The 144,179-nt window shown below is 40.4% G+C and overlaps 1 pseudogene; it reads right to left on the reverse strand.

Annotated features, from left to right (window-relative positions):
* Positions 1-51,814: 51,814 nt before the first annotated feature.
* Positions 51,815-83,712, reverse strand: LOC122126976 (annotated as a pseudogene).
* Positions 83,713-144,179: the final 60,467 nt, after the last annotated feature.

Raw genomic sequence — 144,179 nt, forward strand, 5'->3', positions numbered from 1 at the left:
GATCATTCACCAGGACCTTAGGGGGATCTAAGAAAAAGAGGATAATTTTGGTCCACTCGGTGGCTGAATAGTTACACAAATTGCTTTCTTGGTTTGGATATAGGGTTCTAGTTAACAGAGGCAATTGATTAACCATCAATTGGAGCTGCTGCTGAACTTTGCTGTTCAGCCAAGGAAAGGAGGATAAGAGGAAAACAGAAAAGGAATGAAAATACAGCAGAGCCTTTCTAATTAAAAGCAACTTGAGCAGCTTAAGTGGGAATCACACACTATTCAAACCAACGCTAATGTCTTATCTCTTCTTCTGCCTCTTTTTTATTATTATTTTCAGTCATGGGACTTGAACTCTGGGTCTGGGCACTGTCCTTGACCTCTTCAGATCAAGTCAAGCACCCTACCACTTGAGCCACAGCCCCACTTCTAGTATTCTGGTGGTTAATTGGAGGCAAGAATTTCACAGACATTCCTGCCCAGGCTGGATTTGAACTGCGACCCTCAGCTCTCAACCTCCTGAGTATCTAGAATCACAGGCATGAACCCAGGTTCCCATTCTGCCTCTTTTAAAGCACAGTTAGATCTTCATTTCTCTTGAATGGTGCACAATCATTTGTTTTTCCTGGGTCTACATTTGCTGCTATGTTTTATCTATTATTTAACTTGGAAAAACTGTTGTGTTACAACTTACACATTACTTAGCAAGTGTAATCATTTGTAATGGTACATTTTGCTGGAAGTAAAGCCTGACCCTCCAAAATATGAATATTTTTGCAAAGAGAACAAGTTTTATCATAGCTATTTCTCAAGGTACTTGAATTATACTAAAGGAATTCAACTAGAGCAAAACAAATATTCAAGGACAGTAGTCAATGTAAAACAGAGTCATTACTTAATAGTCTTTAACAGTCTAAACCCAAAAGATTGAAGTTGGCTGGGATAAATTTCAGAAATATTTTCTTTTCTGGAAAAGTACATTCTTACAATCCTCAATAAGAAAAGTGCTAAGGTTACATTATCACTATACTTAATGCCCATGTACATAGAGACCCTCAGTAGTGTCATTAAGCTGAAAATAAGTAATTTTCTCATCTGTTCCCTCCCTTCCCTTTCTTTTTTCCTGCTCTATTTTTTCATTGTATTTGCAATAAGCTCCAAAGCAGCAAGTTTTATTTACCAGTTTCCAAAACTGGTTGGCAGAGAGTCAAAACTGTTGTGTTCCTTTGAAGAATTTCAAGAATCTCAAACAAAATCTTGACAGATAATATAGAAAAATCCAATATACAGTGACCTGCCCTTCCTTCTTATGCCTGTTGAGTTTACTCCGGCTAACACAACATTTTCCTGCTTTGTCCCCAGACTCTCAACTCTTACTTGAAGCCTGTAGACACCAAGGTTTTCAGCAAAAATTCTACTCACTTGAAACCTTTAAGAGAGGAAAAGAGCATTCAGCTTTCCACATCATACTTCTACTGGTATCATGACTCTCACCTATGTGTAAATTTGAAATTGCAACTTTGTTACAAATGTAAGTATCTGATAACAATGCCAGGGTCTAGACAAAACTTAGAACAGCTACCATAAGAGGATGAGAATCATGCTGTAAGCAAGTTTAGGCACTGCAAATGTTAGACTGATAGGTTCTGAATGTTAACTTCTATTTACTTAAGTTACTTTTAAAATAGAGTGAAATGTCCTTAGTGACTTGCATATTAGTAAAGACTCTATTACACATATAAAGAAGATATGACTTGTTTTTCATGGGTGTAAAACTTTGAGAACTGTTTGCAGGGTTAACCTGATCACTCACGTTTCACCAATCCTTCATCACATGAATATGAGTAAGACACTGAATGAGGCTGTGTAGACATGAAAACAATGATGAGAATATGTTTTGGGTTTCTACTGGGCCCAACATATTTAGTACAAAGTGATGAGCACAGTGGGGATGAAATGGAAGAAATGACAGCCTGCCAGGAAACCACTGGCCTCTTCCTGACCTTGAACCACAGTCTGGGAAACAACCTGACTCAGTGTAGGGCACAAAAAAATGAACAAATTCAGTATAGAACCTCATGCCACTTTAGGGCAATTCTAGCCTAGCACTGTGTTCTTTACTTGGGTACATTTGGCACTGCAAAACTGGAACTGCATACTTTACTTTATGATGAAACTTCTTGCCTATCTGTAGTCTTAATCCCCCAAGCAAGTATTTGCTACTCTGCTTTTCAGCTTACTTAGAGTGATTTTTGAAAAATATACAAAAACCACAACTAAGTTATATGATAGGAGGAAAATTCTCAACATGAAAACCATATTTATCACTTAAGTCATATCAATCTGAAGTCACTTTAGAGTGCCATACACAAAATTTACATACATTTAGATAACATTGCTTGTAGAATATGTTTCCTCCAATATAATTATATTAACTTACGTATCTAATAAAGGTTCAATAATGATTGGATATTTTACTAAAAGCACTGGCAACTAGAGAAACAGACATCCTGTCAAACACATAAATATACAAAACCTCATATAGATATAAACTTAAAATTAAGCCAGGAACCCTACTCTATGTATAATGTGCTACATTATTTACATTAGCCAAGCTATATCCAGATATTATAGAGAATGTTCAGGACTTTTTTTGAGGAAAATCAATTTATACCACCACACTCACAACCATTATTCACACCTTCAAGCTGGAATGAGGGTGGCTTTGCACACTAGGCATGAACATTATTCCATCTTTGATGGTTAAACAGTAAGACAGCTCATAGTACTTACCATTTTGCATTTCTCCACCTATAATGAAAAATAAGGAGTTAGAATAAAGAAATTGGGTAGAAACAGTAGCCAACTCAGCAGAAAATAGGAAATAAGAAAGCAGTACTCCTGCCAAAAGCTTTTGAAGGCAGATACATGTATCAAGGCTATCTGATGTCAATTTCAAAAATATTTTCTAAGGAGGAAAAATTAGATGAGGAAAAAGATTCCTACCTTATCATTTGTAATGGTACAGAAAGATTTTTAAAATGTTTTGAATCAGGTCACAATAGGGAACATACTCTATATGAAATTACAATACTCAACTGATGTATTACATTGATCATATTCAGGTTCATATTTACATATTTTATTTAATTTCAACAGTCAGGTATCAAGATAATAGCAGCTATGTCTCAGAAATCATGAGCTTACCTGGTTACTCACTGCATATTCCTCATCAAGCAATGCCAGCAAACCTGCAAAGGGAACTATAAGCACACACAGTGATGGTGAACACAGTTTATGTGTTAATGCATTAACAATAGAGTCAGATGGAAAGGCAAAGGGGAGGAGCAGGATAGAGTTGATAATGAACAATTGCTTTCCCACTTAAATTCAACATAACTGCGTGAAATGTTCAATCTGAAAAGGGACAAACATTCCAACACAAGCTGTTTCAATAAAGGAGTGTCATGCTTCCTTCTGCCTATTCACATGCCAAGTTAAACTGTCATCATCTCCTTCGTGTCTTCATTAAAGTTTATGTCTTCTTCCAGAATCCAATGGATGCTATTATACATATTATGTCTTCTAGGGAAGTTAGTACTTAAAAGAAATAGCAACTTTTCTTGGGAGATTGCATTCAGTTCCAGGAAAAATGGACTCTTACAATTATCTGCTTAACATTTAAAAATTATGAATATTTGAAAAAACTAAAATCTTACCATTTAAAAATAACCAGAAATAATCATGTGATAGTTTTCCCTCCTGATTTCATTTTATAAGCAATATAAGCATACTTGCACAATTATGGCTCCCTGTCCTCACACAGCCACGTACACAGTGCAACAACTCATTCAGGAGCTCAGGTGACTAAAGATAGAAATCTCCATTCTGTTGTACTGTAGATTCACAATAAAGGTGGTGTGCACAATGCCAACAACCAGATGTATTCTGAGATGTTACAGATTAGAGTCCTTCAGAATATATATATATATATATATATATATATGTATATGTATGTATGTATGTATGTATGTATATGTATATGTTGGAATTCCTGTCATGGTAAGCAGTTGTCTCATAGCTGTGTTATAAACACAACTTTGTTGTCAATATCAGGCCCCAAGTCTTCATTGCTGTTTCCTGTACCAGTCCATATCAGGTTCCTTTATCATCACTCATCATTGACTACCTCAGTTAAGGAGTAGTGAGATGAAATTAAATTTCAGATTGGGATGAAGACTCAAATATTAATGTGAATAAAGAGAGCATTATTTTGGATAAAAATATACATGAACTGGGCTATTTATGTCAAAGGATGATTTTAGAAAAATACACCACAAACACCCCTCCCCACTACACATTCAAATTCAGTACATATGGACTAACACACTTCTATCTCTGAATCTCAGAATCACAAATCCAAATGACTGAAATGACATCACAGTTTTCTGAGGTTGTAGTACTGGTCTTAATTTTCATTTCATTATTAGTCTTTCATTACAACTTTGGTGCTCTTACCTATTAGGATTTAGAATCAGGCTGCCTTTCTGGAAAATTAGAAAGCAAGAAAATCCAACCATTCTCAAATCTTAGATTGTTCCTCAGCAAGTAGTGAGTTGAGCATACATACCGTTTTCATTTTCCTCTTTATCCATCTGCAAATAGAGAAAAGTTGTATACTATGAGGGTCAAATCATGACTTTTCTACATGTATTTTGTTCACTATAGTGATATTAAAACCTAGGTGGCACACAGTGTTCTAGAGAATGACTGCAAAATTCAGCATTGTAGAAGAGTTAAGAGCTGTGCCTGGAAGTTTTCCTAAGTCCATGGTGTTTGGTACATACAAACAGGATGAAATGCTCATTACCATACTTCTGTATCCTGTATTCTGTATCCTGTATCTGATCCTGTCCTACTATCGTCCAATTGTTCTCATTTAAAATTTTTATCAGCATTAATGGGATAAAATAAAACCTTTCATTGTTTTACTCCCATATATGCATATAGTATAATGGGATCATCTTGACCCAGTAGGTATTTTAATTAATTGAAGAAACTAGTGAATGTTGTATGTTTCATATAATTTGATCACAATCACTCCCTCTTTTAGTATTTCTTTCTATGAAGACCTTTCACAATCAAGTTTCAATTGATAACAGATTTGCCCTTGACCTTCCTTATAAAGAAGTATGTAATCCTGTATAATGTATATGTTTCACCTTTCATATTTGAACTTCATTGAAAAGAGGGATAAACCAAGAAAACCCATTTCCACCTCAGATGATAAAGCGGACCTTACCTCATCAACAAGTTTGGCCATGTCCTCTGACTTGATTGCTGGCAGATCCACTACCAGACACTCATGTGTGCCTAGGAGAACATAGTATAGCTTTCAGTAAGTACATTTGTGTGGCTGCACATTTACTCATGGTGCTTTCTTCCGTTGAAAATGGTACTAGAGTGGACATATGACCATATAAGATGATGCTGAGATAAATAAACTCGAAGATATAGAAAAAAAAGAGGTTTTGCTTAGTTGTTGTTTTTAAGGTACTGTGTGAAGTTATTTCTTTTTTCTTTCTATTTCCTTTTTTCTTTCTTTTCTACTTTAGTTTATCCCCTGTTGTGACTGTTTTCAATTTGGTACCCAGTGACTTGTATATAGTTTTATCTGAATTGGGGAAAGGAAAGGGTAGAACAAAATGGTGAGAAAAAGAACAAAGGACGAACCAATGCAGCAGTGATACACACAAGATAATATGTTGGAAATGAATTTTACAACTTTGGGGTGGGCAATTGTGGGGGTGGAAATGTAAGAGAAAACAAGGGGGGGAGTAACAATGTTCAACAAGAAATGTATTCATTACCTTGCATATGTAAGTGTCACACTTCTGTACATCACTTTCACAAAAAAGTTAAATTTTAAAAATAAAATAAAAAAGGAAAAATGGTGCTTGAGTGAATAGGGGAATTTGATTCACAAACATAGACTGAGGTTGCTGAAACATGGTCACTAGTGGATGAAAGCAAGCAAGCAAAGGAACAAGAAAAGAATGAAAGCAGAAACTCAGCTTTCTAAAGGTATTTAAGTAAAAGGGAAATTTTGCAACTAAAAATGGTTTCCTAATGCTCTCTCTACAACCTAGTGATCGTGTCTCACTTCTATTTTTGCATCTTTTTCAATACCAGCTGCTTCCAAGTATTCTTCTTCCATAATGCATAATCACTTCAATGGTTGTAAAGTATATATTCAAGGCCAAAGTCTGCTGATATCTCTTCTATTTGATTATGAAATACAGTTGTGCTCAGATATACATATTAGTAATTGTTTCAATAATTTGGAATATTCATTTGGTGGCATTTATATCTGAATCTCCACATAATCAGCACCTGACAAAAGTACTTCACGTTTTAAATGGGCACACTGGTGGCTCATGCCTGTAAGCCTAGCTACTCAAGAGGCTGAAATCTGAGATTGCAGTTCAAAGCTAGCCTTGGCAGGAACATCTGTGAGACTCTTAATTAACCACCCGAAAACTGGAAATGGCTCTGTGGAGCCTTGAGCTGAAGAGCTCAGGGACAGTATTTAGGCCCAGAGTCCAAGCCCCATGATTGGAAAAAAAAATTAAACAACAATTTATTGAATGCCTAAAGATAATGGAAATGTTACATGAAAAAACAGCTATGTTTCCTTAAGGGTTAGGAGATAGGAAATTAGAACTTCTTTATGAAACCTGTTTTGGTGTGAACAAAATAATTCAAATTCACTCATTTACATAACATTGACAAAACTGCTGTGAGTGTTAGCTCATGCCTGCTATACTAGCTTTGATGGGAAAGGTAAAAGAGAAGGATCACTTTCAAAAAGCAAGTCTCTATCTGAAAAGCATCCAGAGAAAAAAGGGTAGAAGGTAATATCAAGTGGAATAGTAACTGTATACTAAGCATGAGGCCTTGGCTTGAAAGCCCAAAATAAACATAATAAAAATATATTGGTGAAGGAAATGACACTAAATGAGATGCATTGTACTCACAAACTGACATGTTGAATTGAAACCCCACTGTGCAATTTAAAGACAATAAAATGTTTTAAGAGAGAAGAAACATATTTTTCATTTTAAAATGAGACATTGAATCACAATGAATGGAATCAAAACTAGAGGAAGCAGTCAAAGCAGATTAAAATTGTACCAAATAAATAAGCAATATAAGTATACAGATATTGTGTTAAATATGCTGATAATAACTTAAAATGTGATAATGACTGCAGAATGTCTCAAATGACGAACCTCGCAAGCCACCACTGGCACTCAGGTGCCACCATTACACCTGTTTTGTTCTTTGCAATAGACACTCCCTAACTTCTTTGACCGAACTCGTCTGCAACTAAGAATTTCCTGTCACTATATACCTATCTTAAATTCTCTTTGGAAGAGCTGATAACACTATTCAGAAAGAGACTGACACAGCTAATGGTCAGCAATTGGCTAACTGCCTAAATATTAGTTTGTGATATTTTCTACATTTAAAAGTGAATCAAGTGTTTAAGTTAAATGAATCTTTCCATCTAACATGCAGCACTACCTACTAATATAGATTTTCTGACATACAAAATTAATATATCGGAGTGCTCCCTCCCATAGTTCCCTTAACTATAGAAGTCTGGGCAAACTACTACCATTATTCCTGAAAAAGTAATGATGGTTTTTCCACAGTAACTTTATTTGCCTCATCTGCAGGGTGGGCAGTCTTGTCTGAACAGATGTGGAGTTCAGCGAAGCTCTTTCTGTGGCCAGTAATAGATCATCTTGACCTCTGAGGATCTCTTTATACATTGGTATTGCAAGAATCTAGAAAAGACATTACAGCAGAGAGAACATTTTACATCTTGCTGGCAGAAGACCATGTGACAATTAGTAATAGATTCTTACAAATCAAACTTTTTATTGGATTAAAAATTATGTTGCACTTATCTGAAGTACAATGTGATGTTCCATGTTTTCATGGTGAAGTGATTGCATATCCAACACTCAGAACACATGTATGTTTTCATGCTGAGAAAAGGCTGTCATTTGCAATCTCATGTTGGGACATGGAAGATATTATACTCAAGCACAGAAAGATACTGAGCTATCTCACACAAAAATGAAAGGTAAGAAAAATAGAATGATCTTCTCCCAAAAGTTCAGAGCAGAATATTCTTACCAGAGAGAAGGAGAGACAAATTGTGCTTTTGAAGATTTTGCAGTGTGCTTAAACATCACAGAGTCACTATGTGGGCAAATGCCTTCTGTGAGAGAAGATCAGATAGAAAGACAATCAGAGAGAATAGTGACAGAAATAACAGGGTTGCAGACTCATGTCTGGATTCAAATTGAATGTGGATTCTATTCAGTATATAGATTATTCTGTGATGAAGTTCCATGTTTTGAGATGAGGAAATGTTACCTCTGCCTATGTAATTACAATTGACTATGAATAGGTAAATACAGCTTAACTTTAACTTTGCTTCATTTATGTGTTGAATGGATAATATCTGGTGTGTCTTGTGATCTCAACCTGGCCCTGAGGGAAGGGCAGAGCAAGAATTAAAATTTAGAGATTTTTAAACATTTTCTCAGATTCCCAACACTATTGAGTGATGGTGATAAGAATCTAATTGAGTTCTGGGGATACAGTTCCCTCAACTCTTCTTCTTATTGGTATTATAGAGTTGGTATACATAGAGGTTACAGTAACATAACCAGGTAATGAGAATAATTTTTTGAACCATGTTTCCCCTTCCCTCACTCCCTCTGAAGTTTTCCCTTCTGTCTCAATCCACAAGATATACAATCTATTTCCTTGATACTGTCGATTGAGTACCACTATTGTATTTATTCCTCCTTTGTTCCTTCTTTGTGGCCCCATTACCCTCCTAAATATAAACAAATTTAAAAAACAAGACAAAAGGAAAGGAAAACAAAAACAGCAACAAGTTAAATAAAGTATTTCTTATTTCTTTTTTTTGGTACTTCTTTTTATAATCTCCTCCATATTTGGAAGGACAAATTAAAATACAAACTTAAAAAACAAGACTAAAGGAAAGGAAAACAAAACAGCAACAAGTTAAATAAAATATTTCTTATTTCCTTTTATGTTATTTCTTTTTATAATCTCCTCCATATTTGGGAGGACAAATTAAAACATTCCCTCAACTCTTGACCTTTTTGTATGATGTCATGGGATCCTGAGGCAAAAGCAAGGCTCAATCCATTTCCATTTCTTAATTCCTTCAGCAATGAATTGATCCTGGGAAGATTGATGCTCTCGGAGATAGCTGGAACCAGGGAAAGGTTCAAAGCATAAACCTGTGCCTACTGCTTCTACATGCCCATTTCTGACCCAAAATAGAACAGCTTCTTCTAAATAAAGTTCCTCTGAAGAACATCAGGAAATCATACTTTTGACCATCCTTTCCCATCATCTTTTCACCATGAAAAGCCTCTAGGGAATCTTCCTGGTCAGTAGTGACCCCACCTGTGACCGTTCTGTTTGATTACCAAGTTGGCTCAGAGCTCAGAAGGTTCTGAACTAACTGCATTCTGATGTCTGGGCCAAGTTAAGTTTTCTTCAACTGATCACCCTGATGAGTATTTAAAGCTAACTAATGGAGGCCCTATATTCTACAGGACTGATACTTGGTTAATTGGAGGTAACAGTCTCATGGACTTTACTTGCCTGGGCATGTTTTGAAATGTGATTCTCAGATCTCAGCCTCCTGAGTAACTAAGATTACAGGGGTAATCACCATCACCCTGCTGCTACTATACTTTTCGATGTCCTTTGTCTAACACTATTTGTCTTAGTAATTAGTATGGAATCTATAAACAATATAAAAGTTGGAATAAAACATTTACCAATAATACGAAAAAAATAGTTTTCTTTCAGCATACATTTAAAGTATTTTTTCTGTATGCATGAGGAATTAGATTAAATTAAGTCCTTTCATTCCTGATGAATATGCATAACACCACTGGTCATGACAGGCATGGAATACACAGAATAGACATTGACACAGGAAGCAACAGAATTGATCTAAGCACTGCCCATAACATGAGCCACCATAAATTTTAAAACTATCTCACACTTTTTTTTAAAGCCATTTTATAGTACACACACACACACAACACACACACATATATGAATAGATGCTTTCTTCTGAATTCTTTAGAAATAATAACTCAAAGTAATTAAATACTACTGCTTTAAATTTATAATCCTATATTGGAACATTTATAGAAGGTAAATACTAAACTATAAAATTATTTACAAGTGGCACTGTGGCTCAAGTGATAGAGCACTAGCCTTGAGCTGAAGAGCTGAGGGACAGTGCCAAGGCCCAGTGTTCAATCCCTTGACTGACAAAAAATAAAATGAAGAATTTTTGGTCTGGGAAGGTGGCTCAGTGGTAGAGTGCTTGTCTTGCATGCATGAGGCCCTGAGTTCAATTCCTCAGCACCACATAAGCAGAAAAAGCCCAAAGTGGTGCTGTGGCTCAAGTGGTAGAGTGCTCGCCTTGGCTGAAGAGCTGAGGGACAGCACCCAGGCCCAGAGTTCAAACCCTACGACTGACCAAAAAAAAAAACAAAATTACATACAGAGTGATCATGCTTGGAGCTTCAGGTTTAAATTTTTAAAAATTAAACCAGGAAACTTTTCTATATAGAGATATTTCATGGTGATTTATTCAGGCATCAAAACTGTGATTTAAGAAATAGGCATTTCCAATTGAATGTATTGTTAATCAACAACTTATGCAAGAATGTCAAGCAAAACCAAACCCTGAAGAAACTCAGAGGAAATTCCAAAATGATAAAAATTCTCCTTGTACTTGGTGCCGGAGGCTCATACCTGTAATACTAGCTACTGAGGAGGCTGAGATCTGAGGATCACAGTTCAGAGCCAGCCTGGGCAGAAAAGTCTGTGAGACTCTTATCTCCAATTAACCATTAGGAAACTGGAAGTGGTGCTGTGACTCAAGTGGTAGAGTGCTCGCCTTAAGCTGAAGAGCACAGGGATAGCGCCCAAGCCCAGAGTTCAAGCCCCAGGACCAAAAAAAAAAGTCTCCCTGAGATTTTATGAATTCCTATACATGGATTTAAACAGAAAATGTTCATATATTTCCATAAAGCTGGGAAGTTATACTTTAAATGACAAAATTTTCCTTCCTGCTCTTTTTTCCCACGTGATAACTGTTATAACTAGATTGTTTTGTTCTATTTCCCAGCAAAGTAATTATGACTAGCATGCTTAAGCATTGGTATTATTCTCTTCTTTGTATGTGAATCAAAATCCAAAAATATGATAAAAGAAAAACAAAGGCTGGGAAGATGGCTCAGTGGTAGAGCACTTGCCTTACAAGCATGAGGCCTTGGGCAGAGGGACAGCGCCCAGGCCCAGAGTTCAGGCCTCACGATCAAACCAAAAATAAATAAATAAATAAATAAAATGTGATTTAAGACAGGAGCTGGTGGCTCATGCTTGTAATCCTAGCTACTCAGGAGGCTGAGTTCTGAGGATTGTGGTTCAAAGCCAGCCTGGGCAAGAAAGTCTGTGACACTCTTTTCTCCAATAAACTACAGAATATTGGAAGTGGTGCTGTGGCTCAAGTGGTGGAGCACTTGCCATAAGCTGAAGAGCTGAAAGGCACCACCCAGGGTCAGAGTTCAAGCCCCACAACTGACAGAAAAAAAACAACCAGTGTGATTTAGTGCTACTGAAAATACACAAGTTTGATAAAATTACAACTCTCTTAATTCATTCGTCTATTCAACTATAATAGAGGGGGGCTAATAGTGTCTCAATCCTGTAATTACAGCTGCTCAGGAGACTGTGATCTGAGAATTACAGTTGGAAGCTAGAGCTGACAGAGAATTCTGTGAGACTCTTCACCAAAAAGCTAAATTTGGAGCTATGGATTAATTTGTACAGTGCCTGCTTTCAGAAAATAATTGAGGAAAGCAGCTATACCCCAGGTTCAAACCCTAGAGCTAGCCAAAATTAATTAATTAAATTTATAGAGAAATAAAATATTATGAACTGTCATCTAAATAACACTGTATATATAAGTATATAAATATGACATTTCTATAAACATATTTATTATTAATTTATCCATTTGATTGATAATCATTTATTTTCATTATAGATTACATTAGGTTATATTATATTTATATTTTATTATAATATGTATTTATATATTATATAGTATAATATAAATTTATATTATAAATACATTACATATTACATAACTAATCATATGATATACACAAGTATATAATAAGTAATGTTATACCAAATATATAATTAAATATATTTGAAATACATGGTAAAACAATATATATATATATATATATGTATATTAGAAATTGTCATCTAAATACAAGCAAATGTTCATTCCTGCCCTCTAAAGCAGATTCGTGTATCATATTGAACCAATGATTTATATACTGACATATATAAAAATGTAAGCCATCAGGCCAAGGAGTGAATAAAGGTACTTTTTGTTACAGAATAGATTGCATGCACAATATTAGGGAAATGATAACAAGTTGCTGCCATTTACCTAATATCAGTAAGATAACAAGTTATTATACTGACCGGAATAACATAAAACACAGAGAATCTCCCTGGTGAGGCTGACACTTGTGTATAGTCCTAGATATTCTGAATGTGGATATCTGAGAATTGATGTGTGAAGCAAGGCTGGACAGAAAGTTCCTAAGAAGCTCATCTCCAATTAACCAGCAATAATCCAGAAACAGAACTGTGGCTCAAAGTAGTAGAATGCCAGCTTTGAGTGAAAAATGTCAAAGGAGAGTGCAAGTCGCTTAATGCAAATGCCAGAAATGGCATAAAGAATAAAAATCAAAAGCAAAACATAAAACACATGGAAACACAAAAAGACAAAAGTTATGCAAATTTAAATGCTACACTGAGAGATGGATCACACCAAATACAAGAAATGACATTTAGACATTTTCACTCAATTTAAAAATAAACCAGGATAAGGTGGTATATATATATATATATATATATATATATATATATATATATATATATATATATATATATATATATATACACAATGGAATTTTATTCATCCATTAGAAAGGATGATACTGCATCCTTTTAAGGAAATGGTAGGACCTGGTGAAAACTAGATTAAGTTAAACCAAGAGAAACTAAGAATGTGTGTTTTCTCTCACCTGAGGAAGACAGAATGAATCTATAAATATAAAATAGACAATTGAGTATACTTGGTGTACATAATTGTAAGGACTGAAATATGATAGATTCATATTAGAAATTAAATGATATAATTTATTAGAAAAACTAACTTATAGTCCAATAAAATAAATACCAGGAATGGAATAATCATAGGTGGAAGTGAGATCAAGAGCAGAAAGGCAAACTAATGAAGACATAAAAGGTGAAGAAATAGGGGCTGGGAAGGTGACTCAGTGATAGAGTGTTTGCCTTGCACGAGGCCCTGGGTTGGATTCCTCAGCACCACATAAGAAGAAAAAAGAGAAAGTAGCGCTGAGTCTCAAGTGGTAGAGCACATGCCTTGAGCTAAAGAGCTGAGGGACAGCACTTAGGCCCAGAGTTCAGGCCCACAACTGACAAAAAAAATGTGGAGAATTAGCTATAAAAATCAAATTTGTAATTAAAATTAATGATTTTAAATATTCATTTAATTTTACATGTATTTATTGTTCATAACTCTAGTCTTTTTGTACCTCTTGCCTTTTGTGCTTTTAGGTTGTCTTTCAATCTCTTTATTGTGTGGACAATGCATGGACCATATTACTCCCACCTATGCCTCTTCTGTTGCCGAGATTAACGGCATGAGTCACCATGCTTCATTTATTTGTGCAGACTGGGACTTGTAAAGTTTTCTCCAGATTATTTTCAAAGTGTGATATTCTTGATCTCTGATTTCTGACAGTGATCACAGATGTGAGCTGGCACATAAGGCCATTCAAAGTCCTTTATTCCACTTGGAACACATGAAGTTTAATTTCCCAAATGACATACAAGATGACAAACAGAAAAATAATCCCTTAATTCTAGTAAAGATGAGTTTCTAATATGAAACAAAATTACTTTCTAAAATATCTGGCTAGTGTAATTATATTTTCAATCTTACCCTATATTTTAACATAAAAACCTATTTTAATATTTATGTCAGTGTTTAAACTCAAATTGCAGGCATGCAACTGTGGTTTACACCTGTAATCCTAGTTACTTGGGGGGCAGAGACCCCAGGATCATGGTTCGAAGCCAGCCTGGACAGGAAAGTCTGTGTGACTCTTATCTCCAAAATTAATCACAGAAAAAACCTGAAGTATCACTGTGGATCAAGTGTCAAGCCAAAGCAGCCTAGGGACACTGACTAGAACCAGAGTTCAAGACCCAAGACTGGCAAAAAGAGACTATTATTGCCTTTAATCATTCACTTGGATCACCCATACTGAGGGCAGGTTATTGAAGTTCACATCATTAACTGAAGAGGTAGAATTTGAGAGGATCATAGTTCAGAATCAGTCTGGGAAGGGAGGTAATAAGATTTCCATATCTCCCTAAAGCCAGACGTGTTGGAATGCATTTCTGATCCCAGCTACTTGGCAGACGGAGGTAAGAATGAGCTTACCCTAGTCTTTGTTTGGCCATCAACAAAACTGATAACGTATGGGCAAAGTCAGTAAATAAAAAAGATTCTTGATGTGTCCTTATTTGTAGACTACCTATTAAGCAAAATATCTAAATTAAGATTAAATTTAAATTAAAAGAGGAAGGAACAAAGGAAGAAAGAAGGAAAGAAAGAAAGAAAGAAGGAAAGAAAGGAAGGAAGGAAGGAAGGAAGGAAGGAAAGAAGGAAGGAAGGAAGGAAGGGAAAGAAAGGAAGAAAGAAAGAGAAAGAAAGAAAGAAAGAAAGAAAGAAAGAAAGAAAGAAAGAACGAAAGAAAGAAAGAAAGGGAAAGAAGGAGAGAAAGAAAGAAAGAAAGAAAGAAAGAAAGGGAAAGAAGGAAAGAAAGAAAGAAAGAAAGAAAGGGAAAGAAGGAAAGGAGAAGGAAGAAGGGAGGGAGGGAGGAAAGGAATAAAGGAAAGAAGGACAGAAGGAAGGAGGGAAGAAGGGAGAAAGAGAGAGTGGTAAAAAGAAATATAAAAAACATATTCAGCATGTGTTAGATGTTAATAGTGACACTATACCATGTTAGATATAGTTGTCATTAATTTCTAGGGGCAGCCTAGATAAAAACAAGAGCAGATTTCAGCCAAAGATACATACAAGTGTTCACCACCCATGAACTGTTACTGCTGCCTCCTCCTGGACCAGAAGACATCTAAATAAACAAAAATAAAATCTAAAAAAAACAGTAGCATACATATACAGAGTTTGGTAAAACACAGGTCTGGCTTACAGTGTTGGAATAACAGGATTGCATATCTAGTGTTATTACAGGTATGGTAAAGTGTGTTGGAGTCTATAATCCTGATGATCTTGCAATGATGAAATTGCCTAACCACACAGTTCCCTAGGCATATCACTGCTGAAACAAATATTCAGTCAGAGGTTAACAAAAGTAATATTTACAATGAAACAGACATTTTGACCAAAGATATTTTTACCTAATTCATTGTATTTCTTACAGTTTCATTATATATCACACATACAAAGTTCCTGATTACCTTCTGCTTCATTATTGTCTTTCCTTGTTTTTGTTTTGTTTTCAGAAATACACAGGGCACTTCTTACATTTTTGTCTTCTAGCCTTCAGAAAGTCCGCAGTTAAATATTCTTAAGTTCCTTTTGTTAGAAAGTGAAAAGCACATTGGGTGGGATCTTCACCTGTTATAATTATATAACTATGTAATTATATAATTATACTTTTTATTTCTAATATTTTACCTGTGTAATCTCAATTCATTTTTTTCCAAAGGGCACCTTAGTGGAAGGAGGAAACTGAAAGTTCATTCTGGTACTTAGAGAACTTCTGTTATTAAAAATCTACTACATAGTATGGAAAGGAATTCTGAAATTATTCATTAGATGAGTTAAAAGTCATACTTTTGCACACTAATACTCTTTCCTAAACCAAAATAACTAATATTCTTAAAGTTAATGGTCACAAATGTGCATAAATTTTCTAGAAATAAAATGATCACTGATGAAACATTACTGATACTTGCAAAGAATGCTTTACAATATAAGATAACACCTTCACACAATATATATCTGTCTGGTACCATAACCCCAAACTAGACTAAGGCATCTAATAGCTATCACACTTGGATATTTCCCTTTTGTAAAACTGTTTTATCGTGTTGAGTAGTATGAATTGTAAATTCATTCAATTTTAAATCACATTTGGAATAAAATAGTTACTAGGTAAGACCTTCGTGGAGGTTTGGTGTGGGGTTTCCAGTGAACCCCTCTCGAGTTTGCATTGCTACAGCCTCTGTGGTGAAGCAGAGGAGGGCTTTGAGAGTGGAGGCCAGTCTGGGTAGGGCTTTGAGACATTTGGGAGGGGGTAGGAAGTACTGGATTTGCCAGGGGCGGGGGATTCAGTGGAGCAGGACAGGGCTTTAGGAAGGATGCTGACAGGTAGCCCCGGGTTCAGTGGAAAATGGGAGGGTTACAGGGGAGGATGTTATTTGCAGGCCTGGCTAAGAGAAGAATGGGGCTGCAAGCAAGGATGTATAATGACCTGTGAGCGAGAAAATCCACATAAGCACAGGTGTGTGCATGTGTGTGAAGTGGCCCACTTACCTTGAACTAGGCCCAACCCCGGGAGGGCATCACACACATGCAGCAGTCACACACCCACACGGACTATGAGGATGGAGATGCATGCAGTCAGGGTGAAGACACCCTAGGTTTCCCATCACAGCAACAGGTGCAGCACCAGTTCGGGGAGGAGAGCAACGAACACGGCCTGGCTCCTCAGACTGCCGGTGGATGCATTGGATTCAAGCAGCCTCGGGCTGGACCTGGGAGACAATGCAGGGCAGATTCCCGAATTCCCACTTCTTTATTGTGTGGCCACTGTGTTCATACCCATGCAGGCTCATCCAGGTGGGCGTGCATGTGTGCGCATCTGTGCATGCATGTCCCTCACCAGCGTGCATGATTATGCTCATTGCATGTGCATTCACTTACCCTGTGCACACGTGCACACGCCCTTTCCTCACACTTCCAGGCTGGGCTTCTAAATCTCCTGAGAAGCTGGAAGATTAACAAAAGGGATGCAAATGTCACTTAGTGGTACAGTGCTTGTCTAACATATGCATGAAACCCTGGGTTCCCTTCCTCAGTACCAGATAAACAGCAAAAAGCTGGAAGTGGCTCAAGTGGTAGAGCACTGGCCTTGAGCACAGCAAGGCTCAATGACACTACCCAGGCCCTGAATTCAACCCCAGGAATGGCAATAAAAAGAACAAAGCTCACTAGAAAACGGAGTACAAAAGTGCTCCAACACAGCAGGGTGCCATACTACATCCTCCACTGGATGCTTTCCAGTAGAAACTGTGAAAGTCTCACCTCAGGACTGGATTCCAGCGGTTGTGGGTCCTCCAGCCTCTCAGGAGATTAAGCAGCCCAGCCTGGAATTGTGAAGGAGGGGTGTGCACACATGGTGAGAGTATGCACATGCGATGCGAATGAACACGCATGCTGGTGTGGGACACTCATGCACGCACGCACATGCATGCAGACCTGGATGAGCGTGGACGTGCACGACCACAGAGCCCAACCAAGAAGAAAGCGGGAAGCTCAGAGTCTGCCCTGCATCCTCTCCCGGCTCCATCTGAGGTTCCTTGGTTCCACTGCCTCCACCGACAGTCTCAGGACCCAGGCTGTTTTTGCTGCCATCCTCGCCCAACTGGTGCTGAACCTGCCGCTGCTCCAGGAAACCCAGGGATCTCTTTGCTTGGGCCGCATGGATCTGCTTCTTCATAGTCCGTGTGGATGTGTGGCCGTGCATGCCTTTGATGTTCTCCTGAACTAGAGCTGGTTCAAGGTAAGTGGGCCACTTCACCACACCCCAACCCCACCGCGGTGGAACTGACCACCCTGGGGCCATACCAGGGACGGCAGGCAGCCAGGCCTTTGAGACCCTCATCTTCCTTATCTGTGGGTGTCTAGGCCACCATGCATCCAGGTCTAGAAGTGCGCATGCGTGACCCCTCACCCAGCTTCTGGTCATTTCTGGCGTGCTTCCTGTCAGCGGCTGGGTGGGGGATGGTGGGTTGGGTGGGGTGGGGGTGAAGTGGCCCACTTACCTCGAACCATCCTGAGCCAGGGAGGGCATCACACCATGTGCGGTCATATGTCCACACGGACCATGGGGACGGAGATCGGCACAGCCAGGCCGGAGACACCCATGGGTTTCTATCCCAGAGGCAGGTGCAGCGCCAGTTGGGGGAGGATGGCAGCGAACGCGGCCTGGGGCCTGAGACTGTCGAGGGAAGCATTGGAACCAAGCAGCCTCAGCAGGAGCTGAGAGAAGATGCAGGGCAGACTCCAAGCATCCTGCTTCCTTCTTGGGTGGCCTTGTGGTCGCGGGAGTCCAGGCTCATCCGGGTCTGCGTGAGTTTATGTGCACGCGCACCTGCATGCGTGCACCTCATCAGCGTGTATGTGCATGTGCATCGCACATGCCTACCTCTCACCTTTATGTGCATGCAGCACTCGCCTCCCTCACACTTCTGGGCTGGGCTTCTTAATCTCCTGAGAGGCTGGAGGTTAAGTAAAAGGCTGCAAATGTGGGTTAGTGGTACGGTGCTTGCCTAACACATGCATGAAAACCTGGGTTCAATCCTCAGTGCCACATAAACAGCAAAAAGCTGGAAGTGGCACTATGGCTCAGGTGGTAGAGTGCTGACTCTGAGCACAGAGAGGCTCAGGGACAGTGCCCAGTCCATGGGTTCAAGCTCCAGGACTGGCAAAAAAGAGAATAAAGCTCACTGGAAAATGGGGTATAAAACTATTTTATAGTCTCCAACCCAGCAGGGTGCCATGCCAGACCCTCCATTGGATGCTTTCCAGTAGAAACTGTAAAGTCTCACCTCAGGTCTGGGTTCCAGTGATCGTGGGTCCTCCAGCATCTCCAGAGATTGAGATTAAGAAGCCCAGCTGGGCAGTGTGAAGGAGGGGTGTGCCTCACACACTCACAGAGAGTAGGCACCTGCAATGTGCATAAGCACACACACTGCGTACGCACAAGCACGCAGACCTGGATGAGCCTGGATGTGCACGACCACAGTGGCCACCCAAGAAGGAAGCAGGAGGCTCCGAGTCTGCCTGGCATCCTGTCCTGGCTCCTGCCTGAGGCTACTTGGTTCCACTGCCTCCACCGAGAGTCTCAGGACCCAGGCCGTGTTCACTGCCATCCTCCTCCAACTGGTGCTGCACCTGCCACTGCTACAAGAAACCTAGGAATCTCTTTGCCTTGGATGTGTGGATCTCCATCCTCATAATCCATGTGGGCATGTGACTGTTCATGCGTGTGATACACTCTTGGGCTGCAGCTGCTTCCAGGTCAGTGGGCAGTGTGAACCCTGCTAGCAGAGCCATCTCTCTGGATGACCCCTATCCATGGTAAGTGAGACACCCATACTCATACTCCCCTTCTTTTCTCTCTCCATCTTATTCTCTGTCTCTCTGCAGGAGCCACCTCTGTCCCATGGCCATAGCATTCCCTGTGCCCCTCCCCATGTGTTGGTTTAAGGATGTGTGGACCCACCTGTGGGAGTCAACTCTAGATTACCAGGTTCCAAGATAAGTGGGCCACACTTCCCATACCCCTTCCCAGCCTGACCCTCAACCTCAACCTGACCCCACCCATTCTATTGTGGGAAGATATATGGGTGAGGGGATATATGTGTGTGCAGGGGGACATATTAGTTGTAGCGGTTAGCAGAGAAGGAAGGTAAGGGCTCATGGTCCACCCGCCTCCCTCCTGGCTATGGTCTCTGTGATCCGAGGTTCTCCATTTCCCTTATCCACTGGTGGAGCTATGTATATAGCCGCCTCCCCCAACAGCTGCAGCCCATGTTGCATGGTGTTGGTTCCTGAGGGCCTCTTCAGCTTCACCACAGGCAGGTATCATTTGTGGGTCCAGCTGCAGTAGCCATCCTTGGACAACCCAGATTCAATATAAGGGAGGACTCTTCCTTACCTCCCTTCATTTCCCTTTTCTCCATTCTCTCCTCTGCCACTGTGTGGGAGCCATCTCTAGACAATCCTCTTTCAAGTTCAGTGGGCCCAACCTTATTTTATGGCCCCCTAACCCCAACACACTAGGCCCCACAGCAACCCCACTAGCCCCTACCTCAGCCCCCTCCCCCAACTACCACCCTGCCCATCCCTACCCTACCCTGCAGTTTCCCCACCCCACCCCATGCTGTCCCACCCTCACCCTGTCTTCCCATCCCCCATTCTGTGCTCCCCCTCCCCTCCCCCTCCTCATGTTTCCCCACTCCAGTGATTCCCCCACCTCAACCACATGCCTCCCCTGCTACCTACACTGACCCTGTCCCCCCACCTCAGGCCATCCCAGCATGTATTGGTGAGGGGAGTTGCATGGGCATGAACCCACATTTCTGATGAAATAGGCCTGGATCCATGGATCACAGTCACTGGAGCTGGGGGTCCCTTGGTTTCCCAGTTATCTTCTGGTGGTTGTAGGATTAGAGCTGTGGGCTTTGCCTCCTCATTTGGTGTTGTATGTGCCAAAGCTACATGGAGCCCAAGGGATCTTCTGGTTCATCATGTAGTCCTTCACCTTCCTGCTCAGTGTGGGCCCAGATGTGGAATCTAAACCGAGATAACACCAATTTGAGGTAAGTGAGTCCCATACTTTCATTTCTGTCTTTTCCATTTTCTCCACTGACTCCCATGACAGCCATCACAGATCAGCCCTGTTTTGAGTTACGTGGGCCTAGCCCCTCTGTCCGGGCCCCCACATCCTCTGCCAGGCCCCACAACCCATCCCACTGCGCAGATGTGCTATAGTTGACACAAGAGAAGGAAGGCCAAGGATGGAGTCTGCCCCACCTTTTCTCTGGGCTATGACCTGTGGAGCTTAGGGTTTGGGGGCTGGCAGTTTAGATGCAGCCACCTTCCCCAACCAACTGAAATAAGGAGAACTTGTCTGAGGGCCTCGTCATCTTCGGCTGGTAGAATTCCATCTTCTTGGTCCACATCTTCTCAGGTGTCAGTGCCATCCCAGATGCCCTTGTTTTGAGATAATGGGCCATGTTACCCCTCCTTAGAAATGGATGATGGGCAAGGAGTTGTGTGAATTTGTGTTTACACGTTCACGCGAATGCACATACATGATGCCATATTGGGCTGGAGGTGCACTATAGAAGAGCTAAGAGAAGGCGGGCCTGTTCTTGGAGTCTGCCTCCTCTCCCTGCTCATCTTTTCTCCCAGCTATAACCTATGGAGCTTGGGGTTATGGGCCTGGAACTGGGGATGCTTCTGCCCTCCCCCAACCAATGCTTCTTCTGTTAGAGAGAGGTGCCTGGTGGCCTATTCTTCACCTTGTGAATTACCTTTGTTTGGTCTCTCCATGTAGGGCCAGGGTGACACTGCCATCCCAAATGCCCAAGATTTCAGGTAAATGGGCCTTTTTAACCATTCATGGGAATCAATTACAGATGTGGCATTGTGTGTGTGCAAATACAAGGTTGAGGAAGGCACCTATGTATGGCTGAATTTGCCTCTTCTTGTGCTATTGAGGGCCCAAGGGAATGAAGCCTCAGGATGGAGTCATTCATGCCTCCCAAGGTATGGTCTGTGTAGCCTGGGATTGTGGGCTTGCTGAGGATGCTGCTGCCATTCACATCTAGTGTTTCACCTGCTAGAGGGAGGTCCTGCATGGTGGCCTGTATTTCCTCACCTCACAGTCATCCATCTTCCTGGTCTGGGTGGGCCCAACTGTGGGTACCATGCACAGATGCCCTCATTTTGAGGTAAGTGGGTGTCCTTCTGCCTTAACCCTGAGGAAACCAAATCATTGGTGAGTGGTTGTATGCATGCATATGTACAGGTTATCACAGAATGCACATAAGTGGTAGCTGATTAGCCTGGCTATGTGCTATATTGGACCCACTAGAAGGAAGGCCAGTGCTTCGAGACTGTCCCAGCTATGGCCTATGTAGTTCGGGGTTGTGGGCTTGGAGTGCTGCTGCCTTCCCCAACCAGTGCCTCTCCTGCTAAATGGGTGGTCATGCCAGGTGTCCAGTTCTTCACCTTGCAGACTATTGTTTTGCTGGTTCCATCCTATAGACACAGGTTCTAGTACATCCCAGATGCCCAAGTATCAAGTGACCTGTTCCTCACATTGTGGGGACTGATTGCAGTGCGGTTGTATGTAACATTAGTGTGCGGTATACATTGCGTGTGGTCAGGTTTGCCTCTTCATGTGCTTTTGTGAGCAAAGAAGGAAGGCTAGGGATGGCTTTTCATGCTTCCCAGGCTATGACTTGTGTAGCCTGGGGTTATGGGCCTGGACTTCAGATGCTGCCACTCTCCTCAACCAGTGTTTCATCTCTTAACAAGGCAATAATAACGAAGGGCTGCTTCAACTTCAGCTCTATAACCTCTTCGTGGTGTTGTGGGTCCAGTGGCAGGTGCCATCCCAGATATCTGTAATTTGAGGTAAGTTGACTCCCACCCATCCCCTTTGAAAAAAGAATCGTGTGAGAGGTTTTGCAGACACTCAAAGTAATGTACACACATGGTGCCTCAGTCAGCCCACATATCTGCCCAGCTAATGCCTGTGTATCCCGGGATTATTGGTTTGGAGCAAGAGATGCTGCCACCACCTTCCCTAACTAGTGCTTCACCTGCTATAGGGAGTTCATGCCTGAAGGCTTCTTGCTAATCTTAAGGAACTCTGAATTCCTGGTCTGTGTCAGGCCACAGCAGGTGCCATCCCACATGCCACCCCCTCCCCGCCATTTCATGATAAGTTAGACCTCTTCTGCCACTCTGTGGAAACCGAATCACTGGTGAAGGGTTGTGTATGTGTGTACATTCATTCACAGTATGTACATGGTGTCAGATTGGACTGGTTTTGTATAATATTTTAGGACCCAATAGAAGGAAGGCTTGCGGCTTCCTTGACACAGGGGCTGCCTTGTGTCAATATTTAGCTGTGCCCTGTATAGCCCAGGGTGTGGGATTGGAAGTGGGGATTCTGCCACCCTCCCAACCAGTACTCCTCCTGCTATAGGGAGAATATGCCCTGTGCCTTCTTCTTTGCCTCATGAACTAACCTGTAGGTCCAGGTGACAATGCTATTCCAGATGCCCTAGTTTCCGGGCAAGTAGAACCACTCCTCCTTTGTGGTGACTGTATGTGTGTCCACAACTTTGAGGAACACATGAACCTGTGGCCAGATTTTCCAACACAAGTGCTGATGCCGGCCCAAGAGAAGGAAGGCTTAGGGAGTAGGTCTTTCATGTCTCCCTTGCAGCATATGGCCTGTGTTGCTTGGGGTTAAGGGGCTGGAGCTCAGCACGTGGCTGCGGTCTCTAACCAGTGCTTAACCTGTTGCAGAGAGGTCACACAAGGTAGCCTGCTTTTCTTCACTTTGCGACCTCTTGCTTCCTGGTCCAAGTTAGCCCAGGTGCAGGTACATCTGCCTATGTCCTTGTTTCTTAGTAAGTGGCTCCACTCCCTGTTGGAACTGTGGGAACCCAGTTGTGAGATGATTTGTGCATGTGTGTCCACACACTCACAGGAGGGTACAAATATGGTGTCAGAGTGGTCTGGTCATGTACTATATTGAACCCAGAAGAAGGGAGGCCACAGCTTAGCTAGCTAATACCAGTATAGCCCTGGGAAGCTTCCACTTCAAGATAAGTGGTTCCCCTCCCTCCATTGCCCTGTGGAAACTGAATTGTGGGTCAGGGATTGTGCATGTGTATACACATGTTCCCATGAAAACACTTATGTGCTTCTAAATTAGATTGATCATGTGTTTTATTGGACCCAAGAGAAGAAAGGCTAGGGTTGGAGACTGTAAAACATACCTTCACAGCCCTGTGGAGCCCAGGTTATAGGCCTGGAAATTGGGATGTTGCTGCCCTTTCTAAATAGTGGTGCTTCTGCTAAAGGGAGGTCATACCAGGTGACCTGTTCTTCACCTTGTGGACTACTGTCTTTCTGGTAGGCCCATGTGCCAGTACACACTTTCACAGGAGGTCCCATATATGATGCTGGATAGGCCTGATTGTGGGCATATTGGGCCAGGACAAGGAATACCAGGGCATGGAGACTGCCTTGTGTCTATACCTCTCTAATGCCTGTGAACCTGGGGTTATGTGCCTAGGAGCTGGGCATGTTGCCACTTTCTGAACTTGTCCTTCACCTGGTACAATTACTTCATGTCCAGGACATGTTCTTCTTCTCTTAAAGGAACTCTTCATTCATGACTTGTGTCATCCCAGGGGCTGGTGTCATCTGAGATACACCCATTTTCAGGTAAAGATTGCCCCCCCTTCAGCCATCCTGTGGGAACTCATTCATGGGTGTGGTGTTGCTGGCATGTGTATACATGATTGCACCTATGTGGTACCAGTTGGACTAGAGGTAGGCTTTAGAGGGCGCAAGAGATGGCATGTTGGAGCTTGGAGTATATTCACCGCCTTTCCCAACTATGGCCTGTATACTGGGATTATGGGCCCTGAGCTGAGGATAGTATTGCCTGCCCCATGCAGTGCTTCACCTTCCACAGGGAGGTCATGCCTGGTATCCTGTTTTTCTTCATCTTGCAAAACTTCCACCTTTGTGATCTGTGATGGTCTGGTGCAGGTACCATTCACAGATGCCACCAACTCAAGGGAAGCTGTTCCCCTCCTGCCTGACCTGAAGGAACTGACTTGCAAGGCAAGAGTTGTACATACACAAATTCCCATGAAAGCACGTGTGTGGTTCCAAATAGCCTGGCTGTGCCTGTGTGTGCACATGTTCATAGGAAGGTTAAGTTTGTGGTGCCAGATAGGCCTGGTTATAGGTTATATTGGAACAGGAGAAGGAAGGTCAGGGCTTGGAGACTACCCCACATCCATACTTGGGTAATGCCTGTGTAGGACAGGATTATTGGCCTGGAGCTGGGTATGCTACACTCTCCCTAACGAGTCCTTTACCTGCTACAGTAAGCTCATGCCTGAGGGCCTCCTTCATTCACCTCCAGGAACTCTGTCTTTCTGGTCTCTGGGCCCAGAGGCTGGTGTCATTCAAGATACCACTATTTCAAAGTAATATTTGCCCTTCCTACCACTCCAAGGGAACCAAATTTTGGGTGAACTGATGTGGGCATGTATACACAGAAGTGCATGGATAAGGTGCCACATTAGACTAAAGGAGGGCTTTGGAGGTCACAAGATATGGCACGATGAAGATTGTAGTGTGTCTACCACCATTTTCAACTGTGGCATGTATACTGGAATTATGAACCCAGAGTTGAGGATGCTGCAACTCTCCCCATCCAGTTCTTCACCTTTCACAGGGAGATCATGCTCAGTGGCCTGTTCTTCACCCCATGGTCTATCATCTTGCTATTCTGGGCCTTTAGTAGACCCATGTGCCAATGCCATCCAAGAGGACCAAGTTCAAGGTAAGTGCATCCTCTTGCCCCTTCGTGGGAACCGATTGCTGGATGGGTTGTGTGGGTATGTGGTTTTGCTTGTGTGTGCACAAGTTTGAGGGACTGAGAATAAGATAATACCTAAACTTTCTATTTCTGCACCACACTGTATTATAGTGCAATAAGGCAGGGGAAATGAATTAAATGTATAAGGTTTGGAAAAGAAAACCCAAATTGTAACTATAGATCAAAAATTGTTGTCTGTACAGAAAATTCTATCAAGAATGACAATAGAGTTTAGTAATGTGACTCTATGTGAGATTAATATATCTACCTTCGTATATATCAGTTACTTGGTTGATTTTACTCTGTGGGGGTACCTGAAGGAACAAAACTATGCAAGCTATGGTATAAAGAAAATTGTGAATTAGCTACTTTTTAGAACAAGTGGACATTATTGCCTTGTGATTATCTCTTTCACATTATTAGGCAATTCTTTAGTGGAAAATTCTATGCTCAAATTCCTATCTATTAGTGGAGCCCAAAGTTTTGTCTTCCACCTCCAAAACTAATATTGGTATTTGCCTGTAGTCCTATTTAGGGTGCTAAGTTTGATTTCTACACACTAGTTTATAGGTATTGTTACTTATATTTTTGTATTTGAATAATTTACTTGTAAATACATTATTGTTACCACAGGAAATGTCTTATGAAATCTAGACATCTTCTAAAGCAGGCCATTCTGAACATCTAGTTCAGTCTGCTTTACAAAAACTGTAACATTTTTTTAAAATTTCTGAAAGTAAAATCCAAAACATGTTAATGGTTTTCTTATAATAACTAATAGGTAATTTCTTTTCTCATATATATATATATATATATGTATATATATATATATATATATATATATATTCCATGTCTTATATTCTTGATCTCATTTCACATTATAAAGAAGAAACAATATGCTGTATTTCTAACGAAAGTTATATGCAGAGCAGGTTTTTAGAAAGTGAAAAATATTTTTAAATATTTAAATCTTGACAAAATCACAAAAGAATATCAAGCATACAACTATTTTTCAAATACTATCTTAATTCAATTTCCTAAAAATCCTATCATTTAAATATCATTATCTCTGTTTTTGCAGAAGAAAAGACTAAGGCTCAGAAAGGTTAAGTAATTAGCTCAAGTGACAGAGCTGGGATTTGAGTCAGAATACTGTTCCAAGACCAGTGCTTTTTCCATTGAACCATGCTGTGTCCCACCAGAGAGCATTTTCACTTACCACCTGCCAGTTCTAATTAAGAGAAAGTAATTAAAGAGTTCTCCACTACTGACAACAATATTAAAACTTCTAGCAATTTAAAGAAATGTTCATATAAACAGCTCTTTATCTCCTGGAAGATACAATATGTAAACATAAACTACAAACTGTTCTAGAAAAAAAGATACCAATACAACAGGTACTTTTTCAAACCATAGTTAATTGTATTATATTTAACAAGGCATCAAGCATTAAAATGTTGTTTAATGACCAATATACTTCTATGAATATTCAACTTCCCTTTGTACAACCACTTAATAACTTTTTTAAAAAAGAATGTTTATTTCAACTAGACTAATAACAATACAAACTCAAGTAACAAAGGTATGTAAAATAAATTGGCAAAAAAATTAAAATAACAGGTTAAGTAAAAATGCAATTTTATACACCCCTTTAAGGAGATAATATAATTGATTAGAAGCTTATTGTAAACAATTAAGATATAAATTTTAAACTGTTTGGGTCTTTTAATCTAATAATTCTTCATCAAAGAGTTGATCATGACAAACTAATCATAGCTGTACAAAGTTCTACTATAGAAGTGTGCATCTTAAGCTAAGAGCAAATAAGGGAAGAAATCTGAAATTGATCTATATCTATGATATAAATTTGAGTCATAAATTAATGTATATTTTAGAGGTTTTCAGATTCTGAGGGGACGGGAAAAATGTTGTGTTTAGCCAGTAGAAATAAATTGTGGTAATTGTACTGTATATTTCTAAAGTGCTAAAAGATTATATATAGATATTGTTGCCACAAAGCAATGGTAAGTACATGAGGTGATAGAGATATCAGTTAGCCTGACTTAATATTTCCACATATATACATATATCAAAATATTATGCTGTACCCCATAAATGTATAGAACTTTTATCAATTAAAAGAAAAAGGGAGAATATTATGTACATTAAAAAACTTAATTATACATTTTAAAGATAACATTAATTCACATAGAAATAAATTCTTGGTATTCTAAATTAACAAAATATATAACAATATCATTATGTTTTCATTAATATATATTGGGTTATATTCCAGCTTGGGAGGTGAAATTTGATCATTAATTTTTTTATTCATGCACATTATTTGTAGAAAAGAAGTCTCACTGTGGTATTTCACAAATGTATATATTGCACATTGATCAGATTCATTTCCTCTTTTGCTTTCTCTCTGAAAATACAAAATCTAGAATAATATACATCATTTTAACAGTATACATATCTGGTAATATGAGATTATTTTATTTTTTATTTTTCCAAACTGAATATTTATATATATATTTATAAAAATTAAAGAAAAAGAAAGATAAACATAAACTCCTATAGGTTGGTAAACATAAATATTCATAATCTACTATTTTGGGGGGTGTCTGGTCATGGGGCCTGAACTCTGGGCCTGGGTTCTGTCCCTCAGCTCTTCAGCTCAAGACTAGCACTCTACCACTTGGGCCATAGTGCCACTTCCCACTTTTTTTCTTTTTTGCTTATGTGATGCTGAGGAATCGAAACCAGGGCCTCATGCATGCAAGGCAAGTGCTCTACCACTGAGATACCTTCCAAGTCCCTTCATAATCTACTATTATGTGATATAAAAAAGTTAGAAAACTATGTGTTTTGTAAGAAAATTACATATATTAGGTTAAAATTTAAAACTACTGGCATAAATCACTTTCACTTAAAAGCAGCTATTTCAAATAATTTAATTGCATGCATACATGTTTACATTTTTACTGTAAATGTTAATAGTATTCTGTGAACATTATGGGCCAGGAGACCCTAAGCAAGCTGAGCAAATTCTCTTAATTTTCTCAAAAACCATGGAGGCCAGGCACTGGTAGCTCTTGCCTGTAATCCCAGCTATTCAGAAGGCTGAGATCTTAGGTTTGCAGTTCAAAGCAAGCCCAGGCAGGAAAGTCTTTGGGACTCTTATCTACAATTAACTACCCAAAAAGCTGAAAGTAAAGCTGTGGCTCAGGCCAACAGTTCAAGCCCAAGACCAACACACACACACACACACACACACACACACACACACACACACACACACTGGAAATAATAACAATACTGACACTACCTACCATGCAGGACAATTTAAGAATGGAATAAGATAATGCACACAGAGAAAGGGGGAAGTGGCTTGCACATGACTCATGTCAGTTTATGTAATGTGATGGTAGGAAGGTAGATAGGAAATCCAACCTCCTAGATCTATCATTTATGGCTGTGCAAGTTATGTAACTTCTCCACACCTCACTTTTTTCATCTAAAATGTGATTAAAAACTCTACAGGCTTATGGAGATTATGGGATAATTGTTTATGAGATATTTAGCATAATGTGGCAAACAGTAGGTTCTCAATAAATTTTTGCTACTTTATTATTAGCATTATTAGTATTGAGACGCTAGAGTAAATATACAATAATTGCCTTAACATTATATACCAACAATGGGTTAGTTATATTAAATGAGGCTGCATTATAGAGGCTGTATTATACTTCTTTTATTTTCTTGGATTTAGTTCAATTCCAGTGCATATAACCTCACTAGTTAAAAATCCTTAAGCATTAAAATCAAAAATAAGAATTCTATGCTTTATACCAATATTTTCAAAACAGTACTATAGCCATAATTATATTCATGAACTTCTCTAAACAATAAGTATGCTCTTTTCCCTTCTAAATACCATGATAAATACATGGAAAAGAGAACAATTCTTCCTAACCAAGCCTCCCTCATCTTAAAGCATGCACTTATATGAGAACTGGAAAAACCTAGATTCAAACCCTCCCATAATCCAAAAGATATGTGGTTTCCAAAATCCAAAGAGCAAAAAATAAAACTTGGAAAATAACTAGATTGGAAGAAAGGATTATGTTTTTAAGTAAGTTATTACTGGAAAATTTCTTTGTTTCTAACCAACATACAAAGCCCACTTTTACATTTTTTAATACATGTAGTGTACACTTGTAATAGAGGATAAAGTCTTGTTCCATCCTCAGAAACTCTTATAGAATAAAAATTTTCACCTTGGGATCTGTTCTCTATTCAAGAGATATGCATTAATTCCCATAAGACTCACAAAAAGGAAGGAAATAAGCATTATGTAAGGAATGTTCTCCTACATTAACAGCTTCTCCAAGAGATTGGTTTTTGTCAGCTTCCTCACTGGAGTGCAACTCAAGTCTATAATTCAACTCCTGTAGTTGCTGTGCCTGTTCATTCAACAGCACTTGTGCCTGCTGTTCCCGAAGCAATGCATTATTGAGTTCTTCACATGCACTTTCAAACTTCTCATGGGTGATCAATTTCTTGAAGAGAAAGGAAAAAAATCAATTGTAAGCTAACTGCATTGTTACATCATTTAATCTTCAGAACTAAAATTGCTAAAGAACATAACATTTCTAAGACAAAATATATAAACAGGTATAATATATATATACATATATATATATATATATATATATATATATATAGGTGTGTGTACGTGTGTGTAATGAAAGTGATCAGAAGACATACTACAAGCTGTGTCCCTTCCCAACATTTGTTAGATCTTATATAGTCATCATTTTACTCCCTCTTACTACCTGCTTTACCTCATACTCTCCTATTAAAACTAGACTCTATTTTCAAATCATTAACTCTATAAGCCTCCTCTCAGCACTCAAACTCTACTCTACTTCATAACATTCCTCTATTTCTAGGGTCTTGTAAACAGATATATTTGTATCTTTTATTCCATTTTTTCCCCAAATACCTAGGTTTGAACTGGGGTCTCCCACTTGCTCAGCTTAGAAGTAGAGCTCAAGTGGTATAGCCATAGCAGTACTAACCCATTTTCAAACAGAATATGTAAATAATGTGCATTTTATTGTGCTTCAAACATTTACATGTTTTGGTCATTAAGGTTAGACAAATTGAACATATCTTTGGAAAAGAAACTTGATTTCATACTAAATAATGTATTGCTCAAATTTTCAATATAGGGAAAGCAAAAAAGCAATACCTCTACCTAACCATCTGGCTCCTCAATTGAAAACATTTCAGAAGAGAAATTTGGAGTGGGGGTGGGGATTGGGAAGGAAGGAGTCCGTCCTATGTGAAGAACTTTGAATTATTTTTAAAATCAAATAATAAATTAAAAAACAGATATCACCACGGCCATAGGTTTCTAAGTTTAAATATTTACAGAGTGCTTGAATTCATTTAATTGCATTTGGAGATCCTGAGCTTTGTCAAGCTCCTTTTTCATTTCATTGACATTTTATTTGAATTCTGTAGCCTCTAATTGCAGTGAGCGGCGCTCCACTTCTGCTGCATGCAGTCTTTGTGTAAATCCAAATATTGGCTTTTGTAATGATGCTGTGCTTTTCTGTTGTTAAACAAGAGCAATTTTCAAGCAGTAACTGCAGATTTACTAAAAAATCAATAGCAACGATCATTTAACTAAATTAAATGTAACTTAAGATTGCACAAAAAAGAGTTATTACTAAAACATATGGACAAAAGCTTTTTTATGTGACCAATATATGAAATATGAAATTAACACCTAAAAGATATCATCTAGATAGATGATATCTAGAAAACAGTACTGACAATTTTAGGTCTTGTATAATTCTGCCACTGTGCACTTATAGGAAACAGTAGAGCAAAATAAAGAAATTGTGCTTCCCCCAAACCACATGTCCACTGATGGCCAAACTGGCAGCAATAGCAGTATTCTGATGGCATTCTGTCCCAAAACACCACACAAATATCACTATCATAACTAGCAACCCAGAAGGAGCAGCTTTTTTAACCAAACAAGTAAATCTGAGATGCAATTACCTATGTAGACTACTTGAAAGCAGATGTGAGACAACAGTGTTATGAGAGGTAAACTTTACTAAAAGACAAAATGACACTCTAAGCTGGGTGCTGGTGGCTCATGCTTGTTTGTAATCATAGCTACTCAGGAGGCTGAGATCTGAGGTTCGTGGTTCAAAACTAGCCCAGGCAGGAAAGTCCTTAAGACTCTAATCACTTAACGCCAGAAAACCAGAAATGGCACTGTGGCTCAAGTGGTAAACCACCCAGGCCCAGAGTTCAAACCCCACGGTCAGCAAAAAAAAAAAAAAAAGAAGAAGGAGGAGGAAGAAGAGGAGGAGGAGGAGCACGAAGAGGAGGAGCAGGAAGAGGAGAAATTTTTTGAAAAGTGACATTCTAGTTGAAGCTAAATGAAGTAAAAAGAAAAGCAGTTAAAAAAGAGCTAAACACGAAAATATCTTCTATAAAAGTACAAGTAATTCAGAATGCCTGAAGTAAAAAAGGAATGATAGAAATTTATGGTGGGAATGTGGCCTAGTGGTAGAGTGCTTGCCTAGCATGCATGAAGCCCTGGGTTCAATTCCTCAGTACCACATAAGCAGAAAAAGCTGGAAGTGGCACTGTGGCTGAAGTGGTAGAGTGCTAACCATGAGCACAGAGAGGCTCAAAGTCAGTACCCAGGCCCTGAGTTCAAGCTCCAGGATTTAATAAGTGCATAGGCAACAGATGATTTAAAATTTTATGTGCTAAGCCAGGCATCCATGGCTCATGCCTGTAATGCTAGCTACTCAGAAGACTGAGCTCTGAGGATTGCAGTTCAAAGCCAGCCCAGGCAGGAAAGTCTGTGAGACTCTTACCTCCAGTAAACCAATAGAAAACCGAAAGTGGCACTGTGGCTCAAGTAGCAGAGCGCTTGCCTTGAGCTGAAGAGCACAGGGACAGCACCCAAGCCCAGAGTTCAAGCCCCAACACCAACCAAAAGCAAAAATTATGTGCTAAATAAACTAAGGAAGGTTATAAGAAGGCATTATTATAAAGGAACATTATTATACTTAGTAAGTGGCTATGAGAATCACAAACTTCAATTAAGATTAGCATAGCATAGCATTACAGGGACTGTGGGTAGAACACCAGGAGCAAGTAGAAATTTCAAAGGCTAATTCCATACTCTCTCCAAAATCAATCTCAACTATTCAATTAAAGGAAAAAGGAAAATTCAGAAAACCTCTCAAAAGACAGACTAGCCACTCGTGGTGCCCTGAGTCTTGAGTAGATTCTTATGTGTCTCAATTATTCAACAAAAATAACTCTTTATGAGGAAAAACCTCAGGTTTTATATATTGTTCAATAATAGTTTAAATATATCAAAATAATATTCAAAACTACTAGTTCCAAATCAAATAGATTGTTGAAGAAGACCTACAAGGCCCACAATGGAAAAGGTTCAGTTCATTTTAACACATAAGAAATGGTAAACTCCTACACAATATAAAATTGATACACTTCCAACTAGACTGAGAAGCTGATTCAATTTTATAGATAATGAAATTGAGCTTTAAAAGACTAATCTGCCCAAGGTTCTTCAGCTGGGTTTACCTACTCCTATTATAATCTTGTTGTCTTTGCTGAATCAAGATTTTTTTCTGCAAGTCACAACATCCCACATGTTTTCCCCTTCTCTCACTATCCTCAGTGATACAGGGAAATGAAATATTTGTCTATTCATTCATGTATCATCCAGACATTAATCTTACTATGTCTTTTCACATTTTAACATGTTCTTTATCTAGTGTCCCTAGGTCTTGCCCTTCCATCTCTCCTCACATAATTTGAATTGGAATGATTTTCAGAGCCCATTTCAGCTGTCTATTCTATGAAACATGTTTACTATCATTCTCATTCACACTAATCTTAACTTGCTCTGAACATAAAAACACTCAGGCATTTAATTTCTACACTTTTTACTTATGGAGATCATGCGTATGTAGATACTCTTTCTCTGAAATAAAATACACTACTAGTTCCTTTAGCAATGGAAAAATTATTTATTGTAGAATGTATCACAACTCTACACACCAAAGGTATTTAACAAATAGTGAATAAATAACCTTTTTAAATGTCCCTAGTGCTTTAGCATAGTGTTTTAGTCATTACAAGCACTGAATTAATACCTAATACAACAAAAATACTTTATAAGTTAAAAAAGAAAATACAATATAATAAAAGAGGGAGAGAACTTCCACATATATTTTAGAACCTAATAAGATGTCAAAATTCTGTTTTAAATTAATTCTGACTTTCTAGAGGGACTTTCAGATGTATGCATTATTTACTGTGAATTATTTTTGAAGAACAAAGCTGGTTTGATGATGGGGCTAGAATAATTTATAGAGTAAATTTGCCTTTAAAAAAAATCCAGAGTTATCCACCGAAACAAACATAAAGGAGCATCATTTTTGCAAAAGCATCCTTAGTACTAAAATAATCTGCTCCTTACGATGCTTAATCTCAGCAAATAACATCTTCAACTTGGTGCCAGTGACTTGTGGCTGCAATACTATACTCAGGATGCTGAAATATAAGGATCTCTGTTCCAGGAGAACCCAGGCAGGAAAGTCTATGAGACTCATATCCAATTAGCCATGTTGACAAAAGTGAAGCTGACGTAGAGTGCTACCCTTAAGAAAAAAAAAATCACAAGGACAAGCTCCAGAATCAGGGCGCGTGAATGTGTGTACACACACACACACACACACACACACACACACACACACACACACACACACACACACACCAAATCCTCAAACTCCCACCTAAAATTTGTATTCTACCCTGAAATTTTCTTTAAAAACAGAAATGGGATCTATGGGATTCTGTCTTTCATATAGATTCCTTATATAACAAAAATAATATGTAATTTCAGTAATTTTCCATTCTCTGCTGATAATTTCAAATTTCATCCAAAATGAAGAGAAAGGACAATTACTTCCCTTATGGAAACATGTACTTCCCAAAATACAAGACCTTGGAGATGCTTTATTTTTTCAGAACTCCATGAACTTTGAGACTTTAAGCAAGAAATTAGACAATTGCCTAGGAAGTGAATTTTTTTTTTGTCATCACTCATGGGCCTAAAACTCAAGGCTTGGACGCTGTCCCTGAGCTCTTTTGCTCAAGGCTAGCACTCTACCACTTTGGGCCACAGTCCCACTTCCAGGTTTTTAGTGGTTAATTGGAGATAAGAATCACTAGGACTGGGAAGGTGGCACAGTGGTAGAGCACTTGCCTTGCATGCATGAGGCCCTGGGTTCAATTTTTCAGCACCACATAAGCAAAAAGAAAAAAGCCGGAAGTGGCATTGTGGCTCAAGTGGTAGAGTGCTAGGTTTGAGCTGAAGAGCTGAGGGACAGCACCCAGGCCCAGAGTTCAGGCCCCACGATCAGACACCCTCAAAAAAAAATCTCTAGAGACTTTTCTGCCTAGGCTGGCTTTGAACAGCAATCCACAGATCTCAGCCTCCTAAGTAGCTAGGATTAGAGGCATGAGCCACAGGCACCTGGAGGAAATGAAATTATTAATCACTTATTTTTGTTCTTGTAGGCACAAATTACAAATGACATACAATGACACTTTAACATTTAAAAGGTCTTATACAACTTCATTTAAAAGATCTTCTTTTTTTATTTTTTATTTAATTTAATTTTTTTATTGTGAGAATACGTACAGAGGAGTTACAATTACATGAGCAGGATAACAAGTACATTTCTTATCAAGCATTGTTGCCTCCTTGTTTCCCCTTCCCATCCCTTCCCATACTCTTCCCACGTCCCTCCACCCAATCCTTCACTCACCCCGCCACCAAAGTTGTTAAGTTTGATTTTCGACATACGATTTGTATATCTTATTGTTGCAATTGGTCCACCTGTATCCCCAGTTAAACGATTTGCTTTTTTCCCTTCCCTCCGCAAATTATACCAACATCAAATACAGTTTAAGTATGGGTTATACAGTGAGGGAGGAACATACAAGGCAACATAGAAATCATTTTTTTTTGGTCCGGTCATGGGGCCTGAACTCTGGGCCTGGGTGCTCTCCCTCAGCTCTTCAGCTCAAGGCTAGCGCTCTACCACTTGAGCCACAGTGCCACTTTCGGCTTTTTTCTTTTTGCTTATGTGGTGCTGAGGAATCGAACCCAGGGCCTCAGGCATGCAAGGCAAGTGCTCTACCACTGAGCCACCTTCCCAGCCCCAACATAGAAATAATCTTATAAATATGATAGAAACAACTGCATGAAAGGAAAAAAAAACAAAAAAAAAGATACTTATCTTGGGGTTCATTCCCCTAACATCAACTTATCTTACCTTTTCTGCTTGATTCAGACATATACTAGTTATTGCAAATAAGGGAAACCATGGGACCTCTGTTTCTTTGGTCCTGGCTTACTTCACTTAATATAATTTGTTCCAAGTCTTTCCATTTCCTAACAAATGGGGCAATGCATTCTTTCTGATGGAGGCATAGAATTCCATTGTGTATATATACCACGTTTTCTTGATCCATTCATCTACTGAGGGGCATCTAGGTTGGTTCCATATCTTAGCTAAGGTCAATAATGCTGCAATAAACATAGTTGTGCTGATAGCTTTAGTGTGGTCTTGTTGGTAATGAAAAATGTAACAAACAGAAATTACCAGTCTCTCCTATAATGCACATATTTCTCTGCTTAAAATTAAGGGACATTTGGTGCAGAAACTGTGGATTATTCATTGCTAATGAATATGTAAACTGATCCAGGTACATTTCTAGAATAGCTTTATAGTGCCTCAAATTTAAACATATAATTACCATTTGATCTTAGCTATTTTCTCTGGTGGGTATATATATATACATATATAGATATATATATTTATATATGTATATATGTATCTATATACATATTATACCTATATGTGTGTGTGTATATATACACTGTATATATATGACATATATGCCATATATACACACTCAATCCCCATAAAAACAGCATTATTAACAACCAAATTTAATTATAAAGTAATTATGTGGAAAACAAAAACACTTTTCCAAAGTTTCATTAGAAGTACCCTCTCACAACTGAGTCCATTAAAACTTGGTGTACAAACAAATTAAACAAAAAAAGTAATCACACCTTACTTATGTAACTGTAGCCCATCTACATCACCTTGACAATAAGATTGTTTTAATTTAAAAAAAAGCTGTGTACGAAGCCAGGTTCTGATGGCTCAAGCCTATAATCCTAAATACTCAGGAAGCTGAGATCTGAGGATCATGGTTCAAAGCCAACTAGGGCAGGAAACTCCATGAGACTTTTATCTTCAATTAGTCACTGAAAAAGCTGGAAGTAGAGTTATGATTCAAAGTAGTAGAGCACTAGCCTTGAGCAAAAGGAGCTCAGGAGCAATGCTCAAGCCCAGAATTCATAGCCCATGACCAGAAAAAAAGAAAAAAAACTTTAAATATTAACAAGTATATCAAACTCTGAATCATTTCATGACAGCATGTATATCTTAAAGAACTCTATCCTCCAACAGTATCAAAAAGCTCTACTTTATCTGTAAATGCATTTTGGAATTTCACTTATAAAGAAAAAAATGTTCAATATCTAATAATGTTTTTATGACTAACCCAAAATTTTTAACCAAATGTAGTCTTAAAACCATAACAGAAAAATAAAATTCAATATTTTATAATTAGCCTCAATCTCTTTCAGTTTTATCTCCACTCTAAACTCATAAGCTAAGGTATTCATAATAAATATTACAAAAAATGCTACCCCTATTTAACAAGTGGTGAAAAACCTTTATTTCTAAAAACAACATTCACTAATTCAATCTTTTTCAGTAGAAACAAGTACATAAGTATGAAAATAACAAAAGCAGAGTTTAAAAATGGAATATATAAAAATAAATGAAAATGGAATATAATGTAGTACTTCAGGAAATGAACACATGACATACAATTACAACACATCTCCAATTATTTAATATCAAGAATTACTCTATCACATGGCCACTTTACTACAACTAAAGCTAAAATATGCTATAATACCAAAATCAAACTATCAGCTCAGTAAGTTTTATATTTTTAATAGCATTTAAGCTATTTTTAAAACCTGTATATACAGGTATGATTCAACTGGTAGAGCACTTGCCTAGCAAGCATGAGGCCCTGAGTTTTAAGTCCAGTATCACACACATACATACATAATACATGATACATACATATACACATATAAATTCAAAGGTTTTATAAATAACTCTATTTTCAGATAAAAGCAATTCAAAAGCCAGACTTCAGTGGCTCATGCTATTATTCCTAGCTATTCAGAAGGCTGACATCTTAGGATCATGGTTCAAAAAGCCAGCCCAGGAAATTCCAAGACTCTATCTCCAATTAGCCAATAAAAAGCCAGAAATGGATCTGTAGCTCAATTTGCAGAGTGCTAGCCTAGAAACAAAAGTGAGGAAGGAGGAAGAGGAAGAAAGAAGGAGGAAGGAAGGAAAGAGAAAAAGAAAGGAAAGAAAGAAAAAGAGTGAGAAAGAAAGAGGAAAGAAAGAAAAAGGAAGAAGCAAAGAGAAAGAGAAAAAGAAAGGAAGGAAGAAAGAAAGAAAGAAAGAAAGAAAGAAAGAAAGAAAGAAAGAAAGAAAGAAAGAAAGAAAGAAAGAAAGAAAGAAAGAAAGAAAGAGAAAGAAAGAGAAAAGGAAGGAAGGAAGATAAAAAGAGAAATAGGGAAATGGAGAGAGAAAAAGAGAGAGAGGAAAGAAAGAGAAAGACAGAAAGAGAGAGAGGGAAAGGGAGAGAAAGAGGAAGGAAGGAAGGAAGGAAGGAAAGGAGAGAGAGGAGCGAGAGAGAGAAAGCAAGCAAGCAAGCAAGCAAGCACGAAAGAAAGAAAGAAAGAAAGAAAGAAAGAAAGAAAGAAAGAAAGAAAGAAAGAAAGAAAGAAAGAAAGAAAGAAAGAAAGAAAGAAAGAAAGAAAGAAAGGGGCTGGGAAGGTGGCTCAGTGGAGGTGGCTCAGTGGTAGTGCGCTTGCCTTGCATGCATGAGGCCCTGGGTTCGATTCCTCAGCACCACATAAGCAAAAAGAAAAAAGCCAGAAGTGGCGCTGTGGCTCAAGTGGTAGAGAGTTAGCCTTGAGCTGAAGAGCTGAGGGACAGTGCCCAGGCCCAGAGTTCAGACCCCATGACCAGACCCAAAAAACAAAAAAGAAGGGAAGAAGGGAAGAAAGAATGAAAGAAAGAAAGAAAGAAAGGGGAAGAGAAAGAAAGGGGAAGAGAAAGAAAGGAAGGGAAAGAGAGAGAGAGAAAGGAAAGAAGAAAGAACGAAAGAAAGAAAGAAAGAAAGGGAAAGAGAGAAAGGAAGGAAGGAAGGGAGGGAGAGACAGAAAGAAAGAGAGACAGAGAGAAACAGAGAGAGACAGAGAGACAGAGAGAATAAAAGGGAGAGAGAAAGGAAGGAAGAGAGGAAGAGAAGGGAGGAAGAGAGGAAGGAAAGAAGGGAGGGAGGGAGGAAGAGAGGAAGGAAAGAAGGGAGAAAGGAAGGAAGGAAGGAAGGGAGGGAGGGAAGGAGAGAGGGAGGGAAATGGAGGTAGAAGAGAGGAGAGGAAAGAAGAGGAGAGGAAGAGAGAGAGAGAGAGAGAGAGAGAGAGAGAGAGAGAATCCACAGGCCCTGAGTTTAAGCCCCAGAACCCGCAAAGAATAAAAATGCATTTCAAATGCCAAAATTGTTCTTACTAGTTGAGCTCCCTTTACTAACAATTAATTTATTAACAGATGGCCTCTACTAAAGGTTCTGCCCATATGACACCAAATATCCTCCACAATCCTATGTAATAACTTTATATCTTCCATTCTTATCATGACAATTTTTGAAAATCTATTAAGAAATGTGAAGTGAAAATATTTGTATTTTCATTGCAGCCTTTAGGGAAGGCAAATGTGTAGAATTAATGATAACAAAATTTTCTAAAATAAAATTTGTCCTATAATACATATTATAAAATAAGTAACAAAATATAGACCCAAATGAGTCATTGCTGTGAATTAAATTATATTTGATGAAAAATCAAAGTATGCACATTGTATATAGACTATATGCCAATATATAATATTAATATACTTTTAGGAATAATTAAAAATGGTACTTTCAATTTGCAAAAACATGGATGAAAATTTTGGTTGTGGATAGATTATTTTCAGGAAAATCTTCAGTGAGAATTCCTTCTAAAACTTTAGAATTTGTGATGGTTGGCTCTCTTCAAAAATTGATTTGCTATGCCCTCTTGTACATTTATAGTAAAATGGATTCAAACATATAGAAAAATGAAAAATTTGGATGATTCATATTATCTAATTTAAAGACTTAAAAAGCTACAGTAATTAAGTCAGTGGAGTACTGAAAAAAACAGATACATTCAGAAACAGACACATATATACAAACACTGTGAATTGATTTTGTACAAAAGTACAAAGAAAATTCAATATAGAAAGGACATGTCTTTTCAACCAATAAAAGTAGAATAATTAATATCTATATGCAAAAAGACCTCAATGCATAGTTCACATCTTTACAAAAATTAACCCAAAATTGATCATGGATCTATATATAAAACCTACAAAATGACTAAAAGAAAAAAATAACTAAAATTAAATCTTAATGATCACATATTTAGGCAGAGAATTCTCACGTACTACACCAAAAAGAAAAAAAGAAATCAATATTAAACATTGAAAATTTGAGGTTTATCAAGACAAAAATGTTATATTGCTCTTGATAGATAGGGAAAATAGTTAACAATATAAATAATGATGACAATAATTTGTATGAGAAAAATATAGTTATGTTAACCACCCAATCAAATCTAACATAGAAGATATAATGAATTTCATAATTAGTGTGTAATAGAACTGTCCTATAATGTCAGAAGGTATGTTCATTACTTTGGACATCATACTGATAAAATACCTGAGAAAACATCTTAAAGGAAGAAGGACTGACTTTGGTTTTGTTTCAAAGCATTTATTCCACGGTTCCTTAGTCCCATCATTCTTGGCCTGAGGGAAGTAGGACATGTAGAGCAAAACAGCTCATGGTAGGCAGGAAACAGGTAAAGAGAAGATAGTCAAGATATAAAAATCTCTCTCTCTAAGGCCTACCTCCGGTGACCTATTCCTCCAAATAAGTCCCACTTTTTCTTACCCATGTTCCAATAATACTGTCATGATTCCATCAAGAGTTTAACCCAATCACTAGGTCAGCAAAGCACACAGAATTCCAATCACTTCCCCGAAGCCATGAGTTGGCAACCACATACAAATATCCAATACTTGAGATTCTGGAGGAAATTTCATATTCAAAATATAGGTATAACAAATTTTAATGCCAAATGTTAGATGAGAACCTCCATAAATTAACTCCATAAGTGGAGTTAATACTTAGACTAACACTGAAAATATTTTACCAGACCACTTAACTTTTTGTTTGTTTGTTTTCAATATAAATAAAAATACACAATTTTAGCATTTAATTGACCACTCTACCTCAGGCTGTTTTAACCAGAATTCATCTTCCAAACTTCAGTGGAAGAAAAATCCTTAACACACACACACACACACACACACACACACACACACACAACACACACAGATGTTTGCATAATTTGTGCATATGTGTTATCAACAAGTTTTATGATGGTCTCAAAAAGTGTTAAACTGATCTGAAATTAAAATAAAAAGAAACCTTCTGATATGAGTTAGGCTGAGGAACCCATTTTTTTAAAGCTCTTTATAGAGTAGCATACCTGTGCCCTCTGCAGTTCCAGATCCTCCTTTTGTTTATGCCAGCAGCTCTCCTGGGCTTTGATCTGTTCTGTCGTTTGTTAAAGGTATCTTCCTGAGTTTGTTGAAGCTCTCTTCATTGTGTCAGACTTGTTTTTTTTTTTCAGACTTGTTTTTGCAGATATATTCTAGATGGTTTATCTATAAGGAGAAATGAAATGAAGAATAAGATGCTTCTAATAAATCAGTTGTTTGCATCACCTCCTTTCAAAAAACAACCAAAATTCCCTACTATATGTTATTCCTTTAAATCATATAAAATTTAAAATTAAAATGTGAATAAATTAGGAAGCAGGAATTAGTAAGGTATATTATCATATTTTAGCAAAAAGTTCCATTTATATATTTAAACAATAAATTTGATGGTTTCTTTCTAACAAAATTGTTCATTCTATAATCAATTTTACCAAGGTAATTAAGAAAGAGATTCTTAACTTCTGGAAACAAAGCCCAAGCTATTCAGATACCTTAATGGAAAAGGATATATTTAAATGAGATTTACAAATGTACAAATACTTAACATATTTATATATGCTTTTTTAGGCAGAATATTCCCTCCATTGTTTTTATTTAACAATGAAAAGAAAATACTTAACCTCCAAAATGTGTGACATTATAAAACTATGAGAAACTATTTAAAACATATCATCATTCTAGAAGGTTAAAACATACTCATTTTAACTATCAGTAATTTTAGAGCCATTATGCACACTTTGACCATTACAAACAACATCTGTGCTTCTCACAATTTATTCCTTCATTTCTCAGCCCTACTCCTCAGTGCCTATGGTTGGGTTTGTCAACAGGACCAATGAAAAATGCTCAGCAACATAAAATCTTACCCTCAAATTAGGTTGTTTTATTAGTAAAGCATTTTTAATAGTATATTGACTGTGCAAAGGTGTTTCATTGACATTTCCATATAGGCACCTAATGTCTCCTTATCAATTTCATTCTCTCCTACTTGTCCCTTGCTTCTTAAAATAATTTCATTGTTTTACTTTTATACATATATATAAATTACTTCAACCATATTCACCCTTTTCATTTACTTAGCCTCCAACAGAAACTGTTATGTATATTTTAAAGAACTTACCATATAATTTTTTTCTTCTTATCCCTTAAGTGCTGAGGTCATTGTAACTAAGATCTGGAAACTAGACCACACAAACATAATTCTGACCAGATCAACAGATCAAGACAAGAAACAATATCTTTAATAGTGACCTATGCTGACTTGCTAATCATTTTTGTTTTCTGTATCTAAATTTTTTTTTAGAAAAGACTGAATTGCTAGGCTTGTAAATGGTAAATTAACCATAAAAACTGATACTTTGTTCTACAAAATGCATACCTCATATTCTTTTTCATGAATTAGCTTCATTTTCTCATATACAGTTTTTGCATTTGGGGAAAAAACAGGTTCAAAACATAATTTAAATTTTTCTAAGTAATTTTTAAAGTATCACTTCTTGTTTCCTAAGCAAACTTTTTTTAATATAATGTTTTTGAATAACTGTATCTTGTTTCTATTTTATACTAACATAAAGAGTTGGTTTATTAGTGTAAATGACTAAGTTCTTTGAATTGCTTCATCAATAAGATTAATTTATTTTCTTTTAATTAGGTCCCTGTGGCTAATACTGACTAGTAGTATTAGCATGTCCTGCACAGAAAGTAGAGCTCAGAGACTTCATACAGATTTCAGTCACATTTACATGCCAACAGCAATGGCATCAAACTGAGTTGGAGACAAGCTATAATTAATGGTACTAAATTATTAACACCCAAATACTTTTTGAAATAAGATGAATGTCAGCCCCTCTTAATGATACTGTGATGTGGACAAATGTCACTGAATTTAATAGAGGTATCTGGTGCCTGAGGACAGTTACCTTCTCATTAGCCCTGTTGAGGTCTGCAATGAGAGCATCAACATTCTCCTGCAAGACTGCACAAAGCTCAGACCAAGAGAATTTATCGAGTATGCCTTCTGGTTGTTTTATGAGCACACAGCCTGCTACCAAGTGTGAATATAAGGTATGAAGGAAGGTTAGCTTCTCCTACAAGAAAAAAAAAAAAAGATAAATTAAACGCTTTGTTTTGAAATACAAAACATATTGCAAAGAATTTATTATTAAAACCAAACAGAAATAAAAATAATCAATTTTCAGGTATTGACATTCAGATGATCTTCTTCTCGAATGCTCAAAAGCAATCATTAAAAATAATCCTGGGAATTGTCTGTACTTAGTATTCAAAACCAAATCCTGATTAGAAGCCAGAAAACCAGGACTCTGACATAGTACTGCTGCTGCTGAGGATGTGATCTGAGCAAGCTCCTGCTTGGGTCTTCGCTTCCCTAGCTCTAAACACAAGGTATATAGACTACAAGTTTCTAAGACCTTTGAACTGGAAGTGAATATGGTAATTCTATAATGTTATATTTACTTTTTATTAAATGGATTAACATATATTTTGGTTGGTCATGGAGCTTGAACTCGTGGCCTGGACACTGTCCCTCAGCTCTTCAGCTCAAGGCCACAGTGTCACTTTCAGTTTTCTAGTGGTTTATTGGAGATTAGAGTCTCATGGAGTTTCCTGCCCAGACTGGCTTTGAAGTGCAATCCTCAGATCTCAGCCACCTGAGAAGCTAGGATTACAGGTGTGAGCCACTGGTGCCCAGCTTCATAAAATATATTTTTAAAGAGTGTTATTTAACACTTATGAAAAACAAGTTATATCAACATCTGTACTTTATATGTTCAGAACTACTTAGCTTTCTCTCTACTTTAGAGATTTCTACAAGAAAGCTATCCCAAGTCCCTTAGGCAAAGCAGACAGTGGCATGAAAGATAGGAAAGAAAAGCTCATTTGTTTTCCCCACTAACAAGTTTACATAGTATTTGGCAAACTAAGCAACTGAAACTGTTTAAATACTACAAAGCACCTGGTTTTAAACAAAACTGAATAGCTACTCAAGACATATTTTCAAAAACATGCAATTGAAAATGTTTTTAAATATCTTTAGAACTATATTGTTGAATGGCCTAAAAAGATCTCCTATTCCCTAGAAGTTATTATAAAGCTATCTTATCTTGAACTCATAAGACTACTAATATAATATCAAATTACTTCCTTTATAAGGTATTTCACTTACAGTCCCAAAGCACAGAACTCAAGGACAAAGCAATTGTGAAGTTGCCAAAATGAATATTTTATGTGGATAAAACAAACTCTTTCAAGATAGCTTAACATATCAGGAGTAAAAACTTTTCAAAGAACCAAAATGAGGAAGAAAAAAAGAAATTCTTCTACATTAAAAAAAATTTAGCATAGGCAAAAGTTGGTAATTAGAAATTATAAGGATAATTTTCCTGTTTATATATATATATATATATATATATATATAATGTACATAATTCACCTTATATACTACTTCACTTTTTTCCAAAAACAAAAATTTAATCACACACACACACACACACACACACACACACACACACATTTTTGGCAGTATTGTGGTTTGAACTCAGGACCTCATACTTGCTAGACTGGCATACTACTTAGCCACACCTCCAGTCCTTTACCATTTGTCACTGGTTATCTTTTTAGGAGAGTTTCATTTCCTGAACAGGCATGTGCCTGATCTGCCTACTTTTAGGCCTCCTATACTCACTGGGATCACAAGCCCATGCCAATGCATCCAGTTTGTCTCCATGTAAACAGAATGTCTAGATCTTTTTTTCCTGGGCTAGTTTCAATTCACAATCCTCCCATTCTCAACCTCAAAAATAGATAAGGATTAAAGGCATGGGACATCAGTGCTGAGATACAAAACTCACAACTTTTAAATGGAGCCGTAATTTCAAGTTTTAGTTGAGAAATATGTACAGTGCAGGTAAATATTGTTTTGCACTTTTAACTGGGTTCAGACATACAAAAAACTTATTAAATATAACTACTAAAATACAATATTCAGGCATTAGAATCTTGCTCCTCCATGTGATCATGTGATCATTTTTTCCATGTGATCATGTTCATCATCAAGGAAGTTTATCCTCAAGGATAATTAATTGTGTTGCTATTTTGTCCTTTCTGAGTGGGCTGTGAAAACTCAAGCATGATAATGATCCATTTGGCATAAAAGAGGCATCACAAGTCCAAAATCAATTCACACATGTTGAACCCAACCACAATGCTGTAGACATGCTGACTTTACAGTGCAGTCAGGCTTCTCGTTTCCTTTACTTTAATCATTATCTGATGTATAGAAAAATTCCAACCCTTTCATATGCACACAATTTAAAACCCAGACTGTAAGAAGAGTGGAAAGAATGCTTCCTTTTTACTCTCTTGGCATTCATGTTCATATTTGTTACAGTAATGAGTTCAATATGCAGGACAAAGATTTTTGGTTGGATATGGGTCTATCCTTGGTGAGGTACTTTAAACTTTTATGCCAAAGAATTTTTACCATTAAATACACTCCTTATGTAGAGTTGAAATTATTTATTAATGATTTTTATTATGATGCAAAAACATAGACTATAAGATTAATTGATTTAACCATTTTAAGTCTACAATTCAGTAGTATTAAGTGTATTCACATTATTGTGACCTATATCTCCATAACTCTTTCATCTTGTATATATGAAATTCTATACTAATGCAATGACTTTGAACTACCATACTCAGATCCCAGCCTCCTGAGTAGCTAGAGTTACAGGCATGAGCTACTGGTGACTGGCGACTGACATATATATATATATATATATATATATATATAATATATATATATGATTGTAAACTGTACTTGTGCAATGAAATAAGCAAGTTATAAACATAATGTATGACCATGTGGTCAAGAGGAAAAGGACTAAATAGATATAAGAATTTCTCCTGTAAAATATATGTATATATATATATATATATATATATCCAAATAATCTTTAATTTTGTTTTAGTCTTTATTGAATATTAAGATGTCTTGATAATAGTTAACAGCTGGTTGTGATATCATACCTATAATCCTAGCACTGAGAAGTACAAGGCAGGAGTATCATAAATTCAAGATCAACATGGGATACATAGTAAGATCATGTCTAAAAAAAATTTTTAATGACAATGTAACTCAGTTTTTAAGTTATAAGAAATGCAAAGGGAAGCATGACTCAGTTAAAAGAAAAATGAACATCAACAAATGGATAGAGGGCTATCCACTGATGCTCTTTGAAAAGAGGTTTTATGTCTTCAATTGAATAAGGAATAGATACTTCATGTTAATCAGAAACATAATTTTCCTATTATTTATTTGGAAATGAAATGGTTTTAAAAGGTATAGATGAAAAATTGATAAAGAGACTGCAATGGTGATACTACACAAATTTTGCTAAACTAGAATGTTTCACAGTATATACTCTTCTAATATGTTCCAAGTCACAGCTGGCCAAAATAAAAATTAGAATAAAAATAAAAAAAGAAACAAAATATCCAGGCACCGGTGGCTCATGCCTGTAATCCTAGCTATTCAGGAGGCTGAGATCTGAGGATCATGGTTCAAAACCAGCCCAGGCAGGAAAGTCTGTGAAACTCTTATCTCCAATAAACCACTAGAAAACCAAAGGGCCTTGTAGCTCAAGCGGTAGAGCATTCGCCTTGAGCTGAAGAGCTGAGGGATAGTGCCCAAGCCCAGAGTTCAAGCCCCACGACCAAAAAAAAAAAAAAAAGAAACAAGAAAACAACTATAATTTTCTAAAAATTATGATTATAGGAAATGGAAGATAAATATAGACGTTCTGATAGATTCTAGCTAATATATTCACTATATCCATAGTTCAGGCCAGTTCCATCTGTCTTAATTATTTCCACTCTTCATCCAGTTTTCCTTCCAATTACTTCATTCATGAAGAGTGGCCACAAGTCTAGTGTTGAAGGCCAAGAAGGAAGTCTTTCATAGATTCTTTAGCAACTCTCTTTCACAGCAGGAATAGACTACTAACTTTGCTTTAAATCTAACTTACCCACCCATGCCATGGTTAATCATATTTCTCTAAACCTCCAACTTTCTTCTCTAGATCTTACTTCCTTAGCTCCTTTCACAATTGCAATACAAAAAATTTCTTAACTATTATTATTAATTTAATTCTCATCTCTTTTAAAGAAAAACTTGAGATTTTTTTTTTCTTAGTGAAAGACTTTTGTTCTTTTAGGTAACATTTTTTATGGAGTTTTTTCTTTGTTTTTTGGCTGTCCTGGGGTTTGAACTCAGGGCCTGGGTGTCATCCCTGAGCCTCTTTGTGCTCAAGCTAGTGTTTTACCATTTGAGCCACAGCACTACTTCCAGCTTTTTCTGAGTGGTTTATTAGATATAAAGAGCCTTAGGTACTTTTCTGCCCAGGCTTGCTTCAAACCACATCCTAGGATCTCAGCTTTGTGAGTAGCTAGGATTATAGGTATAAGTCATTGGTGCCCAGCTAACATTGTGTTTTTCCTTTACACTTATAATAATTTTTTACTCTTTTCCTTTACATAACTGTATTCTCCTTCTATATTCTGCCATTCAAATCACAAATCTGATTTCAGTGTCCTTGCCATATATAGTCTCTCACAAATTTTAAGCCTATTATCCTATATTCAGTTTACTTGTAATCTTTCTTAGCTTATTTTTTTATGAGTTTAACCCCCTATTAGTAAAATGTGTATTTTCTTTTTTTGTTATTATCTTTAAGTGGTTGTACAAAGGAGTTGTCATTTAACAAAGCAATTATGAATGTAATGTTTCTTGATCAATGTCTTGATCAATGTCTTGTGCAATCCCTTTCAACATTCACACTTACCCCTTCCAACCATCGCTTTCCTTACTTTTCTTAATTTTGTAGGAAATACAAAATAGGCTGTATTATCCCTCCCCTTCTCCTCTTCATTTGTCTATAGCTTTCCCCTTGGCCCCATCCCACCACTGCAATATAATTCCTGGCTAGATCCAAAAGATCACAAACCAGAATACAGGAAAGCCCCCAGCACAAACATGTTCATTACAGCATTATTCATCATAGTCAAGGTATGAAATCAGCTCAACTGCCCTTCAATGAACAAATGGATTGAGAAAATGTGGTATTATATACACAGTGGACTTTTACTCATCCATTAAAAACAATGATATTATAACATTGTAAAGAAATGGAAAGACTTGGAAAAATTATGTAAGTAAGTCAGGCCTAGAGAGAGAAAAGTTGCATGTTTTCCCACATATGTGAAAGTTAAAGTTAATCTATAAACCTATAGGTAAACAATGTTGGGTTGTATGCAAGTATCTACAAATTTATTAACTGAAATATGATAGATTCAAGGGAGAACTCAAACTCAAATAGTATAATTCCTTAGAAAGGCATAGTCAAAGCCCTACAAAAGCTGTATTTTTTTTGCCAGTCACAGGGCTTGAACTCTGGGCCAGAGCCCTGTTACTGAGCTATTCAGCTCAAGGCACTACTACTTGAGCCACAGTGCCACTTCTGGTTTACTAGTGGTTAATTGGAAATAAGAGTTTCACAGACTTTCCTGCCCTGGCTGGCTTTGAACCCCGATCCTCAGATCTCAGCCTCCTTAATAGCTAGGATGAAACTAAGTCCCAAGGATGTATGTAATTCAGTAGGAAAATAGATGGGACACTCAAAACTATTCATTGGGCCAGGCGCCAGTGGCTCATGCCTATAATCCTAGCTACTCAGGAGGCTGAGATCTTAGGATCACGGTTCAAAGTCAGCCCAGGCAGAAAAGTCCGTGACACTCTTATCTTCAATAAAAACCACCAGAAAAATCAGAAGTGGCACTGTGGTCCAAGTGGTAGAGCGCTAGCCTTGAGCTGAAGGGCTGAGGGACAGCACCCAAGCCCAGAGTTCAAGTCCTACAACCGACAAAAAAAAATTCATTGAAAGAGAATTTAATGAAAAGACTAAGACAGAAATGTGGACATGCTAATAGAACCAATTAATATATTATGAGGGACCAATGAAAAACAAGAGTAGAAAAAACAATGTATATGTAAGCCTGAGAGCCACAGGAAGGGTATACTGTCACCATAGTCTAACAAGAGTCACATTGATAAAATAGGGGGTTTTTTGATAAGAGCAATAGCTACTGAAAAAAAAAAAAAAAGAATTCCTTCCAGAATGCACTGAAGCAGAGGTGCTAGGACAGACAGACAAATATCCTGATTATTTATTCTCCCACACTCTAAATCTCCTGATGGTGCTGCTATTGTCCTAATTCAACCAGAAGCTAGAGGGCAAAGGGGCCCAGGTGCAGAGAAGTAAGCAGAGAAGTAAGTTTTGAAAGGAACAAAGAAAATCAGGCATAAGACAATGAATCCATGAGGATAAATGAATGAACAGCAGGTACAATATATTGGAAACAAAGAGACCTCTACAACAATCCTCAAAATCATTAACCCTGTAAACCAGTCCTTAGTAAACTGAGAAGTTGAAAGGCATGGTTACTACAAGATAAAAACTTAAGTAAAACACAATTCCTTTTCTATAGGTTTTCTAATAATTTATGTAGCTATCAACAATCTCATTTCAAAATTCCGGGAGACATGACCTCTTTAGTGTTATCTTTATATTCAATTCTAAAAAAATATTCAGCATAACAGTGAAGTACAAGATTTGCTATAGTAACATTTAAACTTTATAAAGATTCTAAACCCTATTAGACACTGATGCATTTCAATTTTTTTTAAAAAAAGAATATCATTGCAAAAGATTAAAAAAAAAACACTAGTTTTTAACTTTTATTTGCTTGCACTTGGGACTAAAATTAGAGCTTCATGAAAGCTGGGAAAGTGCTCTATCTCTTGAGCCATTCCTCCAGCCCTTTTAGTGTGTGTTTGTTTTGTTTAATATTTTGTTTAATAGAGTCTCCATAACTTTTCCTGAACTAGCCTCAAAGTCACTGTCCTCTTGCCTTGGCTTCTTCGGTAGATGTAATTATAAGCATGCACCACAATATCTGGTTACCTCCAAAGCCTTACCAAATATAATTGAAAACTGGATACTTTGTTTTTAATGTTAATTTGATATACTTTGATTTTCCCACCATAACAAACCATGAAATGCTGATGCTTTGGGAAAATGTTAAAATAAAAACGAAGAAAAATACTCATTAATTTACGAAAATTACTGCTGAAAACACTTGAAGAATAAAGTGCAAACTCAAAAAATAGCAAATTAAATTAGATTTCCAACTGTTCACCAACAGAAATTTATAGATGTAAAAGGTAAAATATAAGACTTGATCAGATCCTTTCTAAAACCTCATGTGCCAAATTACTGTTTGGCTCAATTTTAAAATGTAAGCAATCTCACTGTATACGTCTTTTGAATAAAAAATTGGATCTTAAAACAGCTAATTAATTTAAGGGTAACAGTACAGCAAGAAAACTGAAGGCAAAAAAGTACAAATATTAAGTCAAAGCTAGTATAGCATACATATTGGCATAATCACACAAAATTAAAGTAGAACAGAATTCATTTGGCAACTAATGCTTTTGCTAGTTCCCAAAATATTTCTACCTAATAGAAGACTGTTACAGTTCTTGATTATACTATGTAGACTAAAACTCAAACCAAAATATTTTGTCTAAGCACGAGTTTATATGTGTGTATAAGTATGTATATATATATAGTTATAGTTATATAATCATATATATGACAGTAGAAAATGAATCCAAGATTCAGTTTAAAAAGCAATATTAGAGGATATGCAGTTACAATCTATGTCCTACATAACCTGTTGAATGTATAACCTTTAAGTTGCTGAAGGTTGGCTCAGAATTTGACTCAGTTTGATGGAAACATCTGTTCCCCTTGCAGGTGTACTGTAAGGACTTCTTTCTCAGTTGGATTCAGAACACAGCAAGTGAGCCCTTATCTGTCCAATCATATAGACCCCCAACATTTGTAAATCAAGTTCTGGGAGGACTAGAGCAGGTCCACACTCCGTCACTCTTTCCCAGCCAGCTAGGCCAAATTACTTCTGTGAGAACTGCTCTTGTCATGTCATCAAATCAAAACATGTTGAGATGAGGGACTATAAGAAACATCTGCAGAATTCCCAAAATGTAGTGACTTTGGAACATTGACAGATGCATCTGTCATTTTATACCTTCAATTAACCTGATGTCCACTGGGCCAACACAGTAAAACTGTCCAAGATCGATTCCAATTCTTTCACATTATTTTCACATGTCTCTACTAGGAAGGCTTGGTGCTTCTTAGCCTTTTAATTAAGAAAAATCACATATAGTATGATCACATACTGAAAGTGCCATATCTCAGTGTGAACATATATAATACAAATAAGTATCAGTAAGATATTACTCCATTCAAATCTAATAAAATTTTGTCTTAATCATACCTTATTTGGCTTAATGTACAACTGATGTTTCATTAATAATTTACTGAGAATTTAGCACTTCACATTATTCTATACACAGCAAATCTTATCTTCACAGTAAGAAATTTTACAGATAAAAAATTGGACAGATGAATTAAAGGAATACTTTAAAAATTCATGCTTACACCCATATGGCAAACTGCCAGATGGTAGCTGAAAATGAATGCAGTTAGGACCAATTAGAAGCTACTTCACAAGTCAAGTGATGGTAGTTTGGTCTATGATACTAGGAGTAATGGGAATTCTAGGTGTGCTGGGAAGATACTTAGAAAAGATAATGGCCAGCCCTTAGTGACACTTCATTTAGACTATATTAATTGGATTCCAGTGGATTGGATAATGATAGCTCAAGTGCTGAGCTAAAAGAAGAGAAAAGGCCAGACACCCTCTGTGGCTCCCACCTGTAACCCTAGCTACTCAGGAGGAGGCTGAGATCTGAGGATCAAGTTTCAAAGCCAGCCTAGGGAAAGTCTCTGAGACTCTTATCTCTGATTAACCACCAGAAAATGGAAGTGGCGCTGTGGCTCAAGTGGTAGAGCACTTATCTTGAGCTGAGGAGTGCACAGACAGCACCCAAGCTCAGAGTTCAAGCCCCATGATGGACAAAGAGAAAGAGAGAGAGAGAGAGAGAGAAATCAAGATTAATCCAGGGTTTACAAACTAAAAGGACTAGATGGATGTCAGCAGTTGAACAAAAATAAGAGATACAGAAAAGGTCTTAGGTGGTATGTTTGCTTATTTTCATAAGCAAGGGATATGAATTATGAATTCTGTTTTGGTCAGATACATAAGACACTTCTAGTTCCAGTACAATTCCTATAAATATCAGGTCTTAAATGAGTGAACAAAGAACAAAGTAGAAAAATAGCAAAAGTAGCTAAACATACCAATGCAAAGCCCAGAGGGAGGCCTGATATAAATTTGGGAATCATCTACAAATATTGTCTGAAACTTGCCTTTAGAGTATTTGAAGGAAAGTAAAAGAGGCTAGTACAAATTCTGAAGAATTCCAGCATTTCACAGCAAACTATGAAGATCAAAAGAGGAAAAGGAAAACAGAAAGGTATGATGTCATTTCAAGGAAAGAGTTGTCAGCTATGTCCAATGCCCCAGAAAGGTCAGGCAAAATGATGTTTACTGGGCATGAAGTCATTAGTAACTCTGATAAAATTTCACAGTAATACAGTCAACAAAGAATGGAATAAGTAGGAAGAAAGGGTAAGACTCTTGTTTAATAATATGTTAACCTTTAAGTAGGTGTACAAAAGAGTTTCAAATGAACATGTCTCATTTTTTTCTAACCAAGTGAAAGTTGAGTAAGTGGAAATAAAACTTCAGACACCCTTTCTTGGTAAATGAAAACAGAAAAGTGTTTTGTTGTTTTAATGAGAAAAACATATACTTGTTTAAAAGCTAACTAGTAGGGAGGGAAGGGATGGTAGGGGGAAAACAATGGAAGGGGTAACAATGTTCAATAGGAAGTATACTCATTACCTCACTCATGTAACTGTAACACTCTGTATAGTATCTTTACAATAAAAAAAAGAAAAAAAAGAAAAGTTAACTAGGCCAGATGCCTGTGGCTCACACTTGTAATCCTAGCTACTCAGGAGGCTGAGATCTGAGCATTGAGATTCAAATCCAGCCCAGGCAGGAAAGTCTGTGGGACTCTTTTTTCTAATTAGCCACCAGAAAATGGAAGTGGTGCTGTGGCTCAAGTGGTAGAGCACTCACCTTGAGCTGAAGAGCTCAAGGTCAGCACCAAAGCCCAGAGTTCAACCCCATGACCAACAAAAATAAAATGTAAAAATAAATAAATAATATGAAAATGCTTATTAGACAGACATACTCATGAAATAATGTTTATAAGTAGAGAAGAAATGGAAGAATAGATATTGCAGAACAAAATTACATTATAAAGTACAGCAATCTTGCCAGGCATTGGTGGCTCATGCCTATAACCCTAGCTACTCAGGAGGCTAGGATATGAGGATCTCCTGGACAGGAAAGTCCATTTGACTCTTATCTCCAATTAATCATAGAAAAAACCGGAAGTGGTGCTATGGCTCAAAGTGGTAGAGCATTAGCCTTGAGCAAAAAGAGTCCAGGGACAGGGTCCAGGTCCACAATTCAAGCCCTAGGACTGGCAAAATAAATACAGTAATCCCCATATATACTTGAAATGTTCCCAAGACACTCCCCAAATGGAGACCTAAAAGCATAGATAGTACTGAACCCAATTATACACACAAACACACACACAAACACATATAGTATGTGTGTACAACACACATACACTTTGAACAAAGTCTGACACATAAGACACAGCAAAAGATTAACAACAAAAACATAAATAAAAAACTATAACAATATTCTGTAAATATATATACATACAATGGGACATGATAAATTATATAGATCTCTAGATATTCACACACTGAAGCCAAAGAAGGATATGCATAGAAGCAGATCACAAAGGCTCAATAGCTTTGTGTGATCATATAAAATAATAACATTTTATGAAATGAACTCCAAGAAAAGTAAGTGAGATATTTTTTAGTTGCTGTTGTTGCTGTTTTTCTTTTCCTTTATCTTGTTTGTTAGTTTGCTTGTATTTGGGAGGGTAGAGGAGCCACAGAAAAGGAAGAACAAAGGGTAAATAAATACAACAGTGGTACTCCTAGACATTACATGGAAAATGAACTATGTACACCTTGTGGGTGGGGATGGGAAGGAAAACTGGGTGAGAGTAGAAGGGGAGACATGATTCAAAAAATGTTGTACTCATTACCTGACTCATGTAACTGTAACCCCTCTGTTTATCAGCTCTACCTAACAATAAAATATTTTTTAAATTCTATAACAAAAATTATGTCAATGTGGTCCTCTCTATCTCCAAATATGCCTTACTATACTACTGTTTTTGCTTTTAAAATGCACTTTAAGGCTTCTCTTCAATGTCAGAATATCTAGAATCACTATTTTTGTTCTGTGGAAAAAGAATAACATTGTGTCATTTTCAAGGAAATGGATGGATCTAACACAGATCATGTTAAGTGAGGTAAACCAAGGTCAGAGAGACAAATAGCACATTTTCTTCTCATATGTGAAAGCAAGATCTAAAATATAACTCTGGCTTATTATTAGTATAATAATGTCTAGCAAGCAAATGGACAAAATCTAGTACTCATCTACACAACCATAACATACTTTTCTCTACCAGTAATCCATCTTCTTGAATAAGAAGTAAGACATAGAGCATGTCAGCACCAGTGGTTCATGCCTTTAATCTTGACTACTAAAGGAGCTCAAATCTGGCTCAAATGGTAAAGTATTAGCAGAGCAAACAAGCCAAACAAAGCAATCAAAAAGACATAAGATCAAACTTCAGTGCCATTAAAAAAAAAAAAAAAGGAAGGGGCTGGGAAAGTGGCTCAGTGGTAGAGAGTTTGCCTCGCAAGCATAAGGTCCAGTGTTCAATTCCTCAGCACCACATAAACAAAAAAAGCCGAAAGTGGCACTGTGGCTCAAGTGGTAGAGCATTAGCCTTGAGCTTAAGAGCTGAGGGACAGTGCCTAGGCCCAGAGTTCAAGCCCCACAACCCACAAAAAAAAAAGACAGGATAAAGCTATGTGCTAAGGATGCAGAAAGTCCTAGATTTAATCTCTACTGGTTACTAAAAAAAAAAATACAGTAGAACAGTCCATTAAATTTAAGGTAAAATATAATGAATACACACTAAAACATACTATACAGAGACTCTTACATACTATACAGAAACTCCATAATCAAATTATTCAAACTACAACTGATTCACAGAGCAAAGAATACTATCAAACACATTGAATCACTTACAAAATAACTTGATATGAATAGAGACTACATACAATTTTAGACCATTTGAAAATGCTGAAGACTTTTAATTTAACCCCTCAATACCTTTCTATCTAGGCAGCAATGGTTTGGCCATTAATTCTTAGAGTCCAGAGTCTCTACATTTTTGAGAAGGCAAAGTAATAATCATTTTCCTCAATAACTGAAATCACTAAGATTTATTGGGCATAAATAAAAGGGAAATGGCCAACTATCTGAAGACTATAGACAGAAATAAAACAAGAAGCATGCACTCTCTGTTAGGATTCCTGCAAACTGCAGAGTAGTGTGTTCTGAATCAACCAAATACTTGCTGAGTTAGGAACAAAATCTGCAAATATAAAATGAATTATAACGACACCATTAAAAACTTTTAAATGGGCCAGGCACCGGTGGCTCACACCTGTAATCCTAGCTACTCAGGAGGCTTAGATCTGAGGGTCATGATTCAAAGCCAGTATGAGCAGGAAAGGCCAGGAAACTCTTATCCCCAATTAACCATCAGAGAACCAGAAGGAGTGCTGTGGCTCAAGTGGTAGAGCGCTTGCCTTAAGCTGACAGAGCTGAGGGACAGCACCCAGGTCCAGGGTTCAAGCCCCATGACCAACAAAAAAAAAAAAAAACTTTTAAAAGGGACCTATGCTTCTTTGTGCCTGGCTTTCTTCACTTAGTATAATTTTTTCAAAGTCTTTCCATTTTCAAACAAATGGGGCGGTGTCATTCTTTCTGATGGAGGCATAGAATTTCATTGTATATATATATATATATATATACCACATTTTCTTGATCCATTCATCTACTGAGGGGCATCTGAGTTGGTTCCATATCTTAGCTATGAAAACTTCAGGAAGTGGGATAGGTTGGGGCGGTGGGGAGAGAAGGGATGATAGGGGAAAAACAAAGGAAGGGGTAACAATGCTCAAGAGGAAATGTACTCATTACCTTATTCATGTAACTGTAACCCCTCTGCACAGTATCTTTATAAAAAAAATTTAAAGAAAAAACTTATAAATAGGAAAGAAAGGAGAAAGATTGGTTAATAAAGAACAATAGAAAGTAAATTTGATCAGAGTACTATAGGATGGATGGATAGACAGATAGATAGACAGACAGACAGACAGACAGACAGACAGACAGAATACAATGAAATACCTTTGTACAATTCATTTATGTTAATAAGAAACCAGAAAATAAAATAAATTAAGTTAATCTTAGTGCATTCATAATCTCTTGGAAGAGATTATATACATCTGATTTTGGTATTTTGATAAAAATGTTTAGTTGAATATAAAGAAACACAGCAGGAGAAGGATATTATAACATTAAGTAGACTAATTGAGTAAGGAAAGTGGAACTTTGGAAAGCTTTACAGATTGCAAAATCTCAGAGCTGGACATTATAGGATGTATAGAAGTTTCTTAATAGAAAACAAAAAAGGAACATTTAAGTAAACATAAGTTAAATTTTCATAGGCCAAACATATGTAAGATTTAAAAATATGTGTTTTAAAAGCCCAGAGTAATCTGATATGACTCAGTTGAGACAACTAAAAGTAAAAAGTAAAAGAAGCATTTAACATGCAAAAGGAAAGGGGAAAGGAGCTTAGATGTTATGATAGGAAGCTAGACTTCATTCTGAAAATACAGGTGACATTGATATTTTTTGAATAAAGAGCAGTTGACAAGAACAGATCAATATTTTATAAATTAAAATATGATCATGTGAAAGCTAGATTATTAGAGAATTGAGACAGAATGATCAGATACAAAATAGCTAAAAAAGGAAACTTCCAAAATTATCAGATCTATAGATTATAAACCCTGATTCCCTTCCACTTAGGTAATATTATTTTATGTACTTTAAAAAAGAAAAGAGTATGTATTTTAAATACTCTATAAGGGAGGACATGTACTAATTAATTCATTTCCCTACTTACTCCAAATCAGTGAAGTTTTACTATGTACATCTTTGACTTAATCTGCATTTCCAGTCTTGAAATTTTGTACCAATGTCACTAAAATTACTTCCACACTGTTATCTCAGGATACGTTGCAAGGGGGGAAAATAAACTTGCTACACATTAAATATGACCCAATAAAGTAACTGCCATAGGGTTTTCATTTTTATTCTTATCATTACAAGTTCTTCCTGTAATTCGCTGCAACTTTTTTCATTATACTGGAGTATCTTTGAAAGGTCTATAATTACTTTCTTCTGTTCCTCAATCTCTTCATTTAGTTTCTTGTTTTGGGAGAAATACTCTCTAATCTGAAAAGTTAAAGTGTCATATCATATTTTTCAACTATTACTATATACCTTTAAAACAAGTGGCTGATGTATATCATGATTGCATGCCAAAATTTATTTTAAATCCCCCTTTTCCTTTTTTTAATTAAAAGAATTATACTTTCTTAAATGGCAGACGTAAAGAAGTAATACTTCCCCTTGGATAGCAGGTATGTACTATGTCCAATGTTACAGGCAAAACAGATTTGGGTACTGTTGGTATTATTTTTGACAAACAAAACCCATTCACCACAGATTAGTTCAGAAACTCCCTCTGGGCTAAGAAAATCCTAAGAAAATGATTAAGATTAAGAAATCATTTTAAAATTAATCTACAACAATATCAATGGAACAAATATTTTATTCCTGAAAGTCTACTCAAGCATTAGGTAAAATATCCAAAAGGAAGAATAATCAAAACATATTAGTGTTAACTTTAAAGACAAATGAACTTCTTTTTTATAAGTTTTTATTGTGAAAAATACTATACAGAGGGGTTACAGTTACATGAGCAAGTTAATGAGTACATTTCTTATCAAGCATTGTTGCCTCCTCCTTTGTTTTTACAAATGAATTTCTTTTCAAAATAATCGCCTTCCTATTTCAATGTTGCTCAGACTGGTATTAAACTGTGTTTAGATTCTTGTGTAGACATATGATGAAAGGCAACCTATCAATATCATAGCTTAAAATTTACTGAGATAATGCACCAAATGTATAACTTAACTCAAATAATGTTGCCACTATTTTAACTTGCAGTCTTCCTACTAACTGTGGTAGACTAATTCTCTTTTATTTTTAGCCTGTAATATAGAACAGAAGATGATTTGGTATAACCAAATCCACAGTCCAGCTATAATCAATTCTTTTTTTTTTTTTTTTTTGGTCGGTCGTGGAGCTTGAACTCTGGGCTTGGGCACTTGTCCCTCAGCTCTTCAGCTCAAGGTGAGCGCTTGAGACAGCACCACTTCCAGTCCAGCTATAATCAAATAAGGACCTAATTTTTTCAAGATCACCTGACTTCAGTTGAACAGTCACCATTTCTTTCTCCGTGGGGGGGCAATACAAACAATTCTAGGGCTGACTTTAAGACCAGCATATTTACAAGGAATAGATGTTAAAAGGATATTACACTTAATATAACTGCCAGAAAGTAAAACAAAATAGTAAAAATTAATCAAAGTAAAAGTAATAAAATCAGTCCAAGAGTCCTAATATACAAAATAATGGAAGTTTCCAAAGGAAACATTTCAAAAAAATCAACAAAGTAACAACATAAAGAAATTTCCTGCTGGGGCTGGTGGCCCATTCACACCTGTAATTCTAGCTATTCAGAAGGCTGAGATCTGAGGATCATGGTTCAAAGCCAGCTTGGGCAGGAAAGTCCGATAAGACTCTTATCTCCAATAAACCACTAGAAAACCGGAAGTGATGTTGTGGCTCACGTGGTACAGAGCTCACCTTGAGCTGAAGAGCTGAAGGACAGCACCCAAGCCCAGAGTTCAAGCCCCACAACCGACCAAAAAGAAAGAAAGAAAGAAATTTCCCTGAAATGAAATAACTGAATCTCTTAAATTGAAAGAAGATAATAAACAATTCATGCTGGACACATTACCATGAAATTTCATATACTGAGAACAAAGAATATATTTATAGTGTCCTTAAAAGTACAAAAATACATAAATACTATTATTTCATCATATATTATAAGGTACGATTAGGAAAATATTTGCTTATGATTTCAGACTTGATGGATACTGTTAAACTTCCAGAGGATATTAGGAATCACATGCCACTGACCACCTTCTTGCTGTTAGCAGCTACCCTAAGACCCTGTGGTCTCTCTCACAGTCACTTTTCACAACAGTAAGGCTACCACCTTTAAGTTACAAAGCCAGATTCACAAGGCTGAATCAACTTTGCCTATAGAAGTATAAGCTTCTGACACTCCACTTTCCTGCTTGGATAGCTCTCCTACTCATTTCCCACTAAAGGATAAGCTTATTTCCCAAATCAACAAAAAGGAACAGCTTTAACTACTAGCAAAGTTCTGGCAGCATTTACTTTATAAGCTCATTATTACCAATTGCTTTCTCAGGTCTTCATAATAAATAAAGCAATATTCTACCTTAACATTTCATAATCCCAAAATTATACATTAAAGGTATGATTTACCTTAAAGATCTAAAATCTGATCAAATGTCTTTTTGGAAAACATTAACCAAAACTTAGAGTTTCTTTGAAAAATTTATCTTTGAGAGTTTGTGAGTTTAGAAATCATTTAAAATATTTTAAGTAAGATTCTGAAAAGCAGGAGTACAGGTAGAAAATGAAATAACATCCCTCAAGCCATAGCATTCCTTCTAAAACTACACATAATAGAAATGTAAGTCATTTTCATTTTATATACAAAGAAAGAAATTATGAAATGAGATGACATAGGATGGGAGAAAACAAATGTCTAGGCAACTATTAAATGACTTAAAGTCTTTCATTATTACTTAATTTTTGTTTATTATTATTTCACTTAAAGCATAATCACACAGAAATTAAAAAAAAATAGATAAGGGCTCAAGTGGTAGACCACCTGCCTACCTGCCTCACAAATTCAAGAACCTGAGTTCAAACCCCAATACTACAAAAAAGAAAAAGAGTGATGAGGTCAGAGCCCTCATGATCCAATCATATTACCGTAATATCACCAGCCAGTGACCAAACTTCCAAAACACGAACCTTTTGAGGGACACTTCATATCTAATCCATAACAAAGACATGTTAAGGCATTAAAGATTAGAACTGCTTGGGCTGGGAATGTGGCTTAGTGGTAGAGTACTTGTCTAGCATGAATGAAGCCCTGGGTTTGATTTCTCAGTGCCATATACACAGAAAATGCCAGGAGTGGCACTGTGGCTCAAGTGATAAGAAGGCTAGCCTTGAGCAAAAGAAGGCCTTGAGTTCAAGCCTCAGGACTGGCCAAAAAAAAAAAGAGACAGAGAGACTGGTACTGCTTGTTGGAATAAGTAATTAGTACTTAAAATTATCTCGTGATGCTTATTATAATATAAAATTTGAGTGAAATACAATGTGTCAAAATATTAATAACAAAAAACTAAACTTAAGGAAAAACTTTGCTTTGGAGGGCTAATTAGAATAGTATATGTGTGAAATTCTTAGAAAAGGCATCTTAAAATTCCTCTAACCTTTGCATCAGTCTCTTTTTCAACATTATGACAGAGAATTATCTACCTTCTTTGATTTTTCCTATGGTAAGGAATTTATTTGTTCTCCATAGGTGACTATTATTTCATTGTTAGAAAGACTGTAGTTATTAGGAGCTTAATCAGACTTCTTGGTTTCATTCCTAATCATTATGTCAAGCAAAAAAGAAAAGAAAAGAAACCTGCACTATAGTTTCTATAAAAGACCTTCAAGTATATTTATAATGCAAAATAACATTTGAACACATTGAAATTTAGCAAATGTGTATATTCAAGCAGTAGTTCAAGAAGACTAAGTTTTTAGAATAACATACACAGAATATCATACTAGAAAAAGCGAGAAAATGTAATTTAAAACTGCAGCTTAAGATATAGACATTTCTAGGAGCCAGTGGCTCATGCCTGTAATCTTAGCTACTCAGGAGTCTGAGATTTGAAGATCACAGTTTGAAGCCAGCCTGGCAAGGAAAAAATCTGTGAGACTATATTCCAATTATTATGCAAAGGCCAGTGGAGCCATGCCTCAAGTGGTAGATCACTAGCCTTGAGAGAAATATTTTAGGGACAGTGCCAACGCCCTGAGTTCAAGCACAAAGACTGGCCCAAAAAATATATATAGCCAGGCACCAGTGGCACACACCTGTAATCCTAGCTACTCAGGAGGCTAAAATCTGAGGATCACAGTTCTCAGCCAGCCCTGGCAGGAAAGTCCGTGAGACTCTTATGTCCAATAAACCACTCAGAGAACTGGAAGTGGTGCTGTGGCTCAAGTGGTACAGAGCTCACCTTGAGCTGAAGAGCTAAGGGACAGCACCCAAGCCCAGCGTTCAAGCCCCACGACTGACCAAGAAAGAAAGAAAGAAAGAAAGAAAGAAAGAAAGAAAGAAAGAAAGAAAGAAAGAAAGAAAGAAAGAAAGAAAGAAAGAAAGAAAGAAAGAAAGAAAGAAAGAAAGAAAGAAAGAAAGAAAGAAAGAAAGGAAGAAATATATACATATATATGTATATATATAAAACATGACTTGGTCTAGAGGTGAAGCTCATTGGTAGAGCACATAGTGAGCATGTATGAGGGCCTAGACACTATCTCCAGCACCAAATCAAAACTAAAGAAATTATGTATTATGGGTAAAAGCAATCACAATTAAAAAATTATAGTTTAAAATTTTTCCAACTTCAGCCAGCCATGGTTGTAATCCCAGCATACTGGAGAGATTATCTGGAGGGCTGCCGATGAGGCCAGCCCAGGGCAAAAAGTTAATAAGACCCCCTGTGCATCAAATAAGCCAGAAGACAAACCTGTAATCATACCTACTCAGAGGCATAAGTAAAAGGATGCAAATCTAAGGCCCATTATAGGGTTAAAAGTATGAGACCCTATCTAAAAAGTAAGTAAAGCATGAAAGAGCTGGAGATATGACTCAATACTAAAGCAGATTGCACAGTAGCAAGTAGCCTTGTGTTCAGACTCAGTACCTCAAAAAAAAGTGTTTTAAAACTTTATTTTTTAATATGCTATCTTTATGATTTTTCCATACTAGAAAAATTACAGCCCTATTTCAGTTGGATTTCTCTTTAAATTATGTATTGTAAGTTATTTTATGAGTTTTTATTGCCACTGTATACAGAAAATTATCTATTTGTCATAAATAGAAACTAAGATTAAAAATGAACACATTAACTCTAATAACCTACCAACCTATTGTCATGTAATATAGAATGGGTATTATTAATTTTATTCTCTGTGGAAAAAAATGGCTTTAAATGTCTACTGAGTTGATTTCTGGAAATATGTTAAAGAATTGTAAACTTCTTAAAGGTTTTCATACAGTTTTCGAGATTAAAAAAAACCTTTGAAATGAAGAGGGTTGGAACAGTAGGTGTTCCAAAGATTCTAACTCTGCCATTTATGAGATACTGTGTCCTTATCCTCATTAAGCCTCAGTTTTCATATCTATAAAATGGAGATTTTAAAAAGTAGCTGCCTAACACGATGTAAGATTTATGAAATTAAACTATTCAATGCTCACAAGCAGTGAGTCATACTCATGTTTACCACCGCTTCTACTTTTACTTATGTAGTTTAAGTTCAAATATTATCTCCCCATGTGGCCTACAAATCAAGATTATAAAAACCAATGTATTCCATTATTAAATAGAATGCAAAATGCATTACTATATTTACCACATAGTATATAGCTACGTTACTGAATTGCTTAGATACTTCAAAATCCAAAGAGCATTTCCATATTCTCCTATAAGAGGGAAGTATACTTACATTTTATGAAGTTCTTTACCTCCAATCTACCATTGACATTAATGGAAACTATATCTAAAACACAATATATTCACACTCATAAAACCTCTCATATTAATTTTTGTAAGTTTACCAGAAAATACTTACAAAGCCAGTTTTGCAAAACTCTCTTTTGCATTAAGCTTTTCTCGCTCATATGCACCTTCAACTTCTTTGAATTCATTCTTGATCATTTCCAAATCAGCAACAGCTTCTGCTTGGCTGGTCTTTTCTACTTGTAATGTTCCTTCAAGGTCTCTAATCCGTAACTACAAGATGACAAAGAAAAAATTTAAAATGCTAAGAAATGGTAGCCTCACAGTTAAAAATACTTTATCAACAGCAAATTGTGATTTATACACACAATTATTTACCATATACAGAATATACAAGGAGCTCAAGAAACTAAACCCTCTAATTAATAAATGAGCAAAGGAGCTAAATTAAGATTTCAGAGAAGTGTAAAAATAGCCAATAATCACATGAGCTCAACATCTCTGGCCTTAAATAAAATGTAAATAAAAACAATGATATTCCATCTCACCCTAGTTAGAAAGACCATCATCAAGAAAACAAGCAACAAAGATGCTGGCACAGAAGTAGAGGAGCAGGAACCATAATATATTGTTGGTGGGGATGTAAATTGGTATAATCACTGTGGAAACTAGTTTGGAGATTGAACTACTCTTTGGAGATTCAACAACTACTCTCAGGCTTTTATCCAAAAGATCACAGGATATGGTAAAGCCACTGGCTACCATGTTCATTGCTACACTATTTAGCATAGCCGAGATATGAAAAAAGCCTAGATACCCTTCAATGGACAAATAGATCAAGAAAATACAGCATATAAACAAAACAGAATTTTTACTCATCTAGTAAGAAGAATGATATAATATCATCTGCAAAGAAATGGATTAATCTGGGGGGAAAAATCTATATTTAAAGAAATGAGTTGCTGGGCGCCAGTGGCTCACACCTGTAATACTAGCTACTCAGGAGACTGAGATCTGAGGATCACAGTTCAAAGCCAGCTCTGGCAGGAACATCCATGAGACTCTTATCTCCAATAAACCACCAGAAAACTGGGAGTGGCGCTGTGGCTCAAGCAGTAGAGCGCTTGCCTTGAGCTGAAGAGAGCAGGGACAGCGCTCAGGCTGAGTTCAAGCCCCATGACCTACCAAAAAAAAAAAGAAAGAAAGAAAGAAATGAGTCAGGACCAGAGACAAGGATGCATGTTTTCTCTCATATATGGAAGTTAGATGTAATTTAAACATATAGTATATATTTATATGTGTAATTCATTATTTGTATTTATATAAGATTTATAGATATATAAATCTATGTGGGGTCATATGCATATGTACATAAATATATTAACCTAAGTATAGTATATTCAGGGGAGAATTCAAAGATGTAACTCTTTAGAACAACTCACAGCTTAAAAAAACAAAAATACTAGAAAGCTGGTACTTAAAGTGTATAGTGGGGAGACAAGGAGAGGGAGAGAAATGAATGAAGAGATGAAGCAAGGGAGAGGGAATGTAATTACAATACTCAATGTATATTCTATGAAACTAGGAAAATTGAGGGGACAGGTGGAGTTGGGAGGGATGGGGGAGAATGAGGAAAAGGAAGATATAGATCAAGAAGCACTGCACTCATATAATGACATTTTGAATTAAATTCCCTTTGTACAACTAAAGATAATAAAAAGTATAATTTGGAACTACAATAAAATAATTCTGTTTCTTTCCATGAAAAACAACTTTTACTATTCCTTGTCATACCTTCCCAACATTATTTCAAAACTCTTCCCTAAGTTCTGCCATGCCACATTGCACAGTATTCCCCCAAAATAACAAACACACTTAAGTGGATTTACCCTGCAGGGTCAGCAGATATTTCTGTAAAGAAACAGAGACAAACATTTTGTGTTTCATGAGCCATAGGCTCTTGGTCTTAGCAAGCAGCTCTGTGAAGAAATAGATTGGGTTGGCTAGCTTCCACTAAAACTTTATCTATAAAAACAGGCATATACACTTCCACTGGGTAGAGAACCAGGAGCAGGTTTGAACTGCAACTAATTGTATTATGCAACATTTTCTAGGAGTTCACTAATTCGTCATTTCCTTGCATTCTTCTGCTGTGTGTGTGTGTGTGTGTGTGTGTGTGTGTGTGTGTGTGTGTGTGTGTGTGTGTGTGTGTAAAATAAGGATTCTCAGAGAACATATGATCCCAGTTATTTTCTTCAGTGGAATCTGTAAAAAAACACTATAACTATTTCACTGTGGCATCAACTTTACCAATAGGAATAAAGGCACTGTTGCTGCCAGTAAAGGAATCTGGTGATACCTGTAACTCATTTCAGCTCTGGAAGAACTGAAGATTGAGGGGAAGCATGGGAGGCTCTGTGAAGGCAGGTCATGTATGATGGGGATCCAGGGCTGGGAGAGCAGTAGCTGTATATACATGAGCATGACTTTGATCCTTTGGGAGGTGGGACACCACTGGAGGTTTCATGTAGGTGAATAATATAATTGGGGTTTTGTTTTGAATAATCCTGTGAGAAACATAGTGAAGGTGAAGGATAGGAGGGATTAAACCCAGTTAAACGGTTTTATGATGGTATCTGTATGAAACATAATATTCACGAAAAGACTAATATGTGTATTATTTATATATATATATATACATAAACATGTATATATATGTATATATTTTTCTTTTTGCTTATGTGGTGCTGAGGAATCGAACCCAGGGCCTCAGGCATGCAAGGCAAGCACTCTACCACTGAGCCACCTTCCCAATCCATTTTTTTTATATATGTACATTTATATCTACTATATACATGACACTGTAAATATTACATGGGAAGAAAGTTTAAATAAGATTCTTGTCTGTTTTCTCTTAGCTTAAATGCTGTAAGGGAAATTGGGGCTATTTCCTATATGTGTGTGTTTAATGCCTTTGTCTCTATATGTATATCTACATATATAAATAAAAATAAAAATAAAAATATATGTCTACCAAAAATACAGGCTATAGGTTAAAATTAGTACACAGGCACTAGTCAAAATGCTGAGTTCTTTTTCAGAAATTCCTTCTCATTTTCTAAAACATAAAGAAAAAGATACTTCTCTTGGATTGCCACCATTTTAATTCTCCTCGTAGACTTAGTCTCTCTCTTTATTATGCTCCCACAATATTTTAGTATTATCTATTTCTGTCTGTGTATTTGTAGGCCTACATAGAGAGATGATAGGTAGATGATAGATAGATGATTGATTGATAGACAGAGATAATGAGTTATGAGCTCCAAATGAAGCTCATGGGGCTGGGAAGGTGGCTCAGTGGTAGAGCGCATGACTTGCATGCCAGCACCACATAAGCAAAAAGAAAAAAGCCAGAAGTGGCGCTGTGGCTCAAGTGGTAGAGCGCTAGCCTTGAGCTGAAGAGCTGAGGGACAGCGCCCAAGCCCAGAGTTCAGGCCCCATGACCGGACCCAAAAAAACAAACAAACAAATGAAGCTCATTTATCTTTTTACCTTCAGACTCATAGCTGGATGCAGTATTATTCACCTGCCATCCAAACTGTGTAAGAGGTTAAGACTGGCTGTAGTGCCAGGCCAACCCAGGCAGAAAACTCCCTAAGTCTCCTTCTTGGTGGAAAGGAAGCTGAATGCAGTGGTGCAATCCTGTATCCTAGCACCACGGGAAGCCCATAATAGGCAGACTGTGGCTCAGGCACATATCAAAATGGGAAGTAAGACCTTATCCTAAAGATAACCAGTAGAAAATAGCAGGCACAAATTCCCGAGTTCAAACCCCTACTTTAAACTCAAAAAATGAAAGGACAAAAATAAAAGGACACTCTCATCAGCAAATTTTACCAAGGGCCAAAAAGTAAGATGGTTTGCAAACTTCTACAGTTTCAATGTTGACTATCCCAGGAAGGCACTATTAAGAGGTGCTAGAAATTTTAGGTCGATCTTAGGCTGCTGGGGAAAGAATGTCTTCAAAGGGACCTTGCCCTGCCATCTCTGTTATTCTACATCTTGGCTCATAAAGTGAGAAATTTGTTCCACCATGCATTCCCACTATGATGTGGTCCCAACAAATGAGGCCACTCAATCATGGAATGGAGCCCCCAGAACTACAAACCAACAAAATTCTTTGCAATTTTTAATTACTTCCCTCAGGTGTTTCCTCACACTGACAAAGGGCAGAATAATACCCAGGCAATATCCCACTCTGCCACTATAGCACAAATGCAGCCATAGATGACACAAAACTTCACAAAAATGGACAGTAGGTGAGACCTTCCCTGAAAGCTGCCATGCACCAACTCTTCAACTAATGTTGTATCTCCAACTGTAACCTTATCCTAGATAAAACAGTGCATAACAAAACGTTACTCATTAACATACTGTTCTTAGAGTGCTGTGTTCCCAGCTGCTACAACTTAAATTCATGCCCAAAATATGTTTGGCATTTTACCTGAATTATTTCAGAATTAAATTTTGATTCCAAATGTGCTGCTCTTTTTGCTTCAATGCTTTCTTCTAATTTCCTCACTCTTAGAGTTGTTGTCTAAAAATAAATTGAACACAAACATTTGTATTTAAAGTAGATATGGATCACTATATTTCAGGATTATAACCTACTATTTATATCATTTAAGCTGCAGTTTCAGAGAGAGAGAGAGAGAGAAAGAGAGAGAGAGAGAGAGAGAGAAAGAGAATTCTAAGGATTGAAAACAAGGCCTTGAAGTGTTCCTTTTTTTCCCCCTCAAGACTGGCATTCTACCACTTGAGTCAACACCTCCACTTCTGCTTTTTGCTGGATAATTAGAGATAAAGGTTCTCTATGATTTGTCTGCACGGGCTGGTTTCAAACCTAAATCCTCAGATCCCAGACTGCTGATTAGCTACAATTACAGGCTTGAGCCACCAGTGCCTAGTCCCAGTTCTTTAAGTCCCTAGTTAATATCTTTCTTTCTCTAGCCCTCATCTATCCATCTCTGATTCTTTTCAGTTTAAAGATAAGTAGGTTTTGTCTATTTGGTTTGGTTTTTTTGAGACAGAGTCTCACTATATATCTAGACAGGATCTCACTATGTAGCCTTAAACTCATGATCTTCTTGTCTCAGCCTCCCAAATGCTAAAACTATAAGCATACACACCCACATGTGGCATTTTTGGTTTTTTTAAATAGGGTCTCATTATGTTCCAGGCCCAGCTGGCCTGGAACTCACGATTCCCCTGCCTTGGCTTTCCAAGTGGTGGGATTATAGATACATTCTATTATGCCTAGCTGGTGTAAACAAAATTTAAATCCAGAAAGATAAGAATAGTACGTAAGAAAGTTTATATTTTAAAAGTAAAAATCTGAATTTATATCCTATATAAGCATATTATTTTCAAATAAGCATTTTAATAGAAGATGAAGCTAGTAAATATTCACAGATCAATCTGAAGATTCAAAACAATGAACTAGAAATGAAGAAATTGGAATGTTTGATAAAACTAAGGAGTTCCTATCTTTTAATGTGATAATGAGTGATACTTTCAAAACTTTATATTTCTAAAATATCAACTCAAATATTCAAGGATAAAATCATACCATGTCTGAGAGAGGATGTGTGTATTGCATATGTCTCAGTATATATGTATATGCAGTCAATTTGGGAGAGTTTGTGTCATTGATTAAATGTTGGGTAGTTTAATGCTTTTATACAAGATTTGCCTAATTACAGTATGCTTGATCACTGGTTGTTAATAATCATCAGCATCAGCATCAAACAGGGACATAAGGGTAGGTATTCATAGGATAATATTGGCCATAGCTCATAACTGTTATAGCAATAGGCATGTGGGGGTTCACTATAGTACTCTTGACTTTCATTTATGTTTTAAATTTCCATATGAATTTTAAAAAGAACAATAACAAAAACAAGGATATTAAGATTCAATGAAAAATGTGATGCTAGTACCATTGTTTACCCAATTAGCAAAATTATATTTGATAATGATTTCATAACATTAAGGCCTTAAATTCATCTGCAGCACTTAAATACTCTCTATACTCACTTCTTTCCATCCTCTCAAAATATATTTTACATAGAAATGCTAGTTCTGTGGCATGTTACTAATTATTATATGAAAAGATAATTTCATTATCAGACACATGAATAGAATTAAAGCTATACAATTTTCTATACTAAAACATGACTCAAAAAGTTAACATGGTGGGGCTGGGAAGGTGGCTCAGTGGTAGAGCACTTGCCTTGCATGCTTGAGGCCCTGGGTTCAATTCCTCAGTACCACATAAGCAAAAAGAAAAAAGCCAGAAGTGGCGCTGTGGCTCAAGTGGTAGATCAGTAGCCTTGAGCTGAAGAGCTGAGGGACAGCACCCAGGCCCAGAGTTCAGGCCCCATGACCGGACCCCCCCCAAAAAAAAAGTTAACATGGCAATCCTGAAAAACAAGAACAAAGTTGGAAGACACATTTCATAACTGCAAAAGTTACTAGAAAGTTACAATGATCTAAATATTGTGGTACTGGTCTAAGGATAAACATATAAATACATAGAAAAGAAACTACTGTCCAGAAATAAATTCAAGAACTGATAGTAAGCTGATTTTTTTTGTTGTTGTTGTTGGTCATGGGGCTTGAACTCTGTGCCTGGGCATTGTCCCTCAGCTTTTCAGCTCAAGGTGAGCACTCTACCACTTGAGCCACAGCACCACTTCTGGTTTTTCTGGTGCTTAATTGAAGATAAGAGTCTCAAAGGGACTTTTTTGCCTGAGCAGTCTTTGATCTGCAATCCTCAGATCTCATCCTCCAGAACAGCTAGGATTACAGGCATGAGACATGGGCGTCCAGCCAGTAAGCTGATTTTTGACATGGATGCTGGATCATTAAGTGGAAAAGAATCATTTTTTCCAGCCAACATTGCTGAGAAAACTGAATATACCCCTTCAAAACAATGAATTTAGACTCACAACTAAAACAAAAATAAATACAGATGGTTGAGTGACCTATATGTAAAGGAATGTGAAACTTTCAGAAGAATGCAAACTTGGCCATGGATTCTCAGATATAAGAGGATAAGCATCAAGTATCCAGAGTAAAGAACTCATATAACAAAAAAGATAAACTACTTAGTTAAAATATGAATAAATGTCCTTGTATGGTGATTCATGCCTGTAATCCCAGCACTGAAGAGTCTAAAGCAGGAGCATCGTGAGTTCTAGGCAAACCTTGCTACATAGTGAGACTCTGTCTCAAAAAATAAAGATAAAATAAAACAATGAGGAAGGAATTGAATAAACATTTATTCAAAGAAAAGATGCAAATGTCTGAAAAGTACTTTAAATAATACACATTATTAATCATTAGGGAAGTACAAAATCAAAGACACAAATACCCACTTAGATATATATCATTGTCAAACACTAGTGGTTCATGCCTGCAAGTTTTAGCTACTTGAGTGGCTGAGATTTTAGAACTCAGTTTGAAGCCAGCTGGGAAAGAAAACTCCATTAGACACTTATCTCCAATTAACCATCAAAAAAAACTGAACATGGAACTGTGGTCAAGTTACAACACTAGCCTCTCTCACCAGTTCTCATTCTCGTTCTCATTCTCTCTCTCTCTCTCTCTCTCTCTCTCTCTCTCTCTCTCTCTCTCTCACACACACACACACACACACACACACACACACACTAATGCATGCATATGAACACAAGAAAGCTATAATTTATAAAATAGAAAATAACAAATATTGGCAATGCTGTGCAGAAGCTAAAAACATCATAAAATACAAAACAGTTTAGCTGTTATAGACAAGTTTAGCAGTTCATCAAAAAGTTAAAGTTACTGTAAAAGCAGTTGCACTAATATATAAATAACCAAAACAGATAAAAAATGCATTCATATAAAAGTATATACCAAGTTTATAGCAGCACTTTTCATGAGAAATAAAGGTAGAAAGGACACAACTGTCCATCAACAGATGAGTGCACAAACAAGATGAGAATAAGCATAAAGAAGATCTTATTTTTGCCAGGGGAAGGTGGCTCACACCTGTAATCCTAGCTACTCAGGAGGCTGAGATCTGAGGATTAAAGCTGAAAGCCAGCCCAGGCAGAAAAATCCGTGAGACCCTTATTTTTTAATTGTGAGAATACTGTACAGAGGAGTTACAATTACATGGGCAAGATAACGAGTACATTTCTTATCAAGCATTGTAGCCTCCTCATTGTTTTCCCTTCCCATGACTCATATCCAAAAACGCACCAGAAAACCAGAAGTGGCACTGTGGCTCAAGCGGTAGAGCGCTTGTCTTGAGCTGAAGAACACAGGGACAGGACCCAAGAGCACAGTTCAAGTCCTATGACCAAAGAAAAAAAGAAGAAGAAAGGAGAAAGGAGGAGAAAGGAGGAGGAGGAGGAGGAGGAGGAGGAGGAGGAGGAGGAGGAGGAGGAGGAGGAGGAGGAGGAGGAGGAGGAGGAGGAGGAGGAGGAGGAGGAGGAGGAGGAGGAGGAGGAGGAGGAGGAGGAGGAGGAGGAGGAGGAGAAGAAGGAGGAGAAGGAGGAGAAGGAGGAGAAGAAGGAGGAGAGAAGGAGGAGAAGATGGAAGAGAAGAAGGAGAAGGAGAAGAAGGAGAAGAAGGAGGAGAAGAAGGGGAAGAAGAAGTGGTGTCCAGGACCAGAGTTCAATGCTCACAACTGACCAAAAAAAAAAAAAAAACAAAAAAAATAGGTGAAAGAAGCACAGCACTAGTGGCTCCCAGCTGTAATCCTATCTATTACTTAGGAGGCAAAGAGCAGAAAAACTGCAGTACAACACCAGCCTGAGCAGAAGAGTTAGTGAGACTCTTCTCAACCCATAGCTGGGTGAGTGGCACATGTCTGTCATCCCAAGCTACGTGAAAGGCTAAGATTGGGAGACTCATGGTGTTAGGTTTGGGAAAAAAAAAAATCCATGAGACTTGCCAAGTACTGGCTAGTCATGAAGCTGATATCTGAGAACAAGGTTCAAAGCCAGCCCCAGGAGAAAAGACTGTGAAGCTGTTGTCTACAATTAACCATCAAAAAACTGGAACTGGAGGTGTGGCTCAAGTGGTAGAGCACCAAACTTGCATCGAAAAAGCCAAGCAAAAGCGCAAGGCCCTGAGTACAGCATACACACACACATACAAAAAAAAAATCCATGAGACTCAGTCTCTTTAGAAGGGAAGCTAGACACTGTCTGTGATTCCAACTATGACAAGGAACCCAAAAGAGATGGATACTGGCTCAAACCCATGCCTGGGTCAGAAATAAGATCCTATCCTAAACAACCAGTGAAAAACTGAGCTAACTCTAAAGTATCTGTCCAGTCTAACAAGCATGAGGTCTTGTGTTCAAACTGAATATTGCCCAAAAGAAAGTAAAAGAAATTAGATACAACACACACACACACACACACACATACAATACTGAATATTCAGTGATTCTAAAATACAAACAATTCATTCCTTATGAATTTATCAATATATTAATTAAACAGCTGAAAAAGTCAAGAGTTTCTATTTTCCTACCTAGAACAAAACCAAATGGGGTGAAATAATAAGCCAAAGATCATCACATCTTTCTTCATTGAATATTTTCAAGGTGTTTGTTATTGTTGAAACAATCAACAAATAGTAAGAACAATTAAGGGTACTGTTTAAATCTTTAAACAAATTCCTTCAAGAGTGAGGATGCTTCTTTGTTGATAGACATAAGAATCAAATTAACTCCCTGCTAATAATTTTTTAATCTTCCATTCTGATTAACTAATTCTTATGTCCAGCAGAGGGTGCTAGGATAACATCAACATGCTATTCACAAAAGGAGGAGGAGGAGGAGGAGGAGGAGCAGGAAGGGGAGGAGAAAGAGGAGGAGGAGGAGGAGGAGAAGGAAGGAGGATGGAGGAAGAAGGTAGGAGGGAGGAAGGAGGAGGAAGGAGGAAGGACCAAAACAAAAAGTAAACTACAATATTTAGGGCTGAGAATATGGCTTGGTGGTAGAGTGCTTGCCCAGCATGCATGAAGCCCTGAGTTCTTTTTTTTTTTTTTTTGGTCTGTCATGGGGCCTGAACCCTGTCCCTCAGCTCTTAGGCTCAAGGCAAGCACTCTACCACTTGAGCCACAGCACCACTTCCGGTTTTCTGATGGTTTTTTCAAGATAAGAGTCTCACAGACTTTCCTGCCCGGGATGTCTTTGAACTGCGATCATCAGATCTCAGCCTCCTGAGTAGCTAGGATTACAGGTTTGAGCCACAGCACCCAGCCGGAAATGGCACTGTGTCTCAAGTGGTGGAATGCTAGCCTTGAGCCAAAGAAACTCAGGGACTGTGAGCAGGCCCTGAGTTCAAGCCCCAGGACTGGCAAAAAAATAAATAAATAAATTACAATATTCATTGCTTACCAATTGTGATGGGAAAAAATATAATCAGTACATCTATGCTGACTCCTAAATTCTGGAATTACAGTCATGTACCACTTTCTTAACTTCCAAATTTTTATTATAAAAAAAACACCATCCCAAAGGTTCAAAGTCTCTTAATTTGAAAAACAGAAGCACCATAATACTAGAACACTTTGCCAGAGTGCTTTACTTATATTCAAATCAAATATCTTTAAAAAGCATTATTATCCAATTAGTCTGACATTTAAAAGGGGCCCTTCCTTAAAATAAGTACTTCACTTGGTTTTTGTTTGTTTGTTTGTTTTGCTTTGCCAGTCCCTGGACCTTGAACTCAGGAGCTGTGCACTGTCCTTAAGCTTCTCTGTGCTCAAGGCAAGCACTCTACCACTTAAGCCACAGTGCCACTTCTGGCTTTTTTCTTCTGGCTTATGTGGTGCTGAGGAATCAAACCCAGGACCTCAGGCATAATGCAAGCGCTCTCCCACTGAGCCACCTTCCCAGCCCCTTTGGCAAATTTTTAAATGAACTTCCAATATCAAAATCTTCTGTGAACATAAAATGATGTATTTAAATGCATAACACATAATTATGACCAAATAATCAAGGTGATATTATCATTTAATTAATAGTAATGAACAGAAATGAACATCTTACAATGATTCCTAAAATACACAAAAAGCCAAATTATACAATGTTGCCTTTGTGGACAATGATGATAAGTAAAATGCATTTCTCTTTTCCTTTTTCATCTGAGGAGAGTATACACTATATAAATGCTATGGATAAGCTGAGGTTAGTGGTTTGCGCCTGTCATCCTAGCTATTCAGGAGGCTGAGATCTGAGGATCAAGGTTCAAAGCTAGCCCTGACAGGAAAGTCTTAAAACTCTTATCTCTAATTAACCACCAAAAGCCACAAGTGGAACTGTGGCTCAACTAGAGTGCTAACCTTAAGCACAAAAGCTCAAGAACAATGCCCAGACCCAGAGTTCAAGCCCAGAATCAACATACACACATACACACACACGCACACGCACACGCACACACACACACACACACACAAGTAGCTATGGATATGATCAAAATATTTTATTTGCACATGTAAAAACAGAATAATGAAATGTGTTGAAATTGTTTTAAAAGAGGGAGAGGATAAGAAACCCTGATGGGGTAAATTCAATAGGGATACACTATATACATGTATGGAAATATCATGAAACCCTGTTTTGTACAACTAATGTGTGCTAATAAAATAACTGAAAAAAGTACCTTCTGCTCTTCTTTATGTTACTGTAATATAGCTATGACTGACAGAAGCAATTTAGAATTGATTTGCAAAGAGTGTCTTTTCCCACCATAATCTTCAAGAGCCTCCTCAGTTCTCTCAGAAGTAGGTTTGCATCTTCTCTTTTCTCTTTTCTTATTGAGTTAAGCTTATTTCCCATAATAAACTCCACTAGTTGTAAAGAGGTTTCTAAAAAAACATAGATATTTCTTTTCTTAGTTCACTTTTCCCTTGATGCTGTAGTATCCAGCACCACTTATATAAAATTGGACTGGGAGTTTTTTTCTTTTTTTTTTTTTTTAATCTAAGAAACTGATCCATGTTACTATGACTAAGTCACACAGTAGTATATAGCTTATCAGATTTTAAAATTAAATATACATATGAAGATTTATTTGGCCAAGGCAAATAATCACCTTCTGTAAAATAAAATTATTTTTTTAAAAAGCTTCATTAAAATTTAAGCCATTTATTAGGCTAAAAATCCATTATATTAGTTGCTTCAGTTAGATATTACTTAAAATGTGTCCTACTAGGCTGGGAAGGTAGCTCAGTGGTAGAGTGCTTGCCTTGCATTATTGAGGCCCTGGGTTCCATTCCTCAGCTCCACATAAACAGAAAAAAGCCAAAAGTGGTACTTTGGCTCCAGGCTTGAGCTAAAGTACTGAGACCAGTGCCCAGGCCCAGAGTTCAAGTCCCATGACCAACAAAAATAAAAAAAGGTGTCCTATTAAACATTTTAACAATTTTCCTTTATATTATTTTCATGTGATTATTTTCAATTGTTATAATAATGGTGATATATAGAGAGGTTACAGTTACATAAGTCAGGTAATGAGTACAATTTTTTTTTTGGACAATGTCACTCTTTCCCTTGCTCTCTCCCAGCATGTAATTCCTTTTAAATGCCACTTGCAATTACTTAAATCACTAGAATTACTTTTATGCCTCCAAAACTGAATGCAAAATTAGAATAAAATATGTTTTAGAAAGTTAACTTCTTCACCAATGTGTCACCATATGTTCAAACAGATTAACACAAAATATATTCATAAAAGCATAAGGCAAATATTTAAATATAACTAAATATAAAGAATTATAGATAAACTAGAAAATTACATCTGCCCCACTTCCTTAAAAGAGAATAAAAAGAGACTATCTGGACTATCTTTTTAAGCTTTGAGCTCCAAAAACAAAGATATTATACTATGAAAAGTGTTTACTAAATAACCAAGAAAAGCCAACAAATAAAAATAAACTACTAGGCTGGGAAATTAGCTGCATGGTAGAATGCTTGCCTCACATGAATGAGGTCCTGGGTTCGATTCCTCAGCACTACAGAAGCAGAAGTGGTGCTGTGGGTCAAGTGGTAGAACGCTAGCCTTGAGCTGAAGAGCTGAGGGACAGCGCCCAGGCCCAGAGTTCAGCCCCCATGACTGACCCAAAAAAATATTAGAACTACTTAAAATAATTAGATACTTATAATAATTTTTTATTCAGTCATAACAAAAAATGGTATTGTGATACTACAGCATGAATAAACCAAGCAATTGTTATGCTAAATGAAAAAAAAATCAGAATACAGAAGTCTGTTAGGAAAACAATTCATCATACTTCCTGATCCGGGGGATATAGTAATAGGACAATGATGTTGAATAATATGAGATATTTTACTGGAATAGGGAAAACTTTCTAAACTTGATGGTGATGAGGTTGTACAATGCTCTGACTATACTAAAAGTCCATGAGTTGTACATTCCGAATAGTCGAGTTGACAATATGCAAAATAAATCTCAATAATTTTCAGCTGTCAATACTATAAGTCAAACTTACACATATCTACTATCATAAGTGGCCAAATAACTATCCCTCCAAAACTAACACAAACTGGATTATTATCTAGAAAATAAATCTAAACCAGAGGAGGCTGGACATAGAAATGCACAGCAAAGATAATGGGAAAGGAGATCCAAAACTACTGTAAAGTGCATGAATCATCTGGGCACCAGTGGCTCACACTTGTAATCCTAGCTACTCAGGAAGCTTAGTCTGAGGATAAAGTTTCAAAGCCAGCCTGGGCAGAAAAGTTTATGAGACTTTTATCTCCAACTAAGCACCAAAAAGACAAAACTGGAGCTGAGCCTCAAGCAGTAGAGCAACAGCCCTGACTGAAAAACATAAGGCCATCAGGTCAAGCTTTAGTACTAGCACAAAAATAAATAAATAATAAAAAAAACAGTATAATAACCAGGCTCCATTTTCTTTTCCTATTTTTCAACAACCAAACCGGAAATGTGTAGATCACTCTTTACAAAAAGAAAGTAAAAAGACGTATCTCAAACTTTTCAAAGGAAATAGTATAATATTGTTTCCTTAAACACAATATTCATGTGTATGAGTAGAGTATGTATTTATATATGTGTAAAGGTATGTACATATATATATGGATTTACATATGCTTATATATGCAAATGTGGATATATTTACATGCATATAATACACATGTGTGGGTATATGTATTTAAAAGCCTGCCCAACATTTCCAACTGGATGTCCAGTAGGCATGTCAAATTTGACATATCTAAAACCTGACTCCTTTCAAACCCACTCTACCTATATTCTTTACCAGTTCTGTTAATGATAATGCCATTTCTTAAACATCTTTCACAGTCTCCTCTACTCAACTCAATTAACCAACAAATCCTACACATAATCACAATGTGTAGACCTAAATGAGATTCAGTTTCACACTGTAAGCATACACATATTTATGCCATTTATAAAAAATTAGAATTTGAATAATGCCTATACTTTTGATTATACTTGCCTGTGAAACTAATATGGCTTCTAAATAAATACATTATTTTTAACTATTCACAGTTAAAATTATATAATATCTGGGGAGTTTTTCTATATTATGTGGGAAAAAGACAAGTGAGTCAGAGTAAAACCCATATGATTACTACTAAATCCATTATAGTACTTTATATGTACTTAACATTTTCTATAATGAAAATTTAATTTTGAAAAAAAGGACCAGGAAATTTGGAGATGAATGAGGAAAAAACACAGCAAGAACAGTATTAGGCCTCTCATCAGCAATAGCAGACCATAAAACCAGTGAGGCAAGGCCTTCTTCAAGTTACAAGACAGATGGATTTTAAGATAAAATTCTTTATTTAGCCAAGTTATATCTATCCCAATATTGTAAAGAAAAATATGTGATTAGATATGCAAGATTATGTAAGGTTGAGATCCCAAACTCCCTTTCTTTCGAAATATTCCTTTAAAATAAAAGTACCATGGGACTTAAGAAATAAGTACAACAGAGAAATAAAAAGCTGCAAGTAGAGGTGTGACTTAAATGTCTAATGGTAGAGCACTAGCCTTGAGCAAAACAGCTTGGGAACAGCACCCAGACCCTCATTTCAAGCCCCAGGACACACACACACACACACACACACACACACACACACACACACACACACACACACACACACACACAGAGGAAAAACCTCATAACAATATTAAATAATAGCAGTGAATTTAACAAATATATCTCTAGTATCTGCTATTACATATTCTTTATGTTTACTTACCTAGTAAGAATATTAAATTTAGAAGAAAACCTTCTTTACCTACTGAAATACTTCATTCCCCAGAAAGTAAAAGAAGCTTCAAAAATATATACCAATTAGATCTCTCAAAATTAGTTAGCATCACCATTCATAAAGTCATATATTTTTTTATTTGGGTCCAGTCATGGGGCCTGAACTCTGGGCCTGGGTGCTGTCCCTCAGCTCTTCAGCTCAAGGCTAGTGCTCTACCACTTGAGCCACAGCGCCACTTTCTGGCTTTTTTCTTTTTTGCTTATATGGTGCTGGGGAATTGAACCCAGGGCCTCAGGCATGCAAGGCAAGCGCTCTACCACTGAGCCATCTTCCCAGCCCCATAAAGTCATATTTTTCTTTGTAGACTAATGTTCTTTTCTTACCTAAAGTCTTATCTAAAATCTTTCTTCAAACCCTGCTAATATAAACGATTTACACTATAAAAATAGAATTTAATATTATCATTTAACCCCTGAGTATACCAAAACTTTTACTGTGTTGCTTCCTCAACCTTAAAATATAAACAATTACTCTCAAGCTTCCCACATATTCTATGAGAATTAATTGTTAAAAGTGAAATTTCTATTCGGTACTAGTGGCTCATGCCTGTAATTCTGGCTACTCAGGAAGCTGAGAGCTGAGGACCATGATTCAAAGCCAGTCCACACAAGAAAGTCTTTGAAATTCTTATCTCCAGTTAATCACAGAAAAATACAGAAGTGTGGTTATGGCTCAAGTGGTAGAGTGTTAGCCTTGAGCAAAAAAAGCTCAGGAATAGCACCCAGGCCAGAGTTCAAGCCCCAGGACCTGAAAAAAAAAAAGGTGAAATTTTAAACCAGGTGGCTCATGCCTATATTCCCAGCTGCCTAAGCAGCTGACATTGAGAAGTGCACATGCAGCAAAGACAGAAGGTCAGCCCAGGGAAAAACATTTGAAAGACCTCTTTACAACTGAGAGCTGGGCACAGTGGTGAACACATATCATCCAAGCTCTGCTGAGAAACCTAAAATAAGCAGATCATAGGGCAGAAAGCAAGACTGTATCTCAAAAATAACCAGTTCAAAAAGACTGGCTGGACAATAGAGCATCCAAACTAGCAAGTATAAGGTCCTGAATTCATACTCAAATATACTTCCTGCCCATCCCCCCCCCCCAAAAAATGTTGCTTAAATCAAGCACAAAATGTAAAATGTTTTGTACATGTACTAAAGATTTCCCCCCCAAAAAGCCAAATGTACACTTTAAAAGCCTCCCAAAAATTACTTTTTATTGTTCTGCAGTGCAAAATTTCCTCTAGGCTTAAGTCAATACATGATAAATATAAGTATGCTAAAAAAAATAAAATAAAACTACCTCAAATTCTTTTCTAAGACATTCTTCCCACTGAGGGCTAAACTCAAGTTCACTTGTTTGTCACTGTAAAAGGTCAGAGCAATCTGTATGTTCTGCTTTTAATTGTTCTACTTTCTGCTGCATAGTTTATACAGCACAATCTTGTTCCTGAAACATATTTAATTTTTGCATCAATAAAATTTATTAATAGCCATGAATAATTAATTCTGTGATCAACTGTAATAGAGTAATTTACATGGGCAAAAGAAACACTACATATGACTACAACTGAAGATAAAATGGAACATCAGGATATTGTGTTAGTTTAATTGACCTCTATGGGTATTTACTGAAAGCTATTATTCAACTGTCACATATAATGTTTTCTTCTCTCGTTAAAATTTCACAGTATGGGCTGGGAAGGGTAGCAGTGGTAGAGCACTTGCCTGCATGCCTGAGGCCCTGGGTTCAATTCCTTAGCACCACATAAGCAAAAGAAAAACAAAAAGCTGGAAGTGGCACTGTGGCTCAAGTGGTAGAGTGCTAGCCTTGAGCTGAAGAGCTGAGGGACAGCGCCCAGGCCCAGAGTTTAGGCCCCACGACGGACTCCAAAAAAAAAAAAAAAAAGAATCAACTCAACAAGAGAAACAACATGTCAACATCAAGATTGGGGGGAGGGCTGTGGTCATGGGCTTGAACACAGGACCTAGGCATTGTCCCTGAGCTTTTTGTGCTCAAGGCTAGAATTCTACCACTTTGAGCCACAGCTCCACTTCCAGTTTTCTGGTGCCTAATTGGAGTTATCTCATGGCTTTTCCTGCCCAGGCTGGCTTCCAATCATGATCAGAAGATCTCAGCCTCCCAAATTGCTAGGATTACAGGTGTGAGCCACAGGCCTCCTGCTGACATAAGAATTGTATCAAATGTTCATAGAAGTCAAAAGTGGAAACAAAGCAGAGGCCTGGTGGCTCACACCTGTAATCCTAGCTACACAGGAGGCTGAGATTTAAGGATCACTGTTCAAAGCCAGCCCCAGTAGGAAAGTCCTTGAAACTCTTATCTCCAATAAACCACCAGAAATCTGAAAGTGGTGCTGTAGCTCAAGTGGTAGAGTACTCACCTTGAGCTCAAGAGCTGAGCGACAGTGCTCAGGCCCAGAGTTCAAGCTCCATAATCGACCAAAAAAAAAAAAAACAAAAAAAAAAAAAACAAAGGGAAAACAACTCAAACACCTACTAACTACTGAATAGACAACCAAAATGTAGTATATCCATACCATAGAATATTCAGCAATAAAAAGAAGTAACATTTTGATACAGGCTACAACATGATAAACTCAAGAATATGTCCAGTGAAAGAAGACAAAGACTACATATTCCACTGATATGAATTAGAATCTGTTAAAAGACAAATGTATGTGTTAGTGGCAGTTTAAATAATTTTGTTCAAATTCTAGAATTATGAAGAATACTGTAGCCACTAATAATATGAAAGATTTCTAGTCATTTTCCCTTTCCAAACTAAAAAAGAATGAAACTAATGTGAACTATTGTAACATGAATATATTAACACTTTTGTAGGAAAAAGTCTGGACAAATATTTTCCAAAATATTATTGGCAGTAAACTCTAAGAAGTAAGATTACATTCAAACATGTATACCATTTTGATCTATCCTTGCCAAATTAAGTATGAGGAAAGACTATGGCCTCCCAACCCCCATGATGCTTCTGCAGTTTGTATCTGCCATTACTGTGGTTTAAACTCAGGGCTTTCAGCATCCCTCAGCAATCTCCCCCTCACAATGGTAACATATTACTTGAGCCATACCTCTGCTTCCAGCTTTTTGCTGGTTAACTGAAAATAAAAGTCTCATGGAGGAGGGCAGGGCTGGGGGGTGGCTGTGAGGATGGGAAGGGATGGGAAGGGGAAACAAAGGAGGAGGCTACAATGCTTGATAAAAAATGTACTCATTATCTTGCCCATGTAATAGTAACCCCTCTGTACAGTGTTTTCACAATAAATTAAAAACAAATAAAATAACTAAATAAATAAATGTCTCATGGATTTGACTTCCCAAGCTGACTCTGAACCACATTTATCAGATCTCAGCCTCTTGAGTAGCTAGGATAATAGACATTGGCTACTTGCACCTGGCTTGTAGAATATCTTTTTTTTAAAGATATGTATGTATGTATGTATGTATGTATGATGTATGTATGTATGTATGTATTTTTGGTCATGGGCCTGAAATCTGGGCCTGGGCCCTGTCCCTGAGCTCTTCAGTTCAAAGCTAGCACTTTACCATTTGAGCCACAGCGCCCCTTCTGGCTTTTTTGTGCTTATGAGTGGTAAAGAATTGAACCCAGGGCCTCATGCATGCAAGGCAAGCAATATACCGCTGAGCCACCTTCCCAGGCCCTAGAATATCTTTTAAATAAATTATTTTGAAAACAGAATTAAATAAATGGAATGTAATCCCCAATGATTTTAGATTTAGCAGTGAATTTCTGTTATGTGACTATAAAAGTTCTACATAGCCAGGTGCCAGTGGCTCATGCCTGTAATCCTAGCAACTCAGGAGGCTGACATCTGAGGATCGAGGTTCAAAGCCAGCTAGGCAGAAAAGTCCATGAGACTCTATCTGCAATACACCACCATAAAAACCGGAAGTGGTGCTGTGGCTCAAGTGGTAGAGTGCTTGCCTTGAGCTGAAGAGCTGAGATCCAGCACCCAGGCCCAGAGTTCAAGCCCCATGACCAACAACAACAACAAAAAAGGCAGAAATCTGAGGATGAAAGTTTGAGGTAGCCCAGGTAGCCAAATCCACCAGACTCTTATCTCTATCTAACCAGCAAAAAGTTGGAAATGGTAGTGTGGCTCAAGAGGTAGAGCACCAGTCCTGAATTAAAAAATTAAAATGTTAGGGCTGGGAAGGTGGCTCAGTGGTAGAGCACTTGCCTTGTATGCATGAGGCCCTGGGTTTGATTCCTCAGCACCACATAAGCAATTCAGGCCCAGGACTGACAAAAAAAATATTTTCCAACAAATACACTTTCATTCATGTATTCCAACAAAATGAATTTGGTCTACTCTTCTAAACTCTGGGCTAGTGCTATGAGGAATGGTGTGAACATTCTGTCCCACTAGAGGACTATATCATGCAGGTGCAGACAAGAATTGAAATGATGGGCAAACTGACCAGCATGGTGATGGCTGTCCAATGTTGCATCCTTTCTCTGACATCAGTGCGATCTGACATCAGGACAACGGATGAAGGCAGTTAATAAGGAGAAAGCTTTAATTTTAAACAATTCCCATTGCAGAATGGAATGAGAAAAAAAAACTTCTTATAATCCAAGTCCTTATAATGTAGGTTACAGTAGCTAACACTACATAGAGGAATAACAAAAAATATAGAAAAAAGTTCTCCCAAGTACAAGGTATAATAGGATCTCCAAAAATACAGAGGAGCTTCATCCTCTGAGTTCAGAGCACCATTGCTAACAACTTACATAGCAAAAAAGCTCAGGGGCAGTGTCCCCATTCTGAGCTCAGGCTCCAGGACCAGCATCCTCTTCTCCTCCCCCCAAAATGTTCTCTTTTACTCTTCAAGAGAATATAAGCTCAATTAGAATAGGAACTTGGGGGCTGGGAATGTAGCTTAGTGGTAGAGTGCTTGCCAAACAGGCATGAAGCCCTGGGTTCGAGTCCTCAGTACCACATAAATGGAAAAAGCTGGAAGTGGCACCGTGGCTCAAGTGGTAGAGTGCTAGCCTTTAGCAAAAAAAGCTCAGGGACAGTGCTCAGCCCTGAGTTCAAGCCCCAGGACTGACAAAAAAAAACAAACAGTTACTTGGTCTGTCTTCTCCACTACTGAATATATAACACTTTGAACAGTGCCTGGCACAGTAGATACTTAAAAAAAAAATTATTGAATGAAGATTAGAACCAACTTTAGCAGCACTTAAGTTAACATCATTATTGTAAATGATTATATCTTAGCTCACATTTTCCAGAAGCCAAATAATAATGTGCCCAGGAGAAATATTAAAATATTATTCTGCCTGGTGAAACACAGCTGAATACACATGTTCATGGTACCTACTAAAAGATATGATCCATTCTTTCCTTAGGATGGAAGAATGTATATACATTTGTCTTCCACATGGAAATGATAATTATTAATTAGAAAAGATCATTTTTTTTCTTTAAAATTACCTCAGCTTATTTTCTTTGCAGATTTGTCCTTTGTACTTATTGGTAAAATCTTTCTGGCAGGTCAGAAGTTCCAACAGGAAAAGTATTTATGGTCAATGAAAGCAGTGAGGCTGTCCTAGAGATTCTGTACAGTACTGAAGTACCCTCAGGGCTTCCAGGATGCTCTTGACTTGGGCTTTCTTTAAGGAAAGAACCTTTACAACACTGGAGACAGAACTCAAGTCATAATATGCAGGAATCAGAGTTAGGGTGGGAAAGAAAACCCACCTATCCTCCACCCAAGTTCTGAAGCTTTATGAATGAGAAGAAAGTACTGCTGTTGGTATTAAACACATCATGCAAAGGAGATTATACTATCTACCACTTTTACTTAGCAGCATTAAGAATCAATTGCACACAAATTGTGTGAAGATACAACTCATTTTGAAAAACTAATTCTGAAAAGCTTTGATACATTTACTTGTCTATCAAGAAATAAAGCTTTAATTCATAAAATTAGGAAATTCCTCACTAACTTTCAGGGAGGTAGGTAGGCCCATGGACTGTCAAAAAAGATCAAAACCTGAATTTTTCCCAGGGCTAACATTTTTTTAAGTGACAGCCAGCAACGGAAATGCTTCCTTAAAAAAACAAAAACAAAAAACAAGATTACTGAGATATATTCTCCATGCAGTATAATACACAAATCTTATATGAAAAACACTTCTTTACGGGAAAACTCACCACTTTTTTATCTTGAATATTATAAAACAAGTTTGGTTCTATCCTAAATATCACTTGCCCACTGTTAACCTGAACTTCAAGCCTTTGCCTAAACTGTTATCTATGATTAGCAAAGAGAAAGTACTGGGAGAAAATGACTGGCTCACCTCTCATGTGAGAGTGATTGATCTTTAATGAACTCCATGGCATCCTTCAACACTGGATATTTCTCTTTTACTGTAGGCAGTGGTCTAGCCTTCTTCCAAGGATCTGAAAGAGAGTAGCTAGAGTCACCCTCGGGTGAAGGGTGGCCACAGGTGGGTGTGGAAGGTGAGGAGGGCTCCTCAGCAGTGGGCATTTCTGCAGAGGGACGCCCACTACTTGGTGGCAGCTTTGAAGGGACCTCCCAGTCAGGACTGTTGTCTCCGGCATTGAGGGGCCTGCTTCTGTGGAAGATGCTGAGGCTTGGAAATGCTCTTCTACCACAGAGCTTGTCCTCTGGTGTCTGTCTAGTGGCTGGAGATGATCAGTTTCATTGACAGTCACCAACTTGTCAAAGGTTTCTTCTGAACTTTTGTCAATAGGCAAAAATTTTAATAATAGAAAACTTTCCTGAATACATTCTTTTGTTAAGTGCAAAAAAAATGGTAGAGAGATAAAGAAAAATTAAACTTAGTAATTACTTTCAGAGAGAAAAATAATCTATTTACACTTCATCTTCATAAATTCTGCATCTACTGATAGAAAACAATCAAAATTTAAATATATGAATCACGATTATGCCAATACTTTTTTAATGTTTTATTATAGTGAACATTTAAATAAATATAAAGAATAGTAAAATGACTATTCTATATATCCACTGTCTCAATAATGATCAAATCACAACTAATCTTGTTTCCCCCCACTCCCAAGGTCTGATGATTTCCATGCAAATCCCAAGCATTACACTTTTTTACCTGTAAAAGTTTCAGCCTAGCTCTCTTCAAAAATAGGTTTTCAAAGATATTTTAAAAAATTAATAGCAATCTTTCATAATTCTTTGAGCTGCATACATGAATCTGAAGCCTCTTAAAAGAAGCAATTAGAAAGATGTTGGAACATGTTAGTAAACAATTAGTTCTTTTTGGCATTTTCTCCATTTTTGACATGTCCTTGAAAACAACCTTAAGCATCATTCTTTATCACTTTTCATATGTCAAAACAGACTCCACAAGAATTACCAAGAAGACAGGCATAAGTTCTCTCAGTTCTGAACAAAACAATAACAAAACAACAGATGGACCAGTAACCAGGGCTGGTAGTGGCATACTCACCTATGCTCTCTGGTTTCATATCTACAGCTTCTAAACTGAGTTTTTCTTCAGCCTCATTCCCCAGGCACATCAGGGACTTTTGCTTCATCTCTAACTGGGGAGCAATAAGATTTGAACCACATAATTAATCTGTCCTGATAGAGCAGCAGGGCAGCACAGAAAACTACTGCAAAAACACCCAGTGTTGAAATTATAGAAGACTTCCTAACTATTTCCCTGCTGCTTAGGACGTGGGCTAAACTTGTTTTCTTCATCCTTTGAAGCTGTCTACAAAACTACTTTTGAAGACATATCTACAAAACTATCTCCTCTACTACATGTGGAAGGAATTTATATACATGATTTTATTATTTCACAAAACTTAAAATACTGGAGCTGAAGGAGACTTTCTCTAAATCCACCAGTATAGACAAAGCAGCTGAGGTCTAGAGAAATCAAGGCCTTACTACAGTCATATATCTAGTTTGCTTCAAAAATTGTTCTCATTTTTTTGACTATGTGTGGAGTTCTGAACCTTAAAATTAAGGTCTGGGTGCTGTCCCTTAGCTTTTTTATTCAAGGCTAGTGCTCTATCATTTGAGCCACAGCTCCAGTTCTGGATGTTTGGTGGTAAGTAGAAGGTAAGAGTCTCATCAACTTTTTTTTTTTTTGCTTGGACTGGTTTCAAATCATGATCCTCAGATCTCAAATTTCTGAGTGCAGGATTACAGGTATGAGCCACTGGCACCCAGCTTGTTCTTAAATTTTGAGCTCTGTTCTACCCTGATGAGGGGACAACTCTACGTGATGTTGAGACTTCAGGCAGAGAAGGGTACCATGAGAACAGATTGAGGCAATGATCACAACATTGGCCACAATGCTGACAGCCAGGCAGAAGCCACAAGAAAGACCGAGGTCTCAAACAGAAAGCCAGTATCTTGTGTGTTGGCAGTCTATTCTAGGCTCACCAGAGCATTATCTATAGCATGCCTTGTCAATAGCCAAACGTTTTTACCTAAACTATGTGGCTGAGTTTCTTAGAAACTCTTTTCTTTCATATCTTACCACATGGTTTCTCTGTTAGCATACTTTTTTGAATCTTGTTTTACCATTGAATTAACCACTGAATTAACTCATCCAGCTGATTCTCCTCCTACCATCCAATGATGATGCCCTTTAATTTCTCCTAAGAGATTTTGTTTACTTTAGTTTCTAACTATCCAGTATAATTTGGGCACTAACCATGGTCTAGTCAGACCAAGGCTGTGTGTTTGTAAACTCATAAAAATTAACTATTAAAAATAATTTAAAGATACCCTCTGTCTTCACATGTCTCTGACACATCAGTCACTTAGATTATCCACCACTTTCTCTAGCTAGATGTCTCAGATAACAGGTCCAAAGCTGAATTTCTTTCCTAATTCATAAATCAAAGATTGCTTTTCCTATCCTGATCAATGCTTCTCCTTCCTACCAAGTAATCCATCAAAGATTGAACTATCCTAAATTCCTCCTTCTTATTCACTACTCAAATCCTTCACAAGCCCTATGATTGTTTCATCTCAGTTGCAAAAGCTGTTCTTTTTTAGTTACTATAATTAAGTCTTTTGCTTTCAATTTCTTTTTTTTTCTTTTCTATCAGTACTGAGCCTCTCAAAAGGTTTTGCTCAAGGCTGGCACTTTACCATTTGAGCCACACCTCTACTTAAGGCTTTTTGCTGATTAAATGGAGACAAAGGTCTCCCCAATGTGTCTGTCTAGAACTGGCTTTGAACCCCAATCCTTGGATCTCAACTACCTGAATAGCTAGGATTACAGACATGAACCACTGGTGCCCACCTGGCTTTTGCTTTCAATTTTGTTATCCTTTCTCTACCCATTTGCTTATATTTTTTTCTCAATTACTATCCATGGTTAAAGATGCATACAAATGTATAGCATGTGAGTTCAAGTCCCATACTGGCAAAAAAAAAAAAAAAGATATACATAATATAAAGAATATCACTAATGTTTAACTACTTTCATACCTAAGAATCAAAAACAATTCTCCTGATTTCAGTGTTCAGCATTTCTATGTATTTGTATAATTATATCACTCATTTATATAAAACATGAAAATCTGGTTTGTATTAAAACATATAAGAATTATAATACTTAAGCATATTTACACTTTTCTATTTTTCTTTTATCAATTCTATGGAAAGATGACCTTGCTGATACATGTAGCCTTATTTCTTTCACTTTTTTGTTGTAATGTAATATTACTCATATCATATATTAATATACAATTGCTTTTCTTTATTTTTTTTTGTTGGTCATGGGGCTTGAACTCTAGGCCTGAGCTCTGTCCCTGAGTTCTTCAGCTCAAGGCCAGTGCTCTACCACTTGAGCTACAGGCCAATTATGGTTTTCTGGTGGTTTATTGGAGATAAAATTTTCACAGACTTTCCTGCCCAGGCTGGCTTTGAAATGCAATCCTCAGATCTCAGCCTCCTGAGTAGCTAGGATTACAGGGATGAGCCACCTGTGTCCTGCTCCAATTTTTTTCTTTTCTCCACCAATAGACACTTAGTTCTTTCAGGTTGCAGTCACAACGAATGCTGCAGTTATTTTTCAAATATGTTGCAGATCTTTTACCTTCTGAAACTATCAACGGCTGCCAGTATCTAAGGCAATTCTTTCCTTCCATGTATGAGGAATTGCCCACAGTGGTATTACTTTGGGTTTATTGAAAGATATGAAAGGGGTTTAAGCCCCTTTCATGTTTACTCTGAACATTTTTAACACTCACTAAGTTATGATTTCAAGGGTTCTAAATTACTTTAAGCCTATTCATTACACTGAAATTTAGTTTTGTTTTTGTTTTTTAAATTTGTAAGTGCTGGGAATGTGGCTTAGTGGTAGAATGCTTGCCAGGCATGCACAAAGCCCTGGGTTCGATTCTTCAGCTGGAAATCGTGCTGTGGATAAATTGGTAGAGTGCTAACCTTGAGCAAAAGAAGTTCAGGGACAATGCCCAGGCCCTGAGTTCAAGCCTCAGAGTATTATTTTATGATATTTTTAGGATAGTTCAATCTTTGATGGATTACTTTGTAGGAAGGAGAAGCACTGAGGCTTTCAATTTTGTTATCCATTCTCTATCCATTTGCTTATATTTTTTTCTCAATTACTATCCAGGGGCGCCCCGACCCCCATCCCGCTCCCACTTACCTCAGTCTGCACCATCCTGGGGCTCGAACTCCGGGCCGCAGGCTGGGCTTTCCCTGATTTTCTTCCCTTTCCCCTGGAGGCTGGCATTGCACCGCTTGAACCACAGTTCCACTCCACCAGCTTTGTGCTGGTTAGCTGGAACTCGGGAGAACCCCCCAGAGGCCGCGGCCTGGGCTCCGATATGGGCTCCGGGGGCGATGGTAGCAGAGGCTCCTCTAAGGGAGGAAAACGAGCCTAGTGGGCACCTGGCCGCCCAGCCACAGCCGCCATATGCAAATTACAGCCTGTCAATCATGCTTCTCCACCTATCAGAGGCCCCCAGGAGTTTAGCCAATCAGAGGCACCCGGGCACTACCCCGCCCTCAGGAGGCCCTGCTCTGGCACGGGCCCCTTCGTTTGCCTCAGCAGCGGGCAGGAGGCGATGCCGATTCAGGGTTCTGCCTAGGGTATCCCCCAGTCCGACCCTGTGTCGGGCGCTTGACTTGGGCAGCCGCCCCCACCAGGGTGCTCGCGATCTGGCAGGGCGGAGGCGGGGGTGCAGTCCCGCGGGGAGGAGACACGCGCCTTCTTGTGCTGTCTGTGCATGTGCACGTGCACGACCCGTCTCAGGGGATGTGAACCCCAAATCCAGCCCTTGCCTGGCCACTTGTGCGGTCTCCGGGGCACTGCCTCACTGGCCGGGTTCCTCCCAGAGTGCTCCAGACACCGACCCACTGAGGTAAACCTGCCACGGGAGGGAGGGGCCCGACCCTTGACCCCGACCGCCCGCCGCCCGGGCCCACGGAGCCAAGGTGAGCACCCGGCGTCGGGCCTGCGGGGGACGGGGCTGGGCTGCGGGGACCCCCGGACTCGCCATCGATCTCTGCGGGTTTTGGGGGTCGAGGAGACCCCGGGGGGCTCGTCGTGGTTCTCTGCGGGTTTGGGGGGCGGGGGCCGGGGCTGGGCCGTGGGGATCCCTCCCTCCTCCTGGGTCTGGCTTGGAGCTCACATGGCAGGTGAAGCCCACGAGGATGTGCGTGCGCGGGGAGGGGGCGGGGCAGTACGTGAGGGGGATGGCAGTGGGGGCGCGGCCGTGTACAGGGGCGTGGGTCCGCCCGAGCCAACACGCACCCTGCGAGCGGAACCCGAGGTTCTGGCGAGGGTACTGGCAGAGCCGTCGGCAGGAGCCAGGTGGGAGGAGGCTGAGGAGGAAGGAGAGGAGGAGGAGGAGGCCCCACAGCCGCAGCCAGCGCAGCCATGGCCCAGGCACCCCTGACCTGTCAGCCCCAGCAGCCCAGGGTTTCGGCCACAATGGACAGCACGTTCCCAGTGTGAGTGACTGCCGGTGCACGCGACCCCTCCCTCCGCCCCGCTCAGGTCGCCCGTCCTGGCACTGCCGGGCACTGCCAAGACCTCCCTGGAACTATTTATAGTGCAGAGCGGCTGTTCCTGCGACCCACCCCCCACCGGGGTGCGTGGCGGCGGTTTCCAGACCCCTCTTACACACACACATACACACACACAACACACACACACTCGGGGTTCGGGACTCCCTCTCCCCTGCCACCCACTCCGGATTTCTCCCGGAGCGTGCTCCCTTCCCCTCACCGCCCCACTGTGCCCTGACCTCCCTTCTCTCTCCCCCCTCTCTCTTTTTCTCTCTTTTCTTCCCCCTCCCCCAGGAAGGGAGGGCCGCAGGCTCAGCCATGCTCCTCCTCCGCTGGGGGACACAGCTGGTGCCCCTCTGCTCAGCCCTGAGCCTCCCCTGCTGAACCTCCTCGTGGAAGAGGAGGGCCAGGAAGAAGAGCCTGGCACGGAGCCCCACCAAGCGGGCCGCGGGAGTGGAGGACAAGGGCCACCAACCGACTGGCCCGCCAGCCTGCCCTCTGACCTGCCACCCATGCTGGGGCCATCCCAACTCGCCCCGCACCAGATTTCCACAGGAGCTCCCCGGCTCCCTCCCAGGTGGATATGATAGCCAGCATCAGAGGCAGGAGCCACCACCATGCTGTCTGCTGCCCTGACCAGCTACAGGTTCAGCTCTTACCCACCCAGGTGAGCCCTGCTCAGGCGGTAACACCTCCCCTCCCCCGCCACCCCACCACCCTGCTCCTCACCAGGGGCAGGGGGTTCCAGGCACCCTGTCACCTCCCTCCCTGGACCACACACACACAAAAGGAGTCTCTACCATTCATTCCCTTCAAGTGGATTTTTATTCATTTATTTTTGGGTTGCTCCCCCCCAAAAGGATCTGAAAAATAATGTTTTTTTTGGGGGGGGGGGAAAGAGTTCTTACAAAGAAGGCGGCCTCTTTCCCTTCCATCATCAAACATTTTTTTTTTGGGGGGGGGGTCCTGGGAGCGGCCAGGTGGGAGAGTGGGTGGGTGTCGGGGTGAATGATGATTTTCTAGTTAAATGCCATTTTCTTCGCCTGGAGCTCCAGCTATCTAGATTCCATCCCTCCCACTTCTCCCCTTGTGCCTAATGTCTCCACCCCCACCCCTACACCCCTATCTCCTGGCTCCATCTTTCCACCCCATCCTAATGATCTTCTCCCTCCTTACATTAAAAATCAGGAGGGAGGATTACAGTGAGGCTCGCTGGGGCCATCCCAAGGGTGGACCGCTGGTCCCATGCTGCCTCCTGTCCCCAGAGGCCAGGTCACCCAGGGGCCCAGGCTGGCTGGATAGGCAGGATTGCCAGCCCCCCCTGGGGGGGGCGGCGCTGAGGAAGACCTTAAAAACCTGAGCTCTGCAAGGAGGGACTGTGTCTGTAATCCGCTTTTTCATTTGGATGGGGGGGGGGAAGGTTTCTTTATGTTTTTCAATTATCCTTCATGCCTGTGCTCTCTCTGAGCTGTAAATGTCTCCTGTGTATACACATCTATTTATACCCACACATTCCTCCCCCCTTCCCCTGTCCCTCCCTTTTTTGGGGGGCAAACTGCTGGACCCCAATGGGGGTGGGAGGTTCCGACCAGCCAAGGCCTCTAGGGGAGTGGCCACAGGTGGGCCATTGCAGCTTGGGGGGGACCCCCAAGGCAAGGGGTCAGGGTGAGGGGGGAGCCTTTGTTCTCCTCTCCTCCTGGCTGCATGAATTGCCAGTTGGGTTGGCTTTTTGTCTCCTCCTGCCCCCTCCCCCCTGACATGCATGACAGGGTTGCTGGTTGGAGCAAGAGCAGCTTTAATAGCTACGAGGACCACACGTGGTATGCAATTAAGACAAGAAATTAATAGAAACCAAGACTTCCCAGGAAGGGTCCATGGTGCTGTGAAGTGAGGAGGCCCAGCCTCCCTGGGGGCCGTGTTTCTGGGGTGTCAGGCTGGGGTCCCCGCATGGGGACGGCGGCCCATGGGCTCCGGCCTGCCTTCTCTTCTCACTCATTGGCCCTGGCTCTAGGACGCCTGTCTTGTCTGCAAAGTCTGCCTCTGCTACTGGGTGACTTTTTCTTAGGGGTTATGCAGCAGGCAGAGGAGTAAGTGAGGATAAATGGCAGGATAGGGAAGGGAGGAGAAAAATCCCTCTCAAAAAATCACCCCCTCTGCACACCAGTTGCTTTTTTTGGCTGTTGTGGGGCTTCAACTCTGGGCCTGGGTGCTGTCCCTGAGTGCTTGAGCTCAAGGTGAGCGCTCTACCACTTGAACCACAGCACCACTACCTCCAACCTTTTCCCAGTAATTTATTGGAGACAAGAGACTCACAGACTTTCCCACCCGGCTTGGTTTTGAACCTCAATCCTCATATCTCAGTTCCTGGAGTAGCTTGGATGACAGAAGTGAGCCGCTGGCGCCTGGCTTCTTTCTCTTCCTTCTTTTTAGTCTGGTTGAGAAGAGCGCCTCATACTGGAGGAGCAGGGAACTGTAGGGCCTTGCTTCTAGAAAGATGGCGGCAGATTCTTCAAGGTCCTCTTGGCTTTTGGCCTCATGGCCCCTGTGGGTAGGGCCTGGTGCAGGGGAGGCTGGGTGGGGAACAGCACCAGAGGCTGAAATCAGCAGATGGAGGAAGTGATCTTTGGCAGGGAGAAGTGGGCTGAGTGGATCTGGCTCTCAGCATGTTTTTTACATCGTAAGACATCTTTCCAGATCCTTCTCATCTCTGCTGGATTTGAGGATGGTGCATGAGAGGACAGGGAAGATGTTGATGGCATTTTATGTTTTGCTGTTCAAGAATCAACTGACGATGACATCTGTGCTCGCCTCTGTGGGCTGAAGTCCCTTCAGTTGTCTGAGGCAAGGTGTGAGGAAGGGGCAGGGAGAACTGGCCATGTGGCTCTGTGAGGTTGGGCATGGTGGTTCTAAGCTAGTGTGCTTCTCTTTCCTTTTTCCATTTTTAACTTGAACTTGGTCCCTGACTCTATTGGCTGGCACTCTATCAATGGAGCCACACCTCCTCTCCCCCATGCTTCCCTTCTCAGTTCCTCTTTTGAACTACAAAGATGGAGGTTGACCCAATGGGGTGGGGTGTGGATGGTCTTGGCCAGGCACGGCTCTTCTGTTTTGTTTTTCAGCTTCATCCTCCAAGCTTCTCTGACAATTCTAGAAAGTTCTTCCTCACAGTTGACTCCCATTTCCCCTTCTCTGCCACTGGGTATGCACAGCCCCATCCTCATAGAGTCCCTCCACCCCCGTCCCCCACCCTCTCTGTAAATAAATAGAGATCAAAAGGGGAGTTATGGGTCTAATGAATTGTTCACATTTTATTAGAGTGGATCGCCTCTTTCAACCACAGGGGATTCTCCAGAGACAGGAGATTAGTGCTGGGATTGATGGCCTCTTCCAGAAGGCCGGGGCTGGGCCAGCAGCAGGCAGACTGGAGAGGGGTGGGCTTCAGGGCCTGCCCATGCCCTGGCCTTGGCACAAAACCCATTGGGTGCCTCAGCCCCGGGGGGCAGGGATGGGAGAATGGTGGTGTGAGCTGGAAGGGCGCGCTAGTGGTTGGATGTCCATGCTCCTCCCAGGTTAGTGGCCTTGTGGCCTTTCTCCAGACCTTCTCGAAGCCACTGGCACCTGGTCAGGATTCCGGGTGTACTTGGTGTCCTAAAATTCTCTTCACACACCCGGCTGGAGAAGGGGAAGCGTGTGAACTTCTCCAGGGAGAGAGATTTCAATTCAGCACTTGTACTTAACGTTGTTGAGTGACTAGTAGTACCTAATGAAATACACACATGTGCACTGAGTGAATGAATGAATGAGTTAATGAAGCTGGGGGCAGGGCTTGTCTGGTCTGGTGGATTAGAGGAAACCAGGAACATATAGCTCTGACCTGCTAGAAAGATGTAAACTGCCGGCTTCTCATTTAAGAGATGGGGAAACTGAGGCCCAGGGTCTCCAGGTTGATTTGCCTCAGGGCTGGTGGCTCCTCAGTACCCATGTCCGGTGCCCCCTGCACCACTGACCTGAAGGAAACATGGAGGAGCTGTGGGTGGATTTCAGGTGGCCACATGTGCAGAGGCTCTGGGAAGCCCAGGCACAGCACAAATTCTGGTCTGGGTGTGGCCTGGTGTTCTGCGGCTCTGAGAAGTGCCCAGGTCGTGCCAGAGTTGCTGTACTGGAATCACAGGGCCAAACCACCGCCATATTCACCCCCCTGGGCACAGCAGTCTGGCATAGACTGGAATATTGGGATCTTCAGAGCCTCAGCCTTGTGCTTGCACACATCAGCTGTCAGCCTGTAGATTGAAGTTCTCCCATCTCCATGCTGTGTTCATTCGTTGGCCTTCTACTTCTGTTTCTATCTTCTGGGTTCTCTGGTTCTTTCTCTTAACGGGTGATTTGCTTTCTTATTTTTTCTTTGGGTCCCCCTCCCCTTAGTAATTGATCTTATCTGATATCTTGGTGTCTCTTCTCTTTCACATTGTCTTCTTTTATTTATTTAGATTTTTTTTTTTTTTTGGTGCCAGTTGTGGGGCTTGAGCGCTGCCCTTGAGTTTTTTAAATTTTTAATTAATTAATTAATTTTGGTTTTGCTCAAAGCTGGCGGCTCTGCCTCTTGAGTCACACATCCAACTCTGGCTTTTTGGTCTCAGACCTTCCTGGCCTGGGCTGGCTTTGAATATTGACCCTTAGATCTCAGCCTCCTGAGTGGCTGGGATTGCAGGTGTGAGCCACTGGTGCCCAGCTCCTGTCTTTTCTAACTGAGTATGTGTGTGTGTGTGTGTGTGTGTGTGTGTGTGTGTGTGTGTGTGTGTGTGTGTGTGTGTGCGATTTCTCTATTCAGCTATTCAATAAATACCTGCTACAGACAGATCTGCCAATCACGGGGTGACCACTGGGGCTGGACTCTGTTCTCTGCCTTCTAGCTCTGTAGGAACAGAGTGCTTGGAGACCATCTCAGGGCCCGGTGAGGTATCTCGGGAAGAGGGTGTGGGGAGAGAGGGATAGTCCATATTTGTTGGGAGCCGACAGTAAAGCTCCAAGGTCATCTTGACCCTTGTGCTCACTTGAAGGCACGTACAAGGGACTGGCTTTCATGAAAAACACCAGGTGTCCGGGTTTGCCTTGCTATGTCTGTAGAATTTGCTTTACTTTCTATCAGTTGACCTTGTCTTGGTTCTTTCTGCACCCTTGTTTTTATTAAAGACTTTTCTTGCTTTTCTGCACTATGGTGACCTTAGGTTACCTCTTGACTTCTATTAGTATAAATAAGGAGAGTTAAAAATAAACGGGGCTGCAGTCTTGAGCTGCAGACCTCCCGACCCCATCCTTTGTCTTATGTCTTTATTTTTCCGTCCTCGCCCCCTAAATCAGGAGTCCCTTTCATTGCCGGCTGGTTCCAGCAAGTGGCACCTGAACAGGGACCCTGAAAACCTGGGATCAAGGCAGAGGACCCCGCTAAGGTAAGAGGACGTGTCCAGAAAAAGAGCTGGTGATAGTATAGTCGGGAGTAAGAAATTATGGGGCAAGGAAACAGCCATACATTATATGTGCAGGCTCTTAAGGGCATGCTTCAAGCTCGAGGAGTGAAAGTTGGACAGAGTCAATTAGAAAGTTTCTTTCACTTTATCGAGGAAGTATGCCCCTGGTTCCCGGAGGAAGGAACCATTAGTTTAGAAATTTGGCAAAAAATAGGAAAAATGATTCAGGAGCATTATGATGCAAGTGGCCCTGAAAAAACCCCAGTGGATGCTTTTACACTTTGGAATTTAATTCGAGACTGTCTGGACCCCGGACATGAAAAAATAAAATTTAATCAGTTGATTGGGAAAGTTGAACAGGGTAACAAGTCTCGCCCTGCTCTGGGAGCACATACTGCTGCCCAAAAGAAATCAAATAAATTGATAAAAGTTGAATCCATTGAGTCAGAAAATGAGAAAAAGTCAGATGGCTCGGATGCTGAGGAAAAATCAGATGACTCAGATGCTGAGGAAAAATTATATGATGAGCCTACTGAGGATAAAACAGTCCATTTTGAGGAAATGTTAAATTCAGTTATAAAAAAAATTGTCACAGATTGAAGCAATGCAATGACCCCCTTTAAGGGTGAATGTTTGTGAGCCCTCTTTAACATCTCTAGGGGACTCAGATTTCTTTCCCCCACCCCCTCCGCCTGTTATTCCCCAGGCGCAGTCTACTCGGCCTGCGCAGCCTAGTCGGCCCAGGCCTTTGAAGTTATCTAGTCCTCCTAATGATGAATTCCCTCTTGGGACAGGGGCTATTTGCCCTCCCAGGCGTAGTGCCTTGCAGCTCTCATTAGCACAGGCTGCTCAAAGAGGGGAGGATATTTCTGGTTTTCATTTATTTCCTGTAATGGAGGACCAAAACCAACAAAGAACTCACCAACCTATTCAATTTAAACAAATAACAGACTTGAAAAATGCTTGCGCTCAATATGGACCTACAGCAGGTAATTTTGGAAACATTGTCTACTGATGCTTTATGCCCTAATGATTGGAAACAATTAGCTAGAGCTTGTCTTAGTGGAGGAGATTACTTGTTGTGGAAGTCTGAATTTGTGGCACAATGTCAGGCCACAGCAGAGGTTAATAGGGCTAATAATATACCTACTACTTTTGCAGAGCTTGCTGGGGAAGGTGCTTATAATGACATCCATACCCAGTTAAATTACCCTGTGGGCGCATATGCTCAGATTAATGCCGCTGCTAAGCGTGCCTGGAAGAAACTTCCTAACTCTAATAAGACTGAGGATCTTTCTAAAATTAGACAAAGACCAGATGAACCTTATCAAGACTTTGTCTCTTGGTTACTAGAGGCAACAGGCCGTCTCATCCAAGATGGGGATGCCAGTATGGTTCTTGTACGAAAATGCTAATGCAGCTTGCCAAGCAGTCATTAGACCATTTAGAAAAAAAGGAGGAATAACTGATTATATTTGGCTCTGTGCTGACATTGGCCCATCCTATATGCAGGGCAACACACTGGCTGCTGCACTTCAGGGACAAACCATAACTGAATTCCTCCGCACTCCCCGGGGAGGCAAAAATGGAGGACTACGTCCCCGAGTTGCTGGACCTCCTGGCAGCTGTTTTTCTTGCGGCCAAATGGGCCATCTAATAACTCAATGTCCTAATCAGAAAAAGGGAGCTAAACTAAGGAGATGCCCCCGATGTAATAAGGGAAGACATTGGGACAGAGATTGTAAATCTACTTTTGATAGTGCAGGCCACCCGATTCCGGAAAACTGGCAGAGGGGCCAGCCCCTGGCTCCTCAACAAAAAACTGGGGCAGCCCCCTCCTTTTCACAGCTTCAAGCCTACCAGCTGGCAACCAACAGCAACAACAACAAATGGTTTCCAGTCTCCTCAGAGCAACCCCAGGAAGTGCAGGATTGGACCTCTGTTCCTCCACCTACACAGTATTGACTCCTGAAATGGGAGTTCAAGCTCTGTCAACGGGCATAGTTGGCCCCCTTCCAAAAGGATCTGTTGGTCTGTTATTAGGCCGCAGTAGCTCGGCATTGAGAGGCCTACATATTACCCCAGGAGTGATAGATCAAGACTATACTGGAGAAATAAAAATTATGGCCTCAGCGCCTACTGGAGTTATATCTATTTCTGCTGGGCAAAGAATCGCTCAGCTGGTCCTAGTTCCTTTAATCTCTGTTGGAAATTCTGTTACTTCTGCCCCAAGAGGCACAAAAAATTTTGGAGCCTCAGATGTATTTTGGGTTCAAAATATAAAACAAGGAAGGCCTGAACTTATAATTTATATTCAAGAAAAGCCTTTTCAAGGCGTGCTGTATACTGGAGCAGATGTATCTGTAATAGCTAAAAAATATTGGCCTTCTCACTGGCCCCTTACTGCCTCTCTCACATCCTTACAAGGAATTGGCCATGCTACAGATCCACAGCAAAGCAGTGCTATTCTCAATTGGAAAGATGATGAGGGCCATTCTGGAACTTTTCAGCCTTATGTGCTGGATCATTTGCCCATTAATTTGTGGGGGAGAGATATTATGGAAAAATGGGAGTTTATTTGTTTAGTCCAAATGATGTAGTCACTCGACAACTCTTCGATCAAGGACTGCTACCCTCAGGGGGACTGGGGATTGGTCAACAAGGCATTAGAGAGCCCATTCGGCCACAGCCCCTACCAAATAGACAAGGTTTAGGATATTTTTAGCGGGGGCTGCTGCTCATCCTGCCCCTCACGCCGATCCTATTACATGGTTATCAAAAACTCCGGTGTGGGTGGATCAGTAGCCCCTATCAAATGAAAAGATTATTGTTGCCCAGCAGCTGGTGCAGGAACAGCTGGAATTGGGCCATATAGCTCCCTCTGCTTCCCAATGGAATTCACCTATTTTTGTTATCAAAAAGAAATCTGGAAAGTGGAAACTTCTTCAAGATCTCCGGTGAGTAAATGCTACTATGGAACCTATGGGGCCTTTACAACAAGGTTTGCCCTCCCCAATGGCCATTCCGCAAAATACATACAAAATAATAATTGATTTAAAAGACTGTTTTTATACCATACGCCTTGCCCCTCAAGATTGCAAATATTTTGCATTTAGTGTCCCTTCTACTAATTTTAAAGAACCCATGAAAAGATACCATTGGCTAGTATTGCCTCAAGGCATGGCAAATAGCCCCACCTTGTGTCAAAGTTTTGTAGCACGGGCTCTTTCTTTTACTCGCCAAAAATTTCCTTCCGTTTATATTATTCATTATATGGATGATATATTGCTAGCTCATTTAAACCCTACAGTACTATGACAAGCTTTTGGACAATTAAAACTAGACCTTACCTCTTTTGCATTAATTGTAGCCAATGATAAAGTGCAAGAGCATCCTCCGTTCACTTATCTTGGTTATATTTTGGGTCCTTATTATTTTACTAGTCAAAAATTACAGGTTAAAACTTCTCATTTGCGTACTTTACATGATTTTCAGAAATTTCTGGGAGATATTAATTGGCTTCGCCCTTATCTTAAATTATCTACAGCTGAATTAAAACCTTTATTTGATTTGTTAAAAGGAGACCCTAACCCTGCATCCCTCAGAGAATTAACAATTGAAGCGGCTGAAGCTTTAAAAATAGTAAATTCTGCTATTTCTTCCCAACATGTAAATTATATTGATTATTCAGCTCCTTGGGAAGCTTATATTTTAACTACACCTCATTCTCCCACAGCGGTCCTCTGGCAGAAGGGACCCCTTTTATGGCTTTCTTTATCAGCTACTCCCTCAAAAGTATTAATTCCTTATTATGAATTGGTGGCTCCTTTAGTTCACATGGGCCGTGTGGAATCTTGTAAATATCTTGGAAGAGATCCACATGTTATTTATATTCCCTATACATTGCAACAGCAGGAATGGCTTTATTTTCATTGTGATTCCTGGGCTGTTGCTTGGGCTAATTTTATGGGCACAATTTCAATCATTATCCCTCTAATAAATTGCTTCAATTTGCCTCTTCTTACACTTTCATATTTCCTCGGGGGGTATCTTTATCATCTCTTGCTATGGCTGCCTTAGTGTTTACAGATGTATCTTCTAATGGAATGGTCACTCTTACTATTGATGGAAATACAACATCCTGGGATACTTGCCTTTCCTCAGCCCAGGAAGTTGAGCTTCAAGCAGTTTTACAGGCCCTTACACTTCTGTCTACTAGTGCTTTTAATTTATATTCAGATAGTCATCATGTTATTCGAGCCCTTCAGGTTATTGAAACTGTCCCCTTTCTTGGAACAGCAAATTCCAGTATTCAAACTCTTTTTTGCCAAATACAGCTTCTTCTTCACTCTCTCACTTGTCCATGTTATTTTGGATTTATACGTGCCCATACTAAGCTTCCTGGTCCATTAAGTGAGGGCAATGCTATTACGGACAAGGCTACTCAATTTTTTCTTACTCAAATTGATTTGGCAAAGCATTCACATGCCATCCATCATCAAAACAGTCGTGCTTTACGCCGACAATTCCAAATCACTCGTGAGGCAGCTCGTCAAATTGTAAAAAGACCTGCCCTAGTTGTACTACTTTCTTACCAGTGCCCTTCATTGGAATTAACCCTCGAGGTTTAGTTGCCAATCAGATCTGGCAAATGGACATTACTCATATTCCATCCTTTGGACGGCTTCGCTTTGTTCATGTTACTATAGATACTTATTCTAATTTTATTATGGCTACTCCCCTTGCTGGGGAGACTAGCAAGCGTTGTATTTCCCATTCTCTGCATTGTTTCGCCACTATGGGACTTCGTAAATATATTTAAACTGACAACGGTCCAGGATATGTTGGACAAGCTTTTCAAAATTTTTGTAAATCATATCAGATTATTCACACTACAGATATTCCCTATAATCCTCAAGGTAAAGGAATTGTTGAACGAGCTAATGGTTTGCTTAAACATCAAAATTTTAAATTAAAAGGTGGGGAATTATACCCCATCTTTCCTATTAATATTCTTTCTCATGCTTTGTTTGTACTAAATTTTTTAAACTTAGATTGTAATGGGCTCTCTGCAGCACAGCGTTTTTGGGAAAAAAGAGAGCAAAGAGCTTTTGCTCAAGTAAAGTGGAAGGATCCTTTAACAGGTGCTTGGCATGGGCCTGATCCGGTTTTAACATGGGGTCGAGGACATGTTTGTGTTTTTTCACAGGAAGAAAATGACGTCTGCTGGTTGCCTGAACGCTGTGTTAGGATTGTGGAGACTCATTCAGATGACACAAACGCTGACCCATTGGGCTTACATGCCGGATCCCCGATTGTGCACCCAGCGACCTGGGAGGGAGTTGAAGTACTCATTCATGTTAATAGATCAGCATACGGTACAGCTCCCGATCCTTTCATCCAATATAGAAAAATAGGAAATTTCTCAGCTTCAGGTATTGGAACTCCTTTATGTTTTACCACCAATTTTAAAATCTCCATTCCAGGCTGTACTTTTATGCAATCCATGACTCATAAAATTTGGATCCCAGACAAAAATCTAATGTACAACATACAAATGACATCCTTGCCAGCTGGCCAATTAGTTTATGCAAATTCTACTCCATCCTATAGGATACCCCATTGCATTAATTCCTCACAGATAGTAGAATCTACAGGAGAGCCTCATCCAATAAGGTGCAGGCATGTACAGCCATTTGTTACCAATATTTCTGGAACTAATTCTCAATTATTGGATTGGTCTGGAGCTAATCTTACTAATAAGTTCAATCTTGGATTGTGGTAATTGAATGGGCATCCTCAACATCATGTTTGGATGTTGGTGGCTGCACTTAATAATATAACTTGGCCCAATTCATTCTTTTTAAAAAATATTATGAGTTGTGTATCCCCACTCCATGTTATTATGTATGGACCGTTTAATATTTCAGTAGGAGCTAATTATTTTAATGTTACCTGTTCTAATTGTTCTTTTACTAATTGCTTATTTAGTGGCATAACTGAATCCATCCTTATTGTTAGACAACCACCTTTTGTTATGCTTCCTGTAAGTATTTCTGAAACTTGGTATGAAGATTCTGGTATTCAGGTGTTAAGACAATTGAAAGAACTAATGCGCCCTTGTAGATTTGTTGGGCTACTTATAGCTGGTGTTCTAGCCTTTATTTCATTAGCTGCCTCCTCAGCAGCAGCTGCTGTGGCACTAACTCGTAATGTACAAACTGCCCATTATCTTAATCAGCTTGCTCATAATACTACACAGGCTCTACATTTTCAAGGTAGGATTGATGATAAGGTAGAACAAAAACTAGAAGCATTATATGAGTCAGTATTAGCTTTAGGAGAACAAGTTGGTGCTCTGCAAACTTTACAGCGAGTGCGCTGTCATGCCAGGTTTGATTTTATTTGTGTGACTCCTCATATATATAATGAATCAAATTACTCATGGGAAAAGGTTGTAGCACATCTTAATGGTATCTGGCACCATAATAACTTGTCTTTAGATCTTTTTCAGCTTCACAGGCAAATAGCCGGATTAGAACAAGCCCCACCGCTAGACTCTGAAGTGGCCAAAATTGCTAACGAGCTGTTTGAACAATTTCAATGCTATATCCCTTCCCTGTCTAATGCTAAAGGATTGTTAATGACATTGCTTGGCCCCCGTGCACTTTTATTGTTGGTTTTTCTTTGCCTTCCTTGTTTTATACGTGCTCTGCAAAACTCTTTTATGAGTTTAGTCAGCCAGCTACATAAGATCAAGCTCCAAATAAATGAATTCCCCCCGAGAGGAACTGCAGCCAGAGACAGGTAAGAGGGGGTGCCAGTATGACCAACCTAAGACAGGGCCTTCAGCTTTGCTCTGAAGAAGTTCCCAAAGACGGGTAAGGCAGACAAGGTGATCCACCCAACCTAAGACAGGCAGGTTCGCTTTTTCTAAATAAAGACAGTGGAGATGTTGAGAGCCGACAGTAAAGCTCCAAGGTCATCTTGACCCTTGTGCTCACTTGAAGGCACGTACAAGGGACTGGCTTTCATGAAAAACACCAGGTGTCCGGGTTTGCCTTGCTATGTCTGTAGAATTTGCTTTACTTTCTATCAGTTGACCTTGTCTTGGTTCTTTCTGCACCCTTGTTTTTATTAAAGACTTTTCTTGCTTTTCTGCACTATGGTGACCTTAGGTTACCTCTTGACTTCTATTAGTATAAATAAGGAGAGTTAAAAATAAACGGGGCTGCAGTCTTGAGCTGCAGACCTCCCGACCCCATCCTTTGTCTTATGTCTTTATTTTTCCGTCCTCGCCCCCTAAATCAAGAGTCCCTTTTGTTGCCGGCTGGTTCCAGCACATATTACAATTAATTTTTTTATTGTGATGATAAAGATGACGTGCAGAAGGGTGACAGTGACATCAGTTGGGTTGTGAGCTCATATCTCTATGGACCATGTCTCCCCTTCCCTTACTCTCTCCCCCAGTTTCTCCCTCCCGTCCCCACCCACGAGTGGTAGAGTTCATTCTCCACGTGGTGTCCAGTGAGGACCACGGCTGCCCTTGTTCACCCTCTGTCCCCTCATTTCTGTGCCTCCCCTTCCTTTTTTGTTGTTGGTTGTTTTCTGGTGCAGATCCTGGGGCTTGAACTCAGGACTTGGATACTGTCTTTTTGCTCAAGGCTAGTGCTCTATCATTTGAGCCACAGCCTCACTTCTGGCTTTTTGCTGGTGCCTTGGAGGTAAGAGTCTCACAGAGTTTTTCTATCTAGGTTGGCTTTGACCCATGATCCCCCTGTCTCAGCCTTCTGAGCAGCTCGGGTGACAGGCCGGAGCCACCGGCCCCCAGCCCATATTTCAGTTTCCCCCTGAAGGATGAATTGCAGGAAAGGAGGAGAGAGTGGTTTCAGGAGGAGGAGGAAGGACACAGGGAGAAGGAGTTGGTGGGGGGCCCAGCCCTCTGTGTTCTGCACCCCCACTCAGGGAGATACATAATGAGGGGCACGCACGTGCATTCTCTGGCCAGTGGGAAGGGGGCTGGCTCCCTTATCTAGCCGCACCCGAGCTGTCCTGCCAAGGGGCTAGTGAAGGACGCACGACGCGAGCTTCCTCCCTGGCCACTGGCTTTCTTGCTGGCCAGGAGGAAGAAAGGGAAGCTGCTAGTTGACTCTTCGCCAAGGACAGAGCTGGATGGGGGCCCAGGCCTGGCTGCTCACAGCCAGGGGATGGCCCGGGCCCCTGTGTTTCTGGAGTGGCAAAGGCAGTGCTGTGCACACACTGGCCGCTTTGACTAGGGGTGCAGAGCAGGCTGAGTGAGGGGTGTGGGGGGGATTGGGCAGAAGGGGGGCGCCCAGGACAGCCCGTGGGCGTGGCCCGATCCCGTAGCACTTCCTACCTCACTGTGGACAGGGGAAGGGGCGGGGGGAGACCCCATGCACTGCATCACCTAGCCTCTGGGGTTGTGGTTTGGACAGATGCTGCCCCCAAATTGATTTTTCACCTTCAAATCTCCACACTGTGGTTTGCATTCAGAAAGACAATTCACAAAAACGAACCGAGGCTCAGCTGAAGATGTGCTCACTTGCTCTCCTCACTCTAGCTCTCTCTCTCTCTCTGTCTCTCTCTCTCTCTCTCTCACTCGTTCAATGGGTGGGCGCTTCCCCCCTCTAGCTGGGCACCCAGCCCTTTTTGCTTTAGCTGCTTTTATTCAGGTAGGGGGCCTCAGACGGTGATCTTCCCATGTATACCCTTGGCATAGCTGGGATTACAGGTGCAAGCTCTCATACCTGGCCTTCAGCCTGAAGACCAGATGTGGTACTCTGGGGCTGGAACTGTTGGGGATGAATTTCTAGGGGTCTCTGAAGGGCAGCGCCTGGAGGCAGAGGCACAAGACTCTGCCTTGGAGGCCAGAGCAGGAGGGGAACTGAGGAGAGGCGAAGGTGAATCTATAGATGTCAGGCCTGGCTGGGGGTGGGAGGTGGACATGGTGGGCAGAATCCTTCACTGGACTTCCGGGTGTTGTAGGGGGGTGGGAGAGAGTTGTAGGTGAGAGCTTCCTTGGCCTTGAACTAGAGCCACAGCTCTACTTCCCACCTCTCTGCTGGCTCATTGGAGATAAAAGTACTTCCCTCCTCCCATCTTCTGTGGCCCCATCCGGTCATGTGGATGTCAAAATAGAGGTTGGTGGAAGAGTAAAGAGGGGAAGGAGGAAGAATGAGGAGGAAGAGTGAGGAGGAAGAATAAGGAGGAGAAGGAGAGGAAGAGGAGGAGAAAAAGAAAAAGAGAAGGAGGAATAAGGAGGAGGAAGCATTAAGAGACACCTTTGCTCACCTGACTGTGGCTTTAATCACTGATGGTTAGCCTGGCTGGCTTCGTCGTTTTTGCTCAACCACCTTTTTTGGCTTCCTCCTTTCTCTGTTTTAAAACAAATGGGAACCTAGATGTACAGAGGTAGAAAAAAGGAAAAAAAAGCCAATCAAGATCAAGATTTATGGATCTGTGTTCCTGAACAAAGCCCGGTATGTTCATTTATTTACCTATTTCTTTTCTGTTGTTTTTCTTCTGGATGCCTGTTGGTGGAGGTGGGTTGGGGAGGAGCAGTAGTGAGTGTAATCTGGGTTTTCGGGTGTGTGTGGTAGGCTCTACAATATTCAGGGAAATCAAGTCACGCCCCGTGGATATGTGTTTTCAGACCTCGGCTGGTGGGCGCCACCTAGGCGGGGGGAGTGATCACAGATGGACTGAGTGACCATGGCTGGGAATTCCTACCAAGCAGGCCAGTTGTGCCTCTGGAGTGTCAGAATGGGAGCCTTGGTTGTGTGTGTGTGTGTTTGTGTGTGTGTGTGTGTGTGTGTGTGTGTGTGTGTGTGTGTGTTTCTCCTTGTTAGAAACTCCAGGAATTGTGGATGAAACTCAAGGGTCACTATTTGCTTTGATTTGCACCCATCTCTGCTGGAAATGACTTGAGAACAATTCCACTTTGGCCTACCTAGGGTTCTGGGCTGCAGGTACCCTATCATAGGGAGGGACATGTAGAATCTACTGGAGTGAGACGGAGACTAGACTTAAAGGGAGGGAAGACCTTGCCGGTCTAGCTGTAGTCATGTAGGAGGAGGGCTGAACCCATTGCACCTGTGTTGGTCATTCGGTCTTCATCTAGCTTCATCCTTCTGTGGGGATGCTGTTTCCCCAAATTCCTCCAACTCCATTTCAAAGCTCTTCTCTCCTCCAGTTGCATCCCAAAGGGGCTGTTCACTGCAATTCTCGATTGTTCTCTTCAGCTGGAAATAAGCTCGAGCATGTCTGTCCTCAAACTCCTGTCCTCATCTGTGTTACTAACATTTTTCCTAAGTGGTTCTGGGGTCAGGTCTTATGAGGGTTTTTCACCCCTTTGTCATCCCAGTTCCTCTCTCTGTCCTTCCGTTTTCTGGAACAAACACGATCTTACTTCCTTAATCTTCCCGACCTCTTATTTATTTAGTTGGTCATGGGGCTTGAACTCATGGCCTGGGCGCTGTCCCTGAGCCTTCTTGTGCTCAAGGCTAGCACTCTACCACTTGAGCCACAGCGCCACTTCTAGTTTTCGAGTGGTTCATTGGAGATAAGAGTCTCACAGGGACTTTCTTGCTCAGGCTGGCTTCGAACGATGATCCTCACACCTCAGCCTTCTGAGTAGCTAGGATCACAGGCATGAGCCATCGGCGCCCAGCTGTTTTCTTTTAAAATTTATTCTGTGCCTATTTACAAAGGTGCTTTGGTTTCAAGAAGAAAAACCCAAGAAGGTTACTTCTGAAACACACCCGATTCTTTCAAGAACCTTCTCCTGGAGTCTGTTTTGCCGGTGAATCTACATTTATTTACAGAAAGCGAGATGAGAACAGTTAAGGGAAAACACAAGTAGCTTTCTAGAAATAGGTAGCTTGAGATCATTAGTGTTTTTGAAAAAATAAAAAAATAAAGGGTAGGGTGAAAGCGTTACAGGCCTTTGGTGTGAATCTGACTAGGATAGTCTCCTGTTGGGACTTGTGACTGGTCTCTGCTGGTGGTGACTTCTGGCAGCTACAGTGCTGATGGGATAGATGTCCTTGGAGGCTCATGGCTGGCCCTTGGCATTCTGTGTCAGGTTCACACGTGGAGGCCTCAGGAGACTGGCTTTGTGTGATTCTCGCTGCCCTTCAGAGGCACAGAGGCAGGGGTGGCAGAACTTGGGGTGGCACTGATACCACCCAGGTTTCCGAGTAGGTAGGAGACCTACCTACTCGGACTTGAGCTCCTGGTGTGTGGCCCGCTGGGGGTGGAAGGCACGGTTCATGTTGTAAGTGAAGGAACTCCTTAGGCGCACTGGCTTTGGGACGTCACCCAAAGTGCACTTCTAGCGCCTTCTCTCTTCCCACATCACACAAGGCTGATTTGGTTCGAATGAATGATTAGAATTCCTGCAAAACAGCCCATTTCTGGGTCTTGATGTGCTTTGTGGAGGACAAGAGGGCAGGAAATTGCCACGCATGTGGTGATCCCATTTCTCACAAGGCTGAGTTCTGGCCGCTGTCCTCTCCTCCTTCCCCTTTCCTGCTGTACATACGTCCCCAGCGCCCCCCTGTGCATCTGGGAGACCATCTACTCTCCTGTGCCTATCTCTGCCTGCATTCTGTCTGTGAACTCAGACTCTGTGTGGAGACTGACCGTGATCCTCCCCACTCGAGAATGGCCGGTGGGAGTGCTGCTTCAGTGATGGTTTTTTTTTAATCATTGTTGTTTTCAAAGGAACTTTTCAGAAAGGATGTGAAGCCAGGTGTGGTCACTTTCTCCTATCATTCTAGCTACTCCTAAGGTAGAGATTGGGAGGATGGAGGTTCTAGATCAGCTAGGGTAAAAAATTCAGGAGAATCCAGGTGCCGATTGCTCATGCCTGGAACCCCAGTTTCTCTGAAATTTGAGGATTGAGGTTCAAAACCAGCAGAGGCATAAAAGTCCACAAGACTCTGATTTCCAATGAACCACCAGAAAATCAGAAATGGAGCTGGGCTCAAGTGGTATAGCACTAGGCCTCTAGCAAAAGAGCTAAGGGATAGCGCCCAGGCCCTGAGTTCAAGGCACATGACTGACTCCTTCCCCCCTCTTCCCCCCAAAAAAAGTTCAGGAGACTTCATCTCAATGGAAAAAAGCTGGGCCTGGGCGTTCATGCCTGCCATTCCAGCCATAGAGAGAAGTGTACCTAGAAAGATTGCCACCCAGGTGTAATGGAGGAAAACGTGAGACCTCATCTCAACAAATAAGCACAGCTAACAGGGTCACAAATGTAGAGTTTGCTGTCCAGCAAGTGCAAAGCTCTAAGTTTGAAACTGCAGTAATACAGGCACACACATGCACACGTGTCCACACACGCATGCGTGCACACACTAAGGCTTTGGTTTTGTTTCAGATATCTATCATGCCCACTATCGTCTCAGAAGATGGCTTGAGATAAGCTAAGCGTATAATAGTTCAGCTCTTATTCTCCTTTTGAGAGAATAGGACATCATGTAGTGCCCTGGTCCTTAGAATGACCATCTGCATGCTTTTCAACAGCTTTGCATTAACCCGAGGCAAGGAGGGGGATGCAGGGAGCCCTGTGGCAGCCGGGGGGAGGGGGAAGACAGGGCGGTGGATGAGGCTCTGTTGTGAGTCATCTGCTTCTTGTCTTTTCTGGTCCTGGGGCCTGGGTGTTGTCCCTGAGCTCTTTCACCCAAGGCTGGCACTCTACCACTTTGAGCCACAGTACTACTTCCAGTTTTCTGGTGGTTCATTGGAGATCAGAGTGTAATGGCTTTTCCTGCCTGGGCTGGCTTTGAACCTTGATCCTCAGATCTCAGCCTCCTGAGTAGCTGGGATCACAGGTGTGTGGCATCTGGCGGGGCTCCACGCTCTGAAGCCCTTTGCTCTTCAGGTGTATTGTCAGTGTTTAGGGTGACTCACAGTGGGAGATAGGAAGGAATACATGCGTTCCCTGTTCTGCATGAGAGATTCAGGGAATGGGAGAGAGTGCGTGGCTGAACTTGAGGGGTGTCTGGGACTGTGGGTTGGTGTGAACATCTGTGGCCCTTGTTCCCTTGGTGTGGGCATTTGCTGAACCCAGGACAGGCTTAGAAGCGGTGTTCCTTCAGCAGTGCAGAGGGTGAAGTGGGTTGTATTTTCAGAACTTGTACTTCATTCCAGTTATCACCGTTAGAATGGTTTCTTTTTTGTTGGTCATGGGGCTTGAACTCAAGGCCTGGGTGCTGTCCCTGAGCAAACTTCAGGTTAGTGTTCTTCTACTTTGAACCACAGCCCCATTCTGGTTGCCTAGTGGTTCATTGGATATAAGAGTCTCACAGACTTTCCTGCCTGGGCTGGCTTTGAACCATGATCCTCTAGATCTCAGCCTCCTGAATAGCCGGGCAGGCATGAGCATGGGTGCCATCTCAACTGACACTGTAGTTCTTCACTGTTCTCCTGGCCTCTGTCCCCTCTGTCCTTTCTTACTGAGTCATCCCATGCTGGCAGACGAAGGAGACTCGGGAGCTGGGCTCTCAGGGTTCATGCTCTGGCCCTTACGAGTCTGCTGGGAAAAGGGCTTTGCTTCTCTGCAATCCAGGATTTCTTGTCTATCAAGTGGGGGTGTCTGTGACACTGGCTGCTGGAGTGGCTGTGAGACACAAGCAGTCATTTCTCTCTGATCCTCGATGGCGCTTGCTGTCACTACCCCAGGGGGCAGCCTTGCAGCAGTGTGGGGCCCAGAGCCACCTGGGATGCGGAATCCAGCTTGCCTAGTCCCGTGCCAGCTGTCTGGGGTCCTTTCCGTATCAGAGGGTAGGTTCCAGGATTAGACCAGTGCTGACTTCTCTGAGAGTCTCATCATCAAAACATACCAAGCAAGAGAAGGAAAAAAATAGAATAAAATAAAGGTCAAGCCAGGCGCTGGTGGCTCACGCCTGTCATCCTAGCTACTCAGGAGGAAGCTGAGATCTGAGGATCACGGTTCAAAGCCAGCCTGGGCAGGAAAGTCCATGAGACTCTGATCTCCAGTGAACCACCAGAAAACCAAAAGTGGAGCTGTGGCTCAAAGTGGTAGAGCACTAGCCTTGAGTGAAAGAAGCTCCGGGACAGCATCCAGGCCTGAGTTCAAGTCCTAGGACTGGCAAACACACACACACACACACACACACACACACACACACACACACACACACACACCAGGCAGGGATTCTGGACATGAATTCTTACCTACATTTTACAGATGAGGAAACCATGGTGCCAAATTCTCCCCTGTGTGCCCCAGATATCGCAGCCAGGAAGGAGAAGGAGCTGAGACTCAAGTGGCAAACCGTCTGGATCTCAGGCCCTGAGCTCGTCCTTCCCGGCCTGCGTCTCGGGCTGGCTTAGGAGAAACAGCTTGGGAGCGGGAAGGAGAAGGCTTAGAGGACACCCAGCAAGCTAAGGAAATGTGACATGACCATCTCCTCCCACGGGAAAACTCCTTTGGTTTTTCCATCCAACACTTGTATAAGACAGGATTAAAAATTGTTGTTTTCTTTCATATTTAGAAAAGATGATTGGAAAACTAAGAAAAAAGTTAGAATTTTATATCAGTAACTGAAGAAAGGTAAAATGCTAGGGTGGTCTCCATGACAATAAGGGGTGAACTGTCTTTAATTTCTCAGAGACACAAGTGGGGAGCTGGAGCCAGGGGCTCACGCCTGTCATCCCAGCAACTCAGAAGGCTGAGATCTGATGATCATAGGTTCAAAGCCAGCCTGGACAGGAAAGCCCATGAGACTCTTATCTCCAGTGAACCACCAAAAAGCCAGAAATAGAGCTCTGGTTCAAATGGTAGAGCTCCACTTGGGAGTAAAAAAGCTTAGGAACAGCATCCAGGCCTTGAGTTCAAGCCCTTAGGACTGGTATACATCCATGTACATGCAGTACACACATGCACACCATGCTCTATAAATTAGGCACTGGTGGCTCACACAATATCACATGTTGTGAGTGCATAATTTGTATTGGAGTGTGAGTTTTAGAACACAGAGCTTATTTCATAGTAGGATTTTTAACACATGAATTGCAAGGAAAATAATAAACAGCTTTGGGCTCAATGAGGGATTCCAGAATGCCTTTAACACATCAACAGACACATTACAGGCCTAATGCTTGCCTGGTGCAAATATCACCCAGGTTTCAGATGACAGCTGAGGGCCAGTTTATCTATCATCTGTTTAGGAAGAGATGGTATCTGGGAATCACCAAGTTACAAACACAAATATTGGAAAAATACTGAAGCAGATAGCTCTCCATACCTTGGAGATACTAGGACATGGTAGCCCTTGCATTACTTTTCTAAGCCAGCTGTCAGTGGCTCATGTCTGTCATTCCAGCTACACAGGAGGCTGAGATCTGAGGATCAGGGTTTAAGGCCAGTCCGGGAAGGAAAGTCCATGAGACTCTTATCTCCAATAAACTACTCAGAAAACTGGAAGTTGCACTGTGGCTCAAGTGGTAGTGTGCTAGCCTTGAGTGAAAAAGCTCAGGGATAGCATACAGGCCCTGAGTTCAAGCCCCAGGACCTGTACAACAAAGAAGAACAACAACAAATGGCTTTCTAAAGAGCAAGTCCTGTTGTGCCTGTGACTCTGTAGGGAGGGCCAGATCAGCAGGCTGCAGGGGACGTGTGTGTGTGTGTGTGTGTGTGTGTGTGTGTGTGTGTGTGTTTGTGTGGGGGGGGGCTTCTCACTTCCGCCCAGACACCCTAGTCACCCCTCACTTCCACCCTGAGTTCTGAGACACATCTACACTTGATTAACAGATTTGAAAACAAACAACAACATTGAGTCTTTATCTCAGAAAAATACACTTTTGTGCAGACTTTCAAATTTTTCCTTTCCTCCCTCCTTCCTTCTCCTCTTCTCCCTCCCCCCCTTTCCCCTCTGTGTGCCAGTATTGGGGCTTGAACTCAGGGCCCTAGGCACTTACTTGGCTTTTTTAAGTCAGGGCTGGTGCTTTACTGCTTAAGCCACAGCTCCATTTCTGGCTTTGTCTTTTTAGCTGGTTAATTGGTGAGAAGAGTCTCATGGGCTTTGGTTGCTCTCCCTGGGCTGGCTTGGCTTCTGGATGTTCAGATCTGAGGGGCAGTAGGGCAGAGGGCAGAGGTGGAGGCTGTTTTTTTTTTTGTTTTTTTGTTTGTTTGTTTTTGTTGTTGATCGTGGGGCTTGAACTCTGGGCCTAGGTGCTGTCCCTCAGCTCTTCAGCTCAAGGCTAAGCACTCTACCACTTGAGCCACAGTGACACCTCTGGCTTTTTCTCTGTATGTGGTGCTGAGGAATTGAACCCAGGACCTCATGCATGCAAGGCAAGCACTCTACCACTGAGCCACCTTCCCAGCCCGGGCCGGGGGGCGGGGTTTGAAGGCGCTGCCTTTTCACTGTGAACCAGAGCCTGTGCCATCAACAGGGCTCGCCTTGCCCTGCCTGGTCCTGTCCTGTCCCTGCTCTGCCCTGCCCCTTATGACCACGCAGCCGGCCTTGGCACCCTTTGGCGATGGGAGGAGGGAGAAAGCCACAGCTGCTCTGCCCTGGCCGGGATGTGCGGGCCAGACACCGGGAGCATGTGTGGCTTTTTGGTGGAGGTCCGCCTGCCTGCGTGGCACTGGCAGGTATCTGCCCCATCGCCTTGTCCGCTGAGCGGCAGCGATGGTGAAGAGCTGACTGGGAAGGGCGGGCAGACATGGTGGGGTCCAGAATGGTGGATGGAAATGGATTTTGAGTTGTTCCTGGGGTCCGGCTCTGCTCTTCTCTGTCCCCCTCCCCATTTGTCCCTACCCCCCCTCCCTATCTGTTCCCCCTCCCTCTGTTTGTTCCTCCTCCCCATCTGTCCCTCCCCGTCTGCCCCCCCATTTGTCCCCCTCCCCATCTGTCCCTCTGTGCCATTTGGGCTGCAGCCCAGAAGCAGGTGGAGGACGAAGCCAGGGCCAAGCTGAACTCCATGCTGCTCACTGTGTGACAGAGCCAGCTCTGTGCACTTGGGCAAGCATGTGAGCATGTGTGTGTGTGTATGACTGTGTGTGCACGCGTATGCGTGCGAGCATGTGTGCACAGGGATCTCACATGCATGCCCATGCACACACCATGAATGTGTGTGGATGCGTGCATGCTTGCACACACGCATTTGTGATCATGCATGCCCATGCATGCATGTGTGCACGCGCGTGTGTGTGAAAGGAAGAGGATATGAGGCCACAAAGGAGCACTTGTTCCTTCCAGTTGTGATCCTCCAACCTCAGCCTCCAGAGAGTGGCTGGAATGACAGGCGGGAGCTGCGGCGCCCAGCCTGAAGCAGCTCTTTAGTGTGGTGGCCTTGTGCCATCTGACCAGCAAAGACAACCCTGCCTCCTCTTCCACTCCCCTCCACCCCTCCACCCCCACTCCCCACCCCTGTCTGCAGGACCTTCCCCACACCAGTGTCCCACAGAGCTCCCTCTCCATGATGGGTCAGTCCTCCTTCTTCCACTTGCCAGCTTCCCTCCCTCCTCTCCCTCTCTCCTTCCCTTCTGTTGTGGAAATTAAGTGTATTTTGTATAAAACCAGTGCAGATAAACAGCTAATCTAGGGACACTCATTGATAAGGAGTTTTTTCACCACCCCCTTTCCTTTTCTGACTTTTTTGCAATACAGTCTAGAACCTTCTTTTTTTCACGGAGTTGCTCACAGAAGGCAGGCAGGTTAACCAACTTATTTCTGTGGCAGGGCTGTGGTTTCAAAGAAAAGTGAGCCTCTGTCTCTGCTGTTAGACAGAGAACGAGGAAGAGAGAGAGAAAAGAGGAAGAGAGAGAGGTAGAGAGTAAGAGAAAGATGGAAGCAGAGCCAGAGATAGAGCCAGAGATAGAGAGAGGAAGAGAGGGAGAGAGGAAGGAAAAGAGGAAGAGGAAAAGAGCGAGGAAGTGAGAGGAAGAAAGAGTGGAAGAGAGAGGAAGGGAGAGGCTGGCTGTACTTGGAGTTGTGTGGTTTGAAGTCTTTGTAGAGTTTTGACAAATGTGGGGTAATTACACAGCTCTGCCATCTGTGAGTTATCTGTATCTGCTTGGCTTGGGAGTTCAGTAGGATTTCTGCAAGCAGGCAGCTCCTTTCGCTCCAGTATCCCGTTAACAAGTCGTGCTCCTTTGCCCAAGGAAGTCTCTCCACCCTTGCACTCTGGCTGTGTGTGTTTCCACACGGGGTTTCCTTATTCAACCAACAGACTTCCTATTCGACCTGGGAATGAATTCTTTCCAGTCTAACCACCAGGCAGAGACTGTTAGGAATGACAGTGTGTGTGTGTGTGTGTGTCTGTGTCTGTGTCTCTCTGTGTGCGTGTGCACACATGCTCTTTTGGCTCAAGGCTAGTGCTCTACCACTAGAGCCACAGCTCCACTAGCAGCTTTTTGGTATATTATTGGAGATAAGAGTCTCATGGACCTTCTTGCTGGAACTTGCTTTGAACTGTGATCCTCAGATCTCAGCCTCTTGAGTAGCTGGGATGACAGGCGTGAACCACCAGCATTTGGCCTATGATACTTTTAAAGCATCAGCTTGTAATATTTATGTTCTTATTCTAAAAATACTCATTGTCCTCCCACTCTAGAGGTTCAAGTCCAACCAGCCATGTTGTATTTTAATCTGGCAAGTCCGCCCTGCCCCTTCTGTGTCTCTCTTCGTGCAGTATTTACAAGGGAGAGGCGGGTATTTGAAACTTGCACCTCTGGAAGTGATGTTTCTAGAGGCTGGCAGTGGGCCTTCCTATTTTTCTTCTCTGGTCCATCTCAGAACTCTTCTGCTTTGCACGTGGCAGGGGGCTGACAGCGTTTACAGGAACGTGGGTCATCTTTAGCAGAGCTCTGGCTGGTGGCTGAACCATTTCTACCAATGCTATATTGGACCAGAAACTTGGTTTGCTCAGTAAGTGTGAAGTGGGGCAACGCTTTATAAGAATTGTGCCCAAGCTGGGCACTGGTGACTCATGCCTGTCATCCCAGCTACTCAGGAGGCTGAGATCTGAGGATCACAGTTCAAAGCCAGCCCAGGCAGGAAAGTCTGTGAGACTCTTGAATCTCCAATAACCCACTCAGAAAACTGGAAGTGGTGCTGTGACTCAAGTGATAGAGAGCCAGCCTTGAGCTGAAGAGCTGAGGGATAGAGTTCAAGCCCCATGACCTACCAAAAAAAAAAAATATTGTGTCCAAGTGTGGGTCAGAGGTAGGAGGCATGGCTCGGGCTGTAGAATGCTCTTCTAGCAAGCCTCGGGACCCTGAGTTCAAATCCCAGCACTACCCAGGAAACCACAGTATCCTGATCTTTAAATAATAAAGGCTGTATATGAGGGACCAATGGCACCCTGCTGAACTGTGAAAAGCTAAGCCATTTCCCCTAAAATCAGGATCAAGGCAAGGACATCCACTCTCTCCAGGCCTGTCCAGTATAGTTCTGGAATTCCTAGCCACAGGAGCAAGGCAATAAAAAGACATAAATGAAGTGTGCCAAAGTGCTAGTCACAGGCTGTGATTGTCAGTGCAGGGCACTAACAGTCCTGTGGACAGGTTGAACTGGACAAGCTGGGATAGCCCCCTTTATAGACAGACAGTGAGAGCCACAAATAAGCAATGAGCCCAGCAGCTGTTTACTGAGCAGCTCCTATCTGCGGTGTCAGGCTCTGGGCACCAGGCACCATTCTCTACCTGTGTACACCACTTCTCATGACAACTGAGGAAAGTGATCCTCCTTTTTCAAAGGTAGTGTGTGTGTGTGTGTGTGTGTGTGTGTGTGTGTGTGTGTGTGTGTGTGGTGCATCGCAAAGAGGTCAGGTAACATGAACCTGTTGTTTGGCCTAAAAAGGGCACATTGGATTTTTTGTTTTGTTTTGTTTTTGTTTTTGTCGGTCGTGGAGCTTGAACTCAGGGCCTGGGTGCTGTCCCTTAGCTCTTCAGCTCAAGACGAGTATCCTACTACTTGAGCCACAGTGCTACTTCCAGTTTTCTGGTGCTTTATTGGAGATGAGTCTCACAGACTTTCCTGCCCAGGATGGCTTTGAATTGTGATCCTCAGATCTCAGCCTCTTGAGTAGCTGGGACGACAGGTGTGAACTACCAGTGCCTGGCTCACACTGGGTTTTTGACCCCACCAGAGAGTTTCCTCTTTCTCAACCCCAGCTTGGGCCCTGGATGACATTGGGCCTGGCTGGGAAAACAGGAGACACTCCTAGGTGGATTGATCTATCCTGTTGTAATGATTTGTGACAAGGAGCATCCTTTGTAGCCTCTTGTAGTACATGGTACCCCATCTTGACAGTCTGCCCCCCCCCAATACACTGATTTCTCCCTGCAGAGCAGAAACCACAGCTCCCCTAAGAAGTGCTGGTTGTCCTTTTCTTCTTGACCTCCTTTCCCCAATCTATTTTCTCTGGGCTTATGTAAATCAACCTGTGATGGTCAAAGGATTAATTCAAGGGCTGGAGGATTTCTTAATCATTGTGATTCTTTTTTATTTTGATTTTTTGGGCTTTCTTTTGCATTTCTCCTCAAATAATACAAGGAGATTCCCACACCTCGTCCCTGTCATAACTCAAAGTAACTTTGAATTTGATGAGTTTGTCTCCTTCGGGCCCCTGTACTTTCAAACATATCTGTAGCCTGGCCACAAGTTAAAGGTAATTGGCTTCAAGCTGTCTCCACCTGTCATCTGCCCCATCGTCCATCAGTGTGCGGTGGGGTTTATGATCATTGTCTGCAAATCCATGGGATGGAATGGCTTCGTTGCTCACCCGTGATCATGATAGGCTGAGGTCTCCCAAGTGTGTAAGTGGCAGTACAGAATTATGTGGTGAGTTCAAGGCTGGTGCTGTACCTCTTGAGCCACAGCACCACTTCTGGTTTGCTAGTGGTTCATTGGAGATCAGAGTCTCACAGACTTTCCTTCCCAGGCTGGCTTTGAGCCATGATCCTCAGATCTCAGCCTCCTGAGTCGCTAGGATGACAGGTGTGAGCCACTGGTACCTGATGTATTATTACCTGGTGTATATAATACACCTGCTGTATTATGACTGTATTTTGTTCTGAGATTTCTCCGATGCAGCCAGCAGCTTTGGCAGCACCTCGGATACATTTCATGTCTTGTCTCTCCCGGTGTCTCTTGGGAGCACATGGGTTCTTTGGCCAGTGGATGAGCTCAGTACTTCCTGAGAACCTGTGGGACCCCTGGGTGTCTGTTTATTTAGAGGAATGGCCCCTCTGTCCACAGCCTCCCCTGCCAGCCGGATTGGGGGGGTCAGTGTCTAGCATCCAAAGAGAGCAGGATCTACGGGGGCCATGCGTGTGGGGTGGTGCTATTTGGGTGTGGTGGGGGGCTGGGACTGTCCTGCGAATGCAGAGCACAATCAGCCTGGGCACAGTGTAGCACCCCCTCCCCCCCAGCCTGCCCCCCATCTGGGCTGAACAAGACTTTGTTCTTTTGCTGGGAACATTTTTGAATTTCAACCTAGAGGAAGGAGCAGATGGGTCCCTGATAGCATGTCATCATCCCCTCCCATCCCCTTCCCTTCACTTCCTCTCCTCTCCCCTCTTCCCCTTCCCTTCCTTTCCCTCCCCTTCCCTCCCCTTCCATTTCCCTTCCCTCTCCCCTTCCCCCTCTCCCTCTCTCCTCTCTCCCCTCCCCTTCTTCTTTTCCTTCCTTGGAGACAGTGTGCCTGTATTTGCCCCAGAATATCATTGTTTATTCCTTTCCATTCAACAACAGTTTGACATTTTGCACGTTTGTCTGGGTACTAGTATTATCAGCTTATCCTTCTCTAATCATAATTTTGACAACCAAAAGTCAATTAGGGTGTGTGTGTGTGTGTGTGTGTGTGTGTGTGTGTGTGTGTGATAGTAGTACTGGGGCTTGAACTCAGGACCTCCTTTGCTCATGCTCAGATTTTTCTCTCCTGGCTGACACTCTACCATTTGAGCTATGCTTCCTGTCTCTAAAAAGTCAGTTTATTAAAGTGATACTTTAATAAATTAGTAATTAATTAATTAAGTGGAGTAAAGGTACTCTACCATTTGAGCCATGTATCAAGTTCATTGTCACTTTTTTAAATTTATTGTGCTGGTCTTGGGCTTTGAACTCAGGGTCTGGGTGCTTTCCCTGCACTATTTTTGCTCAAGGCTGGCGCTCTACCACTTGAGCCACGATTCTACTTCTGGCCTTTGGTAGTTCACTGGAGATCAGAGTCTCATGGACTTTCCTGTCCAGGCTGGCTTCGAACCTCGATCCTCAGCTCTCAGCCTCCCGAGTAGCTGGAATGTGACAGGTGTGAGCTACCAGGTGCCTCCATTTTAATGGGGGGGATAATCTATTCTGAGATCTTGGCAGGACATGTAAGTCAAGGAATCGCAGATGCTCATCTGGAACATTCTCCATGTCCTCAGACTTCCTCCCAGGAAGTTTGTCTGCTGGTTCTCCATGGCGGTGACCTTCGGGCTGGCTCTTGGTTGGAGCCCTCTTCCTAGTGTCTGGCTGGGTCAGCAGTGCCACCCTCCCCTGAAGTTCCCCACCCCTGAGGATCACCTCTGTGGCTGCACATGTTACTCTGATGTCTTTGCAATTGCTGGCTTAGAGCTTTTCAGGGAGGTCAGCCATGAGTCATACGCAGATGAGGCCCCAGGGCCCCTCTGACTAGTGTCAGCGTGTCCATCCGGAGTTGAAGTAGAGTCGGCTTTCTCGTGCCTAAATAAATGCCGTACTTCCTGGGGGGTAAAACTCATGGTTTCTTGCATTGAGGCCTGAACAGAGGATTTGGCCTGGGCTGAAGTGTGTGTGTGTGTGTGTGTGTGTGTGTGTGTGTGTGTATCTGTGTGTGTCTGTGTGTGTGTGTGTCTGTGTGTGGGCTGGTCCTGGGGCTTGAACTCAGGACCTAGGTGCTTTTCTGAGCTTTTTTACTCAAGACTAGGGCTCTACCACTTGAACCACAGCTCCACTTCTGACTTTTTGCTGGTTCATTGGAACTAAAGACTCTCATCAGACTTTCCTGCCCAGGCTGGCTTTGAACCACGGTCCTCAGATCTCAATCTTCTGAGTGGCTAGGATTGATAGGTGTGAGCCACTGGAGCCTGCCTCAGAACCCCACCTTTTATTTCAGTGTTCTCTCTGCTTCTCCGTCAAGGCATACATTCTCCACAGGCATGGTCTAATGCCGTGTCGTTGTTCGTAGGGATTTTGTTTAACATCACTTATGTGTTTATGTGTTTCAAGCTAGCTAGCATTCAAAGGACATTTAACGCCTACTTACCTTTGCCTGCTTAGTGTGGGGAGAGCAGCAGGAGAAGGGGATGGAGCAGAGGTCACAGCTGGGACTTTGGATGAGACTAAAATGTGGGTTGTGTTGGACTTTATCCCATGAGAAGATAGAAGCTGGGGTGGGGTCCTCAAATTGGGTAAAAATCTCTGACTAGGGGAAGACTTTCTTGATTTTTCAAATTTTTTTTTCCAATTTTTATTTTTAAGTCAGATCGGGCTTGAACTCATGGCCTGCGTGCTGCCCTTGAGCTCTGATTTGCTCAAGAGTAACACTCTACCGTTTGAGCCACAGCTCTACTTCTAGCTTTTTGTGGTTCATTGGGGATAAGAGTCTCATGGACTTCCCTGCCTGGGCTGGTTTCGAGCCACAATCCTCAGATCTCAGCCTCCTGAGTAGGTAGGAAGACAGGCGTGAGCTACCAGTGTGGAAAAGGAGAGGATGGGAGAGACCATTGGGAAGACAAGCTAGGGCAGGGCCATGGGGATGGTGCCATCTGCCCAGGCCATGGACAGCTTTGCCCTGGCTGCGGTGGGGGAAATGTCTGCCTGTGTCTGCTCTCTCAGGTCCCCAGTACTCAGGGAGGTGAAGGCCTGCTTGTCTAGTGGAGCCTGGCTCACAGGTTTTCTGCTGGCTGGGCCAAGCTGTCAGCTCCCTCCTACTGGGAGATAAAGAGGAGAGGAAAGTAGGGCAGCCCACATTGGCATCACCCCAGGGCAAGGTTCACAGAGGGCACCGCATCCTCTCCTTGCTCAGGGAACAGCAAAGAGAGAGGAGGTGAACGCTGGCTTCGCTGGAAGCCCGGCCGGTCTGCAGCCACTGCCGCCGCATCCAGTGTAGAGAGCAGAGGACATGCAGGGACCCCCAGCTCTGCAAGGAGTGTGAAGATGTGGGCAATCAGAAGGTTCTAGTTTCCAGATCTTTCGTTCTGCCTGTTTTCCCTTGCCAGAGACAGTGCCAGCTCTCCCCTGTCCCCTTTGTGGCTTTTTCTTACATGTCAAAAGAAGAGGGTGTCTCTCATTTACCTAGAATTTCACTACCTAGCTAGTCCCAAGGTGTTAATGCTCCTAAGGTCATAGAAAATGATAATAAGAAATACTGGTGTTAGAGGAAGCATGGTGTTAGAGGAAACATGGTGTGTGTGTGTGTGTGTGTGTGTGTGTGTGTGTGTGTGTCCACGCGTGTGCACACATATGCACCAGTCTTGGGGCTTGAACTCAGGGCCTGGGCACTGTCCCTGAGCTTTTGTGCTGGTACTCTACCCTTTTGAGCCACGGCTCTACTTCCGGTTCTCTAGTGGTTCATTGTAGATAAGAGTCTCATGGGCTTTCCTGCCTAGGCTTTGAACTGTGATCCTCAGATCTCAGCCTCCTGAGTTACTTGGATGACAGGTATGAGCCACCAGCATGATATTTACATTTTTTTCCTTTTGCTTAGTGTAGGCTATTCCCTCTTTCCCTCTTTCCCACTCATTCCTCCCTTCCCATCATTGTGTTTGGGTTGCTTAGTTATTTCTCTTCTATGTCCAGTGCAGCTGATGGGCCACTTTGTTGTATGTTGTTCCATTTTCCACTTATTGTGTTCCTCCTCCTGGCTTCCCTCAATTGCGTGCATATTTCTACCATCTACATGGTCAAGAACATGGACTCATTAATGGTGATACAACAAAATGAGTGGCTGTCCTTTGTTTCTCGAGTTCTGTTTACTTTGTCATACCTTCTTGCATATTAGCTTTAGCATCCACATATCACGTAGACTCTCTGACGTTTGTCTTGTTGTTCTTGGCTTACCTCACTCAAATAATTTGGTCTAGTTCCATTCATTTCCCTGCAAATGCCATCATTTTGTCCTTTCTAAAGGCCTATAGTATTCCATTGTATATAGGTACCACAATTTTTGGATCCACTTATCAGTAGTGGCTCATCTGGGTTGTTTCCAAATCTTGGCTGTTTCATCTGTTGTTTCCAAATCAGTGCTGCAATAATCATTGAGGTGTGTGTCTTTGAATACTGGTTCCTGTTGTTCAGAGTAGATGCCTAGGAGTGGTATGGCCAGTTCATAGGAGAGGTCGATATTTAGCTTTCTGAGGTACCTCCAGACTGCTTTCCAAACTGGTTGTATTAATATACATTCTCGGCAGCAATGCAGTAATGTTTCTCTTTCTTTGCATCCTTTCCAGCATTTGTCATTGGCGAAATTTAGGATGTGGACCCTTCTGAATGGAGTAAGGTGGTATCTCAGAGTTGTTTTTATTTGCATTTCCTTTACAGCCAGGAATTATGAACATTTCCTCACGTGTTTTTTGCTGGTTTTTATCTGTTCTTCTGAGAAGTATCTCTTTAGCTCCCTTGATCATTTCAAGATTGGTTTGTTAGATTTATGAAGAGTTAGTTTCTTAAGTTCATCATATATAATGGCTATTAGACCTTGTCTAATATATTGCTGGTAAATATTTATTTCATTTTATTTTTATTGCAAAAAAACTGTACAGAGGGGTTACAATTACATGGGCAAGATAATTGCTGGTAAATATTTTTCCCCAATTATTTGGCTTTCTTTATAGTTTGGTTGCTATTTTGTATATGTGCAGAAACTATTTATTTTAAGGTAGTCCCATCGAGTCATTCTCAAATTTGTCTTGACCCTGGGCATCTGTTCTGGAAGTTCCTGCCTATGCCTATAAGTTCAAGTATCTCTCATACTCAGTCCTGCAGTAGATTCAGATTTTCAGGCTTGATGTTAAGGTCTTTAATCCATTTTGAGTTGATGTTAGTGCATTGTGATAGGCTAGGCTCCACTTTTAGTTTTCTGCATGTGACCAGTTTTCCCAACACCAGTAGTTGAAGAGATTTGTGCGCTTCTTCCACTGTATGTCTTTGGCTCCTTTGTCAAATATCAACTGACTGTCCATATGCGGCTATATTTCTGGGTTCTTTAACCTGTCTCATTTATTTTGGGGTCTCTTTTTGTGCCAGTACCAATCTGTCTTTGTTATTATGGCTCTATTGTATAGCTTAAAGTCCTGTATCATGACCTCTCCTGCATTCTTTCTTTTGGCTAAAATTGTTTTGGCTATGCTAGGTCTTTTGTTGTTCCATATTAATTTTTGGACTATTTTCTCTATTTCAGAAAAGTAGGTCACTAGAATTTTAGTGGAAATAGCATAGAATGTGTTTATTAATTTTGGCAGTATGGCCATTTTCACCATATTAATTCTGCCTATCCAGGAATATGGGAAATCTTTCGATTCCTGGTATTCTCTATTGTCAAGGCCTAGTGCATTGGGGTCCCTGGGTAAGGGTCACGAAAACACCAGAACACAGGGGATGCAGAGTGCAAACAGCAATTGGCACTGCATGCTGTGCTTTATTTTTAGTGGGTTTTTAAAGACAAGCAAGCATGATCTTTGCCAAGATTTGATCAGAAGACATTCACACAAATATTTCAACAGATACATTTTTACTTGACCTATGAGACAATGTCTTGGTATATTATTATCTAAACTATTTTGGAGCAAGCTCAAACCACTTCTCCAATATCAGGAAAATGCTTGACCAGCTGTTCATCTATGCTTAAGCAAGCAGAAGAGCTACTTCCTCAGCTCCCAGGAGTCCGTGACATGTGTTTTGAGATAGGGAGAGAACATTTTCCCTCTCCAGCCCGACGTTCCAAGAGCTTTCCTAATCCCAAACACAGTCCTCAGATAATCCTGAGACTGGAGCCTGTATCATTCTGCCCCCTCAACATAGACCCTGAGTCTTCACACTCTATGATTCATTTTTTAAGGCTTTTACACTTTCCATGAAATAAACCCTTTACATCTTTGGTTAGTTTAATTCCTAGATACTTTTTTTTTTATTGTGAATAGGGTTGTTTCCTTGATTTCCATTTCTGCTTGTACATTGTTGGTGTGCAGAAAGGCGACTGATTTTGTGGGTTAATTTTGTATCCTGCTACTTTGCCAAATTGGTTTATAAGCTCTAAGAGTTTGGGGCTGAGATTTAGGGATCATTAATTTATAAAATAAGGCCATCTGAAAAAAATAGTTTGTTTCTTCCTCTCCTGTGTGGATCCTTTTAATGTCTTCTTCTTGCCTTATTGCTCTAGCTAAGAATTCCAGAACTATATTGAAGAAGAGTGGGGAGAGTGGGCATCCTTGCCTTGTTCCTGTTTTTAGAGGAATTGGTTTTAGTTTTTCCTCATTAAGTATAATATTGGCCTTTGATCTGCCATGTAAGGCTTTTATTGACTTTTCAAATGTTCCATATATTCCTACTTTTTTCCAGATCTTTTAACATGAATGAGTGCTGAATTTCATCAAAAACCTTTTCTGCATCAATGTTGATATTCATGTGGTTCTTGACCTTGGATCTGTTGATGTGATGGATTACATTTATTGACTTACATATGTTAAACCATCCCTGCATCTCTGGGATAAAGCCTACTTGTTTATAATGTATGATTTTTTTGGTGAGGTTTCTGGATTGTGTTGGCTGCAATTTTATTGAGGAGCTTTGCATCTGTCTTAATAAAAGTGATTGGTGTATAATTCTTTTTTTGTTGGGTCTTTGCCCGGTTTGGGTATGAAGGTGATATTGGCTTCATAGAATGAGTTTGGGATTACTCCCTCTGTTTCTATTTCTCTGAAGAGCTTGAGGATTATGGGTATTAGTTCCTCTTTAAAGGCCATATAGAATTCTGTAGTGAATCCATCAGATCCTGGGCTTTTACTGTTGGAAGACTTCTGATTACTTCTATTATCTCTTTGTAGGTTATTGACATGTTTAATTGATTTATTTCTTCTTGGTTCTGTTTGGGCAATTTTTATATTTTTTCAGGTAGGAAAAGAATTTATTTACCGAACTGCTGCCCCCACCATGCATGGTGGAGAAGCATGGCTGAAAAGGAAGGGGTGACCCACCTCTGTGCCAGGACTTATCTAGGCCACGGACAGGAGGAGGTGTGGCCAGGTAGGGAAAAGGTGTGGCCACACTGGATCCAGATGTGACCTCAGGGTCTGGGACCCTCCTAAGATCAGATGGGAGCCATGTGACCAGAGGTGGCTGGTGACTGCTTCCAGGTCTGCCAGTTACCTATGTAACAGATACTGGGCTGAAACTTAGCCAAGAGGGAGGGAGGTGTGCCTGTTCAGACCTTATATACAGCCTTTTGATAATTATGAAAAATTCTCTCTGGCTACTTCCTGTTTTCACGGGTGTCAACAGTAGGGGTAAAAGGCTGAGATATGGTCCTCTCTAGGAGAAGGCAGCAGGAAACAGCTGTCACTTGGGCATTGAGTGCTTAGATGAAGTCTAGAGGAGGCAAGTCTCTTGGATGAAGTCTGGAGAAGACTCAGGCATTGAGGGACTGAAAAAAATACTATAGAGAAAATAAATAGCAAGAGGAAGGACTCGGGGCTGAAAAAGTTGGTACAAATGTCGCTAGCTATTTCTGACATCTGGTGACTAGGTAGAGAATAAGTCAAGTAACAAAGGCAAGAATATAAATTCCTTTCCAGTTGAAAGTTAGACAGGTATTGACATTAGATGGGCAGTCTTCTTACTTCTACTGATTTCCAGGCTCTGGTTAATTTTGAAAGGGCAGGCACAAAGTTTATGATGTGATAATATTTCCTCTTTCTCCTTTCCATTTTTCCTAATTCCCCAGACTGGCTGAGTCTAGGTGCTTGTTGCTGGGATGGTTTGTCCCAGTAGGTATTCAAGGAGGTTTGAACTCAAGGTCTGGGCACTGTCCCTGAGCATTTCTGCTCAAGGCTAGCACTCTACCACTTTGAGTTATAGTACCACTTGCAGTGTTTGCTGGTTAGAGATAAGAGGCTTGAGCAAATGCTTCCTGCCTTGCTGTTTGCAGGTTAGTTGGGAAATGGAGTCAGGGATTTTTCAGCCCTGGCTGGCTTTGAACTGCAATCTTTGCCACAAAAGCCCTTTGTTATTTCCAACTAAAGTAACAAGGAGATCAAATAGAATAAGTAGAGCTTACCTGGTCCTTATCAAGAATTGACCAAATATTCTGCAATGAAAAAATTCATTAGATGAGAGAATCTTAGGACACATATTCCCAATATTTTAGAATCATCTTGTCAGTACTAGAACACAACACAAAACAAAAATGCAAAACGCAAAACCTAAATTTTTTGTCAATATTTTTTAAACATCTTTACTAACAAAGCACATCAGATGGTTGGGCCTCAGTTACCAGGGTCTGTGAAAAGAGCACCTTATTAGCAAGGCACATTAGAATAGGTGGGTGGAGGAGTAGTAAGATTGGTGGAGCGGTAAGGGTTGGATGGGGCCAAAACCTTAACCCACCATGTTGTCAAGATGGCGAACTCAAGATGTCGAATTTCTGAAAAAATGCAAAGAAAATCAAGCTTAATTTGGCAAGCCTTTGAGAGGGAACCTAGAGGGGGTCCCTGGAACCCAGCCCATATTGCATTATTCAGGACACAATCCAAAACGTTGTAGAAAAGAAAGGGAGAGATATAAAAAGTTGGACATGAATAGCAGAGAGCATAGAGAGCCTGAAAGTAAACAGACTTCTGACCATGTACCATTGCAGAGGCAATAATTGTCTAAATCTGAGAATAGCATTTTTGGCTATCCAGAGAGCACAGGAGGCATTTCAGAGGGGTTTTACAGCTCGGGCATGACTCACAGCACCCCAGTAAATGTGTAGGAGAGTCAATCTGGTGAATGAAGAAGAGCTGACCAGGCAGAAGCAGCATCCCGACTTCCCCCAGAGCCCTCTAGAGAGAAATGGCCAAGCCCCCCAAACCTAGCATCCTCAGCTTCATAGGTGACCAGCCTTTTGGCTAAAGGCCATACAAGCTATCTGTCATGGTGCCACATCTACACAGAGATTGACCAACAGAGAGCCATAGAGAGTAGTTTCACTCACCAGACAGGAGAAATAATGTGGACGTGGATGTCAAGGCCAGCAATGATATTGGTTAAAAGTGTCAAGGCAGTTTGTTTCACAGAAAAGTGGTGGTTAGGAAATTCTAACATTTCCGACTCAAAAACCCCATCCGAATCATGACACCATATGTAAGGTATATTAAATAGGTAGGTTTCATTAGGTAGCCAATGAAGAGAACACCACATGCTATTCAGGCAGGAAAAGATGTTTGTTTACCGAACTGCTGCCCCCACCATACATGGTAGAGAAGCATGGCTGAAAAGGAAAGGGGGGAATAGAAATTTGAATTTCTGTAGAAATTTATCCCTCTCTGCTAGGTTTTCCTTCCTTTGTGATTAGAGTCTGGAATTACTTCTTTATGATTGTTTGGATATCTTGGATGTCTGTTGTAATTTTCCTGTAATATCTCTGATATTATTGATTTGGGTCTCCTCTCTTATTTTGTTAGTTACTCTTGCCAGTGGTCCCTCAGTTTTATTGACTTTTTTTTTTTAAACTTTTTATTTTATTAATTTTATTTATAATTTTCTTAGTCTCTACCTCATTAATTTCAGCTCTTATTTCGGTTATCTCTTTCTGTCTAGCAACTTTAGGTTCAAATTTTTCTTGTTTCTCTAGCAGTTTTAGTTGCATCATAAGATTGTTTACTTGGTCTTTGTTTTTTTTCTTTTTTGGGGGAGGGGGGTTCTGGTCATGGGGCCTGAACTCTGGGCCTGGGCGCTGTCCCTCAGCTCTTCAGCTCAAGGCTACCACTCTACCACTTGAACCACAGTGCTACTTCTGGCTTTTTTTTCTTTTTGCTTATGTGGTGCTGAGGAATCGAACACAGGGTCTCATGCATGCAAGGCAAGTGTTCTACCACTGAGCCACTTTCCCAATCCGGTCTTTGTTTTCTTGATGTGTGCACTGAGAGCAATAAATTTGTTCCTCAGGACTGCTTTTGCTGTGTCCCATAGATTTCGTTGTGATGTTTGTTTATTTTCATTGAATTGTAAGAAGTTTTTAATTTCTTCTTTAATTTCTTCTGTAACCCATGTATTGTTCAACTGAGTTCTATTTAATTTCCATGTGTTTAAGTTTTTTCTAATTTATGCCTTAGTATTGAGAACTAGTTTGATTCCACTATGGTCAGATAGAATACAGGGTATTATGTCGATTCTCTTGTATTTGCTTAAATTCCTTGTAGTAACTAAGAAATGATCTATTTCAGAAAAAATTAGGGGGTTGGCAAGAATAAGACCTTGCTGGTGTGAATGCCTGTAATTCTAACTTTTGAGGAGGCTCAGATCTGTGTATTCAGGTTCAAAGCCAGTCCAGGCAGGAAAGTTCATGAGGCTTTTCTGGGGTTGTTCAGCAACACACCCTGCCTCAAATCTGGGGTTGTTCACACCCTTTGCCACCATGGGCTGGGCTGTGCTGCTTATGAAAACCAGTATGGAGAAGTGTTGCACCCCACTATGGGTCCGGAGTTGTTCGCTGCTGCTGTTGATGCCACTGCTGCTGCCATAGCTGTTGCCACTGCCCTAGCTGCTGCCACTGCCCCAGGATCAGCTGGGCCACTTATAGAAGCCAGGCACCCCACCACATGTCAGGTGTTAACCACTGCTGCTGCCTCAGGCTAGGCTGGGCTTCATAGGTGGACCAGTATGGAGAGGCACAAACCATCACCAATCTGGAGTTGTTCACTGCAGCTGTCCCCGCCCTATTCACTGCTGTTGCCCAGGGCTGGTCTGGGCTGTTCCTGTGGGCTAGTGTCAAGAGGCATTGTGCCCGGAGTCTGGATGGTTTGCCACCACTGCCAGCTGCCGCTGTTTCTCCAGGTTAGGCTAGGCTGTTTAAACCACCAGGACAGAGGTGCCATGCTGCCAGTCTAGGGTCGTTCGCCACTACTGACAGTTGCTGCTCCTGACTGGATTGGTCTGCTTGTACCAGCCAGGAAGAGGTGCTATGCAAGGGTGGGTGAGGCGAGGTTTTGTGCTGGCTCTGCCTTATGAGATTTCTGCTTGGATTCTCTAGGTTGGCACCACCTCTTGGGAGTCTTCTGAGAGCCTTGGGATACTTGTGAGTATGTAGTCCACAGACGGTCCAGAGCCTGGCCACTTAAGCAGCCTGGCATGAAACCCCACCAATTAAGCTGCTTAGTGTGGAGCCCCATCACCAACAACGGGTGGGGGAAGGGCCTTCCCACTTTACTGTGTGTGTAGGTTTTTCCCTTTTCTTTTTTCTCTTCCTGTATCTCTCTGAGTAATTGCCTTGTTTGTGGGTCATTTGGAGAAACAGAGCATTGAAATCCAAACTCTGTATTTGGTTGGAGAGAGCTGAGGTGTTTCCCTGCTGTTCCATCACCATCTTGGCCCCTCCCCTTCAAGTGGAGTTTTTCTTAGGTGGCCAGTGGGCCTTGATTACCAAAGGATACGTACATAAAAGAATATGTTGTAATGCCTGCAGTCTGTAGTTAGACGTTTCTGTTAATATAACCTTCCCAAGTTTAGGAACCAATGGGTGTGGTCTACACTAAAGTATTTCAAAGGGGTTAAATCCTTTAACATAGAAGCTACATCTTGCTTGAAGGACAGCAAAGTGGAGGAGGCTTACCTAGCCATGGCCAGTATCTGTATTTAATTTAGTTAGTTTCCTTTAAGGTCATATTCATTCTTTCTGGTGCCTTGAACTCTAAGGTCTATAAATGGATTGTAACTTCCAATTTATTCCTAGGGTGTTAGTAAATAATTGAGAACTTGGACCATGAATGCAGGGCCATCTTTGGACCCCAAAGCTAAAGGTAAGCCAAATCAAGGAATTATTACACACCTCAGCTCAGCCTGAAAAAGTGTCCACTATTACTAACAGATACCAATACTCATCTTTTCCAGGCTATACCTCTGTGGAGTCCACTTTCCCAAATTCACCATCTGAGGTTCCTCATATATGAATTCTTTCCATAGGTTCCAGCTTTTTAGCATTTATCTGTTCGAAATTACCTATACGCATTACAAAGAATTGTCAGGCTGAGGCCCCACTGGTTTTCAGAAGTTTTAGGAAGTGGCCTCACTAAATTTACCTGGTGCAAATATCTATATGTAAACTGACAGAAAGCTTGAGCCTGTATGCTATTTTCACAAGTTCAGTATCAACATTTGCACATTTATTACCACTGTTTTTGCTTCTTTCTTTAATCTTAACGACTAGTAGCTCTAGGGAACCAACTGGTTTTAGAGTGGTCTCCCAAGCTACGTGAAAAGTTCAGATGTCTCCCTGTATCTTAAGGTCTCTAGTTTCTTTACTTCCTGTATTGTACTCTGTACCTTGGAGTCTTCTTCCATTTTAGTCTCCTCCTTTTCTCTCAAACTTGCTTTCGTGATCCCATTCTCCTCAATGTGCTCCTTAACCTGCAAGTGTTTTGGCAGGGTCACAGGAGAGTTCCTTTGACTGACCAACTGCTGCTCCTTCTCACAACAGCTTTGCCAGCTCCTCCCTTAAGTTCACAAATGTGCTATTGAGAGGTAATTTTTCCCACCTCCACCCGTTCCATTGGGACATCAAGCTTCTGCATTAAATTTATGGTGAAGATCTCAGCAGTCTTTTTGGCTTTTTATTCTAGTAGTTTCTCTTTCTAGTTTTCCACTTTAGTGTATTTTTGTGACAGATCATTCAACTGTTTGTTTAGCTCTTCTGTTTTTGTTCCTAATGCTCTTTCCCTTTCCCCGGCACTCTCTGTCAAAGCATGTGGTCCTTTAACTCTTTCTGAATAGTAGCAATCTAGTTCTTGAGCCTGATATTTTCCTGTTCACTTTTCTTGGCCTCATCTTCTATAACACAGCACTTCCCCGTCTTCTCTGCTAACTACCCTTTCCTTCTTTCTCTGTTGCTTTGAATTTCTGGTGACACTCTTCAAAGCTTATAATCGACATGTACTCCAACCTAATACATTCTTATATCAGGTCCAGCTCCTTTTTCATGGCAATGATTTCTTAATGCAGCATCAGGATCTCTTCTTGGCCTCACTTGTGGTTAGCAAGGATGGCAGCATTGCTGTCCTGTGCTTCTGTTTGCCTCTGACCTGTGGTCCCCTGATTTGCCTCATGCTCACCCAGGCTAATGTACTTGAATTTCATTTGATTTTGAGTGTTTTCTAGGTTCCTTTTGAGGATTTTCTTCTCATTTTTGACTCTCACAAGTTCCTAATTTATATCTTCAAATCTTTTCTTCACGTCAAATAATTTTCTCTGTTTCCTCCAATGTGCTCTTCTATGTGCTTTTAATCTCTTGGAGGGTTTTGACTGGCACATATTGGAGACTCAGTCTTTTATAAGACTATGTTTTGAGATAGAAGGGTGGAATTTTTTCTTTGCCACATTTCTTAAGCTCAGAGGGCTGCTTTTAAAATTGAACATAGTTGGAATTCAGAGCCCCAAGTTTCTTTGCATGTTTCTGCAGAGATATGAACACATTTTTCCAGGTGGTTAATGTGATTAATTAACCTGTCATTTTCTGTTTCTCTTCCTTGGACATTCCTTTTCCCAATGTCCATTTGTTTGCAATAAGCACACTGATGTAGTCCTAGAGGTTCCCTATTGCCTTTTGCAAATGAATTGTACTGTCTTTGCCAAGGGTTTCTTGATCCCTATTCTGGTGCTCCTACCAAAACTCAAACCCTCTACTTAGACTCTTTTTCCCGGGTATCTCTGTTAACAAACACCCTCTGGGCGACTATTTCCAAATTAGAATAAACTTTTCCCTCAAAACATTCTGACTTTTGAAGCTTTATTCTAATATTTGGGGCTGTCTGGGTAACAAAGGCCATATTTAGGGCTCTTTCATTCTCCAGGGCTTCAAGATCTATAGGCTTAAATGTCCTATAGGCTTCTGGGAGAAGTTTCAGAAAAACATTAGGGTACTCACTGGGGAACTGTACCATTGCACCCACCTTAGATTGATGATTTGGCTTTTTAGCACTGCGGTATCCCTGCTAACAGAACCTGGCAATAATAGGTAAGCACCTCCATACCTCAATTGCTGTTAGTCTCAGCTTGGGTAAGTCTGTGCAGAGACTTGCTGGTTCAATAGTGGGGCTACTCTCTGATAGAAGGACCACCTTCAAGTCACCAAGCAGGATTCACTCGCTTTTCTACCAGGTGAAAAGTGCCTGTAAAATTTGCTGACACTCATCCCAGATGTGCTTGTGTGTGAAAATTACTGTCTCTAATGAAGTAATGAGCCCCTTTTTTTCTGAAAAGGATGGACTTTGCTGTTTCCAGTTATACAGGTCACTAGTTGTAAAGGGAACATATATTAGAATTGAGGCTTGCCCACCATCTCCTCCATGTTCCTGTCTCTAAGTTAATAAGGGTAACATACCACATTGTACCACCTCAGACTGGTAAAAGTAACCACTTTTAGTATGGGAGGACTTAACATTAGAGGTGCTGATGGCAAAGAATAGGAGAGAGAGAGTACATCAGTGCATCTTCCTCTGAAGAATTCTGTAAACCTGGAGGAGAATATGTTTTGGATATGACACCTTTAGGCCTTGTTCTCCCATCCTGAGTAAAGGAGTAAACAGAGGTGCATACAGGACACAGAACTATCAGCATTCACACACAGACCAATAGCCACAGACAACCCACATTCCCTACACCTCTCAATGTTGACCTCTACAGGAGGTCCCAGATGACAGAGAGAATGCCCCAGATTTTCTCTTTAGGAGGCCACAGATGATCTTTGGAGGATGTCATATATGTCATTCCTAGGAGGCCCTAAAAGACTTCTCATGGAGGTTTCAAATGGCTTCCCAAGGAAGTGTTAGATGACCTCCAAGAGAGGTCCCAGATGTCCTCTCAATGTGGCTGAGATTACCTCTCGATTAGCTCCCAGATGGCCACTCACAGAGGCCACATATGAACTCCGTTGGAGGTTCCAGATAACCCTCTTGAGAAAGCCACAGATTACGTCCAGAGAAGGTCCTATATGGCTTCTCAAGGAAGTCCCAGATGATGTCCGAAGATAGTCATACATTTCTCATCAAGGTAACTCGAGATGACCACCCAAAGAAGCTCCAGATGACCTCAGGAGGTGGTCCTAGATTGCCTCTTAACGAAGCCCCAATGACTACCTTTGAAGAGGTCTCAGGTGGCCTCCTGAAGAAGCCCCAGATGACGTCTGGAGAAAGTCCAAGATGGTCCCTGGAGAAGGCCCCAGATGATCTCCAGAATAGGTCTCAGATGGCTTCTTAAGGAAATTGCAGATGTACTCTTGATGAGGTTCCACATGGCTTCCTTTGGAAGCCCTACAGCCTCTCAAAGAGTTCCCAGATGGCTTCCCAAGGAAGCCATACTTGACCTCTAGAGGTGGTCCTCAAAACAGGCTGGCAAGCTTGCCCAGACGTATCCTTAGAGGTACCTAAATGACATTTGTCCATGTTGGTCCTCTGGAGACAAACACTTGAGGTAGACTCTCAACCCTGAGTGCTGACACTCTCTCCTATGGGGATTTTTCTCTGGGGCCAAGGCCTGATGCCATCCAAATGGATTATGTCAATGGGGTCTCCAAAAATTAGGACCTCTATAGTTCAAAAGGATCCATCGAGACACAATTAATATAATAAATGTTCTCCAAACCATCAACCCCCAAAATTATGATATCCAAAGCTCCAAACATCAAAGGGCAAGCCTTTTTTTCCCCCTTCCCTTTGTCTCTCCTTCACAGTCCTATACTTCCTTTGAGGTCTTTCCCTTTTTCTCTTCTACCAGTTCCTTCTTCTCTTAAGGCCTCTCCATTCTCCACAGGCCTGAACGTCTTTGCCTGGGTCGTCAGTTGCCATTCTTCACCTTCTGCTCTCCCTCAACATCTTCTCCTCCCAGGTCTTTCCCCTTCAGCTATCATACCACTTTTTTCCTTCCAGGACTTTTCCCTTTTTCTCTCCCTTTCTATTGCTCTGAGCAAGTAGCCTATATAAAGTCTTTACCTCTTCTCCACTCCAACTGCCTAACATTTTTCAACTGTCACATCCCAAACTGCCCACAGCCCAATAAATTCTTAACTGCTCAACACGTGGAGATTAATGCACCAGCCCCTCCCAGCGAATGCCCCACCTTCTTTGGTGGCATACTTTGTCCGCTCCAGCTTGCCAGGAGATGGGGCCATGCTGATTATTGGACCCTATATATTACTGGAACCCTGCTGATTATTACAGTATCTTCCTTGTGAACTGGTAGCAATTGAAATTGGAAATTTGATTGTGATATTACAAACTCCTTGTGACATCACAAACCCATTTTGACATAATCACTGCCACGACATCACAAAGCCATTGTGACAACATTGTCATTGTTACAGCATGATTCCATTGTGACATCTCAAATCTATTATGACCCCTTAGCTCCTTTGAAAAATCACATGCCCTTTTCAACATCTCCTTGTTGTTAAGTAATGACAATTGAGATCAGACATGCCACTATAACATCAAAAAGTGTTTGTGACATCCTCAACACTGTCACATCACTTTTTCATTATGGAAACATCAGCTCATTGTGACATCACCAAACTCAATGACATATTGCATTATGACAACAATTCTCATTCTAACATCATAGACATATTGTGAATGTCTGTGATTCTATGGTATGAGAGTTGATATGAGAAACGCACTTTTGTGCCTACATAACCATTTTGACATCATAATCACTTTGTGACATCACAGTGCCATTGTGCTATCACTAACACAATGTGACATTACAAACTTCTATTGTCCTCATAACTTTTGTGACATGCTGACATTGTGATATCTTAGAACTTTTACCCTCATAATTTGTTTTCAACCTCATATTTCATGTATGACATGAGATACCAGAAATCCACTGTGACATCATGACCATTGTGATATCACACTGATAGATGTCATGATCATCGTGTCATATTGTGACTTCACAAAAAGTTTTGATGTCACAGTTAGTTTCTGATGCCATACAGATAAGGGGTAATCATAGGTCTATGATGTCATAATTGGTTGGTGATATCAAAATGGTATAAAGGATCCCATTTGTCATGAAATCACAGAGAATAAGAGTTCACAAACAGACTGTGGTGTCTCCAAAGGCAGGTGTTGTCACAAATGTGATGAAGTCCTAAGAGGCTTGTGATGTCACAGTGTGACACAATGTTCATGATGTCTGTCAGTATGATGTCATAATGATCAGGATGTCACAGTGGATTTCTGATGTCACATATCATAACTGAAATATTATAAGGTTTAAAGCAGATTACAAGCTTATAAATGGCCTAAGACATCACAATTCAGCACATCTCAAGACTTATGAGGACAGGGCAGATTTGTGATGCCACGTTGTGTTAGTGATATCACCATGGCACTGTGATGTCACAAAGTGATTATGATGCCATAAATTTATGAGATCATAATGGTTTTCTGATATCAACCCACATGCCGCATTTCAAATAGAATGAAATAAGAGAATAGGCATTTACAATGTGTCTATAACATCACAATGACAATATAATGTCATAATGCTATGAGGTCATTGTAAATTGGTGATGTTGCAAGGAAGTAATGGTGTCATAATGAATATGTGGTAATGGGGTCAGAAAGGGTTTGTGATGCTACAATGGCATATATGAATTCAATCGTCATGTGTTCACAATGAGGATATGGGTACACATATGGACTGTGATGTCACAAATGCCATGTGTGTTTCCAAAGGTACTTAGGGGTCATGATAGCTTTATGATACAGTTGTGATGAGGTCACCATGGGTTTTTGATATCATGATGATTTTGTAATATCTCAAACACATGTCCCATTTCAATGGCTAGTATTTCACAATGTGCATAAAGTTCACAGAAGGAGCTTGAAGTCCTAGTGGACATGAATTTTTAAAAATGTTATGAGGTCATATTAGATTTGTGAATACACAATGGGACAGTGATATCACCATGGAAATATCAACTCACTACATTATGTCAAAATATACTTTTGGTGTCACAATTAGTTGATGATGCCACATCGGTGATGAAGGCACAAAAGATTGGTGATGTCACAATGTGTTGGGCATGTCACAATTACATGATGGTTCTCAATTGTCTTTAACGTACAATGACTATGAATTCACAAAGATACTGCGGCTTCTCCAAAAGTATGTGTTGTCACAAATATATTGAAATCCTAAAAGGTTTGTGATGTCAGAATTTGGCACAATGGTTATTATATCTGGCATTGTGATCTCACCATGGTCATGATGTCACGGGGAATTTGTGATATCAAATTTCATATGTGAAATCTAACGAGGTCAACAGATTATGAGGACAAAAAGGCCTAAGGTATCAGAATTGCAGCATGTCACAAAAGCTATGATGACAGGATAGGTTTGGGTTGTAACGGTGGGTTAGTGATATCACAATGGCAACGTGATGTACAAAGGGATTGTGATGTCACAATGGTTATGAGTTCACGATTTGTTTATGATATCAACCTAGAGGCCACATTTTAAATAGAATGAAATCAGAAAAGTCATTCATACTGTGTCTATGATGTCACAATGACAATGTGGAGTTCTAATTCTATCATATCATTTTCGTTTTGTGATTTCACAATGAACAGATGGTGTCAAAACTTCAATGTGATTTCACAATTGTGATGATCTCACAAACTGTTTTTGATGTTAAAATGTCATGTATGATTCTCAGTTGTTAATATTTCACAGTGGGGATTTGGGTATACAAAGGGACTGTGATGTCACAAAGCTATGTATTTTTTCAAAGGTTATAAGAGGTCATAATAGATTTGGGATGTCACAATGTGATCCTGGTGTCAAAACAGCAATGTGATTTCACAATGGGTTTGTGATGTCACAGTGGTGATGAGGTCACAATGGGTTAGTTATGTCACGAGTTTGTAATATCACAATTATTTGTCCAAATTCAATTGCTCCTAGTTCACCATGAGGACATTGTAATAACCAGCAGTGCCCCTATAATCCACGGGAACAGATAGTTATCATGGCCTCCTGGTCTGGACCACCGGAGAAGGGAGTGCATGCCACTGGAGGGGGAAGGACATGCTGCTGAAGGAGATAAGATGTCAAGCCCCACATGGTGAGCTGAAAGAAGTGATTTGGCATGGACATTTGGGAAGTTATGTTTGAAAACGCTTATGCAGGAAATATATTCCAGTGGGGGAAGGGTACAGCCTATATATAGGATGCATGTTCAGCGCAACAGAAGGGGAAAGAAAAAAGGGAAAGTACTGGAAGGAAAGAAGTGACGAGACTGCAGGAAAGTAAAGACCTGGGAGGAGAGGAAATTGAGGGAGAGCAGGTGGTGAAGGACGGCAACTGGCCAACTGGACAGGGCAGGTCTGTCAAGAATAGAGCAGCCTGAAGAGAAGAAGGGAATGGTTGAAGGAAAAAATGAAAAGACCTGAAAGATAGGACAGGTCTGGAGAGAAGGAGGATGAAGAGAAAGGAAAAAGCCTTGTCCTTTGAAGTGTAGAGCTTTGGAGTTCATTATGTTGGGGGTTGGTTGTTTGCAGACCAGTTAACAAATGGCTGGGTTGATCTTGGGAGGTCTGAGGATTCATGGTTGAGGCTGCATTTAGCTCTGGGCATCCAGCCCAGGTCAAGGTAGTTGCTTATTACAAAATTTGTAAGGTCAAGACAGGTTTGTGTTGTTACTTTGCATTAATAATATCACTTGGTCAATATGAGTTCACAAAGGGATTGTAACGTCATAATAGTGATGTGGTCACAATAAGTTTCTGAAATCAACCTATATGCCACATTTGAGATAGAATGAAATCACAGAATAGGCAATCACATTGTCTCTATGACCTCACAATGATAATGTGATGTCATAAGGCTATGATGTAATTGTCATTTTGGGATGTCACAATGGGCAGTTGGTATCATAACAACGTGATCTCACTCAAGATGATGTCACAAAGCATTTGTAATGGTACAATGGCATGCCTGATGTCAGTTGTCCTTTGTTCACAATGAAGACATGGTTACACAAAGGGACTGTGATGTCACAAACACTATGTGCTTTTTCAAAGGTGCTAAGGGGTCACAACAGGTTTGGGACGTCACAAGGTGGTCATGATATCACTGTGGTAATGTGATGTCACAATGGGTTTGTGATATCACTGTTGTGATAAGGTCACACATGGATAGTGATGTCACAATGAATTTGTAATATCACCATTACATGTCCAATTTCATTTTACTAGATCACAATAAAATACGAGTTCACATAAGGAGCTAGAAATCAGAAAGGCCATGAATTTTGTAAAATACGAGGAAATAATAGATTGGTGAAAATGCAATGGTGAAAATCCCATTGACAATGTGATGTTACCATTACATGAGATAGTATTTTTTTGAAGTCACAAACAGTTGGTGATGCCATACAGGTGAGGAGGTCACATAGTTTTGTGATTTCACAATGGGATGGTGGGTGATGTCACAGTCTCATGCCAGATCTCTAATTGACAATGAATATTTAAGTTCACAAGGGTTAATGATGTCTCCAAAGGAATATATTGGCACAAGTTTAATGAGTCGTAACAGGTTTGTCCTGTCACAATGTGACTCAGTGGTCATGACATATGGCTGTGTGATATCAAGTGGTCATGATGTCACAGTGGATTTCTGATATCACATGTCATACCTGAAGTATTATGGGTTAAACTATTTATGAACTAAGAGAGGCCAAAGATAACATACTGGCAGCATGTCAAAAAAATTATGAGGATAGGACAGTTTTATGATGTCACAGTGTGTTAGTGATATCATAATGCCAAGATGGTGTCATCAAGGTATTGTGATGTCATAATGGTAATGTGGTCACAATGTATTTCTGATATCAACTCATCTGCCACATTTCATATAGAATGAAATCACAGAATAGGCATTCCAAGGTATCTGTGACATCACAATGACATTGTAATGTCATAATGCTACGATGTCATTGTTTTATGATGTCACAATGGGCTGATGTCATAATGACAGTGTGATGTTACACTGGTGATGATGTCACAAAGATTTTGAGATGTTAAAATGGCATGTCTGATCTCAATTGTCATTAGCTCAAAATGATATGGGTACACAAAGGCCTGTGATGTCACAAAGGCCATGTTTTTTTCAATGCTTTTGAGATCACAATAAGTTTGGGACGTCACAATGTGATCATGGTGGCACAATGGCAATGTGATATCACAATGAGTTTGTGATGTCACCGTGGTGATGAGGTCACAATGGGATAGTGATGTCTCATCAAGATTGTAATATAACAGTGACATATACAACTTCAATTTCTTCTAATTCACTATGAGGATACTGTAATAACCAGTGGGGACAGAATTATCTGTGGGAGCTGATTATCATTTTAAATTCTTGGCCTGGGCCCCGGAGAGTGTGGGGAATGCTGCCAAAGGTGGAGGTGTCAAACCTCACATGGTGAGCTGTCAAAAATTGATTGAACATTGGGCAGTTTGGGAAGTGATGGTTGAAAACTGTTAGGCAGGAGACCCGTTGGAGTGAGCAGGGTTACAACCTATATATAGGTTGCATTTTCAGAGCACTGGAAGGGGAGATAAAAATGGGAGCTACCCAGATGGAAGAAAGTGGTAGGACAGCAGGAAGGAAAAAATCTGAGAAGAGAGGAAGTTGAAGGAGAGCAGAAGGTTGGCAAGTGGTCACTGGCACAGAGTAGGGCAGGCCTGTGGAGAGTGGAGTGGCCTGAAGAGAAGAGGAAGTTGTGGAAGGGAAAAAGGGAAAGACCAGGAAGGAAGGACAGGTCTGTGGCGAAGGAGGGAGGAATGGAAAAGTGAAATGCCTTGCCCATTGAAGTTTGGAGCTTTGGAGATGATAATTTTTTGAATGTTGGTTTGCAAACCAATTAAGAAAGGGTGCCCATTGGAGGTCTGAGGTTTGGTGGTTAAGGCTGCTCTTGGACCTGAGTATCAAGTCCAGGATAAGGTAATCACAGTCCCCTTTCTAGTGTAAATTGGTTAATTATATTAAATGTGACTCGATGGTTTTTCTCCTTGCCTTAGAGGTCATAAGTACAGGAATTCACAGAAAGAGCTTGAAGTCTCAAAGGCCATGAATTTTCTAAGATGTGATGTGGCCGTAATAGGTTTGTAATAACACAATGGGACAGTGATATCACACTGGCAATACCACAATGTCATGTCAATGCTTTAAGACCACAATTAGTTGTTGATGCCATTCTCATGATGAGGTTACAATAAGTTTGTGATGTCACAATGGGTTCATGATGTCAGAGGGGCATGGCAGATCTCAATTTTCATTAATTGGCAATGAATATATGAGTTCAAAAAGGGACTGTAATGTCCCCAAAAGCATGCGTTGTCACAAATGTGATGCCATTCTAACAGTTTTGTGATATCACATTGTGACATAGTGGTCATGCCCTCTGGCAGTATGATGTCACAGGGGATTTCTGATATCACATGTCATACCAGAAATATGAGATTGAAAACAGATTGTGAGCTCACAAAGGGCTTAATATATGACAATGGCAACATGTCACAAAACTTATAAGGATAGGTCTGGTTTGTGATGGCACAGCAGGTTAATGATATCACAATGGCAATGCGATATCACAAAGGATTGTGATATCAGAATGATTATATGGTCAAAATGGGTTTCAGAAATAGAATGAATTCCTAGAATAGTCCTTCAAACTGTTACATCTATGATGTAACAATGTCACTGTGATTTATAATGCTATGATGCCATTATCGTTTGGTGATGTTACAATGAGTTGATGATGTGATAATAACAATTTGATGTCACTGCTGATTTATGATGCTACAATGGTTATTAGGTCACATTATGTTTCTGATATCAACACACATTTCAAATTTGAAATACAATGAAAAAGTTGGGCCACGGTGGCTCACACCTGTAATCCTAGCTACTCAAGAGGTTGTGATCTGAGGATAACAGTTCAAAGCAAGCTCAGGCAGGGAAGTCCATGAGACTCTTATATCCAATAAAAACCACTAGAAAACCAGAAGTGGCGCTGTGTCTCAAGTGGTAGAGTGCTCGCCTAGATCTGAAGAGCAGGGAGAGCACCCAAGCTCAGATTTCAAGCTCCACACCCCACAACCCCCACACGCACAAAAAAAGATTAAAAACAGACATTCACAATCTGTCTATAACATCACAATGAAATTGTGTCCTCATAGTGTTATCTTATCACTGTAGTTTTGTGATGTCAAAAGTAGTTGATGCTGTCATAATGAGAATGTTATGTCACATTGGTTATGTTACAATGGCATGTCTGATATCAATTGTCAATTCATAATGAGGGTATAGTTACACAAAAGGATTGTGATGTCACAAAGGCCAAGTGTTTTTTCAAAGGTGCTAAGAGGTCCTAATAGGTTTGGGATGTCACAATGTAATAGTGATGTCAAATGACAATGAAAGCTCACAATGGGCTTGTGATGTCACATTGGTGATGAAATCAAATAGTTTTGTGAAGTCACATCTCATAATCACATGTCCAATTTCAGTTGCTATTATTTCACAATGAGGATATGAGTTCACAGAAGAAGACTGAAATATAAAAGGCCATGAATTTTCTAAAATGCTATGAAGACATACTAGATTTTTAAAACACAATGGAATAGTGATATCACAATGGTAACGGATGTTGCAATATGATGACTTAATAATGTTCTGATATCACAATTGGTGAGGCCACATTGGTGATGAATTTACAAGAGGTGTGTGAGGTCACAATAGGTTGGTGGTATCAAAATGATACATGGGATCTCAATTGTCATTAATTCTCAATGAGTATATGAGCTCACAAAGGGACTGTGATGTCTCCAAAGGCATGCATTGTCTCAAAAGTGATGCAGTCCAAACAGGTGTGTGTTGTCAGAATGTGACAAAATACTCATAACATCTATCATTGTCACCATGATCTAGATGTCAACTGAATTCAAGTATCACATTTCATTCCTGGATTGGGTATGAGAGGATTGCAATTTCACATTGGGTTAGTGATATCACAATGGAAATGTGGGATCACAAAGGGATTGTGCTATCCCAATGGCTATTAGAACACAATGTGTTTCTACTATAATAGGTTTATGTTGTCACAATTGGTTGGAAATGTCACCCTGCTATGCTGGATCTCAAATGTCATTAATTCACAATGAAGATATGAGTTCAAAAAGGGACTGTGTTGTCTCCAAAGTCATGTATTGGCACAAATGTGATGAAGTCCTAACAGATTTGTGAGTTCACAATATGATACCATGGTCTTGATATCTATCAATGTGATGTCACAATGTTCATGATGTCAGAGTCATTTTCGAATATCATATGTCATACCAGAATTATTATGAGTTTGAAAACATTATAAGCTTACTAAAGGCAGCATAACACACAAGTTACGATAAAAAAACTCAAGTTCTTTGGACTTAAAATTCTTTCTTCGAAATTGTATCCTCATTGTGAACTAGTAGAAATTGAAATTACACATGTCCTTGTGATATTACAAACTCATAGTGACATCACAAATTCATTTGGCCTCACCACCACTGTGACAACACAAACCCATTGTGACATCACATTGCTGTTGGGCCTTCGCAATCATATTGTGACATCACAAAGCTATTGTGAACTTTTAGCTCTGTGGCATCACAGACCCTTTGTGTACCCATATCCTCATAGTGAACTAATGAAAATTGTGATCACACATAGCATTGTATCATCACAAATACTTTGAGCAATAATTATGACTGTGAAATCACATTGTCATCATGACATCATCATCTCATTGTGACATCACCAAACCCCAATGACACCATACCATTTTTTCTTTTTTTTTTTCTTCTGTGTGTTATTTATTGTAATTATAGTGTACAGAGAGATTGCAGTTACATTAGCAAGGTAATGAGTACATATCCTATCAAACATTGCTGCCTTGACATCATATTGTCATTTGGATGTCATAGACCCATTGTGAATGCCTATTCTTTGATTTCATTCAATTTCAAATGTGCCATGTGAGTTGATATCAGGAAACCATTGTTAACTCATAACCTTTATGACATCAAATCTCTTTGTCACAGCACATTGCCTTTGTTATATCACTAACCCACTGTGACATCAAATACCTCTCCTGTCCTCATAAATTTTGTGACATGCCATTGTGATATCTTAGGCCCTTTGTGAGTTGAAATACTGTGTTTGACCTCATATTTCAGATATGACATGAGATATCTAAAATCCAGTGTAACATCATGATATCACACCACTGGACATCATAACCATGTGTCACTTTGGACATCTCAGATCTGTTAGTTCTTCACCTTTGTGACTACATATACTTTGGTGACATCAGAATCCCTTCCCAAACTCATATACGCATAATGACTTAATGACAATTGAGATCCTACATGCCATTGTGACATCACCAACCCCTTGGGACATCTCAAATCTATTGTGACCCCTCATCAGTATGGCGTCACCAATTGTGACCTCAAAACATTATTATAACATGATGTTGAGACATCACATTGTCATTGTAAAATCACTGTCCTATTGGGTTTTCATATGCTATGACCTCATAATATGAAGCTTATTCTATCACCTGGTATCCTCACATTGAATTATGAGTGAAATTGGATATAACATTCTGATATTACAAATAAACTGACATCACAAAACCATTGTGACCTCATCACCACTGTGACATCAAAAACCCAATAAGACATCTCATTTCCATTGTGACATCTTATTTCCATTGTGACATTATGGATCACATTGTGCCATCACAAACCTATTATGACCTCTTACCACCTTTGAAAACACACGTGACCTGTGTGACATCACAGAACTTTTTTCTATCCATATCCTCATGGGGAACTAATGACAACTGACATCAGACATACCATTGAAACGTAACGAATCTTTTCTGACATCATCATAATTGTGACATCATGTTACCATTATGACACCATCAGCTCATTTTGACATGTAAAACTACAATGACATCATGGTATTGTAACATCAGATTGTCATTCTGATGTCATATACACGTAGTGTTTGCATATTATGTTATTTGATTCTATATCTAATGTGGCATGTTGGTTGATATCAGAAACCCATTGTGAGTTCATGACCATTGTGATATCAGGGTGCCTTAGTAGCATCACATTGCCTTTGTTATGTCACATTG

Source organism: Dipodomys spectabilis, unplaced genomic scaffold (assembly GCF_019054845.1).
Source record: "Dipodomys spectabilis isolate Male_0828 unplaced genomic scaffold, ASM1905484v1 ptg000295l, whole genome shotgun sequence".
In the NCBI taxonomy this organism is placed as follows: Eukaryota; Metazoa; Chordata; class Mammalia; order Rodentia; family Heteromyidae; genus Dipodomys; species Dipodomys spectabilis.